This window comes from Diadema antillarum, unplaced genomic scaffold, assembly GCF_040938485.1.
Source record: "Diadema antillarum isolate AM-2024a unplaced genomic scaffold, OU_Dant_1.0 scf00000099, whole genome shotgun sequence".
NCBI classification, from domain to species: domain Eukaryota; kingdom Metazoa; phylum Echinodermata; class Echinoidea; order Diadematoida; family Diadematidae; genus Diadema; species Diadema antillarum.
In genome coordinates, this window is record NW_027270988.1 from 4,295,148 (window position 1) to 4,411,314 (window position 116,167).

Consider the following 116,167-nt stretch of genomic DNA (forward strand, 5'->3'; position numbering starts at 1 on the left):
GATCAATCAAAGCAATTCAGTTTATTTCCATTTTTCTTCCATGAAACATAACATACGAGAATTACAAAATTATCTTTAGTACATATTAGATGACTATAGGCAAATGAAAATTAAAAATGATGAAGTCAGTGGAAGCATATACATAAACAAAACAAATTTGCTGCATCATATATGAACTGTAAAGTATTAAAAAAATGAGAGGTTTAACTAAAGAGTATTATTTGTCGACTGTGGGCAACCCATACAATCGATGCAAAAACTTTGACTTTCTTACGAAAGTAAAACATATATTAAGTAATTCAAAACAGGGCAAACATTACAGGACAGACAATACAGGAAGCAAACAAACAAATAAACAAACAACAAAGAACAGCAACATTACATGACTGTAATTGTTAATGTATGAAAATGCAAATATATGAAATACTTACAAGCTGCTAATGACACGTGAATGAAGAACAAAGCTAATCAAGGAAGTGGGTTCAAAATAAGTAATGATTCAGCGCAGCTGTACAGCTGTGCTGATGAAATAAAGTATCCATTTATCATCTATGGGAATGATGATGGGAATTTGTTATGGATGGGTTAGACACACTACCCCATCACCACTCAAAGAAAAAAAGTTTCACCTTGAAAAAAAAAAGAATACAGTGAGCGAACATTTCGTTTTTATTTCGTCATCCACAAAATTATAAACGATAAAAGTATACTTAAAAGAAAGTTCAAGGGATGGTACAGCTTCGATTAAATGGGGCGTCTGATTTTAAACGCTTATCGATGATGATTTTTTTTTTGATAATGAGAAACCTCTTATGAAATATGAAAGAACATATAGTTCCAAGAGGAATTTAAAGTTTATTTGATGAAAATCGGTTTTGAAATGTCCAAAACAAAGCGATCCTAATAAAAGGTGGGACCCATCTTTCATTCCGATCTCTTGATTTAATTTGTTTTTTGATATCTCAGCCATTTCAAAACTGATCTTTATCAAATAAATTTTTAATTCCTCTAGAATTGTATGCTCTTTAACATTTGGTAGAGTGGTTTCTAAGTATCTCGCAAAAAGTTAAAAGCTGAATCGTCACATCAACCAATACTATACTATCTCTTACTGTTCAAATTTTGACATCTGGGGGGCATTTCATGAAGGAACTTGTCGGATAAAATATCTGACAAGTCAACTATATCTGACAAGTTTTGAGAAATTCTTTAGTCTGATTGGCTGATTTCTCTGAACTTGTCGGATATAATTGACTTGTTGGACATTTTATCCGACAAGTTCCTTCATGAAACGCCTCCCAGATCTCAGGAATTTGATTCTGTTCTTGAGCCCGTGTGTCATATTTTACCACTATCATGACTATGAAACAGATCATTTTGATTGCTATACAATGTATTCAACAAAGTTACGATTTTCACTGTAATATTACAAGTGCTGGAGGTTTCTATTACTCTTAACGTTCATAATCATACTATGGACGATTGATGACGGTTAATATGGTGATTTCATTCGCACAATCTTAATTTGGATTAAAAATGTGCTTGTGCTAGTATCTACACTCGGCATGCTAGAATAAGATTGTCGTCAATCTCTTTTTATACCACCTCTGAATTTCTATAGATATCAAATGTATTAAGAGCGTATTGTGGTCAATATCATACCTGCAGCACTTGGTAAAAAGCAATCTATTTTTTTTTGTCATACATCAGAAACTCATAAGATTCATGTAAACAACTTATTACTTATGACAACGCACTGATATACTTTGATGATATTGACAAGAAAATGAAATTTTCAGCATGCATTGAACACCTATCAAATTGTCATGTTAATCATGTTTGCTACATATTTAGTAAGTAACGACAATGAATTTGAATGAAATCACGATTCTACGTGATTACGCTAGCGCTCCTTTTAAGTGTCAGTAATAGGGCAAGCTGGAATACAAAGCTATGCCACCATGCTATAAAGACAACTTGTCATCTTCTCTTCTCTCTAATTCATCATCCTCAACTTTCTCTAGCCACATTCTTTCTGCCTTCCTTTCTCAATGTCTTCCCCATCCAGTACCTTCCTCAGTATTTCCACTCTGATGGGTATCAGATTGCAACTTATAGTGCATTGATTCTATACTATGAACTTTTTATTGTTAGCGTTGTATGCGACTATTTTCTCTCTTTTTATTTGTCATCGAGACCGCTTTTTGGGACCCGCGCACATGAAGTTTTATGATAACGCTATTACGCAAACATGATATTAAACAAGTTAAACGCCCTTCGAATCTTTGAAAGTGGCAAGCAAAGATACAAGAAAAATCAATCGCGTTCATGGCTACATTTTTTAATGTGCTCAAAATCAATCTGTTTTTCTCAAGACAAGTGACATTATGATGTTTATTTCCTCCTCTCGCTGATCACAATTTCGTATGGTTTCAGAAGACGCCCGGCAGCTGTCTTTGGGATGAGGCTGATAAGGCTCTCACTCTCCTTGCCCGGTACCTTGGAGAAGGTGTAGTTCTGGAGGAACCAGGAGAAGATGAGGAAGAGGTCGGCCTTAGCAACCGCCTCTCCGAGACAGCTACGGCGACCCGCTCCGAAGGGCATGAAGCTGGGAGGGTGCTGGCGGACTGTGCCGGCCTCGTCTAAGAAATGTTCTGGTAGCGAGTAGAAAAACACACTAGAATGTTGGTTGGCCAGAAAATAATGACAGTTCTACTTTTTAATCAGACTGAATGAATGTTTCAATACATACTATTTAGTTAACATATTCCTACGAATCCTAAAGTAGACCCACCCATGAGTTGGGCCAAGTGACGCAGTGCCATGACGTGACAGAAAATGACATCTGTTTATACGTGACGAGCCATGTCACGGCTAGACTTTCTCAACTATTCCCGGGGGCTATTCCTTTAGTCGAGGGTATTCTCTCATGCATATAGTAATTCTAGACTCGTGGGACATCTCGGTACAACTAGGCCCACCTTATCTATTGGTATAATACTGTATTGGAGCTTCCTATCTACTGATATAATATTCTGTATTGGAGATAGTGAGAAACATCCGTGCAGTTATGCTAAAAAATGTCCTGAATGCCATACAGACGAGGGGTCCGTTTTATGAAGTCATCACATAAAAGTCTTTACATAAATCTCAGAATGGCCAAAGTCCCTCATATGTAGCAATGAGAAACTTTCAAAGAGAAGTTAAAGGCATACAATCGTGGCGAGTGGTCTGTGCGGCACGGAGACGAACGCAACACGCGGCCTCCCCCATTCTGTATCAAATGTAGTGACCCCAAATGAGAATAGCGCTGGCTCAATGGGTCAGCGAACAACACTCTAGACTACAAGAGCTCTGTGCTACAAATCTCCTAACCCAAAATGGCTGTCCGAGCGAGCCACGAGAGCTTCCGAATGGACGCACACTCTCAGTGCGCATACGCATGAAGAGAGGCCAAAAGAGCCACGCGTCGTCTGGCCTCTCTCCTCCAATCACCGCAGCTCGCGGTGACAATGTTTGTGTATGATGCGTACACACACACGCACACACACACACACGTGTCTCAGTGGCAGCATTGTCCCACACGTTTATGGATATAGCACCGAGTCTGGCATTGCGCAATTGCATGCACAAACTTCTGTCGTTCGCAGTTTACGTTCCATAAGGGATGACTATCGTATGCCTTTAAATCCATTTCATGAATTTCTTTTTAAGTGTGCCATTTGAGCAAACATTTTGTCATAAGACTTTCATGTCATGGACCCCAAGTTTTTAACAGGATTGCCTACCTGGCTTGAAGGAATCTGGGTCATCCCATTCCTGGGGCTCAAAGTGCATCGAATGAATGTTGATTATCACAATAGCTCCTTTTGGGATGATGCAGTCACCTAGTTCAAGTAATCAATGAAAATACATTACTGTCCTTATCTCTATAAAGTCGTAACCTCGACTATTTAAAAAATAAAATTTAACAATTACGAGGTTTCACTTTCATAGGACACGACCGTTACATCCCGTGACGAAATTCCGAAATTTAAATGATTCCATTTCAGAAATGTCTTGGATGTTATGGAAGTACATTACGCCATACATTATACTCAATCCACGAAAGAATCGAGTTTCATCATTGGTTTGCCGCTGAGCAGATTAATTCAGTAATTGCGTGACTGACGCAGGAACTAATGTGAATTTTACGTGCCTTTCGATCGATACTCACTTATCTTGGTATCGCACATGGTCGAATGTGGCAACGCGATAGGAGCGATTGTGCTGTACCGCATCACCTCATACAAAGTGGCCTCGGTGTACGGCAGAGTCCCGCGGTCCTCAATGGTTGGCACACGATCACGGCCGACCACGGAGTCGATCTCCGCCTGGACTTTCTTCTGAATCGCGGGGTTCTCGGACATCAAGGCAAATGCCCAGTACAATGTGTCAACGGTAGTCTGCGTTCCAGCTGGTAGCATAAGACAGATGTATATACATATATATATATATATATATATAGAGAGAGAGAGAGAGAGAGAGAGAGAGAGAGAGAGAGACTGTAATGTCTTGCTTTCCAAGGAGCCATGTAATTTTGCTTGAGTTGCGCATAACTAAGTTCACAAATTTCAAGGCTGGAAATCGTTGTTAGTGAGCTTACCTGAATGTTGCCGCTTAATAGTGGGACGAATTAAACCCTATACATGTATTTGTATATACAGGACAGATTTTTTTAACAGGGTGCTTGTATTTCAATGGGGGTGTAAATCAAACCGAAACAAACAAAATTGAAATGAGTGAATGAGAATAATCTATATCAAATTTTGGTGTTATATCGAACGATCAGAGGGAAAGCTACAATTGCCATAATGATGGAGAAGCAAAATTGGAAAACCTCTTCAGGTAAGCACCCGTCTTATCACCCATGACATGTAATAATTAGTGTTTGAGCACTAATATAGTTAAGATTACACGGACAGTACAAATACAAGTAATGAATTGCATCGTATATTCATCTATTCGGATATATGCATAGGGTCTCAGATACCATTATGGATACTGTTAAAAAACAACTGAATCACGCACACACAAAAAAAAAACCTGTGATATATAAATTGCAGCAGGTCAAACTCGTCGTATTCGAGGCTAGTGAGATGTATGTGCATAGCTCCATAAGACCATAATCTTAAAATACTTGTATTTGTATTCTCGGGAAACTATACAAACTGATTTTCATTTCGGTGTGGAATGCGAGTGGTGTCAGATCTCATCAGATATTGATAAATCTTATGTACAGAGAACTTTTAGGTATTCAAGAATATTCATTCATATATTGAAATTACTGACATAACCTGAAGCATACTTCCATGAGTCAATAGCGTAAAGAGGTCACACATGTTTGTAATTTTTAATTTGGCGATTTAAAGAAATGGAAGAGAAAATATTTTAAAAGGGATGACAATAGCGAACCAGATCATAAAAGATCTGTCGGATATGTTTACCACCAAAGATATCCGATATAGTCTGTAGAATGTGTTCATCGGTCAGTTTGTCCACGTTCTCCCCTTCTCGCTTGGCGTCTTCTTGGGCCTTCAGCAGCATGCTGTAGAAATCACTGATGTTGTCTGGAAAACGGATACCAATGGAATGAATCTTACTTAGTACTTTATTATCATGTCAATTTTGCAATGAATGTGCTCAGTCTAGAACACAGCAATAACGATGTTCTTGACTTCTCACCTTTGAAAGTAAATCAACAGATACATCAGGTAGTAGGTCTACATCTAAAAATGACTGCCTACCTTCGACAGGTATTGAGTGAACTGCGATTGAAATGGAATTTTGTCCTCTCCTTTCCATCTGAATTTCGCAAAAAATTGCATCTTAATGAAATCTTCACGTTCCTTTCCGCTTTCCCCTTCTATCTGATAGCGGGAAGCCAGGCTTTCTTTCATCAGCTCTCTCTTTCTCCCTCTCTCTCTCTCTCTCTCTCTTTCTGAAAATATGGATATACGTTGACTTCTCTTTATACATGGCAGCCGTCGGGGCCGTGGGGCTCGGGCCCCACACTTTTTGTGCACCATACAAAGGAATACATAAGGTGTCATCACTTTGGGCCCCCACACTTTTTTTTTACCCAGAAGTACGTAAGTAAAAAGAAATAGATAGAGATCTTGAAGTATGGCGGCGGTAAGGTATGTTTTTTTCTCTGAAGACCTTTTTTTTTTTTTTTTTTTTTTCTCGTCAAGTGAAAACACTCGGAAATAAAAGGGGAGAGAAGAATGAGCTGAGGACCCTTTTTTTTCTTTCTTGTCAGCTCATGAAACCCGGAAGTGGGCCCCCACACTTTTGAAAACGCTGCGCCGGCCCTGCGCCGGCCTTTTGTTATGTCAAAAATATGCCACGGCAGCATAGTGAGGATTAAAAAAGAGAATAGTATATAGCCGTTATATGGTCGTAATATTAGAACGCAACCAACATTTTGACATCTCGTGAACGAGGAGGTTGTCCGTATAATTGGGACGGGATGTTTCCCGGAATCTTTCACCCTCTATTTTCAGTTTTTTCATGTTCTGCCCTGTTTTGTCCAGTTTCAACACGTTTTGTCAGGTTTTCATGACAAGCTAGGGTGTTTGATAGCCGCGTTTTCGTGTTCAATATTTAGTGTTTGAAGTCTCAAGATACAATCATTGCTTTTGCATGGATCTTTATAGGAGTGTTCTTTTATACCGTGGGCACAACCTTTCTCCAAAGCTGCCGGTTCTCCACGTGACATCTATAGAAAAACGTCAAAACGTGAAAAAAAAAGATCTTGATCACAACGTGAATATTTTGAGGGATCCCATCAGAACGTGACGGGCACAGCACCCGAGGGAACTTACTGGCATCCGTGGTAGAGCACGGGCTTCCGGGAGTCGGCATCCTCTTTCCCGCACTAACTGTCACAGATACCGGGACTGACAGTGAGAAGTGATGTGCAGAGAAAGACCTAATGCTAGAGTCACACACGGCCGGGTCACAAAACGGATTTTATCCGGGAGAAAATGAGCCGGAATGGTCCCGGAATTGAGGGTAGTTAATTTTGCTACAGTCACACACGCCCGGATTTGAACCGGGTCTATATGGAATTATAACCGTATCGACCCGGTTCGATCCGTAGAGATCCGTATTGATCCGTATCGAACGGTATAACAATCCGCTTTTGAAATCCCTTAATGAATCCTTTTCGACCCCTATCGACCCGTGTCAACTCGCTCCGACCCGAACCGACCCGGATGTAAACCTTGTCGTGATCCGTTGCATTGAAGGCAATGTGGCACACGGCAAGGGTCCATACGGTTTTACGCTGAGGGTTGCAGCGAGTCGACGCGAGTCAATGCGGTTCGAACCGGGTTAATTTGGATATCAATACAGAATTGAAATCCGTGAGACAAATTTGAACATGACCAAACATTTTTCACCGCCGTATCGTAGCCCCTGGAATCCATCAGGAATTGACACAGGTTACGATTCGGGTCAAAGTGGGTCTCTACGGCTCGAACCGGGTCGATAGGGTTTTAATTCCTTATGGACCAGGTACGAAATCCGGCCAAGTGTGACTCTAGCATAAAGCTTCGTTTACACCATGTCCCGGGGGCCACGGCAGCCCCATTTGCCCGAAACGTAGGGGTAGATGGGACATTCTCCTGCTTTCCGCCCTTCGCATAATTCTAGTCCAGGGGTGGTATTCTTAGAATCTTCCTAAGTTTCTTCAGAAGCCAGAAAGCTAGGAAGTGCCTTGGAAAAACAGAATTGGTATTCTGAATTTTCTTCCTAGGAACTTCTTAATGCAAATTAGGTCATTCTTATCCCCTCACATGTCCTTTCTTAAGCCAATTCGAAATGTCGTATCATTTAAGGAACCAACCAAAAACAATCGCATATTTCTTATGACGTATAGGTTTGAATACACGTGTGCGCGGCATGTCCCCTTTCTCATGCCCATTTCGTGCATCAAAGTACCTGTTGCGCGCAGTGAATGGCATGCGCCTATCATGTTTGCAGCTTGCTATATCTTAACAACGTACTTAGGACAGGGGTTGGGTTTTTCTGAATATCTTCCTAAAATTCTTTCCCAAGAGCATTCTAGAATACCAACTTCTTCCGTAGTCAGAAATTTGCATATCTCATCCTCATTTGTACATCTTCCCAAGTTTCTTCCTAAATTTCGGAAAAAAAGTTAGGAAGATGCGTAGGAAGAAACCTATGAAGATTTTCAGAATACCACTCAGGAAAAAATCCTGACTTTAATAGGAAGAAATTTCTTCCTAGGAAGGATTGCAAGATACCACCCTTGTTCGTTCCAGTTCTCGCCCCGGTGAACATAATAGGCCTAGCTATCAGTCGCTGTTCTCACGGTGTCTGGTCAAGCTAGACTATCAATGTTTTCCGTCTCCAAGTATTGTTACGGCCTATTACGTGCCGTTGTGTTTCGTTGCGTTCACCCCGTTTTATCACGGCATACAAGATTCCTCATTAGCACCGGGACTGCCGTGGCAATTTTTTTGACAGTTTGAAAATCTGACACGGCATCCACGGTAATCACGTTTGTTTATCCCGTTTCACCACGTTGTTTCACGTCCATCCCATTTTCTCCACGGTGGCCTGAAACGTGGCTGCCGTGGCTGCCGGAAACATGGTGTAGACGCAGATTAACAAACTTGAATACGGGAAAATGGCAAAATCTCATGCATCCCGCGCTCTACCTTGCGAACAAGCGGGACAGCATACATTATGTGCACGGAGTGACCAAGGAGTTACTATAGGCCGCCCTCCTTGGCATGCAGGGCCTACCTCTTTGGTACTGTATATCGAAGCAGAAGCAGAATGGGAGACAAGATATACGCTCTGTGCTTTTGTGCGATAGTAACAATCGCCTGTATCAAGAAAGCTTACCAGGGTCGTAGGTTTTCTGTCTGTGTTGCGCCAGTTCAGATTTAATGAACTTCTCCATCCCAGCCTTGAAATCTTTGATCATCCGTAGCCCGCTGGTAGGGACGCACTTGGCCCATGAGAAGAAGTCGGCTGCAAGACCGAGACCGAACTTATTGTTGAATTCGTCATTCAGCTGCATCCATTGCTTCACCCTGGGGTCATGAAGGGCGTAGCTAGATCGAGAGAGGGATATACTAGGTTTAATTATAGAAACAAAAACAAAAATCATGTGGTAAAGGAGTAAACGTCCTGGCGACGCTTAAGTAGGGCTGGGTAGAGGGTATAGGGATTTAAATCTTGCGCGAAGAGGATGAAGGTCCCCCTTCCCTAGAAACGTCTCAAAAAAATCTCTAGGAGCAAGTGTACTTTATATCAAATTCCATTGATGTTTGTCAACACACACATCATTGCTTGTGTTTATGTGCTCATTTTGTATGTTTTCCTGAGATCACCTGATGCTCATGCCGTGTGTAATACAATGTGTACCTCTTTCCAAAGCACATCTGTGAGAGGACATTGGACATGATCAGGGTAAGGAGGAGTCGAGGGTCGATCGGCTTCCCATCATTCTCGGCTAGCTCCTTCTCCACCTTCGGGTACACGCTGGAGATCAGCTTTTGCACGGGCTTGCCGGTTGCAAAGTGCCTTGAAAATAGAATAGAAAAAAATGAACAATATTGTGACAGAAAGCAAAAATGATGTGAGTACTTAATAATCATGATATTGGTAGAACTGCTACTACTTTTGAAATGAAATCTCATGTTATATCAATGGTAACTGTAGAAATGTACACATTTACAAGTATGCAAACACACTGTTACCAGTAAATAGGCAATAAACTGCACACAACTGACAGGAATGTCAAATACACGTATGCACACAAAAAGTGACCATTATTTGTCTTAGATGTGTGCTCACACATGCATATCTATATTCATTATTCTCATTTTCATAAAGAACTTAGTCGATAATTGAAGATACGCCCATGCCAAATCATTTTCCTCAAAACGATTTTGTCAGAAAATTACGCCATATTCATTAGCACGTGGGGAAGTTGTTTTGTTGTGTATATACAATATACACTGTATAGCTTCAGATATACACACATAAGCCCCTTTAACATTTTCACGGATCACATCACGGATGACCACGGATCGTCGATCCGGGATCATTCGTACTGTTTCCGGCATGACCGTGTTGACTCCGTGAAGTCATCCGGCATTATCCGTGATCATCCGGCACGTCCGCGGAAAAAAATTAAGGGGCTTAAAGCCCCTTTTACACTTTCACGGATTGCTCACGGATGACCACGGATCGTCGTCCGTGGTGTTCCGGCATGCAAAATATCGATTTTCATCTCAATGACGGTATGAACACGATCCCAACTGGGTGTTTACACGGACAAGTACGGAGGCTACACGGACAGACAAGGAATGAACGCGGACCACAGCGGAAACGATACGGAGGCAACACGGATATCAAGGAAGAGCACGGATGCAACTGGGTCCCTTCACAGTCATTACACGGATATCCCTAAAATGTTGACAGATGACATTTACTTTTGCTTTTGATACTTTATCATTCTCGGGCGACATGCCTACAGAGCTAAATATAACAAGCACACTAGAAAACTGCCGCAGCGTACATACTTCTCTGCTTGTCGACACCATTAAGGCATATCTCTTTGTTTCAAACTCTCATTTTTCTGGAAAATCAAGACATAAACAAAGCAAAACAAAACAAATCAAAACACACACAAAGAAGAAAAACAGCAAGGAGGTATGTGTGGGTCACTTAAGCTTCTCCGGCGACCACTATACGAACAGTATGAGGGGTTGATGGCTGTACTTATGGGAGAAGATGTGAGCAAATTTCACGGACTTTATGAGCTTGTACTGGCAAAATACACGAACATTCATCCCGGGTGGCGCCGATGCTAATACGGACGTCCCGATGTCTTCACGGATTGTCGTAGAATGAGTACGGAGGCAACACGGAGTAGCCGATGCCTACGAGGAAGGAATACGGAGGCAGCACGGAGTAGACGGTGCCAACAAGGAAGAGTTTGTATTGATTTTCATCCTTGATGTCCGGGATGAAAAATTAAGCAAGCTTAATTTTTTCCGCGGACATGCCGGATGATCAAGGATAATGCCGGATGACTTCATGGAGTTAATACGGTCATGCCGGAAACAGTACGGATGATCCCGGATCGATGATCCGTGGTCATTCGTGATGCGATCCGTGAAAGTGTAAAAGGGGCTTTAATTTTTCATCCCGGACATCACGGATGAAAATCGATACAAAATCTTCCTTGTTGGCACCGTCTACTTCGTGTTGCCTCCGTATTCCTTCCTTGTAGGCACCGGCTACTCCGTGTTGCCTCCGTACTCATTCCGGGACAATCCATGAAGACATCGGGACGTCCGTATTAGCATCGGCTCCATCCGGGATGGGAAATTCGTGTATAATGCCAATACAAGTTCATGAAGTCCATTAAATCTGCTTTCATCTTCCTCCATCAGAACAGCAAGCAACCTCTCATACTCCGTTCTTATAATGGTGGCCTGAACAGCTTCAGTGACCCACACACATTTCCTTGACGTTGTTTTCTTTTGTGTGCGTTTTGATTTGTTTGTTTTGCTTTGCTATGTTTATGTGATGATGTTCCCGCAAAATGAGAGTTTGCAACAAAGAGATTTACCTGACGTCGAACAGCCGAGGCATATGCGGGCTGCTGTAAACTTTCGATGTGCTTGTTATTAGCTCTGCTATGGAGGCATGTTGCCCGAGAACGATAAAGTATCAAAAGCAAAAGTAAGTGTCTTCTATCAACATTTTAGGGATATCCGTGAAAAGACCGCGAAGGGACCCAGTTGCATCCGTGCTCTTCCTTGATATGGCCGTGTTAGCACCGTATCATTTTCGCTGTGGTTCGCGTTCGTTCCTTCACTGTAAAAACATCGGTGTTAGATTTAACACCAGCTGGTGTTACTGTGGTGTAAATATTTTTTGACATTTTTTCAAAAATCTAGTATTTTAATGTAAAATTCTTGATCGTCTTGTTTAAATTAAAAATCAACAAGAAGTGCTGTTACTAAGAAACTCTTCAAAAAACAGTTTTATATTTGGAAATGACACCCGGAGGTGTTAATTTAACACCATAAATGAGCACCGAAAATTTTACACCAGCTCGGTGTTCACTATTTAACACCGGACTTTTTGCAGTGTTGTCTGTCCGTGTAGGCACCGTACTTATCCGTGTAGCCTCCGTACTTGTCCGTGTAGACATCCATTTGGCATCATATCTACACCGGCATTGAGAGGAAAATCGATATTTTGCATGCCGGAACACCACGGATGACGATCCGTGGTCATCCGTGAAGCAATCCGTGAAAGTGTAAAAGGGGCTATAGGAACAATTTTGGGTGTTTGGGAGAAATAATTTGAGGTTCACCTCAAAATGCCTTTGAGCCTGGACAGAGTAGCCTACTAGTGCGGTACTGAACATGCGGTACTGAACGGACGTGTCTGCTGCAGAGCTCCCAAACTCTACGCATCAGCTCTCATTCCACAACATATTGGTAGGAAATAACTCCATGTTTGATATCATTTCTTCACCATGAGTACGAAGTCAAAAACAATGACATCGAAAACAACAGGGACTGGTGGCATGGCCACACGAAGAACGGCAAATTTAACTCAAAAAAGTGTCAGTGAAACCAACGCAGACTCGGACCACGACCGCTCCACATCTTCTAACGCCAGTCCCGCACCGCAGGAGTCCGCACCGTCAGCATTCCAGCAAGCGCCGCCGGGCCGTGACCCGCTGTTGACCATCAATGATATAGCATCCATGATATCGGACCTTAAAAACACAACCGAGGCAAATAACCGCCAGCTAAACGGTAAAATCGACGGGCTCATCACCGACGTAACGTCACTGAGACAGGAGTTAACAACAACAAAACAAACTGTCACAGCATTGGAAACCAGTGCAACCGACATGTCTTGCCGTCTTGATGATATCGAATCCACCAAACTACCGGACCTGCTCGACAAAATAGAGAAAGCAAAATCTGAACTGGACGAAAAACTAATGCTCTTCGAAATCCATGAACGTAAACAGAACTTATTGATATACGGTATCCCAAAGGTTTCCAATGAAGATGTAGTAAAACTTTGCACCGACACATTCGCAGAGATCCTCAACATTTCCCCTGAGGAATCGGCCAGAATTCCACTCATGAACGCCCATCGACTTCCTCGCAGACTACCGGCACAACAGGTAGACGCAGCCGCGTCTTCACCAACCAGCCACACCGTCGCCCCAGACCCAATCATCGTTCGATTCGGCCGCATGAGCGACCGAGACCAGATTCTGCAGGCATCTACACGTACTCGACAACGCGCATCCCTTCAACCAGCAACAACCACCGACGCAGCCAGCACTACCCACCGCAGAATCACCGTACGGACCGATCTTCCAGCTTCGATGAAGCGAGAGCGTGGACGACTTGCCAACATAGCGTACGGCCTGAGAACCAAGGACAAGCTAGCCACGCGAATCATTGTAAGGCGCACCCGTGTCATATTGCAGACGAGAAAGAACGACACAAATCTCTCTTCACAAGCAGTCTGGACGGCATGGAAGGGCTGAAGAAAGCTAAACTTCATTTCAAAGTAAGGAGAATGCACATTTCCATTCTTTACGATAAAGAATTAGCTGATGTTCATCCGAAATGTGTTTTTTTTTTGGTTCTCTCATAATGAATCCATTATATGAGTGATATAAATTGAAAGTATAACAGCCAATAGAGAAGGCACATTATGATTGTACAGTGTTAAAGTATAATGTCGAAAATAGAAAAGCCTGAAAGAAGGTACCTTGTGATTATACAGTATTATATTCCAGTTAGGAGAAGTGTGAGACAAGCTGTTTGCCCTACAACACAAATTGTATTATATATAGTTGTTTGTTTTTTTTTTTGCTCGTCGCCTTGTACGACGGGTAATGCCGCCAGTCTCAACTGCTGCTCATTTCTTTTTAACTGCCTCATTCTGCTCTGTAACTCGTGGCCTTTGATACGTAAACTTTATCTAGTCTCTCACATAGTTTCCCAATCCACTGAACATAATTACGTTATTTTGATTTCAACACTGACAACACTACACTACAGTGCATGATAAATCATGTTTCTGAATTGGAATATGAATAATGTTTCTGAATTGGAATATGAACTCAGGTTCCTCATAAGACAAAAACCAGAAGAAGTGTTAATGACACTTCACGCGACTGATGAAAATAATGTTGATAAAACAGAGGGTATGAGGATATAAGCTTTATGGTAATTCACCATTATTTTTTTCTATAAGAAATGTACAAAAACTAGGTTATATTGTCTGAGAACGTGCTCCTTGTTCATATGGAGAATATATATTCTACCTTTCCAATGTCTGTATTAGAAATGTGAGAAATTTCCCCCTCGATCGTTACAAGGGAATTGAACGCAATCTTCTTCATTCGGAGAAAATATTTAGACGAAAGGAATTGTTTGATTCCTAAGATTGTAAAGTGATATGTAATTTTGGAATTCAAGCATGAATTTCAGTTAGCCTGTCAGTTATGAACCGTTACCAGGTTTAATTAATTTGTATATTTCATAGATATGGCTACAACTGGTAAATGAAGTCCCACATAACGCATATTATTCTTAGAGATGACGGGTCTTTGGTCCGCCGTCTGGTCTAAAACACACATGGTTGTTGATATCAAACATCTTGTCTATTTGTTTGTTTGGGTGTTTTTTTTTTTTTTTTTTTTTGGGGGGGGGGGGTACTTTTACATCTATTGGCAACGAAGTCTTGCGTAACGCGACATCGTCGTCCATATAGTCGGTTGGTCGTTGCCCTATATAGCTGCCTGATTAAACTTTTACATATTATTGTATAAAGCCTGGATTTTGCCCATGAACTCTCGATGCCTTGCAAGTCAGGTTGTTTGGCCTGCCCCTTGTCTTTTGCTGTTCTATTTTTTCATTTGCTACTCTGAACAGGGAGGTGAGACAAAACACATGTCGTTGAAACGAAACAATTTGTCACCTTTATCATGTCAGGTGTTGTAGGCCACTTTCGTTTGAGGCGTAATGTATGTACCATCCTGGCCTTAGTGAGAAAGATTATCAGCCATTCACAAGTCAACTTGAAAAGTGAGAGTCAATGTGTATCAATGTGTTTCATACGGTATCTTCTGGCGACGAAGCCTTACGTAACACTCCATCGTCATTCACAGTCGGCTGGTCGTTGCCCCAGCTGCATAATTAGACTGTTAACATAGATTTACAGTATGAAGTCCTTGACTTTGCACATGAACCCTGAATGCCTTGCACGTCAAAAATGAAGATGTAGGTCCAATGTGCTTGTGTTTGCATACACAGTGACATGACTCATGATAAGGAAATCCTATGTAACAATAGAACAATCTTTTATGTTGCTGTTGTTAAACAATTGTTATTAAAAGCGGGTTTTAGGGCTACTTTAAAACTTGGCAGTGAATTGCGTTAGCTATAATAGAAATCAATGATTTTCGCCCCAACCGTCCTCCATACACTGTATAGCATCTTCCGACGGTCACATTCCTTGAAGTTCTTTTTTTGTTGTTGTTTGTACATCAAATTGCTTTATTTTCTTTTCTTTTCTTTTCCCGCCACCCACAAACGATAGCCTCTAAGCCGTTTAAACTGTTGGCTACATCCACACACATTATAAAGACGCTCATCGTAATTTACGTAAGAATAGACTCAATGATTTAGAGCTCGCGGGTCATTGCTCTACTCCCCTCGTTAATTTCAATGCTGTTTATTTGTTCTGAAACCTGAAGCAACAACTGGCGTGAGCACTATGAAGAATCCCTTACGTCACAATCTTTTGAGTTTTGCCACCCCGGCTCCAAGAGTGAAAAGTTTGTAATTCAAAGGTGAATTTTATTCTTTGGAACATTACTATTGTGCGTTGAAATGGGGACACGTGTCATCGTAATATTATGTAACGCATTATTGTTGTTTGATAGCTAACAGGTTCTTTTGCCTGCTCCCTGGCTTCTGCTGTTATACTGTTTTGTTCTTCTGTTACTCTGCATAACACATGGTCGTTGATACGAAACATTTTATCATCTTTGTCATGTCACGTGCTACAGGTCTGTTTTTTTTTTGGGGGGGGGGGCATTATGTACGCACAATATCTTGGCCTCGATAGAAAAGCTTAAATCAAGGACTCTCGTTATTTATAAATCTATTCGGAAAGTGAGAGTCAATGTGTACAACAATACCTCATAGTATCTTTTGGCAATAAAGTCTTACGTAAGACACCATCGTCGCTCACAGTCAGGTTGATCGTTGCCATATAGCTACTATTACTCATAGTACAAAGTCTTTGATTTTGTGAATGAATTCTATTTTTTTTCTATATATAGCGAAATGAATTATGATAAGGAAATTCTACAGTAGAACAGTTTTTTCCAATGTTACTCCTGTTAAACAATTGAATGTTTGTTTTATAAAAGAAACAATTATTTTTTTATTAGCCACTCAAAATCATTTTATTCAACCATTTTATTAAGTAATTCTATGTGGGTTATTCTAAAACTTGCTAATGAATCATGATATCATAGCTATTATAGAAGTTAATGGTCTTCGCCCCAACCGTCCTCCATAGACTGTATTGCTTCTTCCGACGGTCACGTTCCTTGAAGTCGTTGTTTTGTTTTGTTTTGTTTTTTTCATCTGATCCCTTTATTTTCATTTCCCGCCACTCACAAATAATAGCCTCTAAGCTGTAAAAGCTGTTGGCTATTCTTCCACAAACATTATAAAGACGCTCACTGTAATTTACGTAAAAATAGACTCAATGATTTAGAGTTGACGGGTTATTGCTCCACTTCCCTCGTTAATTTCAATGCTGTCTATTCGTTCTGAAACGTGTAAAAACTGGCTTGAACACCACGAAGAGTCTTTTACGTAACAATCTTTTGAGTTTTGCTACCCCGGCTCCAAGAGCGAAACGTTTGCGATTCAAACGTGAATTTCGTTTATTGTAACATTACTATTGTGTGCTAAAATGGGGACACGTGTCATCGTAATATTACGTAACAAAGCATTGTTGTTTGATAGCTAACAGGTTGTTTGGCCATCTCCCTGGTTTTAGCTGTTATATTATATTGTTCTTTTGCTACTCCGAACACACGGTCGTCGACACGAAACATTTTATCATCTTTGTCATATCACGTGTAACAGGCCAGTTTTCGTTTGGGGCACTATGTACGTAACATCCTGGTTTCCATAGAAAAGCTCAAATCAATGACTCTCGCCATTTACAAATCTATTCGAAAAGTGAGAGTCAACGTGCCCAACATATTTTATACGGTATATCTTTGGCAACGAAGTCTTACGTAAAACACATCATTGTTATTCATTTATGGTTGGCTGGTCGTTGCCTTACTATTCAAAGCTGCTCAGTTCAATCTTTTGCACATGGGGCTGCAAAGTTTCACCCTTTCAGAGGGTGCTCACCTCTTATGAGGTGTTCGACTGGTATTTATCCCTAGGTTAATTTTAATATACCAAGTTGCGTCTCAGTTAGCTGTATTTTAGTTTGTCTCTTTGCTCTTGTTTTCCATGAGGGAAATTACAAAGCAGAGATTGTTATACTTTCCGAAACGTATGAAATGACTATGGGCTACTGCCGCCCCCCCCCCCCCCCCCTCTTTGGGATTTCTGTGACGTTGGAGACCGGAGGTGTTTAGTGATTATTGATTGCGAGATAATTATATATGCATATACATGTAAATGTTTGATATGTTTGAAGAATAATTCAGTGATGTGGATGATTTCTTTTCCTGCCAAGCAAATGTATATCGGTAAATAGCTGATTGTTTACATTTTTTTTTCTTGTCAGTGGGAGCTCTGTCCACTTCCACTCTCCACTGCCTAGTACGTGTAGCACACGTCCTTGCTTGTTAAATAAGTTCATGTTAGGCATTGTACACGAGGCCATGGCCTTGCGTACCATCCGCAACGATGTTGATTCTGTGTCATCTGTGTTCATGTTCGTTTCCCTGTTTTGTGTGTGTTTCATGTTTCTCTGTACGCATTTCGGTTTCCTTTCTTCTTTTAGGTCTGCATACCCCCACGTAGCTGCTGAGCTAGGACCAGGCGGGAAGCCAGCTATTAATTCCCGAATGTTTTATATTTTAACCCATGGCTAACTCAACAAATTTTGCTTTTAATTCTTTGAATAGTGATGAATTCTATAACACAGTAAGGCACTCTGAATCTGATCATGTAAATATTATTTCCAGTGTATATGAAGATTACATATCCGATAAATACAATGCCTCAGCACAAGAATTTGAATATAACTTTGACTCAAATGATCCAGTCCAGAGTCCATCGTGTGTTTATTTGACCGAAAATCAGTATAAAAATCGGATCACGAATACAGTTGGTGAAAATTTTTTGTTAGCTCACTTTAACATACGCAGTATCAACAAAAAATTTGATAAGTTGCGCTTACTCTTAGAAAACCCAGATCATAAATCTTGCTCCATCATAGGGTTAACAGAAACATGGCTGAACTCTAATATCAGTCATTCATTTTCTTTACCCGGATTCGAATTTGTATTTAGAAATAGAAGCGAGAGAGTTGGTGGTGGAGTTGGTTTGTACATCTCGAAAAAATCTAAATATATTATACATGAGGAGATTAGTGTTATGAGCGATGTACTTGAATCCCTTTTTATTGAATTGATAAATCCACATGGAAAAAAACATTATGATTGGAGTAATTTACAGGTCCCCTCGTTCGAATTTAAATGATTTTTTGACTGTTTTGCAGGATTTAGTACAAAATCCCATGATACTTAATAAAGATACATTTTTGATGGGCGATTTTAATATCGATCTCATGAAATGTAACTCCCAAAACAGTTCAAAAGAATTTATAGAAACATTAATGTCTGCTTCGTTTTTACCATTAATCTCCAAGCCTACCCGTGTCGCCAGCCAATCGGCTACCCTCATAGACAACATTTTTTGTAATGTTTTTCCACTTCCTGAGTCTGGTATCGTCCTCTCAGACATCACTGACCATTTTCCTATATTTGCTCAGGTACCAATTAAACTGATTAAACAAAATAATTATTATAAGCGTCGTAAGATTACTGCAGATAATCTTACAAGTCTCCAAAACAGTTTAAAAGAAATTGACTGGTCTTCTGTATACAACACTACCGATGTCAACTTGTCTTACAACTATTTCATATCTACTCTTACCTCCGAAATCGATAACCATATTCCCCTGCGTAACATAAAAAATAGATATAAGCAAATTCCAAGACTCCCGTGGATAACCCAGTCTATATTACGATCTATAAATAGGAAAAAAAAATTGTTTTATAAATATAGATGTAATTCTACTGAAAAAAATAAGAAAAAATATGTTTCATACAAAAATACACTCACCAAATTATTACGTACGCAGAAGAAAATGTTTTATGTTAATCAGATAAGCAAATACAAAAATGACATTAAAAACACATGGAAAACATTAAAGAATGCTATGAATACATCAAACAATTCATCTAATATTTCTGAAATTCGGTGGGGCAATGCCTCCAGCAACACTCCCGCTGGCATGGCGGAAATTTTCAATGACTTTTTCTCTTCAATTGGAAAAAATCTTTCTCAAAATATTCCTCTTTCTAGTAAATCTTTTAATGATTTTTTAGATACACCTAACTCCAAAACTATATTTTTTGACCCAACATATAAAGAAGAAATAATAAAGATTGTTGCTAATTTCAAAGAAGGAAAAAGTCCTGGTCATGACGGAATTGGCAACTATTTGATAAAAAACATAATTTCTCAAATAGTGGATCCCTTAGTACACATTATCAACTCATCGCTTACAACTGGCCATGTGCCAAATAGCATGAAAATTGCGAAAGTAATTCCTATTTACAAGAAAGGGGAGAAGGATGATGTCAATAACTATAGACCCATATCTTTATTATCTTCTATTTCTAAGATTCTTGAAAGAATAGTTTATATCAGGACAGTACGTTTTCTTAAAACCTGCGACATATTCTCAAACTTTCAATTTGGATTCAGGGAAAATCACAGCACAACACACGCACTACTTGCCCTCATCGACAAAGTCACACACGCACTCGACACACTTTCACACACAATAGGTATCTTCTTGGACTTCTCCAAGGCCTTTGACACGATTAACCACAGAATACTTCTCGCCAAACTGTCTCATTATGGAATACGTGGAAAGGCCTTGGAGTGGTTCACGAGTTACCTATCAGAAAGATCCCAATTTGTACATGTCAACGGCTTTGACTCTCAAAGTAAAACAATTGCATGTGGTGTTCCACAAGGGAGTTTATTAGGCCTATTGTTATTCATTATTTATATTAATGATTTTCATAGATCCTCGGAGAAACTTTCATTCATATTATTCGCGGATGACTCTAACCTTTTTTTTTCTCACCCTGACCCAAACATTTTAATAAGAACAGTCAATGAGGAACCGAAAAAGGTTATACAATGGATATACGCAAATAAATTGTCATTGAATATTCAAAAAACAAAAGTTATGCTTTTTAGTAATTCTTTAGATAGCCTCCCAGGCAAAATAACATTTGATACTACTCCCTTAGAAGAAGTTTCTTCCTTTAAATTTCTTGGTGTTTGCGTTGATAACAAGCTTTCATGGAGGAATCATATTGATAACATATGTAAAATTATATCACGTAACATTGGCGTAATGAATAGATTAAAATATTATCTTCCTTCATCTGCATTATTAACTATTTATTCTAGTTTGATATTACCTTATTTAAATTACGGGATTCTTGCTTGGGGTAATACATATCAGATGTTACTTGATAAACTTCTTTTATTGCAAAAGAAAGCGCTTAGAATTGTTTTTAATTCACATACCCGAGAACATACAGATGCTTTGTTTTCTGACCATAAAATATTAAAAGTAAATGATTTGTATGTGTTTCAACTTGGCCAATTCATGTTTAATTACAACAGTAACTTTTTACCTAAAATATTCCATGATTTATTTCATCGAAACAGTCATGTTCATAACTATCCCACGCGACGATCCGACGAATTTCATCTTTCATTAATGAGAACCGCACATGCCCAAAATACATTTCTTTATACCGGACCCAGACTTTGGAATGATTTAGATAATAGTTTAAAAGATTCCCCCAAATTTGTTACATTCAAATACAAACTCAGAAAATATTTACTTTCTACTTATAATCATAGATAATTTTAATTGTTTTGATTCATGCTTGAGCCTTCACCTGTCCTGATGTCGCAGCACTCGGCGTGTTCTGTGTGCAGACTTCTCTTCTTTCTTCTCTCCTCTTCCTCTCCTGTCTTTTGTTCTTCGTAGACTTGTATTGTTACCGTCTTCTCTCCTCTCGGTACTGTCTCGCGTCTTACAGTGTATATAGGTGTGGGTAATCGAATGTGTGTACGAACGTGTTGTCCTTGTCATATTTTCCCGGTACACGTGGTTCAGTGAGCAGTGTCCGGGCACTAGCATTGGTATTCTATATTTTTTTCCCAACCGGTGTATCTCAAAATAATTACATGTATATTATTATAGAATAGTATATAATTTACTCATTATTTATCTAGCGATCCACGTCCGACAAGCTTTGCTTTTTAGTGGATCACTATTTTCCATAATCGAATTTATTTTCCGCTCGCCCACGAAGAATTTATACAGTGTTTTTCCTAAATATTGTACATGTTATATGTTGTTCTATAATTTGTCTCGTATATATATTACATGAATCTTTTGCAAACGTTTGAACCTTATTTCAACACATGTATACTTTGTACTATGTTTTTTTTTTCGATGATTGGAAATAAACTATGATTGAATTGAATTGAATAGTAAACAGTCAATCGTCCTTACATACCTGAGTGCCGTGTGTGCTAGTTTCCGATGAAGCTTCCACGTGTCAGAGTAAGTACTGAAGATAATGTCCTTAAATCCATCCGTATAGAGCTCAGCTGCCATGAAACGTAAACAAGCACAAACAAACACACACAAAACTCCGTATGTTAAGAGACTATATTTGCGGGAGAATTATATTCCTGATAGCCACAAATCACGGAAACGGTAACAAAATAATTATGATTAAACAACATCGACGATAGCACTAGTTGTACGAAAAATTAATGAAATAAGTATTACGATCAAATTAATGATTATTGATTACTCTCTTTTTTTTGGTTCAAAAGTCCTTACATAAACAAATATCAATTTCCGTGTTTAGAGTTTAATAGAGCACAAACTGACTTTTCTTTATCACAAGTAGTATACATTGTAGGACATTAATATGGGTTTCCAGCTTGACAAGTCAAGTAGCAATTATGCTTTAACAGCACGGTACATGTAATGCACAACAAGCTAATAACCAAACTGTCCACGTCTAACATTTTAAAGATTTTTCAGCAAACAGCAACTGTTCACACCTGAGTAGAAATCAGGGCGTCCTGCGAACTCCACATCCTGCTTTATCACAGCTTCCTTTATGAGGTCTTTGCGATTTAAGACCACCATCCATCGCTGTCCCATCTTGAGGCCAAAGATGTCACCGTACTTCTTGGCCCATTTACCAAACACTACCTCTGGGCTGTCAGTCATGTCTTAGAAACAGGAGAGATGGAAAAACTAAGATGTTATGAACCCAGTGTATGATACACATTTATGGATATCCGGCTATAATCATTCATCAGTCAAAAAACAAAACAAAACGAAACAAAACAAAAACAGAACCTTTTCAAAAAGTTTACATAACTATCGTTATCATATTATACAGGCTATATAGTAAATTGCGTTTATCATTACTTGTTCATTTTAGTTCAATTCATTTTATTACCGCCTGTATGTAATTTTGAAATGTGTTTGTCTGTGTAGCCATGTACGCCACTTCATTCATGAACATTTTCTATTTTACGGACAATCAATAAATTGAATAAATGAAATGAAATTGATATACACACATGAAGGTCCTACATAATGCAAACAGAATTCCGAATAAGGCTATAGAATACAAGTACCACGATAGAAAGCAAAAAAAAAAAAAGAACAGAAGAGAGAGAGAGAGAGAGGGAGGGAGGGAGAGAGAAGACGAAATGGGGCAGCTGAGGCAAAATATCTACACTCTTAAAGGTATTAGCCCACATTTGCAAACCCACGAAAATCAAAACTGCATAAAACAGGTCCAATATGACTTCAAGTACAAGTTATAACAGTAACATACGTCACCTGTTGCTCTTTGTCTATACCATTCGATGAAAGAGAGAAAATAATCGTTTTAAAATCAATTTTCAAACCGGGTCAACCCGACCCAAAATCGAATTACGAGCGCGGGCTAGCTACGTACATTAACTTACACATGTATCGCATGCATGTAGTACGTACGTGGACCGGAGCTAGCGAGCGTTATACGCATGCATACGGTGCATTTTCATTTATTTTTATGAAAGTAATGGACCAATTGGAACGAAATTTTGCGCAGGTGTTACTGCAATCATACCCAAACTCCATGTTAACTATGAGACCAATTGCTGCAGGTTTACAAATGTGGGCTAGTACCTTTAAAGCCCCTGTTTCACTATGCCGTTCTCGCCATGATTTGACAATTTTCTCAGATAGGGAAGGATCGGGTAAAACATGAGTCGATGTGGACACAGCTTGATGTTAGAATGCTCTAAGAACGCTATATTTACGACTTACACGTGCTTGCTACGCTCTTACTACGATGATCGGAAATGAGACATTACAATCTCTGCCGCTGCAGTTACGCTTTAGAACGATGTAACTAGCTGTCAGTGCGATATTGCCGATGTTATCCGATCTCTGAACACTGTATACGCTCTGAACAATTTATTCGATCTTATCACCCTGTCGATTCCTCCGTCCAGAGAGCTGAAAAGTGCCCGATGCACCCTGATTCGTCTGCCGGTTCTCAGTCAGTCAGCTTATTAGCATGCAGAACCAAACAGATATACTATGGACCTCGGAGAGGCTCCTCAGCTCACGGTTCTTCTGCAGCAATTCATTATTACTCAAACACGTGCTGATCTTTCCAAAGCTTTTTTTTTCTTTATTCCTAGCTTGCTTTTATAGTCCGTCTTCTTTCAGTTGTGGATGATTTCATATCCTTCAAAATTCTACCATGTCCTCTTCTTCGACCGTCCTCTGTTAGCATCACCATGTGGGTAGCTGCTTCGCTGCTTTTTTGTCTTTTTTGTCTTCATCTCTTAATGTCTCTTCTTCTACTTCTTCTTCTTCGATAATTTGCACTCCTTCTTCTTCATATTCTGCCTCGACAGGTGCAGCGACAACGTCCTCCTCCTTCTCCTCAACAGTCTTGCCTCTCAATCTCTTTGATCTTTTCTGGCAGACATTTTGGCTGCGAATTTTCCAGCGAATCGGCTGCGTCCCTTCTAGAGCGGTGAGAGCGCAAGACGTGCGTACGTGATTGAGTCTGGGAAACCGTAGGAACAGCGTAGCTAAAGCAGAAACAGCGTAGCTAGGGTGGAAACGGCGTAACTACAGCGGGAAGGAAGCGTACTGAGAGCGTTGTAGGAACAGGCCTTGATTCTATACGAGAGTAGAGAACGTAGTGACAGCGACGTTAAAGCGGGAAGGTCGTGGTTTGATCAGCGAAGAGCGGCGCAGCGGCGGGACCACGTCGATGTCTAGTTTACTTCCCGTTCTTGTGTCGATGTTACGCTCATCCCGTGGTGTTTACACTGTCACTACGCTATTTGACAGAATTTTTTGAATTTTGAATTTGAGCCCTATAGAGTATACATGTAATACACACAAGCCAATGGAAAGTATTCACCTCATACAAGCTCTGCTGGTTTATGTTGATCTATTCTGTCAACTCCCTCCCTTCCCCCTTCTCTATAACTCTGCTTAACTACACTCTGTTTTCTTTTATGAACTTGTGATACTAGATGTTAGTATTTGAATTCATAAATAAGAAAGCAGTCATCACACAGTTTTAATGATTGTGGTATCTTAATGTATTTCTTTGTTTTAGCCACCATTAAAACATGGTTCAAACTACATAAAGTTAACCTGTTTGATAAATCAAAGCATTTTACAGTTCTTTGTGTACAATAAGGTGATGGTGATTCTCCCTCATGCAAGGATAACTGCAAGTAGGCCTATTTATATATTCATCTGTATAGAATTAAATCGGCACTGCATGCAAGATTTTTTTTTTGGAAAACCCCCAATGTGCATCATTTTCCAAAGTGCCCCTTAAAGCAACTTTACAACCTTTCAATGTGCAATTTCTCATATGATGTAAGTCGAAATATGAAAAACACATTTATAATTTAAAACAACAAATATTTCAGAAATGCGACCTTCACTATCGGGCTCACACCTGTGTAATGGAATATCCCTGACCGCATCAAAAAATCATATCAAAGATTCTAAAATAAATGAAGAAAAAATTAATTAAAAATCAGAAAAGGCAGTTTGTCAAAAAGTGAATAGCTGCTGATACTGAATGTGAATTCCTCTACAAACCGCATTTTGGTTGGAAGATGAAAGCTTTTCCTATGAAATTTGAAGGGACTATATAATGATTGGGTGCATGTACAGAAAATTTGTGATTTTTTGAGTAAAAAGAACTCGTAGTCTTGTTTTGCGAACCCACCTTGGAAATTTGATGGATGAAAGGATATACCTCACTTTTTCACGTTACCGAAAATGAAACACCTCATTTTTCCAGCTATTTTACGGATTATTTTTTGAATTTTGAATTTTAACACACATCTCTATGGGGAATTATTTACCCGTGCGAGCCCAGTATCCCATGGAGCCCAACGTGGAGCCCAATGGCGGCCATTTTGGTAACAAATTGTGAGGGCGCTGGATTGTCGTTAGCGATTAATACGTGACTCTATCACTGTGTCTATGGAGTGAAATATGCCTTCCTTTCATTTTCTCCATTTTAAATAGGCAAACAGCGGTATGATTGTGTTTTAGACCTCAAAATGCCATCCAGAAGCATCTTTACTGCCGAGGCTTCAAAAAAGTATGAAATAACGTCATTTCCTTTTCAATCTGTAGTCCCTCAAAGTTTTTGTTTGAGCTGCAAAACGACGTCTATCTCCTTCTCTCTCTCTCTCTCTCTCTCTCTCTCTGTCCCTATTACGGTTGACCGTAGGAATTAATACAATATCATGATAATAACGATGAGAATAATAATAATGACAATGAAACCAATAATAGTAATATGCAATGATAAAGCAAAACAAAGCAAAACAGAAACAACTTTAGCAGACGACCCCAAAATATGAATGGTGCCTATGGAGTTAAGATTGAGAAGGGCAAAAGAAAGGGACTCGATAAGACTATGAATGAAGAGTTGTTTAAAAATATCTTTACTGCTAAAAGAGAACGGCAAAGAAGGGAGGAGGTGGGGAGAGAAAGCCTGGGGCTTTATGAGCACTACCATTCACACCATGAATGATAGGCATACACCGTTAAAACACGATGGTCTATAAAATACAAATACGCCCTAATTACTAGTATATAGCTCATCTTTTGTGGGAAAATAAAGGGCATTTTTGCAGATTGGAAAATAAAGGGCATTTCTTCATTTGCATTTCATACTTAGACAGGAATGATACTTTTGTATGACAAAATGAGGTCCTAAGTCAATCTCATATACTCTGTAAGTCCCTTAGAAAGGGAGAAATGAAAGGGAGACAGAAATCGCCTCATATCTAGGACCCAGTGCAGATTTCATCCGGCACCATATATAGGGTCACGTGAATTATACGCCCTCTATCGACTACACTGAGAGAATCAAGTGGTCGCGCACCCCAAAAGGTTTGTAAAGTAGTTCGTCAAGACTTATTTTGAGGCGATTTCACGAATTCCATCCCACATGACAAATTTTTCATTACCCATGACAAATGTTTGTCTTCACTGTACGCTTCTGAGAAGTGCAATAACGACTTAAAACAGTGTACAGACGAATGAACATTCCCGATTGACAAAGTTCTGGGTCCAAAAAAAAAAAAAATCAACACTACAAATTCACAATTCCCTGACAAAAAAAAAATTAATACAAATAAAGGTCCTGTAGTAATCCTGATGTAAATACCACCAGACAGTACCATCGCACAGGAACTGTCCTATGGCATTTTGGGATATTACCACAGGGCAGTACCGTAGTAACTGTCCTTTGATATTTTGGGACATTACCACAGGACGGTCCCACAGGAAGTGTCCTGTGGTAGTTTGGACATTACCACAGGACGGTCCCGCAGGAACTGTCTTGTGGTAATTTCATTTTTCGAATTAGCTAACCTTCGGTATTACGAAACCTATTGCGTTTTCGGATCAGCGAACCTTATTTCGTTTTCGGATGAACGAACCTTCGGAATAGCACACCTTATCTCATTTTCGGATTAATGAACCTTCGGAATAACGAATCTTAGTTCATTTTCGGATTAACGAACCTTCGGAATAACGAATCTTCAGAATAACGAACCTTCGGAATATCGAACCTTCTGATTAACTAACCTTCGGAATAACGAACCTTCGGAAGTACGAACTGTAACCGTTATTCCGAAGGTTCGTTATTCCGAACTTACTCGAGCAGGATTCGAACCCACGACCTCCTGATCTCTGAACAGGCGTCATCATCACAAGATCACCGAGCTTCCGCCCGACAGCAAGTGTTGGTTCTAATTCTTATAGCATGCAGCGGGTACTGCATAATTATTCAAATTCATGGAATTCTTGAAAAAAAAATACCTTCTTGAAAAAAACAAACACCTCGACTGAAGTATAATTATTTCTCTAAATAATATTTGAAAATGGTTTGTCATGCCAGGTATGCGCCCCAATCAAATACACGTGACTGCGACCGTGGTAGGTAAAAGCGGGGCTTGATCCGAGCTGCGAGAGGCGCACTTTTATAGTATAGCCAAAGATCGTACACACAATGTGTGCTGGATCTTTGGTATAGCTCGCGCAAAGGGTTACAGCTCGTTATTCCGAAGGTTCGTTATTCCGAAGGCTCTTAAGTTCGAAGATTCGTTATTCCGAAGGTTCATTATTCCGAATTTCATTTTCGGATTAACGAATCTCCGGAATAACAAACCTTCGGAATAACGCCACAAATGATCGGATTAACGAACCCTTTTTCATTTTCGGATTAACGAACCTCTAGGTATAGGGAATTTGTGTGTTTAGGATTAACGACCCTTCGGAATAACGAACCTTCGGAATAGCGAACCTTCGGAATAGCGAACCTTCGGATAACCAGGGAGGTGTGAGAGAAGGAGATACAACTCCTCCTCTCCTTTGAAGTCATGCGCGGCACCGCCGAGAAGTTATACGCTTAACTACAGGTGGAAACCAGGTGCTTTGACAAAAGGGAGCATCAATAATTGGGACTGGGCTCTCACTCCAGGAATGATTTCCCCCTACTGCAGTTTGCTCTCTCTTTGAATGTGATGGCAACAATGGATTTGTGTGCCTTAACTTGGAGCAGCGAATCAAAATACAGTGTAAAACCAACAATTTTAACAGTAAAAAGTTTAAAAGCACGCTGGAACACGCTTTAGCAGAGGGCTTTATTTGAAAGATCAAAACATCCCAGATTGAAAGATTAAAAGATCAATTTGGAGAAAAAATGGGGGCCTCATGATTACGACAGATTCGCTTGTCATTATAATGCTAAATGCCATAAGTTCAATTCAAGATGGTGGTGTACTGGCACGAGCGGTACTGATGCGTTCCGCCAGAGCTGGGCGGGTACAATGAACTGGTGGGCACCACCACCCAGGTTAATCTCTAAGGCCATAGACAAACTTGTCAAAGATAACGCTACATGTACGCTTATTGTATCATACTGGAAGTCCGCCCCCTATTGGCCAAAACTGTGGAACGGAGACAGTTTTTATTCTTTCTTAAAAGATCATGAATTTTTCTCATCTAATGTTATAAACGAGGGCCGGGGGAGAAATGGAATTTTTGGTAGCCGCAAGAGTAAATTTCTGCTTATTGCTCTGAAAGTACGATTTTAGCGCTTTCTTGTATTTTTCTTCACACAGATTTAATGAGTGAATGAGTCTGTTCAAAATGCCATAGACGCAGCCGGGATCAGGTCCGAAAAATTTTCGGAGCTAGCCGGTGTAATGGCCAAACAGCTCATCGGAGCAAGGAGCGAAGGTACAGTTAATAAGTATTTTGCTGCATACAAGAAATGGAAGCTGTTCATTCAGACCGAAGGAGGCAGAGCTTTACCAGCAGAGCCAATTCATGTAGCGTTGTACATTTCAAGTTTAATAAGGTTCTTCAGTCAGCGTCGTTCAATCTGCTTTGTACTCCATAGAATGGGCCCACAACATGCACGGGGTCGATGACCCTACTGACAACGCCTTCGTTAAAAACTTATTGCAAAGCGCGAAGCGATCGACGTCAAAACCTGTGGTCAAGAAAGACGTGGTTACATCCGACCAAATCGTGCTATTATGCGACAAATAATATGCAGGAAGCAAAGACATCTTGGTTCTGCGTGATCTTGCTTTGATTGTTCTTTGTTTTTCCGGTTTTTCCGGTTTTTTCCGGTTCGATGAGGTTCAGTCATTGAGAAGTTCCGATATTTCATTTGAGGACTCGTTCATTTCGGTTCTTGTCAGTAGCAGTAAGACAGATCAATATCGAAAGGGTGATATTGTTCTAATAAGCTAAGGCGAAACCAGTGCTTGTCCGATTAAGCTCTTAAAATCGTATATGGAGTTTGGGGATATTTCAGTTGGCTCCGATCAGTAGGGCCTATCTTTTTTCGACCAGTTTATTCGAACAAAGGAAAGGAAGGGCTGTGTAGGAAGAATAAGCCCATTAGCTACATAAAGGCTCGTGAAACAGTAGTAGCCTGACTGCGTGAAGTTTGTGGTCAGGCTAACTTTAGTCTTCATTCTCTCAGAGCCGGTGGGGCCACTACTGCCGCCAGGGCATCCGTGCCTGACAGGTTGTGGAAGAGGCTGGGGAGGTGGAAAAGCGAGAATGCGAAAGACGGATACATGTTGATGACAGTAGGTCCCTATGATCACAAATTCATGGTTTCAAACTCCCTAAAGCTTAAAGGTCTTAAGTTTATTCTATCAATAGTATACGTCGTGCATAACACGATTTTTCCTGTGTTGTGTATGGTACCAGTTGGTCTGTATTTTATGTCAGGAGTACGGCAATCTATATGGTTATTAAAGGCATCTCTCTTTGCACATTTCTTATATCATTGATAAATTTGGGCACGCTAAAGCCAGTCAGTATCATTTTTGCTTTAATTTTTCATAGATTATGACCGAATCAGAGTTTATAAAATTATGTCCCGGCTAAAGTTTTATTCGCTTGAAGACAGACTGGGGTTTTTGAGGTGTGTTCTGTAATCTACAATGCGTGGATTATTTGCAGCAAATAATATTTGATATATATTATATAATGCCTGTGGTATATACGTATAAGGCTTTATAGGCATTTCATATATATATATTTTATTATGTCTCTCATTTATATTGTTTTGCTCTATATTTTCTCATATAGTTCCAAATGCATCAGTTTTTCAAGTATAAATCATTGATTTTAGATATTCCAGTCGATTCAGCCTTGTATAAGATATTTCATTTTCACTGTGTCGGGTTATCTTTTCATATTTCGGGAAGCAGAAAATTGTTTGATAATCAACTATACTTCAGGTATATCAAAATTCTTCAAAATTATATGCTCCTTAAATAGAAAAATGAAAGTAAACTGATGCTCGGATTCATACACATGTTGTATTCACACTTGATTGTTTCTGTTCAGCGTTGTTACCGATCTTTGAAGTCTAGTCGTCGTGCAAGCCATTCCTTGATATACCGATGTATATGTTTTCATACTTACCGTTGTGCTTCTGTGATGTTAAGGAGAGGTGTAAAAGAAAATTTTAAAGTGTGAGTTGTGTTTGTAAGATGCTGAATTTATAGAACAGACTATTCTTTGCCTGCGTTACGTTTGTATAGCAGGCAAATGTTGTTTGTTCGTTAATGTATTCATGCTTATTGCTTATACGCATTCCGTCGGAGCCAGAGAATCGGACGTATGAATAGTCTGGAATGCCACGGATGGCTTGTCAGAGTAAGGTGTTAAATGTTTGGCATATAGTGGCGTTATAACGTGTATAGAAAATCATTCTAGCTTGCATCTTCACCATGACCAGTTTAGTTTATTTGTAATGATTCGGTATTAATGTATGCTCCTTAATGAGCCACAAGGTTTTCCAGAGTCTTTTGCTCATTGAGTTTTATCTCTGTTTTTTTTTTTTATCCTGGGCTTATTAGGAGTTTATTATCGCCAATACACAGTTGTGTCATATTACATGTTGAAAGCGAACACAAATGCATCGTGTCGTTATATGCATATATACATATACTGACAATGAACGACCGGCTCTAGTCGTCGTGCAAGCCAAACACATCCCTGGAATAACGAACAACACCCGTGTAAAGAGCATTTTACAGCGTGTCCCAGATCACCTTCCATGTTTCTGTGACTAAAAAAAGATATGGCGAGGGAACGTGCAAGTTATGATGAGTCGAGGGGAAGGTGCATTCCAATGTCTTTTGTTAAACATTTCAGTACTTTAGCAATGATTGACAGATGAGGTCATTTGAGGAATATTGGTTTGGAAGGATTTTTTTTGTGTGTTGGCGTTCCAAAGTAATGTGAAGAAAAATAGAAGCAAAAATCGTTAAAAATAGATGCATTGTTGCTCAATATTCGCTTCACCGCAAAAGTGATGTTGAGGGTATCATAAATCAACACAAATCAACATGCATTTGGATTTCAGGGCCCCTTTAAATGTTCGGTGGCATTTCAACTGCCCATCAGTATCTGAATCACTCTTTTCCTCTCAGAGTACAATTATTGGATTCATGACCAATGTCCTCTTTCTGATCTTCCATTCTTTACTGGAAACCTTCAGATTAACTCCAACCAGGCCAAGATGCACCATGCAACAAAATAATACTTTCATCATAAAAATTCCAACAGTGAGTCAAGCAACCCTGCGCAAAATTTAGTTAAAGAAAAACTTTGGTTCAACTATAAAGTTGCTTTATCTTATAAACATTGGGTCACTCACAAGACATTTGGATGGAATAAGACTGTTAACCTGAAGTCCTGAATGTTAATTAAACGGTCTCACTGAAAGTGCCAAACTTTAGACACGTATTGTTTTGATAGATTTGAAATATTAATACAGGTGAGGTAGTGGCATTGCATTGTACATCCACGAGCATGCTTAATGACTGTATGAAATATTACCTAAAGCCAAAACGTTTCGAATTTATGGTTGCTGAGATACTTTTGGGAAACAGAGACCATTTTTTATTGTGCTTTTGTATAGACCACCTACAGCAAATGCAGAATTGTTTACTTATAGTAGAAATGTACCAGAATGTTTTGAAACCCTTGGAGATACAGGTTATGAATTGTTCATCCAAGAAGATTTTGTTTGTGTCATGCAGTCTCTATAGAGCAAAAAAAAAAAATGTGACAGATTGAAAAGTTACCTGATATTGTACATGACTCCAATCGTCAAAAAAAAAAATGTTAAGGACCCAACAAGATTAACAGAATCATCACAGACTTTAATTGTGACCGTGCAACTCAAAACGAACATAAAGTCGCACATACTGATTTTGCGTGAGGACTGAAAATACGTGAAATGGGTCAACCTAGCCGAACTTGACTTTTTCGTATTTTCTGAAAGAGCGGGTCTTCTTTTACATTATGCTAAAATTTGGTATCATAAAATGGGCAGGAAAGTGTGTTTTTTAGCAGTTTATCTCAAACATTTTTGGTAGAATAGTGTGATTAGGTGTGTCTCTAGAATCCCTTTTTCATTTCTGAAAAACCTTGTCCACACTCTTCACTCTCAACTCTAATAACTTTTGAAAAGATAGTGCTACTGCTTGAAAGTTGGCATTAGTTATGGACAGAATGTGTTAATGAGGCATGCTTAATTTCAGTTTAATTTGATAATTCCTTCATTGTTGTTAATCTGGTGGTTTACTTCCTGTTTTTTTGTCCCATTCATCGCACAGCCAGCACGGTTTGGTAAAGATTAAGTGCTTGAATAGACACTGTACTTCAGAGCCTCTTTTCTCAGTTCACGCTTTTCCTGAGTTTGTGCTTTCTTTCCAATATTTAGATAGGTTAGGAGAGTCCATTTGATTTGAGTTATACATCATTTTAAAGCTTAAAGTCTGCTCTTTCAAAATATGGTCTTAACTAAAAATTCATGTCTGGCGACTTTTTGTTTGCTTTGAGGTGCAGGTTCACAATTGATATGGCAAGAAAAAAATGATTGTACCAAAGCGCAAGAATAAAAAAATGATAAAAGTAACTACAATTGACCTTTCAATTACTGTGCAAGAGGAAGACATGAAGAAAAGCTCCAAGAGACTAAACAAGTTTTCACGAAACTGGAAAAGAGTACATTAGAATATTGTTAAGCAAGAAGTCAATGAAACAACTTGCGGTACTAGCCACATTTTTTAGTAATATCTTACGGATCACTGATCATCAGGTTGTATGCAAAACGTTTCATTAAGTTATGAACCTGCTTGAAACATTATACTATACGTGGATTGATCAAAAAGGTAGGCAACACTAACTATATTAGTATTGTAAGAAATGAATACTGGCGCACGCCTTTTTAAATATGGAAATCTGAAGACTTCACAGCTACCACTATGCGTGAACAAGATATTAAGGGAAGACGGTATTTGTGACGGACGATGGACTGTATCAATTCACAGTACTGCCTTGTGGGATGGTAAATGCCCTCGCAGTCTTCTCGAGGCTCTTGCGCACTGTGGTAGAGGGACTGACGAATATAGTCAATTACATTGACAACATTCTCGTATACTCCGAGACATGGGAGGAGCATCTCCAAGCGCGATGCAGCGGCTCGCGGAAGTTCTAACTCAGTCATGTTTGAACGATGAACATTAAGTTGTACATCAAAATAATGAAAGAAAAAAAGCTGATCTTTCCATTGATGAATATTTCATAATGAAAAAGGAAGCAGGCTTGACCGCCCAAGCTAAGCAAATCTCATGTCCCTTAGCCATTGGACTGCGTGCAATTATTGGTTATGTCTCATAGCTTATTCTCAATAAATGACAACAAAGGGTTTTCCGTCTCATAGAGCATTCTCTGTAAATACCTCCCCCCCCCCCCCGAACAACATTCACTGTAGCACGTACTGCGGTTGTTTTGTGTGAATTCAATGGTGCAGATGATCCCATTGTCGAATGCTAAGTCGGGAGAGCTGAATGTTTGTTTTTCGACTACCCGAGGAATCGGTAGAAATGAAGCAGTTTACATGCAAATTTTTTCAAGCATGCGTTATTCATAATTGACGCCCAAGGTCTCATATGAGACGAGAAAATATGAATGATGGCTTATGAACTTTGTTTTTCGAAAACGCAACGTTAAAAGTCTGAAAATTCACTTAAAGTCACCATTTGCGCGTGCAAATGAAAATTTGTGGCACCACTGTTCATTGTTCTAACTCAGTCATGCATGAACGATGAACATTAAGTTGTACATCAAATGAAAGAACAAAAGTTGATCTTTCCATTGATGAATATCTCATAAACAGTAAAATAGTAAAAAGTTGCATGGAAACCCGGTTTCGTTTTTGCTTGGACACGCTGTATTGTGTTCTGCAGGTGACAGGCGGGAACTGTTTGCTGTGAGAGCGCCGTTGGCGATGGGGTAGTGGAAGAAGTTTTGATTTGATTATTGGGCAGTGGGCAAGGTCACTGTTGATCTTAAAGAGCATAGAGAGACGTGAGATCTTTCTGCGGTGTTCCAGGGACTGCCAGCCAAGGGTCTTGATCATCTGGCTAACACTTGATGTGTTGTGGCACCTGTTCAACACAAAGCGAGCAGCTCGTCTCTGTACAGACTCCAGCTTATTGATCTGTTGATGTTTTTCCGAGTAGCAGTATCCCAAAAACAGGAGGCATACTCAAGTGCTGGTCTTACAATGCCTTGTACGCTCTTTCCTTGATCTTACTTGAACTTATCATGAGATTTCTTCTCAGGAAGCCCCGTGTTCTGCTTGCTTTATTGCAGATTTCGTTGATATTGTTGTCCCAGCTTATGTTCTGCTGGACAGTCAGTCCGAGATATTTTGTACTTGTGACCCTATCCAAAGTGTGTCCATGTAGGTGGTATGATAGCTGTAATGGGTTTCTACTCCTAGTGACTGGCAGGGAGGAGCACTTTGTTGGATCGAACTTCATGTCCCAGCTGTCCAAATGTAGTGGGGGACGGTACTCTAAAACCACATCCAGACAAGGTGAGTCAAATTCTGAACGCTGAGGCACCAAAGACGAAGACACAGGTGCGAACATTCCTAGGCCTTTCGGGCTATTATAGGAAATTCATCCCTAACTTTGGAGCCATTGCCGTGCCACTAACGGACCTCACAAAGAAGGGATGTCCTAGTAACAAGGTAGAGTGGGGAGATCTAGAACCAGGGAGGTGGGAAGAGATTCATCTCCCCGCCTAGAACAGAGGTCATTCGATACACTCAAAGCTTCTATTAACCTGCAGTGAGAAAGGCCTATGTACATATTCTCTTGATTTCGATGAAATGAAAACGAAGCAAGCTATAAACACACACACACACACACATACAAACACACACACACACAAACAGATAACAAATTAATCGTAGTGTTAATTTGGCAATGATAACTTTATGACGGAAGGGATTGTATAGTCTAATATTGACCCCCAAACGTGATTCAGTTCAGTTCAGTTTATTTTATTTTAGCACGGAACCTGCTTCAGCCAATGGCTGTTCTACAGCTGGTCCGTGCCCGATAAAATCACATACACATCATCATACATTATACAACAACAAAAGTAACAATACAAACAAAGCCAAAAATACAATACATTGATTAAGATACCAAAAAAAAAGAAAAATGAAAAACGTTTACCCTCTCCCATTCCCCCGTCCATTCCTAAGATGTAATAATGAATATTCATATAATATATATCTTTATTCATTAAATATGTTTCATAAATCAACACCATTTTAGTCTAACACCTAAACACTCATCTTAAATCCAGCAAATGACTTATTTCTTTTTATATGTACAGGAAGCTGATTCCATAGTGTGATACCCCTATGTGATAAGCTCCATTTCCTGAACTTGTTTGAGGTCTTGATAATTCTAAATTCTTACATATATTTCTCAAACCATAATAAAATTCTATTAATGAAAATATTTCATAAACTCACCAGGCATAATTTCGTGGACAATCTTTTACATAACATATAAAACATGTTTATCTCTCCGAACTGAAAGATTATCAGTCTTCAAACACTCAAGTACTTCTCGACTAGAAAATCTCCACTCGATATCGGGATCCACCCGGAGTGCCCTATTTTGAATTCGTTCTAACTTTTCCAAACACCCTTTGCCAGCATTCCCCCATACTATCATGCTAAAATAATCAAACTTACTTTGTATTACAGATTTATAAAATGTTAATGCAGTTTGTTGTGTAACACACGGTCTTAATCTTTTAATGAATAAAAGTCTTTGGCTGTATTCCTTCTTAAATAATCAATATGTTTATCCCAATTCAAATGCTAATCAATGATAACTCCGAAATACTTGCAGTGCGTAACGCGTTTGAGAAGAATATTGTGAATACAAACATCTTGAGTAACAGTCGACTTAATTCGTTCCTTGGTTCCGATCAAAATAGATTCATATTTTTCACATTCAGAGCAAGTCTATTCCTTTCCAACCGTGAGTTAATAGAAAGCAAGTATTCATTTAATGAATCAGTCAATGTTTTGGGGTTGTAAAAACTATCGGGTGAGTTGTGAATTGAAATGATGCCCTTTGCTCTTCTGAAAATATACACATTGGTGCGAGAAAAGTTAATCTTTTAATCCGATAACTCTCCTACTCCATATGGAAATTCGGAGAGAAACATTTATCACTCACCCTGTTTGATGATATTCAATAACTGTGAACGTTAACATGGATTGACTGTACAAGCAAATTTACTCACCATAGATGCTACCCACAATGGGAAGACCCCTTGGTCCAGGCGGGAACTTGCTTGGTCGGCTGACGCTCCATATTGCCATGGAGACCAGCAGGACTCCAAGAGTAGCTGTGATGGTCAACCCATTGACCTGTCCGAGACTGGATTCCGTTAGGGTTCCGAGGAAGTCGATCATAGTGGTGACTGCAGCTGAGCTACTTCACTCTGATCTGACTTCTGCGGCATCCGGTCTATAAAATAAGATTTCATTTGCGTTCGACATGTCATAACAATACAAGGCAATCAAGCACGGTTGTGTAAATATCACGGGACTGGCAAATTGAATGATCATCCTGATTCTTAGTTAAAGTCATGCAGGGAGCTCAAAAGATATATTTCATTTCATTTTTTATTTCATTTCATTTCATTTCATTTCATTTCATTTCATTTCATTTCATTTCATTTCATTTCATTTCATTTCATTTCATTTCATTTCATTTCATTTCATTTCATTTCATTTCATTTCATTTCATTTCATTTCATTTCATTTCATTTCATTTCATTTCATTTCATTTCATTTCATTTCATTTCATTTCATCACGGCAACATACTTCAGTCCGGATTGCCAGAGACTGCTCTTCCGCAGGTCCGTGCGGATAGAATACAACATGAATATACATGTATCACAAATTTTAAAAAAGAAATCATACATTAGTCATATTAATCATACACGAGTCTAGGTCTACTGGTGCTGACACAGAAGAAAGCTGCATCAGTTGATTAAACAGTGTCAAATCAAGGAGGTTTACTCTCTAAAAACAATCGAGTGAAAATATTCACTCTTAAAGGAGTGAATACAAAAAAGAGTGAATTTAGAGTGAAAAATGTTCATTTTCACTCATTTTGGAGTGACCTCAAGGATCACTCGAAGACTTTTAGGGAAATGTCTTTATCTGAAAAAAAAAAATGCCGATAATACATCTGTATTATTTTCATCGTCTTGGTGGTAAATTTGATATGCTATGTATTACGTTTATATAATATATATGATTATACTCATGTGTGTGTTTGTGTAGGCCTAAGAAGTACCACTAGATTAAACGCGATTAACGTATTCCTAGTCTAGTCAACATCATTGCTTGGATTTATTACTACTTCGTCTAATATCAAATGGTCTACTTCCCAGTTTGTCTAACACCACTTCAGCTAAACTCATTTGGTCTACCATCAATTTCGTCTACTGCCCGTTTGGTCTAATCCTCATTTGGTCTAATGTCCAGTTTTGCTAATCATCATTTCGTCTAATGACCAGATGGTTTAAATGCAATTATGACTCGTTGCATTTTTTCATTTTGTCTAATAAACTGTGGGTATTAGACGAAATGGGCATAGCCCATCTGGAAGTAGACCAATTGGTAATGAGGCTAAGTTGAAATTGGTCTAAATGGTCATTAGACGAATTGGTTGCAGACGAAACGGAATTAGACCATGTGGGTTAACTGAGACTTATTGGTTATTAGACGAAGTGAGAACTGACCAAGTAATAGATCACCATTGCTTGTATTGTCAGAAAAGTCATGTCTCTCTATTGTTTGAATCATGCATGAATGTATCATATCCTAAACCTATTCTGTTTTGCGACCCGCAGCCGAGGCGTTTACCGACGGGTTTAAGAATATTGCTTCAAGTACTTACACCGACACGTGGAGACTCCATCGAAAGCTTGGCCATGCAGCCCTCAGGTATGTATACTTATCAGCTTCTGACATCACAGGAACACGTTATGTCCCATTTTGTACTCCGAACATACGTATCAAAGAGCTGCCACAACATTGAGCGCGTTGCGTTTGACCAAGGAGGTTTAAGAGTTGGAGTTCCAACTGGCTGTAATTATTCAAACAGTTGTCAGATTTCTATTGATGTACATAAGAATTTCACGGGTGCATTTGTGCCTTTGATGATCGATGTTCGAAGCTGCCGTCTTGCTGAACAATCTGAAGATTCATTTTGAACGATAATATAATATTTGCCATATTTTGCTTATTTGTTTATTAAATGAAATGAAAAACAAAAACCAATCCCGTGCAGAAATTTGTGCAAAAGTGTAAATCAGAGCTGTATCATGTGAAAATGTTTAAAACTGTACCATCCTGGAAAGCCGGTTTTATCACTTTTCCGCTTAATTCCGACAAATAAAACTGACCTGGAATAAGCTTCAAATATAATTCTTTATTGGTAGATATATCAGATTAGTGCCCGGGTATGCCCAGTCGAGTAATTTTCATCTTTATTTCAGCATTTTGTGCGCAATTTCTATTCGCACATCCTCGTGTCTGTACCACCTACCTTGTATAAGAAGGGATAGCGAAAAGTAATTACCATCACAAAGACGTATCTTCCTTAGAAAGTGGCTGGTGATTATGCAATGAGACACGAGTCAATTGTCTTCCTATCTGCGTGGCAGATCCAGTTTGCCACATGCTTCAAATATTTTTGAACGGCGGCATCGAACATGTAGCAAAGGAAATAAGACAGTTGTGACTCCATTCTCTTGAACCTCCTTGGTTTGACAGAGGATACTTTGGGTTCAGCACTACTCCACTGCCGCTTCACATCTTGGTGGATTTTATTCAAATTCGGTATGGAAGTGTATCCCTAAAAAGGCCTAGCCTCTTTAAATCGTATTCTGGTCAGTGGCGCCCTCGCTTGTTCCCTTGGCTTTATACATGAAGTGGCAAATCTTTAGGGTTTTGTTGCGCGCGCTTCACTGGCCAAATTTCTTGACGATTTTCGTTCCAGCTTCGTATGGAGGTGTATTATGGAATATATGCTAATTTCCCTTGTAAATCTAAATTGGAAATCTTTCATTTCATTATTCATTTCATTTTCAAGGTGAATTTAATCTGACTGTCTGATTTGTCGCATTTATACCCCAGGCACTTTGCAACGGGCAAGCCTTTGCAAAAACTGATTACCAGTGTCTACCCAAAACTGAAAAAGCAGTTAGCTGAGAATGAGGGAGAACCGATCGACCCAAGACTTCTCCTTACCCTTCTGATGTACAATGTCCTCACACAGATGTACTTTTGGAAGAGGTATCTTGAAGTCAAATAATTATTTTGTCTACGGAGCTGTACTTTTAGTTTGATTCGAGTTTGATTTTATTGTTTAAAAAAAAGGGCATTTGTAGAGTCAAAGCATTTAGTGTCAAATCATTTCCATCGAAAATTTTGTCCTATTTGTTTCATATAACTTTTTGTCACGATTCTCTTTTGATTCTCTTTTAGGTAATAAGCAAAAGAAAATCAAGGATCGTACTTCTTTTGCACATAGAGACACAGTTTTATTCAATTAATTCAAGCTGCTAACGTGGGTAAGCATCGCAAAAAAACCCCAAACAAACAAAGAAACAAACACAATTTCTCTCCGCAAGGTATAATAACACATATTTACACCGACATAACACCAACGAAATACAATATTTACTCTGAATATAATATTTGTGAGTGTATTTTCCAGGTAATATGTCAATGCATGAGTTGCTGCGGATAATGTTCGTTATCCTGAAGGTTCGTTAGTCCGAAGGTTCGGTATTCGGAAACATACAAATTCCGTACATTTAGATGTTCGTTAGTGCAAAAATTAATAGGGTTCTTTCTTTGGAAGGTTAGTGAATCCGAAAATGAAATCAGGTTTGTTATTTCAAAGGTTCGTTAATTCAGAATTAGATAAGGTTTGTTGATCCGAAGGTTCGATAGTCCGAAATTATTGAAAAAATGGTGCGTAGCTATTTACGCTCCTTTAATATAATTTGGGTTAACGTGCCTTCAAAATAGCGAATCACATTTCATTTTCGGAAAATAACAATCTTCAGAACTACCAATCTTCGGAATAACGAACCTTTTTAATGATGTATCTTCGGGAAAGCGATGTAACCGTTGCTACGACAGTGATTACTCCATAGTTTACCGTCGTCAGCAGTTCACTTTGCTTGTGGATCAAACATTTTTGATACTTTTCGATTCATTTATAAGATCTGATCTTCCTTAATAGTGCTTGTATACTTTGTATCCAATTGTTGCGGTTATCGGATAAATACAGATGTAACACAAAACCTACAATGTCCACTTTGGGAAATATTTCACATTCTGTTTATTTCGACGACTTTCATCAACGTAAATATGAAAATCAAGTGAATTTGGATTCCTATTGACGTGTTAATATGTACACATGAGTAAAGTATACACAAGGAATGAATCATTCAATAATAATGTCGAGGTTTTAGGCCTACAGTTCAAATCCATTGTGTTATTGACATCAACATTGATTTCAAAGTAACGAAAGTAATATAAACACTCAGTGACATTAAGGAAACTGGAAACTGGAGAAATCTTAATGAAAAAGAAATGATATTTTTTCACTTATCAACTGCATGATAATGGTTAGACATTATGAATACAATAATTTGCTGACAACGCAATCTGAAAGACATCAATGCAGCATTAAACTCTATAAAAAATCATTATCTGAAAAAAACAGCAACAACACTGAAGAAACCTACCAACAAATAGCAAAGATTTCAAAACTGTGAACCCCCTTTCACTACCGAAGAAACCTTGATTAGACCTACTTATAGAAGAAAGAAAAGAAATGTAAAAAGTTGCCTAATTTTTTAGGATCTTTCTGCATCGCCTGTCGGTAATTCCAAAAGCAATTTTACAACTTCCGATTTGTTTCAAACAATTAGTAACGCAAAGCCACAAACGTGAAAATGCAATGTACACACAACTATGTACCAGTTTATGATCAAGCTACACCATCTTTGTGTGTCGAAGACTAAACCAGAATTTGAACATTCAGTGACGTGAAGACCAAACGAGGACAACAAATTTAATTTCAAGATTTGTAATTCATTGGATATTTTGTGGATTGTCCCCATTTTCACGCATGCTGGAGTGTTGTTTTAATTCTCCAACGATTGGCACATAAACTGTAAAATATTTTTCCCAGATATACTGACCTTCTCCCCCTGATCCCTATATTCTGTCAGCGTGGCCTTCCAGTCAGACTGAGGCACACAATTGCTGCACTTGAGTGGACTATTGCTTAGCTACTTTACAAATAGATTACTTTCGGATTATGTCGGATGGATTGTTGAGTGCTGATGAAAAATTTGGCAAGATCAAGTCAGCAGCAGAACATTCATAAGGTTTGGGGCATGTTGTTAAAACAGGTTTAACCCTTAACCTCTTTGCCTGTGTTATCTCATTGCAGTTCACACACCATAAAAAGACGTATACCACATCCATACTGGCACACTACATGGATAATATGATTCAGTGAGCTGTCAGTATGGTAGATAGATAGTGACATACCTTATTTCCCGTCTCCCGGTTTTATGATGTTTACAAAATTTATCAATTACTAGTAATGATGATGCCCGGTTATCTGCGTTTTTTTTTTTTCTTTCATTGTTTTTTCTGTCTTATAAAATGACTTAACGAAAAGTAACAAATCGCCATGAATATTCTGAAAACAGAAAAAAAAAACCATCCATATCGCGATTATACTTTTGACTTTTCCTGCCCCTACCACGAAATCAAACCTGTCATGGGGAGAGGGGGAGGAAGGGGGTGTGTCAAGTGTCAATGGTACCCTTTCACTCTATTTAGAGCCAAAAAGATATGGAAAAGAATATTCAGGGACAATGTGCATGGCTAATTCATGTTATCTGTCACCTCTTGATCAGCGTGTGCGTCCTCACGTGTAATGTATTAAAGTTTATGTAATCCACAGACCGAAGGAGGGAGGGCGTAGGGGTGTCCCCTTCCCACACAAGAAGGGGGCTGCTTTTTTAGAATTGAAATTAAACGAACTGGTGCACATTTTGGAGGAATATTGCCATTTTTCAGTAAAAAGTAAGAAAAATTAATATTCAGAGACAAATTCGGAACACTAGCATCAGCGGGCTAAATGACGTAATTAAGAAAGTTCCCAACAAGCTAATAGGGCTCCTGATGCCTCGGAAATTCTCTTTTTATCAAAATGAATATAGCTGATAAGTAGGCCTATAATAATGATATATAAAGATGATTTCTGTTTCGTTTGTGTTGTTCACATTCATGTTTGAATGACCTCTATAACCTAATGAAAGAACAGACTGTGAAATTCAACGTTCGCAAATTAGGAACTCTTTGCAATGAATTTTACAAACACCTTCCCCATGCAATACACGATGTTTGACAAAGTTTACTGTGGTCCTACCGATTTTATGGATTCAAGTTCCATAAAATAAAGGTAAATATGTGATAATGTTTACGTTTGAATTCCGTAAGTATATAAATGAAGCGAACAGGCTCTGAAATATAATACAAATAAGAAGTTCGACATGCTTTGTCTACTAGGCAACATTTTTTTCTCTAGTACTAGTAGTATGTTTATTCGGGTGCACGTCACGAGACCGACACCCACGAGTCATACAGCCCACAAGTCATACAGCTCACAAATCATACAACCCACAAGTCATACAGCTCACAAATCATACAACCCACGAGTCATACAGCTCACAAGTCATACAGCCCACTAGTTATACAGCCTGCGAGTTCGACACTGAGTAAATAAAGCCCATGAGTTCGACATCATGTAAAATAAGCCCACGAGTTATACAGCCCATGAGTTCGACAATACGCACAAAAGGCTCACGAGACCGACACTAAGCAAAGAAGGCCTACGAGACCGACAGGATGAACAGCGCTACCTATAGACCAATTCATTGTATTGACCGATTTTGTGACGCGCTCAGGACGCGCTACTCTCTCTCTGTTCTGCCATGGACGTCACTGCCCGTTGGCGATCACTGATGCAGTATGTTTCCGCCATCTCCCTCTATCGTCGCACGAATGCAGCAATGTAGATCCTCTCTCGCCGACTAATCCAGCCATTGCAGAAAGGAAAGTGAGTCGCTGTCGTCCACGTGATCTCTTCCCATTCACAAATCCAGACAGGACTAGATGTTCAGTTTGCCTCTTCCTCACAACATGGCCCAAAAACTGCATCTGGCGTTTCCTGATGGTCGAGAGCAGCTCACGTTCAGCCGACACCATTTCTAGTACTTCTGTGTTTGTTTTTCTTTTCGCGCTACTAGTATGTGTATTTTTGACATGGGCAGCGCCATTACTCGGTGTCTCAGCCGACCCCCCCCCCCTTCCCACTCCCCACCCCTCTCCCTACATTAGCACGCGCGCAGAATGAAAAACTGCTTTAGCCAATGGGCGTCTCGTATACTGAGTGCGCGAATGCTTGCTTAGTGCGCGAACCTTTGTTACAAGTGCGTGATAAACATGTTGCCCGGGGTGGGGGAGAGCAGGGGGGGGGGGGGGGGTCGGCTGAGACACCCACTATGGCTGCGCCCTGTGCCATGAAATGTCTGCTGCCCTCAACGAACCCGAATCGGTCAATAGGGTGTCCAGATAATGGTATAAAGGTATAAGAGATGGAAAAGGGAGTTGCTAGGGTATTACCGCGTCAGCTGCCCTCCCTCACTCCCTGAAATGTTAAAGGTCTTTAAGGCCGTGTCAGTGGTGTCACACCTTTCCGGGCAAGCCTTGCGTGCGACTTATGAAGAACAATTTTTACTACCCGGGGGTTCCCGGAATGAGCCGCACATGACAGTACCTAGCACGTATCTCACCCGTAGTCACCCGGAGGTGTGCACGCAAATCTTTTTACCCGCAACCATGTTTAGGCCCTGTCACACCTTTGTGGGCAAGCTATGCAGGCTAGTTGACTGTAGGGATTTTCCAGCATACCGGAAATTTCTGAGGGCGAACAAGGATTTGGGCGAGTCAGTGCATGTGTCTTACTTGCTGGACGCGTTCCACTTAAATTCTACTTGCGGGTATACTGTGTGACCTTTGTACCAGTCCGTGGGGGCTGACAACTCAGTGAAGGAATTCCTCTGAAGGAATGGCAGAAGTCCCACGGAATGTCATTATCTTGGCTGCATGCGGGGACTGCGAAGTACCTGCGTGGGAGTTGCCTGCGAAGTGCTGCCGCTAAGGGCCTCCTACTGGCGTTCTGCGTGGACCTCTCCGGGCATCCCCGCGACTCACCCGGAAAAAGTTTTGGTCATGCTCAAAACTTGACTGCGGTTAAATCGGACTTGCGTGAGCACCTCCGGGCAACTACAGGCGAGATACACGCTAGGTACTGTCAGGTGCGGACCGACTGCGGAGAACTCCGGGTAGCAAATTTGTTTCCCCGCAAGTCAAGCCGCAAAACTTCCCCAGATACGGTATGACAAGGCCTTGAGCATGCTCAAAACTTGTTCCGAGTGAGTCGTGGGGGTTCGCTCGCAGAGGTACACGCAGAACACCAGTAGGAGACCCTTACCGGCAGCACCTCGCAGGCAACTCCAACGCAGGTACTTCTAAGTACCCATAAGTCGCTCGTAACAGAAAACGGATCGGTTTCAAAGCTCTCACGCAGGTCACACGGAATGCACGCAAGTAGAAGCTAAGTAGCATGCGTCTAGTAGGTAAGAAACATGTGCGAAAATTGCAAACATTCTTGTTCGCCCGTATAAAATCTTCTACGTGCTGGAAACTACCTCCTCGCCACAAGCCCGCGTAGCTTGCCCGGAAAGATGTGACACGGCCTTTGATTGTGTTTGCGTATGTGAGTGTTTGTGAAAAAATAAACAAAATTCAGTAAACGTGCATGAGATGTTCCAACATTACTTTCGAAAATGCCAAAACACCCTCGTTTCCCTATCTGAAAAGCCCATGCCGGTATACACCTACTTAGAAAAAAATAAATAAAATGATGTGTACATTCAGATCAACCAACTAGAAAAATACCCAGGTATGAAATGAAGTTTACTACAAGAAAATTATTCACAAAATGGTCAGTGTTGTAGTGCACACCTGCTTTCCATGATATGGGGGAGGGGGGGGGGTAGTCACCTGCAAGGGCGTTGAAATGGTATACATTCACAGAAAATAATATTATCGTCAATTAAGGCAGCGTTAAAAATTCGGAAAAAGAAGATGCATCCATGGAAACAACTTTTCTATTTCATGAAAAATGTACCGTTTTGAGAAGAATAGTTTTACAAACACAAGCCACTGAAATCGAGGTGAATCGCTGCGATAAGAAAAAAAAAGTTTTCATCCGTTGAATTTCATACATCATAGTTACAGAGAAAATTACATATTAAACTCTAAGCAGGCGGGTATAAGAAGGTAGATAGGATATCAAATAAGGTCTACTTTACTCGTGAAGCGAGCAAAGAAAAGGGCGAAAAAAAAACTTAGATCCTGTCCACCGTCTAATTAAAAATTAGGAAAGCCTATGAGATAAAACACGATGGCATCTAAAATTAAACCATTCATCGTTCTTGTCCTCTATCATTTTTTCATATCTTTTTTTTTTTTTTGGGGGGGGGGGGTCCCATGAAGAGGACAATTTATGTAAAAAAAAAGAAAAAATGGTAACTATGTCGCTCCCCGTAGCGTGACAGAACTGCCCCTAAAAGCCACACGTGTACAAATACATACATAATATCGTCGATATGTAAATGGTGCTGTTATTACTTAGTTACAATCTCTCGCTCGACAGCGTAACGAAATTGCACCCGCCAGTATGTAATTTTCCCCTGAATGGAACACCCTGTACAGGTCGGTCTCGTCAGCCTTCTTTGCCTAGTGTCGGTCTCGTGGGCTTTCTTTGCCTAGTGTCGGTCTCGTGAGCCTCTTTTACGTAGGCCTACTGTCGGTCTCGTGAGCCTTAATTGTGTAGTGTCGGTCTCGTGGGCTTTCTTTGCTTAGTGTCGGTCTCGTGAGCCTTTTGTGCCTAGTGTCGAACTCATGGGCTGTATGACTCGTGAGCCGTATAACTCATGGATATCAAAGCTGCATTATTATAACACAGCTGCATTATTTTACAAATCTGTTATTCAAGCTCATTTTGATTATTGTTCTGTGGTGTAGGGAAACACCAACAAAACAAATTTAGATAAGTTGCAATCTCTGCAAAACCGATCCTTGAGGGCAGTGTTGAAGGTGAACCAGTTATTTCCAAGTAGATTATTGTATTCCTCATTGAAATTAGATCGATTGCAAATTCGCAGATCAAAGCATTTAGCTCAAGTTATGTATCGATGTGTTCATCATACTGCCCCTCCGTATCTGAATGAACTTTTTACAGTACGTCAATCACATTATGCCACAAGGTCGGGCGACATGCAATTGAACATTACACGCCCTAAAACAGATTATGGTAAAAGATGTTTTGTATATAAAGGTGCTTCTTTATGGAATGATGTAGTTCGACATATTTCTTCTGATATTTCCCTTGATGCATTCAAAAAACAACTACATGAATTTATGAAATAATTATGAATATAGGATGCGTAACCGGATGGAGTTTAAACCATTCTTTTTTTTTTTCACTCATCAATTCACAGTCAAAATATCTCAGCAATACCGATTCTCTTCTGTATTTGAAATTCAGTGTCACATGCCCTTATTTTTTGTTTTTTATGTCGTAATCTAAGGCCTTGTAGATATATATATATTTTTCTTCGTTTGTGTCTGAAACAAGCTATCATGGTGCTTGTACCTTGTTTCTTGTTCTTTGCATATTATGTGATGTATATCCTTGTCATACTGTATGTATAATGTTTGTATTTTTAACCTGTATGTGTGGACCCCTCTGAAAACCAGTCTTTGGCTGACGAGGGTGTTCCGACCCATGAGTGGAAAGTAAAAATTGTATTGAATTGAATTGAATGGGCTGTATGACTCATGGACCTGTTTTTGATGTCGGTCTCGTGGACCGCATGACTCGTGGGTGTCGGTCTCGTGGAATGACCCCTGTTTATTAATATGGTATAAGTTTTGAAGAATTCTGTATGCGCCAATTGTGTGCAGAGAAAGAATACGAACGCTGGCCAGGCCAAAGAAATAATGTAGGTCAGCTCGCCTGGTACCTCCTTGGCTAGGCAAGCTACGGTGACATGAGAAGAATTTAATATCTGGAAGCAGCCATTGTCATCTTTATCACATTTACATCGTCAAATATCTAAGTTTAAGCAACTCAAATGACTCAAACAAGTTTTTACATGACTCCACCTTGTTACGTTATAGACGTGATCAAATCAAAGCAATTCAGTTTATTTCCATTTTTCTTCCATGAAACATAACATACGAGAATTACAAAATTATCTATAGTACATATTAGTTGACTGCATACAAGTGAAAATCAAATATTATAAAGGCAATGAAAGCATATACATAAACAAACCAAATTTACTGCATCATATATGAACTGTAAAGTAATACAAAATGAGAGGTTTAACTAAAGAGTATTATTTGTCGACTGTGGGCAACTCATACAATCGATGCAAAAACTTTGACTTTCTTACATAAGTAAAATATATATTAAGTAATTCAAAACAGGGCAAACATTACAGGACAGACAAGACAGGAAGCAAACAAACAAATAAACAAACAACAAAGAACAGCAACATTACATGACTGTAATTGTTAATGTATAAAAATGCAAATATATGAAATACTTACAAGCTGCTAATGACACGTGAATGAAGAACAAAGCTGATCAAGGAAGTGGGTTCAAAACAAGTAATGATTCAGCGCAGCTGTACAGCTGTGCTGATGAAATAAAGTATACATTTATCATCTATGGGAATGATGACATGGGAATTTGTTATGGATGGGTTAGACACACTACCCCATTACCACTCAAAGAAAAAAGTTTCACCTTGAAAAAAAAAAAGAATACAGTGAGCGAACATTTAACTTCGGTTAAATGGGGCGTCTGATTTTAAACGCTTATTGATGATGATTTTTTTTTTGATAATGAGAAACCTCTTATGAAATATGAAAGAACATAGTTCCAAGAGGAATTCAAAGTTTATTTGATGAAAATCGGTTTTGAAATGTCCAAAACAAAGCGATCCTAATAAAAGGTGGGACCCATCTTTCATTCCGATCTCTTGATTTTATTTGTTTTTTGATATCTCAGCTATTTCAAAACTGATCTTTATCAAATAAATTTTTAATTCCTCTAGAATTGTATGCTCTTTAACATTTTGTAGAGTGGTTTCTAAGTATCTCGCAAAAGTTAAAAGCTGAATCGTCACATCAACCAATACTATACTATCTCTTACTGTTCAAATTTTGACATCAGATCTCAGGAATTTGATTCTGTTCTTGAGCCCGTGTGTCATATTTTGCCACTATCATGACTATGCAACAGATCATTTTGATTGCTATACAATGTATCCAACAAAGTTACGATTTTCACTGTAATATTACAAGTGCTGGAGGTTTCTATTACTCTCAACGTTCATAATCATATGGACGATTGATGACGGTTAATATGGTGATTTCATTCGCACAATCTTAATTTGGATTAAATGTGCTTGTGCTAGTATCTTCACTCGGCATGCTAGAAAAAGAGTGTCGCCAATCTCTTTTTATACCACCTCTGAATTTCTATAGATATTGAATGTATTAAGAGCGTATTGTGCTCAATATCATACCTGCAGCACTTGGTAAAAATCATTTTTTTTTTCATACATCAGAAACTCATAAGATTCATGTAAACAACTTACTACTTATGACAACGCAGTGATATACTTTGATGATATTGACAAGAAAATGAAATTTTCAGCATGCATTGAACACCTACCAAATTGTCATGTTAATCATGTTTGCTACATAGTTAGTAAGTAACGACAATGAATTTGAATGAAAATCAAGATTATACATAATTACGCTAGCGCTCCTTTGAAAGTGTCAGTAATAGGGCAAGCTGGAATACAAAGCTGTACCACCATGCTATAAAGACAACTTGTCATCTTCTCTTCTCTCTAATTCATCATCCTCAACTTTCTCTAGCCACATTCTTTCTCCCTTCCTTTTTCATTGTCTTCCCTATCCAGTACCTTCCTCAGTATTTCCACTCTGATGGGTATCAGATTGCAACTTATAATGCATTGATTCTATACTATGAACTTTTTATTGTTAGCGTTGTATGCGACTATTTTCTCTCTTTTTATTTGTCATCGAGACCGCTTTTGGGACCCGCGCACATGAAGTTTTATGATAACGCTATTACGCAGACATGATATTATTAAACAAGTTAAACGTCATTCGAGTCTTTGAAAGTGACAAGCAAAGATACAAAAAAAAAAATCAATCGCGTTCATGGCTACATTTTTCAATGTGCTCAAAATCAATCTGTTTTTCTCAAGACAATTGACATTATGATGTTTATTTCCTCCTCTCGCTGATCACGATTTCGTATGGTGTCAGCAGACGCCCGGCGGCCGTCTTCGGGATGAGGTTGATAAGACTCTCACTCTCCTTGCCCGGTACCTTGGAGAAGGTGTAGTTCTGGAGGAACCAGGAGAAGATGAGGAAGAGGTCGGCCTTAGCAACCGCCTCTCCGAGACAGCTACGGCGACCCGCTCCGAAGGGCATGAAGCTGGGAGGGTGCTGGCGGACTGTGCCGGCCTCGTCTAAGAAATGCTCTGGTAGCGAGTAGAAGAACACACTAGAATATTCGTTGTCCAGAAAATAATGACAGTCTTACTTTTTGATCAGACTAAATGAATGTTTCAATACATAATATCCAGTCAGCATATTCCTACGAATCCTAAAGTAGACCCTATCCATGAGTTGGGCCAAGTGACGCAGTACCATGACGTCACAAGAGATGACATCAGTTTATACGTGACGAGCCATGACACGGCCAGACTTTCTCCACTATCCCCGGGGGCTATTCCTTTAATTCATGCTATTCTCGCATGTATATAGTAATTCTAGACCATGTATATAGTAATTCTAGACTCGTAGGACACCTCGGTACGACTAGGCGCACCTTATCTATTGGTATAATACTGTACTGGAGCATCGTCTCTACTGATATAATATTCTGTATTGGCGATAATGAGAAACATCAATCCTGTGCGAGCATATTATCGGTTGTTGTCGGATTTCTCCCCTAATTTCTGCGCAGTTATGCTAAAAAATGTCCTGAATGGTACGTTTTATGAGGTCATCACATAAAAGTCTTTACATAAATCTCAGAATGGCCACAGTCCCTCATGTAGCTATGAGAGACTTCCAAAAATAAGTTAAATCCATTTCATGAAGTTTCGTCATAAGTGTGCCTTATGAGCAAAAGTTTTGTCATAAGACTTCCATGTCAAGGACCCCAAGTTTTTAAAAGGATTGCCTACCTGGCTTGAAGGAGTCTGGGTCATCCCATTCCTGGGGGTCAAAGTGCATTGAATGAAGGTTGATGACTACCGCCGCTCCTTTAGGGATGATGTAGTCACCTATTTCAAGTAATCAATGGAAATACATTGCTGTCCTTAGATCGATAAAGTCGTAACCTCGACTATTTAAAGAATAAAATTGAACAATTACGAAGTTTCAATTTCATAGGACACGACCGTTACATCCCGTGACGAAATTCCGAAATTTAAATGATTCCATTTCAGAGATGTCACGGATGTTATAGAAGTGCATTACGCCATACATTATACTCAATCCACAAAACAATCGCATTTGATCATTGGTTTTGCCGCTGAGAAGATTTATTCAATAATTGCGTGACTGACGTAACAACTATAATGTGCATTTGACGTGCCTATCAATCGATACTCACGTATCTTGGTATCGCACATGGTCGAATGTGGTAGAGCGATAGGACCGATCGTGCTGTACCGCATCACCTCGTACAAAGTGGCCTCGGTGTACGGCAGGGTCCCGCGGTCCTCGATGGTTGGCACTCGATCACGGCCGACCACGGAGTCGATCTCCGCCTGGGCCTTCTTCTGAATCTCGGGGTTCTCGGACATCAAGGCAAATGCCCAGTACAGTGTGTCGATGGTAGTCTGTGTTCCAGCTGGTAGCATGAGGCAGAGAGACAGAGGGAGACTTAAATGTCTTGCTCCCCCCCCCCCCCCAAAAAAAAAAAAAAAAAATCTTTTTGGTTTTGTTTGAGTTGCGCATAAAAAGTGAACAGCCTCAAGTTTGGAAATCGTTCTTAGTTAGCTTGCCTGAACTGTTGCCTTTTGACAATGGGACGTATAAAACCCTACTAGGTGTTTGTATTTCCAGGACAGAATTTTGAAGAATATGCTAGTCTTTCAGTGGCGGGTGCCAATCCATACAAAATAAACGAGATAAAAAAATAAGTGAGTGTGAATATATCAAATGTTGGTGTCATATCCAACGATCAGAGAAAAAGCTGTAATTGCCATAATGACAAAGACAAGTAAAACTGGAAACCTCTGCAGGTAAGCACTCGTCTTATCACCCATAACATGGACTAATTAGTGTCAGGCGCTAGTTATCTAAGGTTTCTCGGACAATACAAATACAAGTAATGAATGGTAATGGGTATCATATATTCATCTATTCGGATAACCTCATGCAGTGGGTGTAGATGCTGTTAAAAAAAAATCTGAAAAAACCCTGTAACATATACATTACGGAAGACTAATATGTATTATGATTTTCATTTCGGTATGGAATGCGAATGGCGTCAAACAGATCTCATCAGATATTGATAATTTTCTGTATAGAGAACACTTAGGTATTCAAAAATATTTGCATATTCAAAGTACTGACATAACACGAAACATATTTCCATGAGTGAATAGAGGACAGATATGTTGGTAATTTTTCATACGATTTAAAGAAATGGAAAAGTAAATACTTTGAAAGCGATAACAAAATCGAACATCATTTAGAGATATGTCGAGTATGCTTACCGCCAAAGATGTCCGATATAGTCTGTAGAATGTGGTCATCGGTCAGTTTGTCCACGTTCTCCCCTTCTCGCTTGGCGTCTTCTTGGGCCTTCAGCAGCATGCTGTAGAAATCGCTGATGTTGTCTGTAAATAGACACCGATGGAATGGATCTTACTCATTCATCACGTAAATTTGCAATTAATGTTTCCCGGAAACTCCCGCCTCCTTTCCAGTGGAATTTTGTCACGTTCTGCTACGCTTTGTCAAGGTTCCCACAACAAACTATTGTGTTTGGTTGCCGTCTCGTTCAATGTTCAGTGTTCGAAGTCTCGGGATACAGTGATTGCTTTTGCATAAATACAGGCCGAGTGTTCTTCTATGCTGTGGGCACTATCTTAATCCAAAGCTGCCCGGTGTCCGCGTGATATCAATAGAAACCTTGACAAAACGTGTCAGATCCTGATCACACGTGAAAAACTTGTGAAATCCTATCAGGACATGATGGGCACAGTACGTGAGGGAACTTACTGGCATCCGTGATAGAGAGCAAGACCTAACAAACTTGAATACGAAAAAAAAAAGCAAACCCGCATCCCGCATCACTATACCTTGCGGACAAACGAGACTGCACGGTATGACCAAGGAGGTACTACATGGGCCGACCTCCTTGTTATGTAGGGCCTACCTCTTTGGTATAATGAAAAAGAATAGGGGACTGTGTTCAATGTAGTACGCACGTTGTTTTGTGTGATAGTAACAATCGCCTGTATGAACATAGCTTACCAGGGTCGTAGGTTTTCTGTCTGTGTTGCGCCAGTTCGGATTTAATGAACTTCTGCATCTTAGCGGTGATATCTTTGATCATACGGGGCCCGCTGGTAGGGACGTACTTGGCCCAGGAGAAGAAGTCGGCGGCAAGCCCGAGACCAAATTTGGTATTGGCCTCGTCATTCAACTGCATCCATTCCTTCACATTGGGATCATGAAGAGCATAGCTGAAGATTGAAAGAACGAAAAATATTCAATTTGATTATTGAAACATCAAAATATTGTGCGGTAAATTGGTTCACATCCCGACGACGTTTAGATACGGATGGGCAAGGGTATAGGGATTTAAATCTTGCGCGAATAGGATGTATTTCTCCTCTTAAATGGACATATCTCCAGAAATATTCAGGAGCAAGGGGGGTTAACGCCCAGATAACAAAGTAGAAGAATCTTATCTTGTTTATCCTTTGTTTGTCCCTATGTGCGTCTCTTTTTATCGAACATGAAATTTACTCAACTGTGTATTCACTGTGGATATTCATTGCAAAAATAAAACACACAAAAAAAAAGACATCGAATCATAATATCCATACTTATCAAATTTCATTGATTTGTGTCAACACACACATCATTGGTGTGTGTTTATGTGCTCATTTTGTATGTTTTCCTGACATCACCCGGTGCTTATGCCATGTGTAATAGTTACCTCTTTCCAAAGCACAACTGTGAGAGGACATTGTACATAATCAGAGTAAGGAGGAGTCGAGGGTCGATCGGCTTCCCGTCATTCTCGGCTAGCTCCTTCTCCACCTTCGGGTACACGCTGGAGATCAGCTTTTGCAGGGGCTTGCCGGTCGCAAAGTGCCTTCATAATAGAACAGAAAAAAAATGAACAAAGTTGTGACAGAAAGCAATAATGGTGTGAGGACTTAACAATCATGAAAATGGTAGAACTGCTTCTACTTTTGAAGTGAAAACTCATGTAATAGCAAATTATCAAGGGTAACCGTAGAAATGTAGGCATTTTAATTCAAGTATATGCAAACACATTGTTGCTAGTAAACTAGTTAGCTAGTAAAATAATTTGGTGTCAAATACACGTTAACACATGGAAAGTGACCACTTTGTCTCAGATGTGTGCTCACTCATACGAGAAGTTAGTCGAAAGTGAAGATGAGCCCATGCCAAATCATTTCGCTCAAAACGTTTTTGTCATAAATCTACGCCATTTTCACTTAGGGGAATTATGTTTGGTTGTGTATTCATAGCTTCAGATATATACTCGTAGGAATATTTTTTTTTTGGTGTTTAGTTTTTTTGTTTGTTTTTGTAGGTTCACCTCAAAATGCTTTTCAGCCTGGACAGAGTACTATAATAAACGGTCAATCGTCCTACATACCTGAGTGCCGTGTGTCCTAGTTTCCGATGAAGCTTCCACGTGTCAGAGTAAGTACTGAAGACAATGTCCTTAAATCCATCAGTAAAGAGCTCAGCTGCCATGAAACGTAAACACACACAAAAACAAACACACAGAAAACGTATGTTATCATTGAAAAAAAGGAAATTAAAACGGAAGGCTCATCATAACCCATGTGGTTTTCATTCTTCATCTATACCACTGCATTTGATGTAATCCTGTTCAGTTCTGCAGCTTAGTTGTATTTTCAGCAAACACTACTATACCTAAATGTCATGAATGTGTATATTGGTAGATATAGGATGTACTGTATGGTTGCTCAAATGTGTATATTATATATATATATATATATATATATATATATACAGATTGAGCAGATTAGTGAAGAAGTTTCTATTTGCGAAGCTGCTATTACATGCATGTGAAAGGAAAGAACTCACCCAATCCAGAATGTTCTAGGAAGTGCCTACATATTTGGCTAAGCGATGCAATACAAAATACTGTAAAGTACATGTTTACTAGTAGCCTAATGTTTTGTGGTACAGTGTGTAGCTATTTTTAGGTATGATGTCATGCACATAACTAGACAGTGAGTCAGGGTGCCTGGAATGATCTTGAAATCACAAGTAGGTAGTCCTAGGCTTGAGATAATTTCAGAACATTCAAGAAAGGGGTGAATGGACCTATAAGCTACAGAAATTTAGTAGGCAGAGTACCCAAATCCCTTGCTCTGGGAGTTACATGTACGTCATTTCTGGTTCTGAAGCGACTCGTTACATCAGTCAGTCCTATGTTACCTGCTGATCTGCTATATTTTGTGGAGATAGGGCCTGGGAGACATTGAGCCTGGGAGACATATTGCCTTCGGAGAATTGATTCGGCTACATTGGTGACCGAATCCATTCTCACGTCCATGGACATTGCTACATCGAAGCGGTGACGCCCATGATTCTTATAGCAGAATGTCATTTTCTGGAAGATCATTCACATATTGCATGGAAATGGTTGTCCAGATTCTACACATACCGCTGTGGATTTATACTTCGAATTACAGTAACCTAAGCCCATTGATTTACGTCAGAGGAATCATTCATCGGTGCATCGAACATCAGCTTTGAACATTTCCAGGGGATTACATGGAACTGGTGATCATTACATTCGACTGTAATATATGTGAAATGATTGTAGTAATTGTTTTACCGATTGGTCATTGTCTGTGCTGAAGATGTTACTGCTTATAAACCGCCTAAACATTAATATTTATTTCTTTTTATGTGTGCGATCATTCTCAGCGTGATTTTGGTTGTTACACTTAAGTACAGCTAACAATGCGATCAATTTGAGCATGCTCAAGTCTGGGCACATCTCTTGAAGTAAAGGACATCACGTCACGGTAACAACTGCATTTATATTACACGTCACAAAGCATAATCCAATATAAACTACAAATATGACCTGAGAACAAATAAACACTAATCATTTTTCATATATACTCATCTACCACTTGTGTTTTCTCTTGTATGGTTATAGACACTCGGAAACGGGAACAAAATACGATTATAACAACAGCGACGATAACACTAGTTGCCCAAAAAATGACAAAATAGGGACTGCGATCAAATTGATAATGATTGATTTCTTTCTTTCTTTTTGTTCAAAAGTCTTTACATAAACAAAATCCAATAATCATTCCCGTCTTCAGAGTTTGATAGAACACATAATCATTTTTCTCTGTCACAAGTAGTACACATTGTAGGACATAAATAGGGTTTCCAGTTTGACAAGATAGATTAGGTGGTAATCTAATTTTGCGGCACGATCTGATTATAGGGCCTACATGTAGCGCACAATCAGCAGACCTACTGTAAGCGCCTGACAATTTTAAGATCTTTCAGCAAACAGCAACAATTTCTTACCCGAGTAGAAATCAGGGCGTCCGGCGAACTCCACACCTTGCTTTAGCACAGCCTCCTTTATCAGGTCTTTTCGATTTAAGACCACCATCCATCGCTGTCCAATCTTGAGGCCAAAGACGTCACCGTACTTCTTGGCCAATTTACCGAACACTACCTCTGGGCTGTCGGTCATGTCTAAGAAATAGGAGAGATGGAAAAACTAAGGTGTTATGAACCCAGTGAATAATGCACATTCAATGGTGCTCGGCAATATAATCACTGATCAGTCAGAAACAGACAGGCAAACAAACAAAACGAAACAAAACAAAAACAAGCCTTCACGAACAGTTTTCTTAAACTGCCCTTGTTATATATGAATATGCAGATTGTTGTTATAGCGTTAAAAAATACATAGTTAATCGCGCTTATTATTACTTGTTCATTTTATTACCGCCTGTATATAATATTGATATGTGTGTCTTGTCTGTGTAACTATGTACGCCACTTGATCCATGAACATTATCAGTTTTATGGATAATCAATAAATAAAACAAATCGAATTAAATGAATAGACATACATGTACATAATACAAACAGAATTCCAAATAAGGCTATAGAATGCAAGTACCGTAATAGAAAGAAAAAGTAACAGAGAGAAGAAAAATAGGGCACCTGGGGCAGAAATCTATCTTTCAATCTCAGAGGCACAGAGAGCGGAAGCTTGGGTTTATCAAATAGAATAAAATCAGTCACACCGAATGGCATAGGAGAGATATGAATAGGCTAGTTTGTTTCATAAATTTTGCATGAGTTTGTTTCAGTGAGGTTAGTCACAACCTCACAATTTCACAGTATGCCACTTTGATGAGGTTTTGGTATTATGATCTCATAAGTCTCTATTAACCTGCAGTGAGAAAGGTTCGCTAGGCCTATAACATTATTTTCTTGATTTCGATGAAATGAAAACGAACCAAACTGAATTTACACGCGCGCGCGCGCACACACACACACACACACACACACAAACACACAAACAAACAAATAACAAATTAAACATAATGTTAATTTGGCGCAAGGGATTGTACAGTCTAAAATTGACCCAAAAACGTGATGGGGTGTGAAAACCAACGGGTGAGTTGTGAGTTGGATGATGGTTTTACTCTTCTGAAAATGCACACATTGGTGCAAGAAAAGTGATTTTTTTAATCCGATAATTTTCCTACTCTGTATTATGGAAATTGGGGTGAAGCATTTTTTTATCACTCACCCTGTTTGATGATATTCAGTACAGTCATTTGAACTTGAATTGACTGTACAAGCAAATCTACTCACCAAAAATGCTGCCCACAATGGGAAGACCCCTTGGTCCAGGCGGGAACTTGTTTGGTCGGCTGACGCTCCATATTGCCATGGAGACCAGAAGGACTCCAAGAGTAGCTGTGATGGTCAACCCATTGACCTGTCCGAAACTGGACTCCGTCAGGGTTCCAAGGAAGTCGACCATGGTGGTGATCACTGCAGCTGACGTACTTCACTCTGATCTGATCTCTGCAGTATTCAGTCGATATAGAATTAATTTGTGTGCGAGATGTCATAATTAATACAAGGCACTCAAGCACCGTGTGTAATCATCTGGACTGGTATGAATGAATAATCATCTTTTACGATTAGCCAAAATCAGAAAGTAAAGGATACTAAATAATGTGTAAGCTAACAAAGACAATAAATGATAATTCGTAACGTCAGGCCAACGGTTTGCAAGCCGCTTTAATCAAGTACAATAAAATAATTCTAGCATAATCGGACTGACCTGAGACAATTCGAGAGTACGAATTTCTTTCGATTAATTTTTTCACGATGAAGAAACAGCTATGTGGTGTGAGTGTAGAACTGTTGTTACACCGCCATCCAGTAATGAAAATATGAGTAATGCACGCAACAGATATCGCAATTGTGAATTTGTGTACCATTATATTCTTTATCAGCTAGCACACCCGAAAGTAATGATATACCGCCCTGTCGCTTCACGGGGTTTGGTCGGGCTACGCATAGCGGTGTTGACAGAGAAAACAGGTGGATCAAAGTCCACATCAAACAGTGTGTCGAACTGGGCGAGACATTTCTCGGCACGCATTGTCGCGTGATGTCTCGTCATAATATATTTAGGATTAACTTATATATGCATTCATATATGTTTATATATATATATATATATATATATATATATATATATGCATATTCAGTTGTTTGTGTATGTTCATGTGTGTATGGGTGTCTGCGTGTTTGCGTGTGTTATATATTAGTGATTATCAGAGGTATGAAAGATAATTATCATGAATCAGTGCTGTAAGACTCCGCGTAATATAAAAGAATAACCAAATTATTTGCACATTGTGGCTGAAAGTAAATAGAAAATGTATAGAATAAGCCCTTAACCCGTTTATTGCTCCTCACCTGATCATTGTTAGTCTAGAAATAAACATACAAATCCTGCAGATACGGCCTGGAGAGAAAAAAAAAACTGCCTACAATGATCATCTCAGTGGATCTAGTGCTCACTTGAGCATCGCAAGTTTCCCTTTTACGCATTCATTCAGACTATTACTTAAGACGAACATAGGAAACTTGAAGGGGATTCGACCGGGGCCTCGTTGGCATGTTGTCCTTTCAAATAGTCTTGTACAGCGACGATAATAAATACCCGCCTAGTTTGTGGAAAATTTGTTCATGCATTTTCAAAAAAAAAAAGTCAAAAAATTAAGACTGGGCCCGTCATACCTGGATATGCCATTACAAACTTGAAAGTATATACACTCCGTAGACGTTTATTATAACATTATTTTTCACCTCTTGATCCGCGTATGCATCTTAAAATGGAGGTGGACAGGAGGAGAAAATGAGCTTTTGTTTTCATAGAATTTAAATTGAACGATATCGTGCACACTTTGTACTCCAACGCATATTTAGAGTATGTCAGCGATCTGGTTTACGCTTTGGCGGAATGTTTACAATTCCTTTTAAGTTTAAGAAAGTAAGAAAACTAAATATCTAGGTGTAATCATGGAATATGGCATCGCTTGATCCGCATGTGCATCTTCACTGCGTCCCTCCTAACCGATCGGAGCAGGTGAGGCAGAAGAGGGAGGGTGTATCCCTCCTCTCACACCGATCATACATTTTTTATATTAACAATCATCAATCTAGAACACACTTGTAGCGGAGTATTAAGACATTTTCAGTCATTTTTTTAAAAATACTTTTTAGTAGGTTCGCTGATACAAAAGGAATCAAAATGCTAGATGAAATGGAAAAATGAAATCAGGGAGCGGTACGTTCCCCATGGAAATCCCAGGAAGTTCCAGAGGGATTCGCCCCATCATGATCCTGCCTATACAGACATGGTGCATGAGCTTGGGCGAGGCACAACATTCTGGTATTGTCCAATGTATACATTAATATGTGTGTGCGGAGATGGGGTAAGAACATCAACAGGGTCGCGTGTATTTGAAAAGATGAATCTTTAAGATCACCCTACGCACCCCCCCCCCCCTTACTGGCCTGTGATAATTATGTCGCCTTACAACTTTCGTAATTGTTTGCAACATTATGACAAACGAAACCTAAAATTTTGACCAAGAATTCAGCTACAAATTTGCAACGTTAGTGTTAAAAAGCTATGGCAATTCTTATAGAATGATTTGCTGCGCGATTTTGATAAAAATAATGTTATACGTTATGGATTTGTTGATATATGTATAAATAACCGGAGAGATTGTAGAAAATAATAAAATGCAAAGAGGGTCACAGAGAGATGTAGAGGGAGAGAGGGAGTGGAAGAGTAAGAGGAGGTAAAGTGAGCCTCAAGAAAGGGACCGTCTAGATTTTCATGGACGTATTGTTTGCCATATCATTACAACATTCTTTGGTTGCAAGTCATCAATACATAGCAGGATTCTTGGATCTGTTGACCGATGTGGGAGTACCACACTTAAAGAATAGCGCCACCATTCTAATGAATGAACAGAAATTTCTGTGGCACAGAAGGTCGTCTCACCACGGAGCTATCGTACGTTCATGGTCTCACCCTTGACTAGGGACTGTCAAGCGCATGTGAATTGACCAATAAAAAAGGTTAACTTTATCGCCTCAGACTATGAAGTCAGCGTTACGTCTGGTTACGCAATAGAGAATCTAACTAGAATGGTACTGTGAAAGAAGCAGTTTAATGTAAAGAAGTGTGGCAAACAATGATGGTCTAACGATAATATGATCTCTCTTGGTGCCTAGGTTGTTTTCAAATTATCAGAAAACCAAAAACGACACTTTCTTTCTCTCATCCCAAAGCTATTGTTCACAGTTCATATGTAACATTAAAGATCCACAGGACTGGATCCAATTAAGTATTTAATTATTTCAGTATGAACGCTGATCGACTTGAGGTTGTGGTGGTGTTCAGGAGGAAGATCATGTTTGGGGTTGCTAGGAATGGTTATTCCTCTTAATAGGGTTAAAAGTTGATTTGGATTATTTGTAGTCTCTGCATGTTACAAAAAAAAAAATGTATCACCCATTTTTCAAAATTAAAAAGCCATGGAGGGAAATGCAGCAAACTTCTTTGATGGGTTCATAACCAATGTAATCATTATGTCACAATGTTTGAGCAACAAGGGGTGCTGCCATTTTAACCTATTTATATACAACCATGTTGCCACCCCATGATATAGCAGACTTGATTTATTATACGTGTATTTGCTATGACATAGGGCAGGCCATGATCGTTACGTAAGATCGTTTTAATTATTAAGGAAGTATATATGGCATAGGAAGTCCTGCGCAAACTCCACCGGCTACAAGTTCGTCTTGTGGATACACACCAGATAAACACATACTACATTCTTCACGCCTTCATTTTGTTGTACTTCATGAAACCGTGCTTATTGCAGAGGTACCAGACGTCTCACTTGAACTTACACGACATAGCACCTTTAATAGATCCAAATAGTGCGTTCGATGTTTCAGCAGTTATCCACTCAACCATGATCGACATATTCGGAGTGATTTCGGAATCCAGTTTCGGACAGGTCAATGCGTTGACCATCACTGCCGCTCTTGTAGTCATCCTGACTTCGATGGCGATCTGGAGCGTCTTGCGGCCGAGCGGATTCCCTCCCGGGCCGCGGGGTCTGCCGTTCGTCGGAAGTATCTTTGGTGAGCAAACTTTGGTTTCCAATCGTCATCGTTGGTGCTTGAGTAGAATTTCATATTAACGTTTACAAGAAACCATACCACTATATTTCAACAATACACAACGTCACGAACCATCATGCCATATAGAAATTTTTCGAGTTGCATGTTTGAAAAAGTGTTACTTCAAGAAGATGAGATTCAGCGATTCAAATTGAAAAATATTATGACGTAAGAGATAGGAATTCATCAGGTGTATAAGAAAGCACTGGACACATTCTCTTCTTTTCGAGTTGTCATATAATAATGTTATCATTATCTTACCCATCACTGATGGTCTCTGACCCCCATCACACAGAGACAATCTTGTTGTTATACCAAGGTAAAATTTGTAAAGGGATTTAAAGGACAAGTCCACCTTCATATACATTAGGATTGAGAGAATGCAGCAATATTAGTAGAACACATCAGTGAAAGTTTGAGGAAAATCGGACAATCCGTTCACAAGTTATGAATATTTTAAGTTTCTATGCGCAGTCACTGCTCGATGAGAAGACTACTACAGTGTATGATGTCACATGCGTACAACTATATAAGGACAAAAAAAGAGAATTTTACAAAACTTTACTGTTTGAATAGAGTGCACATTTCTTCGACTTGTTACTTACGTGTATTATTCTTATTATTGATATTATTCCCCTGCCTTCTGAAAGAGAGAAGTCGAGTGTTCTTTTGCTATGCGAGAAAAATGGAAATATGTTGAATTTTCTTCATTCTTTCTTTATATCGTTGTACTCATGTGACATCACAAGCTTACTTAGTCTATTTATCCAGCCGTGACTGAGCAGAAACTTCAAAAATTCATAACTTTTGAACAGATTGTCTGATTTTCCTCAAACTCTCACTGATGTGTTTTACTAATATTGCTGCATTCACTCAACCCACATGTCTATGAAGGTGAACTTGTCCTTTAACCCCGAACCACTCTTGATTAGATTTTAAGAAGTTAAAATGGCTTATTCTTAATTTCAGGGATTACTAATAGTATCTTGTATGAAATGTATAATATACTTAGTTTGTTCAATTGAGTTTGTATCTAATCTATGTATTAAAAAGCAATACACAAATAAAATCAAATCTGGCTAATCTTTGTTTTAAACATTTGTTAAAGAAGTTAAGGGACTCGGTGTCTGGTTCACTTTGAAAATGGAGAGTACATAATATACTTTCCACCTTCTCAGTGTGCGAAGATTGTAAAATCACGTGACCCTCTGCACACACACACACACACACACACACATACACACACACATACACACGCTATTATGCCTTAATGATATGCAGAGTGTTACGTTAACTCGTGGTGTATACTGTATACTAAGTATCAGAAAGAACCTTATTCATTAATTCTCTTTTTTTGCCACGCACGACTCACGAATTTAGATATGACCGATAGTCCTGAAGTGGTGTTCGGCAACCTGGCGAAGAAGTACGGCGACATCTTCGGGCTGAAATTTGGGCAGCGATGGGTGGTGGTCTTAAATCGCAAAGACGTAATCAAGGAGGCAGTCGTGAAGCAAAGTGTGGAGTTCGCCGGACGCCCAGACTTTTACTCAGGTGAGTCGAGAAAAGGACCCTCAACGTGAACCAACTCAAATCTATGATATTCTGTTGTCTGGTGAGGAAAATGTCTTTATCTGGAAAATAACGATATTACGTCTGTATCATTGTCACTGTCTTGGTGGTAACACTAATATGCTTTGTATGTTTATATAATTGTATATATACAAATTGTATATACAAATACACACCCACACACACGCACACACACACACACACACACACATATATATATATATATATATATATATATATATATACTGCAAAAAGTCCGGTGTTAAATAGTGAACACCGAGCTGGTGTTAAATTTTCGGTGCTCATTTATGGTGTTAAATTAACACCTGCGGGTGTCATTTCCAAATTTTAAACTGTTTTTTGAAGAGTTTCTTAGTAACTGCACTTCTTATTGATTTTTGATTTAAACAAGACGATCAAGAATTTTACATTAAAATACTAGATTTTTGAAAAAAATGTGAAAATGTATTTACACCAAAGTAACACCAGCTGGTGTGGTCTCTTATTGAAGCTGGACGGGTGTTAAACCATTGATATTAACACCAACAAATATCAAATCAATACCATGTGGTGTCATTTTATATTTAACACCAGTACAGTGTCAAAATAACACCAGGTACAGTGTCAAATTAACACCACGAAGTGTCAGGTGAACACTTTTCAACACCATCACAGTGCATTTTCAACACCTGTGGGTGTGGTCCTTTATTGAAGTTTGATCGGTGTTAGATTTAACACCCGTGGTGTTAGATCTAACACCGATGTTTTTACAGTATATATATATATATATATATGTATGTATATATATATATATATATATATATATATATATATATATATATAATTGTACACAGTGAAGAGTTTGTTCGCAAAAAACCGGTAAGTCCATCTTTGAAGATTTTGAAGTACGGTCTCTGTCATAAAGTACAAAATAATACCTTTTAAATGATATATTGGTCACTACATATTATAAAGGCATATTTTTGAAGTTATGGTCAAAAGAAGCAAAAATTTTCTTATTATTCTCTTTAATTTTCTTGACCTTTAATCGCAAATATCTCCACTTGGCGAATATGGACTTATCGGTTTTTGCGAACAAACTCTTCTTATATTATATAAATATGTATATACACTTGGTGATTCTATCCTTCTATGAAGAGTGCCTGATGATTGCGCCTCATGGAGGTGGCATGAAACTCCGACTTAGTAGCAATAAATACGGATGAACCTGCTGTCAACCGAGTGAACTTGTTCCAATACTTCTAAATATATACATATATATATACAGTATATAGTATGCGCGCGCGCGCGCGCGCGTGTGTGTGTGTGTGTGTGTGTGTGTGTGTTTGTTTGTCCTACGATGTGCTTCCAGTTTAAACGTGATATACATATTCGTAGAATAAACATCATTTCTTGTATCGTCAGAAAATCGTGTCTCTCTATTATTTGATCCATACTAGAATGTATCATATTCTAAACTATTCTGTTTTGTGACCCGCAGCCGAGTTGTTTACCGACGGGTTTAAGAATATTGCTTCAAGTACTTACACCGACACGTGGAAACTCCACCGAAAGCTTGGTCATACAGCCCTCAGGTATGTAGCCTATCAGCTTCTGACATCATAGGAACCACGTTCTGTCCCATTTTGTAGTCCAACAATAATTTATCAATGAGCTGCCACGAGCTGTGTGTGACAGAGGATGCTTTCTGTTTATTTTATTTATTCATTTATTTCTAATCTTTTGTCAGGGTAGCCCATTCACCAATAAATAGTGGTCTTCCATGGAGCTCTGAATAATATTGATGAACATTATGTACATTAAACAGCAAGACGTATATACAGAGGATATACTATAAACGTATCAGGCATCAGGCCACCGCGCGTCACATCTGGACGGATTCGGTATGGAGGTGTATCAATAAAAATACATGGTCGCTTTTAATTGTCTTCCGGCGGTGGCGCCCTAGTTAATTCCTTTAGCTTCACATAGAATGCTATACATAAAATATCAGATAGGGTCTTCTCGTGTGCACTTCAATGGCCACATTCCTTGACGATTTTCGCTCCAGCGTCCTGGTTTATCAGGGAATAGACGATGATTTCCCCTGTAAGTTAAAATCGGTGATATTTTATTTTGTTTTCATTATTCATTTAATGTTTAAGATGAACCTAATGTGACTGACTGAATCGTTACATCTTTCTTGATTTCCAGGCACTTTGCAACGGGCAAGCCTTTGCAAAAACTAATAACCAGTGTCTACCCAAAACTGGAAAAGGAGTTAGCCGAGAATGAGGGAGAACCGATCGACCCAAGACTTCTCTTAACCCTTCTGATGTACAATGTCCTCACACAGATGTGCTTTGGGAAGAGGTATCTCGAAGTAAAATAATGCTTTTGTCGACCGAGTTGTACTTTTTTTTTTCATTTAGATTCGAGGTTTTTTTTTGTTAAAAATAAGGTCATTTATAGAGTCACAGTATTTAGCGTCAAATCAATTCTATTGAAAGTTTTGTCTTATATTTCAGATAACATTTTCCTCATCATTCCCACCAACTATAAGCAAAAGAAAATTAAGGATCATATTTCCTTTGCACATGACATGGATAAACATTAAAAAAAAATAAGCAGACAAACGTAATTTGTCTCCTTAAACTCTAGGCTACAATGAACCTGCATACTTGCAAATAGACTACGGATTATAGCAGGAGCAACGTATCTGTTAAGAATAAACTCAGAGGTACATTTGTTACTCTTTAACGGCATAAATTCATCATACACTTCTCATAGTTTAAAGATTTAATTCGTTCCTGTAATTGAGAGTATTTATCACAATTTCAACCATGTTAATTGAATTTCGTGGTAGCTATGGGTTGCACGACCCAAAAGTTAAAACGTGGATGGATCTGAATGACGAAGCGAACGCGACTTTTGGGCTAGGTCTCGCTGCAGACTTCTTCAAGTGGGCGAGAATTCTACCTACCTCAGGTCCACGTCTCATCAAGAGAGTGTCGGATGCCTTCAAGGATATGATCAGAGCCGAGGTGGCCGAACACCGGGAAAAGAAATACGATCCAGGTACGTGCTTATATCCCTGCTGGAAAATACGCAGTGTCCTACAGTGTGAACACACTGTGAACACAGTGTGAAATCTCTTCACATTGTTAAATTCGAGTGTTTCAACATACGGTATAGTGAAATCTTTGTGAATCATGATTCGAAGTGTGAACTCATTGTGAATCATCATTCACAGATAGAACATTGCAATGTGAACATTCTGTGAAAAAAAAAAAACACGCACTACAATGTGAAATCATCTTCGAGCGTTTTCACATAGTCCACAATGTGGACACACTGTGAACACACTGTGGAAGACTGTGTTCTTTTGGACAGGGATTCTCCTACTTCCAGTCACTGTGCAGTGGTAGGTTGACAGAAGAAGAAAGTGTGATTCAAAGTCACAAATGTGAAACTTGGAGAAAGCCCGTACTAGTTTTGTCAGGAAGGTATACAAGGCTCACCTAGTCCGTGTCTATCCAGTCGATGGATGCCATTAGTATTACCTAATTACCTATCAACTCTGCCTCGCAATATAGGAACTGAAATGTTTCATACTTTTCACAGCCTCATGCGGCCATCCCTGCAGGTACCCTCTCCTTCTCTTTCCAGCATTTAATATCCAAAGGTCCACGAAGATCGGGGGAAGCGTTTTTGTCGCTCCCGTAATCAATCAAATGCAAGGGTTTCACTGATTTTTAACGATTTGCCAAAAAAAAAAAAAATCCGACCAAACGCCTCAAGAAATGTCCCTGTGTTTGACGTGAGCAACTCGAGCTTTTTTGCTCTAAGGCAAGCCTTTCTCGGAGCTTCAGAACAGGTGATGTATTTGTTCTGTGCATGTGTGTTATTACGTATTTTCAAGCAGTAGCATCTTTCTTGCAATTATCAAACACATTATTTTTTCATAATGGACATTCGTGTCAGTCTTTCTTTCTCTTTCATTTCCTTTCAGAAAATATCAATGATTTCTACGGTATGATGCTAAAGACTCAAGAGGACGCCAAAAGGGAAGGTGAAAACGTGGACAAGCTTTCCGATGCTCACATCTTGATGACGATTCTCGATGTATTTTTTGGTATGAAGTAGACAAAAGTGTAAGAAATGTTTGTTAACTTGTCCAACTTTCAAAGTGATTTTTCTTCTGAACTCCTCATCATGCACCCTCTTCACGCTCTTCCGCCCGATTCATATTTTTCTCCTTTTTTGTATGAGAAAGTTTGTGACAGCCGTTTACTTGTGGATGAATCTGCTCTCTATGACTGTCTTTTCATACCTAAATTCGTTTTAGCACTTTAGAGATCAACATCACTTCAGAAAGCATGAACTTACTGGCGCATTGGTAAACATGATATTGTTTAAAAAAAAAAACCAATGGTATAATGGGTTTACAGTAAAAATATAAGATGTTTGATTTCAACATTAAAACACTATATATCGTCATCGTCATTCCACCAAAGATATGATATTTTATTGCCAGTTCACAGTTGGTCCTTTGTTACGATATTGTACTGACTTTGTGTTACCATAAATGTTTTGCCTTGTTGGAGAATGAAAGAAAATGATGTGAAATGAAAATATCATGAAACGAAAGACCTATTGGGCCTACAATCGAATAGGAACATATATGACATAGGGCAGATAAAATATGGTGTAAGATACACAGGTAATTGTGGGCTTAGTTACTGACTACTAGTAATTAAAGATAAAGGCTTGTTCCTCTCATGTGGCAACTATACACTTTGGGTGAGATAATTCTTACCGTAAGTGTAGTGATACTGCATTTGACCCGGATACTTGACAGAAACCTTGCGTCTAAAGTAAGTTGATGTATTCTGAACATTTATGTTGCCATTTTTGATACACCACTCCCGTATCTATTCGCTCAAATCCAGCTGGTACCCAGACCACTATCGACACACTGTATTGGGCTTTTGCCTGCCTTGCCGAGACACCTGAGGTACAGAAGAAAATCCAGTCGGAGATCGACTCCGTGGTCGGCCGTAATCGTGTGCCAACCATAGAGGACCGCGGGACGCTGCCGTACACCGAGGCCACACTGTACGAAGTAATGCGGTACAGCTCTATTGTGCCAACTGCCGTGCCTCATTCTACCACACGTGATACTACACTCCGTAAGTTTCTCTCACTGTTTCAGTACCTCCAGATTTAGGACCCTCATCGTAAGACCAGCGAGTTACAAAGTATGGGTTGAACACAAACGTTGTCAAGCAAACGCATCGACGAAATACCATAATACGTTGAATATAATGTTTGTAAGTATATTTTCCAGTTAATTTGACAATGTATGAGTTGCTACAGATATTGTTCCTTATTCTGAGGGTTCGTTGATCCGAAGGTTCGCGCCTTCCTGAAACACACAAACTCTGTATATCTAGATATCTGTAAATGCGAAAATAAAATGGGATTCGTTCATCGGATGGTTCGCGAATCCGAAAATGAAACAAGGTTTGTTAATTCGGAAATGAAATAAACTTCGTTTTTCCGAAGGTTCGATAATTTGAAAATGAAATAAACTTCGTTCGTTCGGAAATGAAAAGATGTTGCGTACTAACCCTCCTTCGGCAAATAATAAAACTGTTTCATATTTTGGGGTCGTCGAATCTTAGGAATAACAAACCTTCGGAATAAGGTAGCTTCGGAAATGTGAACTGTAACCGTCGCTACAACATTAGAGATTTACTCGATAGTTTACCTCAGCAGTTCGCTTTTCAGAAAATATACACATTATTCCGAAGGTTCGTTAGTCTGAAAGAGCGAATTGATAGATCCGACATGTGACCTTGTACTACTGGTGAGCTGAACAGTTATTCCTGTGTATAAAATCATTGTTACTTATCATTTCATTTTTTGTTTTGTTTGATATAATATAGTAGGCCTACATGTTGTAACAAATTCTTAGGATGAATCCATTGATGTCAACAGTTAACTCATACAATAATGTGTATCAAATCTTTCTCTTTTTTTTGGGGGGGGGGCGTACCTTCGCTTCACATTAATTCACATATGATTGTAATTGGAATGTCATTTTCCCCTACAGGTGGCTACTCCATACCAAAAGGAACCACCGTTATGCTCAACATCCACTCCATGCACTTTGACCCCGACGAATGGAGTGATCCGACATCGTTCAAGCCAGGTGAAAAGAACCCCCCTCAAAAACATAAAAGACACAAATACAACAGCAAACAAATAAAGAAACCAATATTGACTTGACAATTAATATGTAAATCTGCCAAGCTCAAACAAATGTCCAGGTGAAACGAGGAATTTGTATGTCTTTTCACTTCCATGGATTAAAAAAGAAATATGTTCAAATAAACATAGGACCTACATAATTCGATTTTTTTTTTGGTCGTTCTTTTTAATGCCCAATGAGTTCTGGTAGTGGTTTCGTTGGTGAGATTTAGAAAAATGAAAATACCAGTTGTCCTCTTAATGCTACCAAAGAGAGAATTCTGTACTAACAAAAACGGCAAAGAACTGTTATTGTTGTAAAAGAAAGAGTGGTTGTTAATCTTTCATGATCAGAATATTCCTTTGCTTATACACCGCTTTGATTTCTCACAGATGCACCGAAAGAAACAAGATATTTGATGAGTTTGTCCGAAAGATTCTCTCTTTCAAAGCACGTCTATTGTAAAAAAAAAAAGAAAGAAAAAAGAAAAAAAGATGGACTTAACTTGTCCAAAAGCATATGTGGTTGTTCATAAAAGCCATGCTCACCTCAAGCACATTTAGAATATCTTTTCCAAAGTTTCTTGTTTATTTTAACAGAGCCATCCATTACTGTCTTGTCGGCAACAAAAATATTGGTTTGTACATATCCTCTCGATGGATGCTAGAAGAGTGTTTACATTTAATCTTATTCAATTATCGTTTATTATGTTAACTCTGATGAAAAGGAATTACAATGTTTAAAAGATGATGCTGGCACAATGTCTTAACTAATCGAATTCATAAGGAATTTTTGTAACATGAAAGGAATGTATGATCCGTAGATTCTATTTATTGGTAGCATACAACCCGGAATTACTGAGCTGGGTTATAATTCAGTATAAAGGCTATATCGCGCAAAAATAAACATGTATTTATTGACATTTCTTTAGAAATATGATATTCAAAAGACAGGACCAATTTCTCTTAAGCCACAGAGGTAGTACTAATGCCATGATGTCATCATAATATCCTCCAACTGACGAACGAATTATTTCTGTTTATATCCTAATACTCTATCCTTGATTACAGAGCACTTTTGGGATGATGGAAGCACTGTTCGTCAGCACCCTCCCAGCTTCATGCCCTTCGGAGCGGGTCGCCGTAGCTGTCTCGGGGAGGCGGTTGCTAAGGCTGACCTCTTCCTCATCTTCTCCTGGTTCCTCCAGAACTACACCTTCTCCAAGGTACCGGGCAAAGAGAGCGTGAATCTCTGCAAAACCATTCCGAAAACAGTCACTGGGCGTCTGCTGACACCATACCAAATTGTGATAAGCAAAAGGAAATAGACAGGCGAGAAACATATCCTTTGCCCATTAGAAGAAAAATATTTGACGTAGAAAGAAATGAACACAATCAAGTAACTAATGATATCGTAGCCTAGATTTACCGTGGTTTTTTTTTGTCATTTAAAAGTATTTTAATGACTATCAAAGTGATACTTGTGAGAGCTCTAGGTATATAGGCCCTATAACCACATTTCTTAACCCATTTGTTTCTACGCTCAGAAATTCTATTCAAACTGTCTTGTAGTTATTTTGTTGCACCTTCAATTTAGAAATACGAACCATACATAATTGTAATCAAGGTACAAATAATAGTAGGAAATGAGAAGGAATTATTCTATTTTATGTATCGGGGTCTTTACATGTAAATGAGTCTCAGTTCAAAACGTGTCACTGGTATTGAACACTTCACTGCTTGAAGAGAGAATGCCGTCATAGAATACAAGTAAAAACTAAAGAAACAGCAATTTGATTTTCTTGACAAAAGAAATGTGTCAAAGAGAAACAGATAACGGAGGAAAATGAAAAAAAAAATAAGAATGACAAGTATGGAAAGATTGTACGCAGGAGAGAGAATCTCAATCAACTACTTCATTGTCGCAAACCATGCACAAAATATACACAGCTAGGACACTTGGCAAACATGAGGATATTTATTCAATACAATATGTTATATGTTTAAATATATAGTAAACATAATATGCTTATTTCATGTTCGTTATATGTATCATTATACCGTATATATAAAAAAATATAGATATATATATATGTGTGTGTGTGTGTGGTGTAATATACGCTATGTTACATTATATTATAACAATACATTATGAAATCAGAATTGCTTTCATGTCTCTTTTATTGCGTAGTTTTACGTAATTATATTCTATACGTTAAAAAAAAATATGATTAGAAGAAAAATTTTTGATTCAACAAGTTTAGTACAGCATGATGTGGTAAAAATGTGCCTTTCTGAGCGGTATCAGACGCATGAGGACGCCCTTCCAAATAGCATTATTATTTCTTAATTCCCCTGTACTCGTAATGCTACCATGATGTGTACGTTTCAAGTTTACCTTGAGGAGTAGGGCCATTCGCCCGTGTTTTACGTGTTTTACGCCATTATCAAAGTATCATCACTTGTCATACATATGTGTTCATTGTATCTATTAAAGCAGAAATGAATTGTCATACCACGCTTCTATTCATTTGTGTAATCTCTGAGGATTTATATTATTGTCGTCAACCCAGCCAGTCACCATCAGAATGACATAACCAGTGGCAAATGAACCATGTGCTCGTGAAAGGTACAGAATCGAATATGACTTACACAGTGCAGGCAGATAACACTGTGGGCTTGTGAAATGAACATTAATGAACATTAATTTTTCCTCAGTGTTGATAAACATTTATGACCACAATGACGACATAATGCAAAAATTAACTGTTGACTTTGCTTGTAGACAATGAACAGGCGAAGTATACAACATCACAACGGACGTAGATTTATTATATATATATATATATATGTATATATATATATATATATATATATATATATATATATATATATGTATATATATATATATATATGTATATATATATATATATTGCTGTCATGTTGTAGCCTGTGTACCCCACAAATACGGAGTCACGTCAAATGTAAGAATGATATCATGATAATCTGATTACTGTTGGATGATGTGGAATCTATGCGGTTTAAGTTTAAATCTGAATTTCATTACTTTGTCATTATCAGCATCGTCATCATGGTTATTGAAGTTGTGATAATGTTAAGGTGATAAAGGTGACAATGACTGATGTCTCCAGGGGGTGTTTCATCAATATGATAGTCAACCCTGACATGAGTGACTATTTCAGTAAAATCCTTGGTTTGATTGGCTGAGAAGCTTTGGTCAGTGACTGTTACTATGGTAATTGTCAGAGACTGACAACTTTTCAGCGCTGACAACTTTGATGAAACGGTACCCATTAACGCCACATAAATCAAGTTGCCTACAAGGGCAATTCTGGACTAGACCAATTCCGGAGCAGTTGTTTAAAAAAGAAAGAGTAAACATGAATGAGCATATCAGGAAGAAATTGATCAAAATCGGGAAAAATGGGAAGTCGTGAATTTGGGAAGTTTTGTTATTTTCTGTTTATATTTTTGAAGTAGTCGTTGTGAAAATGCAAAATACGTGAGTTGATGATGTCATCGCTCACAACTTCGATGTGGTTTGAACACAAGATCTTGGAATTTCCAGTTTGTTTGTTATGCACCAGACTGAAATCTTTGTATATCTGACTGATCACTCTATTGGACGTTATTTCGCTACAGGTTTTAACAATTTTTACACTTTTATAGCCAAAAGAAAAACCGTTATTTTTTGTGAACGAGAAATAGAAAATTTTGAGGTAATTATCATCATCAAATGACTCATTCGCATTTTCATATAATCTGTTCGAGAACTGCTACGCAAGTTATAAAAAAAGTGTGTACCTGTAATTTCTAATGCAGAAAACAAGAAAAAAATATATATACACGCAAACTACAATGAAAGTTCAAAAGCATACTGTAGTCATCAACACGTGCGAATATCATGTACAAATGTCTTTCTTCCTCTTCTTCTTCTTCTTCTTCTTCTTCTTCTTCTTCTTCTTCTTCTTCGATCTTCTTCTTCTTGGAGAGTAATACAGTCCACCACAGGATGTATGGTCGCAATATTTGGCAGGTCTGATCTGGTGTATGTATGGTTATAATGCTTATACATTACACTATGTGCGGCTAAAGAAAATGGACAATACACACTCCTCTATTAACGAAGCACGTTCACAAACAGTGACAAGCTATGGTGGTCTTACACTTTGTCTCTCTATCAATAGCAACACGGTCACTATGCCTAAAACCAAGTGTCAACACCGTAATATATAGTCTAGCTTCTGGACTCTTTTTACTCGTAGCCGTGATTGTACGCGACAAGCCGTATGAGGGCGTGACACCCGAGGATTGCGATATCCTGTTGGGCGCGCAGTCTCCACAGAACTTGCGCCCTCTCTTGGTCGCACCAAGGAAAAGGGGACGGAGCCCAGACTACGTAATGTACCGCTATCTGCTTTTGAATAGGACCCTCGTCTCTACGCAAGAGCGCGTTGATTATAACGGAAGTCTGTGGAAGAGGGATTCCTGCGTAGATCCCACAAGAGTACGACCTTGAATAGCCCTGTCTAAGTACACTGAATAAATACGAGATAGGTTCTGCATGTTTCAATTACTGAGTGGAACTGAGCTTAGCGCACTGGTAACCAGGAGCCCGTCAAGTTAAGTGGCGCATTACTGGGACTCACACTCTTGGTTGCAATTAAAGCCAAATCGTACATCCACATTTCAACAGCTTTCTTCGCCATCATGTTCGATATATTCGGAGCGATCTCGGAGTCCAGTTTCGGACAGGTCAATGCGTTGACCATCACTGCCGCTCTTGTAGTCATCCTGACTTCGATGGCGTTCTGGAGCGTCTTGCGGCCGAGCGGATTCCCTCCCGGTCCGCGGGGTCTGCCGTTCGTAGGAAGCATCTTTGGTAAGCAGCTATTAAACCTCCATAACCATCCACTGTGCATGGACGACATGTTCCTCATGGAACAGCAGAACTACTTACTTACTCCTCTCAACTGACTGTAGACAATAAAATTCTATACCGTTGAATCCGTGGGATAAACCCTTTACCACTGTACGTAGCTATGCATTATCAGACACGAACCAGGGATGAGCATCTACCTGTATAGTCAAACAAATAGTTATCTAGCTAATAATAATATGTAAGGATCAAAAGGAGTTAATTATGGCTAAATGTTAGTGAGTAATCATGGCGTTGTATCCTTAAGATATTTATGGATCCTCAAGTTATCTTTAAAAACACAAACAAACAAACAAACAAACAAACAGAAAGTTAAGAGAGAGGAAAGTTCCGACCGAAGACTACTTGTAACAGTTTGAAACACTGCTACGAGGCTTAAAGGCAAGACTACCACGAAACTATTGACACTTGGAATAGTAAATACCATGCCGTAAGGCTTGAAAGGAAAACGGTGTATGCATGGGTCAAAGAAGTAGAGATGGAATGTTTCTCCCGTACGATTAAAGAACAACGTTTAATTCTATCTCAATATACATCATGTACATAACGAGTTGGTACTGATTCTGAGGACATTTTGTGGTTTATCTTTCCTATGTCAGACCTCGTGACATTATTGGACTGTTGCGGTACATTGCTTGCAAAGTTTTTTTTTTTTCAGGAATACTATCTAGATCATGGTCACAGACTGACACATTGTTCATACACCAATCTGCTGCGAAGACTCGGTTGTCAGTTATGATCGTAATTGGATCTCAGAATATAGCCTTATGATTTACCACCGTCACAATATTCAAATAAATATATTCATGACAACTACTATATATAGCATAGGGTTGCCCAATGTTCGTCTGACATAAATATAATGTTTGATTCCAAATACTTTAGTGCATTTCAGACGGAAATTTATATATCCCGAATACAAAATGCATTATACGTGAATTCAGGGAATGCAGAAACATTAGAACACGACATTGGTACGCTTGAGGGATAAAAGTTCCAAAGTTTAAAAGTTGCAAACATTTATAAAGATTTAGTGAAATCCCTGTGTCGTCACCGTTAGATATGAAGGCTTCAACAGCTAGCTTGTAATGTCCTAGTTATGTCATGATATAGTAAAAGACGTGAATGATTTTTTTTTTTTTGAGGAGGGGGGGGGGCTTGCTGGGTTAATGACCCATCGATATTGGGTCAACCATCCCCCCCCCCCCCCCCCCTCTTTCGCCGCCGCTGGATCCGCCCTTTCAGCTGTAGATTATCTGTTGCGCAACCAACTCTCATAAGTTGTTCTTTGTACAGTGTATCAAGAAAGACCGTGTAATAACAGAAACTGAAAACAAATGCTCAACACAAGCTTATTATACAAACTCTGTACTATTTCAAATCAGTGTTGAACTTCTTGGTCGGACATATCTTTTCATTTTCTTGTGGCCTGACAATCAAAGTTTGCGGCCCTGAACAGTCAAGAAAAACGTATAAAACTTCATGAAACGAAGAAAAAAGGGAAAAACCCGCTTATGTCAGGCCGTGCCTTATCTCTTAACTGGGTGTCTTAGGCTATGGTCACAACTCAGAGCGGCGACCGACCGATTTGTAGCCTGCTCGGTCGCTGCTGAAATTTTGGCACCGCCCAGCAGTTTTTGGAGATGCTGAGCAGGCTGTAAAACCCTAGCGATGGCCGAGCAGTGCCCTGTCGATTTCCCGTCGGTCACCGATCGATTTTCAGTAAAATTTGGCGAAATATGGGGATCTGCATCGCGCAGAGTCCAAGCAGTCACCGAGCGATGCCCCATCGGCAACTGGACGATCTCCCACCGGTCACTGGCCGATTTTTACGAAATCGCTCAGCGACCGACGGATCTATAGGTCATCTACCGGTGACCCGTAGGCGTACCGACGGCCACCCGCCGGTCTCTGCCGGAAATTTCTCACGAGCTACCTGTGTTTATTAATGTGCCTATGTGATTTGTGATGTGTTAATTAATCAATCAATTAAGATGAAACTCGAGGAAAAAGATCTAAGAGTTAAATTATCAACTAACAACCTCAGCTATGTGATACCACAGACAACTAGAAATTAGGAAATAAAACAAAAGGGAGGAACACCCAAGATGGAACAAAGATTAGAATAGATTAGATTTTTCCAAAATATCTTCAAAAAATCTCCAAAATATCTTCTATATTTTACAGTATTTTTCTATTCCTATTCAATTTTACATTTAAATTTTCCCCATCTCTTGTCATTCATTTCTTCTTCAATCAATAGGCCTTGAAAGAATGATAAGGTAACCAAACCATATTTTACAACGTCAACATATCAACACTAACTTTTAGCTTTCATCTCTTTTGCCCAAAGTGGTTGCCTCTGACTTCCATGTCCCCCATGTTGGTTGCTGAGATGTTGGTGGGGTTTCCTTGCCTTTTATTCCTCCCCCTGCTTCTTCCACATAGCGTTAGATTATCTTCTCCATCTAGTCCCTGGTTTCCTTCAGTGCTTCTGTCATTTTTATCTTAACATTTTTAGTCCCTAAGTCGCTCGACGGCGACCGCTCGATCTATTCTCTTGGTTTTCTACTGTGCTGTTGTCATTTTGTCTCTATTATTTTTGTTCCCTAAATCGCTCGGCAGCAACCGCTCGATTAGGTCAGTGCCTGGGCGGTTCCCGCTCGGACACCGAGCGTATTTTTGGCAGCGAGTGAAAACTGGTCGGTCGCCGCTGAAATTTTAACTCCGCGTTAAAACTTCAGCGGCGACCGACCGATGCCCCCAAAATCAGTGGCGCCTGGTCGGTCACCGGTCGGTCACCGGTCGTTGTCCGACCGGTTTTGGCTAAAAACTCGCCGACCGGTCGCCGAGCAGGCTGATTTTGGGGGTTGTGACCGTAGCCTTACAAGTCTTTGACATGATATTGATAGATTCTCCTATAAGTTTTATAAGGTGGAAGTTATTCTTCTGTATTCAGTTTTATGTCAATATTAAATTTGTTTGATCAGCTTGCTTTAATCTGTTCATGCCTTCAGCATTCATCTTATCTATTACAGCATTCATAATTCTCGTTATACAGTCTTCTTCAATACCAATTAAAAAGGCTTTAAAAATGTCATCGGCATTATACGTCCGTTATCGTAAATATCTTCTAGTTGACGTTAACAATGCCGGTACAGTATTATGTAAATCTTTAAGGGGAAAAAAAAAGAAATATATCTCTCTAACGCACACACACGCGCACACACACACACACACACACACACACTATAATGTCCTATAGAGTGTTACACCGAGTGCCGAATATTTCGACTGTAGTTTTTCCTGCCTATTAGAGACATACAAGGACCTATATGAAGTCATGGCTTTGTTTTCTGTTGTTCCTTTATTTTCTACTTCAGATATGAACGATAGTCCTGAAGTGGTGTTCGGCAACTGGGCGAAGAAGTACGGTGACATCTTTGGGCTAAAAATTGGAGAGCGATGGATGGTGGTCTTAAATCGCAAAGACGTTATCAAAGAGGCTGTCGTAAAACAAAGTGTGGATTTCGCTGGACGGCCAGACTTTTACACATGTAGGTCAAGAAAGAAAAAAAAAACTAAGATTGAGAGACAGTATTTCTGTTAGTCATTGTGCAACTGTAATTAACTAATATTTTTGTCGTCTAGGCTTGAAGTGAATTGAACGACTGCATAATCTACATAATAGACCTGTATTTTCCTGTGTTGTAAGGAAATGACTTGGTCATCTTGCCTTTGTCCGTATGTCCGTCGTCATCATAGCAGTAAGAAGTTGTAGTTGGATGACGAAGTAACGCTTGTTCACAAATAAGAAGAGAATAATAAGATGGTGTGAAGATGGTAAGATGTTTGCTGTGCAGATAGTAATGTGAGTTTCAACGCACATAACTTCTTGAGTAAAATCAATATAACAATTGCTTATGTTTTCAGAAGATCTACACGTCTCACGTTGTTTAAACCATGGATGTCTTGGATTGAATTTATCTAACGTATTGTTTAAATGTATCCTCTTTTGTGATGGGCAGCCGAGGTGTTCAGTGATGGGTTTAGGGATATCGTACTAAGTCCTTACTCCGACACGTGGAGACTCCACCGAAAGCTTGGCCATACAGCTCTCAGGTAATGCAGACCTACGCCTGTCAGCCTCTGACATCACTACAATCATTCACAGGTCTTATTTGTAGACCCTTATGTCGACGAGGTGCCATAACCGTTGATCTAAGGGAATGTCGGGGAATAAGTTCTGCATAATGGTCACACAATCATGATCTGCCTCTGCACGTTACAGTATGACTCTAACGGCCAAAGTAATCATCTTTAGCAAGGCAAATTAAAGTTGCCGCGGATTATCAGCCTGTCTTCTAGTTCATCTTTGTTAAAGCGGAAACATTCTCCACAATACTCCAGGAGGTTAAACCACCATGTTTTCGTTTTTGATTTTGTTTGTTGTTTTTTACGTGGTATGAATTTGAAGCTATGGGCGTCAAATTCAGGAAGAGAATTGCTTTATATCCTATGATTATGACAACCACAGAGAGAAAGATGAAAGGGACATTCCAAACGATTTTCATTATTTCACATCATGTAGTACTAGATCGGCAACTCCATGTATAGATTTGTGGAATTTATTGTGGTTCTTGAGCAGAGACACAATAGTTTGAAAAACCTTAAACAAATTACACTGAACAAGGATGATGACATAGAGGCTCACATATTTCAGAAATGTATCAGTGTAATTCAATTGCAATACCGCCTGCTTGGGAGTTCACCTGTGTATAATCTATGCATGCCTTCTTCTTTTGTGCTGCTTCCTAATTGAGCCGCAACTCCTGCATTCTAATGGTGACTCTGCCATGTCATCATCATCCTTGTTCATTGCAATTTGCTATACATTTCGAAAATATCCTTATTCTTCATCCCAGTTATCGTAAATTCTGAAACTCTGTTCTCAGTATAACTAATTTGTGGTTGTTCAAATGTAAAAATCTGAAAATCATCCGAAGGTCTCCTCTAAGAGCTTGAGAAAGAAGCTTGGGAGCTTGGAAAGAAGACCGAACTCATGCTCCCTTGACATTCCACTAGCAGGTATCAGGGAAGGGAGATATTACGCATGCGCGGGGCTTCAGAATAGCGTCGTCATTACACAAAGTTGATGTTTCCTGTCTAGCACTTGGAAATGATTCAATCCCACGCATAAAGACGCGTTTTGATAGTTTTGAGAGTCATGTTTCTTTTCTTGTATTCACGTGAAACCCCCGGGTTTCTCTTTCACTATACAACTGTGAAATGTGCAAGAAGGAGACGGGTCTTCCCATATTCCGCCGGACGCTCCTTGAAGAAAGACTACAATATAACTCCTTTTATTGTTTTTCCTTCTCCTATGAATTTACCCTGAAATAAACAGTCCTATCATATGTCAAAGAACTCGTGTCCATTCTTTGGAAATGAGGGTTATGGTTAGGGGTACGATTAGTAGACATGTAGACTGTACAAAATTCCACAAACATGAACCACAGCTCATATTTTAATCACACTGGAATAACTAAGCTTCTTGTACAGAGAATCAACTGTAGTAAAGTATTCAAACAACCGAAAACAGTGTCACAAAATCAGATGAAGCAGATGACAGCGAGAAATTTGTTTTATTTCTTAAAATAGTTGGTACTTTCTCTCGTCCGTTTGAATTTATTCATAATTATTCTTGCTATAAAATTCATTTTGTTTTGGGATTTAAACCAATTGGTTGATTAATCACATCTTTTTTCATTTCCAGGCACTTTGCAATGGGCAAGCCTTTGGAAAAATTGATTACTGGTGTCTACCCAAAACTGGAGAAGGAGCTAGCCGAGAATGAGGGAAAACCGATCGACCCAAGACTTCTCTTAACCCTTCTGATGTACAATGTCCTTACACAGATGTGCTTTGGGAAGAGGTAATAATCTAAAGTGAAATTATTTTGTTTGCTTACACTATTGAAATCCTTCTTAGCCACGTTCGAGTTCATGTTTCTTTTTTTCTTCTTCTTCTTAGGCCAACAATAGAATCACAACCTTCAGTATTTAATACGGAACAAATTTTTTTCTTGATAGAAACTGTGATTTATTCTAATTGTTATATCTTTATGTGAAAAATTCAAACCTTTACTTCTGTTAACACATAATAAGTGAAATATGAAAAAAAGCGCTAGAATTGTTCACTGTTCTTCGAGTGTAAGACCAGTGCAGTTTCAGTAAGTCAAAATAAAGTTAAAACCACGCATTTGAATTCACCTGATTCATGTAAGGCGAATTCCATGCTAATAATATGGCTTTGCTTTGGATGAGAACAGGAAAGAAATGAGAAAGGTAATGGAGTGATAATAATAATTTAAAAAGATTATCACATCCATAAAAAATCTACATTCTAAAAGCAAATGTGCAATCGTTTCTATGGAGGTCGAACGAAATGTAGAGCGGCCTATGTCGTAGACACCCAAAGCAAAAACCTAATAATTGCATGTGAGGTTTTACATTGAAATACAAGTAATGCCTTGATGTAAAGTGTAGATTTACGGAATATATCAAATATTTTGAACAAGTCTAAATTTTTATTGTCTACATTTTTCTTTTCAGGTTTATGTGATTGAAATATCTTTAATATCGCATAGTTTTTGGTGTAAATATCGTCATACTTTCGGGGTTTTTTTTCAACAATTTATATATTTCATCTTCTTGTTGAATCTTTTTTCGTTATCATTTACTGATTTTCTTTTCATCCACTTTTTCCACCCTAAGGGGATGGCATTAATGACAGAAAAAATTATAAAACAGTCTGCATAAGATAGGCATCATATTTGGCACCGAAATTGTTCTTAACTTTAAAATGGTGATCTTTCATCATTGAGTGGATGATTTAACTTTAAAATGCCTTTTCAATCATCGTTATGTCAAGAATAATCTCAGTGTATTATATATTGAATGAATTGAATCAAATCTCGTAATTTCTTTTCCGTTGTTCTATAGTAAAGAAAGTATATTCACACCAAACCTCAAGAATTTCACATATACAACTCGATTTAGGTCTACAGAATTTATTTGCTTCTCCGCAGTACGGCCAATTTGGAATATCAAATTTAGGAATTACCATCGGTCCTGTACTTCAGTAAAGAAATTCGACTCTCATTTTATATTTAATATATTAATATTGCAGATTATCTGTAGATGTTGTTTGTAGTTTTCAAGAAAAAAAAATATATTTAACTTTGAGTATATCCTTTCTACAAATCAAAATGATACCATCTTTATTCATATCAAATTGTCCCTTGATCTTAGAATTGATTTTTTTGGTTTACAGATTTTACTCATGTACACTCATAGATAAATTTGTTTGAGGAAAGCTGGATCTGGATAAATATGAGTTTGATTTTCCAAGTACCAATTTGTTTATCAATCATAATGCTCTTCATGACTATGTCTGTAGCTACTAAAATTGCTGAAAAGGATGCTTAATAGCGATTGGCTGGCGTATTGGCGTCCTCAATAATCCAAAAATTGATAACTTGTTCCATAGTTTAACTTGTCTGTTAAGATAAACTCAGAGTAGGAGTTACGAATAATGTACTGATGGAACGAAACACTTTCTACTTAGAGCTGTTTCTTGCTGAAATTAAACTTTTTCTCTTTGGAGGCGTATTAACGCCGTTACAGTTTAAATTTCATTCATTCTTGGAAAGAAATGAGAATACATTTCCTCACAATTTCAATTGTTGAACTCCACGGTAGCTATGAGCTTCACGACCCGAAAGTCAACGGATGGATGCAACTGAACGACGATGCGAACGCGAGTTTCGGGCTGGGTCTTGCGGCTGACTTCTTCAAGTTGGCGAGGTATATACCAACCTCGGGTCCACGCCTCATCAAGAACGTAACAGAAGCCTTCAAAGATATGATCAACGCCGAGTTGGCCGAGCACCGGGAAAAGAAATACGATCCAGGTATACATTAATTCTCCCTCTGCCATCAACTTTGCGATCTTACATTTGCAGAAGACGTCTTTGAAGAACTTGCTTGATCAAGGTCCTTAACCAATAGTTCAACCACAGTTTGGTAATCATTGAATAGATGTTGCCCATCTGATGGGCATTATGCAATGACTCGTTTACTGGTAGCCTCTAATTTGTATAGGCCTATACAGTGTGCTTCCTTGCAAGTACGGCTGGTGTAAATGTGAAATCAGTTTATGAATAAATTAAGCACTTTTCAGGCGGGTTCATTGTTACAGATAGATAAATGTGAAAAAGAAAACAAACAAACAAGGATCTCTCTGGCCAGCGCATACTTTCCAAAGACCTTCATAGGTACTAATGGACCTTTTTGGTATTGAGGTTCAAAGCATGTCCAGAACACTCCTGAATATCCAGCAGCAAAAACAAAAGGAATTGGAAATATCGCTGAAGTTACCATGAGAACGCATCATCCGCTCCCATTGAAAAATGTGCCCTGCACAACTTTACACGAGCTCAACACGTTTGCCAATTTCCTTTTAATTGCTTTAAAACTGGAGAGGTAGTTGATCCACAACATTTCTAATGTATCGACCGCCCGTCTACCCTACCACGTCCTGATTCCTTTATGGCCTCCTAAACTCTCCCTTCTTTTGGCCGAGGTACGTGTAATTGTACGAACTACCTGGGAACATTGTAATTCCTGTATGTACAGGTATGTGCGTGCATGTCTTATTTTAATCGCAGCATATCATTTTGCAAGTCAAACACTGAGGTTAATATGGCAAAATGGACATACATGTTAATCAGACTATGAACTTTTCGTCCGTCTGTCTGTTCCTTCTCTCTCCCTCACTTTCTTGTATATTTCCTTTCAGAAAACATCAATGATTTCTACAGCATGATGCTAAAGACTCAAGAGGACGCTAAAAGGGAAGGTGAAAATGTGGACAAGCTTTCTGATGCTCACATCTTGATGACAATCATCGATGTATTTTCTGGTAATGAACTAATAGTTGTAATAATAGTAGTAATAATAGTTTTTTAATGATTCAAATAAGCTCCTTCTTACTCATCACAGTCACTATTTTACAGCCAATTCATATTTCTGTATGATGACGTTGGTAACAGGTGTTTTTGTGTTTGTTTTTGTTTTTAGATAAGGATGATGGGGAATTCCCCTTAAGGTTGGGGTGGAAGGAGGTGAACCTGCATTTCCGCAGTCATTGCATCCCATCCTAAAACACATAACACTTTTTTTCCAGATGCATAGGTAAACACGTCTGATACAAAACAATTAGTGGCGTAATATAAGAATGAAAATATCTGATTTCATGCAAAATCGCCATCCTCATCATCAATCGACGAAGAACTATCGCACATACCAGCAAAATTAAACAAAAATAAATGGATGAATGAATAAATAGAAAAGGAATGGGTAACATAACTCGGACTCAAGGTCAGGAAGTTTGAAGCTATGGATAAGTTATGTTACCATGGAGATGGGTTAACTACCAGAGGGGTAAGACGGCAGCTGTGGCTATACACACAGAGAAATTAAGGTTCTTTTAGGGTTCTTATTTTCACCCTACGAGCAAATCTAACTACGTGGCACCTTATAGGGTTCGGGATGGATGTAGGGGTGCAAATCCGAACCCTAAAGGGAGCCAAGTCTTAAGGGTTCGAATTTGGAACCATTCCATAGTCTTTCCCGAAAGCTGACATGTGGGTGTTGAATGGTGTTTGCTTAAAATGCCACACTATTTTTGGATATTATCGTATATTTTTATTTGAAAATATAACTACACGTTGTTAAAGAGTAACAGTGTCATCAGTAATACTGTACTAAAAAAATTACTACTTGAATTAAACATTTGTTTTTTCTTCTCGCACCGGGATCAAGAATATCATTTCAATGACGTTATCATAGAGAGAAAGCAAACGAGTACAAGTACACGTATTATGCGTGCACGCGTGGACCGTTGAGCACTTGGTCAATGGCAAAGCTAAAATTGCATGCGCACGCCACGCCGTAGGTCGCGCGGTATACGTACGTGCATACTACTGAAGTTCCTCGTTTGGAATGGACAGACGACCGTGAGGTTGGGGTGATGAATTAATCTTTTTGATGAGCCAAACGTTGTGAGTAGATAATTGTACTGTAATTCCGTTGAAAATATTTCACAGTAATCGATGATGATATGTGTGAATTATGCTCATAGAATGCTGACTGGTGAAAACTGATGCGAAAGAGTTGTATCGAGGTACATGTGTACTAACATGTCAGAAGTGCGATCATACCTACAGTAAAGCATAGCGAATAAGTAAATGAAAGTGCACGGTAATAATACGGAAAGCCTCAACCAAGGTACTAACTACGACCAACAGCCCCATACGCATAGCGTAATTACGCTATGCGCATGGGCGTCACCAGGGGGGGTGCGTTGGGTGCGAACGCACCCCCCTTCAGATCCTTAAAAAAAAAAAAAAAAAAAAAAAAAAAATCAGTCTGCAAGCGACCTCAACGCCGGACGCTAAATAATTATTCTTTTCTATTTTTTTTTTTATATATTTGACACCAGGGACACGCACACACACACACACACACACACACACAAAATCGTCGGCAAAAACAATTCACACCCCTGGTTCCGGCAGCACTGATTTTATACATATCTATTAGTATTCTACAGTGTTTACTATTTATCGACCGTACTGTACATCCGTGCGATACGGAGCACTTATACACGTTTGCACGTACGTGTGCTACTTACAAGTATGTAGGGTCTATGTACGTTACTTCTGACCAATCCATGTTGCCAGCCCAAGAGCGAGCCTTAGCCTCATTAAAAAAAAAAGAAAAAAAGTGGAAGGGCAAGCATATCATTTTGCCCACCCCCCCCCCTCCATAATTCCAGAGACGAGAAGATTTTCTCTCTTGTTTGACAGAAAAACAAAATGTTACCCCCATAAAAATATTGGAGGGGCAAGCATATTTTAATTTTGCCCCCCCATAATTAATAATTCCCGTAATGAGAAGATTTTCTTGCTTTTGAAAGAAAACAAAAATGATGCCCCCATAAAAATATTGGAAGGCAAGCGCACCATTTTCCCCACCCCACATAATCATAATTCCCGCGATGAAAAGATTTTCTTGCTTTTTTGTTAGAATTTAAGAAATCTGTCCAATTATTTCACCCAAAAGCAGTGGCGTAACTACGGAGGGGGGGGGGGGTGCGCCCCCTCCCAATCCGCTGGTAACAAAAAAAAAAAAAAAAAAAAACCTACCGAAATAGTAGTTTAAGTGTTAGTAAACTGCTTTTTGAATGAAAGGGTGATCAAGAAATAAGATATTTTTTTCTATGATTTCTTTTAACCATTATTAGATAGGTATATAGTGTGAAACATTGTTCAAAAAACCGAACCCGACAAAAGATTGTGATTTAGCGTGATTCCTGGTTGGCATTCTGTATATCATACGCAGGATGTGCGCAGTGTACTCAGTACATCCGAACGAAGAGTCGCTACAATGTTGCGCAATGTGATGTAGAATGTACACCTTTTGTACCTCACGCTTCGTTACATCAAAGCTAGATCATTGATTTTGCAGTGTTGCTTTACATACTAAATGTCTTGCATTGCCAATAAAAAGACTTGACCTGGGCTAATTCCTAACTTTTCCATGTATATAATACACACACACAAACAAACACGCACAATTAGTTTAGGGAATGCTCTAAAGTGCAGATTTTGGACATCCTTTCCACGACGCTTCCTCGCTAGTCATACCTCCCCCAGTCACGAACATAAACTCACACCCTTGACTACAGTGGCGGATCCGGGGGGAGGGGCGCACCGGGCGTCCCCCCCCCCCCCCCCTTTAATTTCCAAAGCGAAAAAAAAAAATAATATAGCTTCAAACGACAGTTTTTGGACAGTAAAATGTCAAAATTTTCAAGCATTTTCAATCATTATGCTCTCTTGATATTGCTGCCATTATTTGCCAGCAGTTGCGCCCGATGCGCCCCCTTAAATTCTAAAGCGAAGAAATATAGCTACAAACGGCAGTTTGTTTGTTTTTTACTGTAAAATGTCAAAATTTTCAAGCTCGCTCGCTCGCTCGCATTTAATTGTTACGCAATTCTCCTGATGTTGCTGCCAGTGATTGCCAGCAGTTGGGACCGGTGCGCCCCCCCCCCCCTCCTTTACTTCCAAAGCGAAAAAATATGGCTACAAATGGCAGTTTTGGGACTGTAAAATGTCAAATTTTTCAAGCTCGCTCGCATTTAATTGTTATGCCATTCACCTGATGTTGCTGCCAGTAATTGCCAGCCGTTGCGAACGGTGCCCCCCCTTAATTTCCAAAGCAAAAAAAATATGGCTACAAACGGCAGTTTTTGGACTGTAAAATGTCAAAATTTTCAAGCTCGCTCTCTTCGCTCGCTCGCATTTAATTGTTATGCCATTCACCTGATGTTGCTGCCAGTAATTGCCAGCAGTTGCGCCCGGTGCGCACCCCCCCCCCCTCAATTTCCAAAGCAAAAAAATATGGCTCCAAACGGCAGTTTTTTGGACTGTAAAATGTCAAAATTTTCAAGCTCGCTCCCTCGCTCGCTCGCATTTAATTGTTATGCAATTTTCCTGATGTTGCTGCCAGTAATTACCGGCAGTTACGCCCGTTGCGCCCCCACCCCTCCTTTATTTCCAAAGCGAAAAAATATGGCTCCAAATGGCAGTTTAGGGACTGTAAAATGTCAAAATTTTCAAGCTCGCTCTCTTCGCCCGCTCGCATTTAATTGTTATGCCATTCACCTGATGTTGCTGCCAGTAATTGCCAGCAGTTGCGCCCGGTGCGCCCCCCCCCCCTTAATTTCCAAAGCAAAAAAATATGGCTATACAAACGGCAGTTTTTGGACTGTAAAATGTCAAAATTTTCAAGCTCGCATTTAATTGTTATGCAATTCTCCTGTTGTTGCTGCCAGTAATTACCGGCAGTTGCGCCCGTTGTGCCCCCAACCTCTCCTTTATTTCCAAAGCGAAAAAATATGGCTCCAAATGGCAGTTTTTGGACTGTAAAATGTCAAAATTTCCAAGCTCGCTCTCTTTGCTCGCTCGCATTTAATTATTATGCCATTCTCCTGATGTTGCTGCCAGTAATTGCCAGCAGTTGCGCCCGGTACGCCCCCCACCCTTAATTTACAAAGCACAAAAATATGGCTACAAATGGCAGTTTTTGGACTGTAAAATGTCAAAATTTTCAAGCTCGCTCGCTCCGCTCGCTCGCATGTAGTCGTTATGCCATTCTCCTGATATCGTTGCCAGTAATTTGTCGTTTCACACCGTCATTCCATAATCCATTTATAGGGGGTACAACCCCCTCCGGCACTTCCACACCCTCCCCCCACCCTTGCTCGCTCCCTCGCATACTAACCCCCCTCCCCCCCCCCCCCCCCCATAGATGAAATCCTAGCTACGCCGGTGCCCTTTCCCCGCTTGGTTTCCCTAAAAAAAAAAAAAACAGTAAAAGTCTAGGGATTGAGAGCATCCTATATTCCAAATGTCTGTCCAAAAAATCTCAAATAAACATTTTAGTGTCAAAACGCACCCCCCTTGAAAAAATGCTGGTGACGCCCCTGTATGCGTATGGGGCTGCTGGACGCAGTTACCAAGGTATGTACGTAAATAGGTGACCGGATATAGTCGCATCATTTTCGTTAATGGGAATTATTACGTTTGAGCCGAGTTGAGGCTCAGTTGGATATTGGTTTCTGTGAAGTTGACAGAAAGAACGATGTATGCATGTATGATGTGCCTAATGAAGTAAAATAGTGTTCCTGGTTCATTTAGGAGAATTTAAGACATGTATGAAGATGGGAAGTCAGAAAATTTAGGTTGGCCTTAACTCCTTGTTGTCTATCAATGAAACTAGAATGTGTGTTATAGATTAGCAATACCATAGTCACAGAGCATAAGCAATGATACACGATATGTGAATTTAGATAATATCCACTGGAGAAGTTGCATGTGCTAGACATGACATAAAATAAGTCACACAAACAAGGTATGTAATGTAAACGGTAAATCACTTCAGAAGTACAACCACTTGATCCCATACTTTAGCAGGTAGATACATGTAGGCCTATTCCAATATTGATTGTATGTTGAACTTTGTTTTATTCAATTACAGGTTGAACCTTGCTGATCCATGCTGATGCATGGTGTTAGCTTGGTCTCATACTGGGCCAAAGGGACCTGTGTTTGATTGATTATTTATCATCGAGTTCGCTATGCATCAAGTTCAATAATGGTCTTCAGGATGAGTGATGCAGGTCAACCTCGAGAGACTGGTGAGCCATATAGGATGCCAGAGCTGGAGATGGAAGATGTTCAGGATGTCAATCCTGGTTCCTCGTTGAGTCAGTGTGGAAGCCATGCCAGTTCTTCTGAGAGTGATGGCCTGAAGGGCATACTATTTGGCAGCTGAAGCAGCTGCTATAGAAACGCATCAAAAACTAGAGCTCGAGGTGTTTCGACTTATGCAGCGTAAGATGAGATTAGCTATGAGACCAAGCTGCAGGTTGCTGAAGCAGAGGAGCAGATATACCTTGACTACGAGAACAAGAAGTTGGGAGTCGGCTTTCCTGTGAAAGCAGAGGATGAAACCTTGCTGTATCCAACTGAATGCGCCAACCAACCAGTACACACGAGTACACCGATTTCCCTGACTAGAGAAGTAGCAAAAAAGTTATTTTCAAATTTTCTTTGACTTTTAGCAGATATAGTCCAAAAGCCAATAAGATCATCAGCATCATGTAGTATCCCTGAACCAGGTTTGATGAAAGCCCATCAATCTTTCCGTAGATACATCCGTACAGACCGGGAGACAGACAGGCAACCTGAAAACATATGCCTCCGGCACCATTCAGGGCGGAGGCATAATAATGAGACTCCTATAATATGTCATGTATGTTTAAACCATATAAAATTTGAGACGGGTCACATTGAATCTCCCCCCTCCCCCCCCCCCCCCCCCCCCATTAGAATTGCTAAACACCAAGGCTCTAGAAACATCTTTCCATTTTAATCCAGAAAGTAATCAACTCCCTGTTTTTAGCCGAGGGTGAGCATGAAGCCACTCCATGAAATGAAGATTAGCATTTTTTCTTTTGCAAAATATATGTGAAAATGTTTAATTTCATAGATAATGATAACTATTTATTCTGTCTTTTAAACTGTTGTCAGGTTATTCCCTTTCTTAGAATGCACTGGCCTTGAATATTTACAAGAATACTCTAAAGAAATATATAATAGAAAAATACAAAAGAACGAACTTTAGAGAACTTGACTTCTATTCACTTTTATCTTCTTCTTTTTTAGGGGGGGGGGGGAGGGTGGATTATGGATGAAAATATGAATCTGCTAATGGATATAAAATACTCAAAGTATGCTTTCCATTATATTTCATACTACATAGGGTTAGTTTGTATTGTTCATATTTTAGATATTTCTTCACCATCGATAGCCTCAGTGCTTCAACAACACCTGCACACTTTGAATGGATTGTTTAAGTAGAGAACAAAAAAAAAAAAAAATAAGTCGCCTGATGTTTTTTGTAGTAGACAGCCACACAATGTATGTCAATTTTGGGCAATCTCTGGCAATGCAATGTCATAAGTGGAGTAGCTTTGTGACACTTGACAAAAGCATGATTTTCTCACAAACCCTTTATGTATGATATAAGGATTGAAAAATAGAGTTTGTTCCAAAACCTGAGAAAACTCAACATATCATATCTACTTTTTTGCATATAAAAGAACACTGGACTTCACTCTTTAAGAAGGCAGAAACTATTATCATTGCCCTTACGTCAGTGACTTGTCGAGGAAATGTGCATGTTTTTCCTAAGAGAAAAGAAATGTGAAATTCTCTTTAGGTTTTCCTTGAATTGTTCTACGCATGCGACTGCACAAAGGATTTAAAGATTATTAACTTTTGAATTGAATGTCCGCTTTTCAATTTTTTTACTGATGTGTTCTAATCGTATAAGCCAGTTCGGGGTACCAGTTTGAGCATGTGCGAAAAAAAGGTTATTTGTACCGAGAGGCAGGTTGTTTTTTTAATTTCACTGAGATAAGCATCTGTAATGCTAGGATTATTCATGGAATCCTTATAAATGGTGCCTGCCAGTACATCCACTTGACAGCAAGCCTGGTATTTGGCAATGTTAACACACAAAAAAAGTTTGTTAACATATTCAAAACAGCACTTGATAAAATAGATGATTCCCTAAGTGTTGATTGACGAACCATACTGGTCACTTCATCTACACTGGTTAGGTTCATTCTTTCTTTGAATATGAGTTCCATAAATGGCTATGGTGGGCAAGCTGCTGCATTATGTCACTTTGAGTTGAGTGAAGTGCCTAACCAACTGAGAAAAATGAAAGGTCATTTGTACCTTTGTGCACATGAGCTATCTCCGGACTGGCTTATTGCAGCGCATTCACTCAATCCACATGTAGGTCTATATGAAGGTGGACTTGCCTTCTAACTCTGATTATAATTTTAAGCTTTCTTTAAGTAGGTTGTATAAAGTGCTGATATATTTGTGTAAGGTTTGGTGAAAATTAAGTGTTAAAATGATTGGAAGAGTTGTGAGACTGTATACATCAACACTTGAGGTATTTCTCATGCATGATCATAAATCTGTAAAATATTAATGGTAATAGTAATAATGATAATAATGATGATGATAATAATAATAGTAATAAAAATATATTTTGCTCCTGATCATTATGCTTGTGATGGTGCCAATACCAATACCTGCTTTATGAATGTGAAAAATCGACTGCTCTTTACAATATTTTGAATGTTGGGGCTAAACTGCATACATTGTGTAATTATATTTATGGTCTACTGAGTACAATGTGCTTCTTGTTTCCATCGCTTGAAAAAAAACCACAATGTATCAAAAAATTTGTTTTTAAACTTGTCTCACAAGACATATTCCTTCCTCTTTATGTCCAAATGTAATACCACTGATTGGTTAACCTTATTTTCCCTTTCTGAATTAACATTTTCTGTGGAATTGTTAATGTTAATTTGATGCAATGAAAAGTGTTTTCAGATGTGCTATTCTGCCCAAGATTTATAACTGGGACATATCTTTAGCTGTGTGCATAAAAAAGTAACCAAATTTAGATGTGCATTCTTCATTTTTTAATTCTTTTTTTCACCTTTCTTATCATTGGTGTAATTATATATGAAAAACAAAATGTGAAGTATACTAATTGTATAATGGGGCACATTTACAAGCTCTCAAGCTTGGAATTGGATGGTATATGTCAGTACAAGTAGTGAGTTTCAAATATATATGACAGAACTTTGCCATACCCTTCATTGTTTTGGCAATAACTTGTGTACCAGAAATCAGAGTTGACATATCGCTGTTAATGTCTAAGAGCGTCATAAAGGTGCTTTTGATTACCGTAAGATGTACCGGTAAATTCAAGGTGCATATCTATGATCCATTCTAGAAGTAGAAGGACAATGTGAAAGATATTTGTCACATAGTTTACTATTACTCTGCGCAAGCTTCAGGGATTTTTTGAGTAAAAAGAATTAGTGCTTTTTGTCAATGTGGTAACTTCCTTTAAAAGAAGAAAAGGTAATCATGTGATGGAAAGAACGAATATTATTTTTCTTATTCAATGCACTGACCAAATTTCATACATTTTTGATTTACATTGCCCTTTTTATGACAAAATATGCATCTCGTATTAGAATTTGTAGAAATACAATGTATATTTCATGTTCACTTTAAAGTAAACCATGAAAAAGAAAATCGCTGTTAACTTGTCCCTCTTCCATGAGACATATATTAAAATGTTAATAATCTATATGTAAGTATGCACTGTATTCATCATGTTTATGTTCTATTTGTTGTTGAATTGAAGTCTCTGACTTCAGTTTTCGAAAGATTGTGGATTTAATTGACTGAGAAACTGTGTGTAAATCTACTGTATGCATGCTATTTTGCTTCATGTCTGGAGTGTTACCTTAGTTAATTGTGAAGTCAGTGAAGGCATCCAGTAGACCTTAGGTAATTGTTTGTGAAGTTAGTGAAGGCATCCAGTATATAATTATTTTGGTTTTAACAAAAAGGTTATAATTTTCACCATATGGGGTGCAGAAAGGTAACCCTATATAGAGACGTGTGCAAATTGTATTGCATCCTATATTGCGGTGACTTTATCACCCCATAGGGTGCATAGAGGTCTATATTTGCACCTTTTTGGGTGTTGAATATAGGGTGCTAAATAAGAACCCCCCAAAATAGAACCCTAAATGGAGCCGCTGGTGTTACAACGATATGAACCAGAAAGGGTGCAAATTTGCACCTGAATTTTTGTTCACCCTATGGGGTGCAGAAAGGGAACCCAATGGAGGGGTGCAAATATGCACCCCAAAAAATAGAACCCTAAATGGAGCCGCTGGTGTTACAACGATATGAACCCTATTGGGTGCAGAAAGGGAACCCAATGGAGGGGTGCAAATATGCACCATATATGGTGTTAAATATAGGGTGCTAAATAAGCACCCCCCAAAAATAGAACCCTAAATGGAGCCGCTGGTGTTACAACGATATGCACCCTCTAGGGTGCAAATTAGAACCGTAATTTCTCTGTGTGTACATAGGGTAGAAGAGACCCACTGTAGCTCTAGATCTCCCCAGTAGCTGAATGGAGGAATCCATGTTGGAGAACCCGCGAGAGAAAGAATGAATCAAAGAGGACAAAAGACAGCTTGTAATAAACAGTGACCTATCAGACAGGATAGAGTATAACGATGGTGATAATGATGACGACGACGATGATGATGATGACGACGGATATTTGGTGTATGTGTGTGTGTGTGTATGTAAGTGTGAGTGTGAGTATGTATTTTCACTACATGTACACTCTTGAACTACAATTGTATCAAGTCCGTTTAGTATGAGATATAAATATTATTAACGTTTTGTGTAAGAGGTAATTAATTCTATTTATTTGAAAGGTATCTTGCCTTTGATACAATTTTCTGAACAGAGTGCCCGTGAATAGTTAAACATTTTACCAATTTGGATATGCCACTCCTTTATCTATTCGCTAAAATCCAGCTGGTACTCAGACCACTATCGACACACTGTATTGGGCTTTTGCCTGCCTTGCCGAGACACCGGAAGTGCAGAAGAAAGTCCAGTCGGAGATCGACTCCGTGGTCGGCCGTGATCGTGTGCCAACCATAGAGGACCGAGGGACGCTGCCGTATACCGAGGCCACGTTGTACGAAGTGATGCGGTATAGCACTATTTTGCCAACGGCTCTGCCTCATTCTACCACTCGCGACACTACACTTCGTAAGTTCACTCGCTGCAGAACCTCAAATAAAATTTCTAGTTATCACCGAAAGACAGGCGACTACGAACTAGGATGAAGATAAAGTTTATTATTCACCAGGCTATGCTAAGTACTTACAGATTGGTGCATATGCATTTGTTGCCATATTGTTGCCATAAACATAATATTTTAATGTATTTTTCCAGTTCATATGAGTTGTTGTGACATTTATAGTGACTACTAAATAGTTTAAGAGCCAGTCTTAAACAAATTAATAGATCTGACATTTGTTTGTTCCCCTTTTTATCCGGTTTATTGGAAAATGCAGCAATTGATGGTGCATTTTTAAAATGAATGTTTTAAAATGATATGTAAACGTCCTATCGGATCTTTCTTGTGGCATAGCTTCGCTTCACTGTTAATCACAGTCATGAATGTAATGGCACTCTTCTTATTTTTTCCCCCTGCAGGTGGCTACTCCATACCAAAAGGAACTACCGTCATGATCAACATCCACTCTATGCACTTTGACCCCAACGAATGGAGTGATCCGGAATCATTCAAGCCAGGTGAAAAAAACTCTTCAACAACAACAAAATAATAATAATAATAATAATAACTAGAGAGGGGCCGTCAAAGGCGGCAGACCCACGCCTAAGTACAAAGTCGGGGTAAACATAATGTGCATTCGGTCATCTACCAGAATTCGGCCACTTAATTGCCAGTGTGCTTTATCACCAGCCAGTGAGTTCTACCAAAGATCGTACACTGAAGTGTACGATCTTTGGTTCTACAGTCACATCACACGCAAATCACATCATTACACATACGGTATTAACACTCATTCACGTACAGGAAAGTCCTTAAGTCTCCTCCAAAAATCCATCGAAAATCCCAAATTCCACCGTCAAAAGTGCAGAATCGGAACTTTTCCAAGCGCGCGCGAATTAAGTCCAGTTTTAAGAGTATTGTCTACGCGACGGGTCGCGGAAAAAGCGCTAAAAATCGAGAAATACGCCGTTTTCTTGCAGGATATTTTGATTATAGCAAGCCGAGAGTGTGATGATATCAAAGGTCGTATGAGTGTACGATCTTTGATGGTATCCACAAAAGCAAAAAAGAAAAACAAAATTTACGTACCCCCTAGGCAATTACCCCTATGATTAGTGTCTACGGGAATTATTCAATGCAAGGGTTGAATGCAAATGTCTACTGCACCAGTATTCGGCCACCAACGAGCGCCGCAACGTCCCCGGTGCAATTTTGCACCAACAGTGTAGAGCGCGATGCATTTTCAGCGGCCTTGCACACGCATTGACATTGAGCACGCATATCGTGCAGTGTGACTGCGACCGAGCAAAATGCTCCACCAACGAAAAAAACAATCAATGTTAATTTGAAAAATCATCAAATATCAAAGGTCGTATGAGTGTACGATCTTTGATGGTATCCACAAAAGCAAAAAAGAAAAACAAAATTTACGTACCCCCTAGGCAATTACCCCTATGATTAGTGTCTACGGGAATTATTCAATGCAAGGGTTGAATGCAAATGTCTACTGCACCAGTATTCGGCCACCAACGAGCGCCGCAACGTCCCCGGTGCAATTTTGCACCAACAGTGTAGAGCGCGATGCATTTTCAGCGGCCTTGCACACGCATTGATATTGAGCACGCATATCGTGCAGTGTGACTGCGACCGAGCAAAATGCTCCTCCAACGAAAAAAACAATCAATGTTAATTTGAAAAATCATCAAAATACGGGCCAGTTTGTGATGACGGAGAACGAACTTTCATAAATCTAGAAGGACATAGTCCCTCAAATAGGCCTAAACGTAAATTTCGGAATTCTTACGAACATTTGAGCAGCGAAGTCGGATCGTTGGGGAGTTTATGTGTTCGTATGGTAGCGGAAAATCGCAAAGTGAGAAACGGGAAATTTTCGGAATGGTCACTATACCATGGGGTCAAAACTTCAAGGTCACACAGAATTTGCAAGGGTCAACCGATTATCACCAAAATCTAATCGATTCTTTCCTGTCATTATCCAAACATTCCCTGAACATTTCGTGCAAATCCGTTTACCCGTTCTCTTGTTATCTTGTACACAAACAAACAAACAAACAAACAAACAAACAAACAAACAAAAAACAAACAAACAAACAAACAAACAAACAAACAAACATACGGAACCCTTTACATAACCCCCTGCCGATTTTCATCGGCGTGGGTAATGATGTCCTCACGCAATACGCATGCACGCATTTACAAATAAGTGAAACCAAGTAAACAAAACAACATTGACACAACATCATGTGAATCTATCAAGCTCAAAAGTTATTTACGTGAAACAATGAGGACAACGAATGTCGTTTAAATTCATGGAATACAAAGACATATTATGTTCATATGACTACAAAATATTATATTTTTCACTATTTTTGTTGTGCTTTTAAATGCATAGAGTGAAGCTGATGGTTTCATTTGCGAAAGTTATAGAAAATGAATACATCAATTTATCCTGTTAGTTCTGCCGAATACGAGAATACTGCGAACAAAAATGTGATTATGAATTTAGAGTAAAAGAACGTAGGTTTGTTAATCTTTCATGATCAGAATAAATGAAAACATTTGCTTAAATACATCGCTTTGATTGACTTCTTACGCATTAACCTTAAGAAACACACACACACAAAAAATCCGGCTTTGGTTTGAAAAGAATAAATATGTGAAATATGGCTGGAATGGTGTTTCAAACAATGCAGTCCACAAGGAGATTTTTGCAAATAAAAGCCCTGCATAACCCATAAATTCTTTGGGCTGATAGTACTGCGAGAATAACAAGTGAGTTGATAATTTGATAAATCGCGAAACTATAGTGTTACTCGTTAACACTTCTTGACGAAGACAGGAACAATCAGTCAAATGCCGTTGAGGTAGCTTCTAATCCGATGATGTCATCATAATAATATACTCTTAATTACGAAAGAATTATTTCTACTCATATCCGAATAATACTCACCTTCACGACAGAGCACTTTTTGGATGATGGAAGCACTGTTCGTCAGCACCCTCCCAGCTTCATGCCGTTCGGAGCAGGTCGCCGTAGCTGTCTCGGTGAGGCGGTTGCTAAGGCCGACCTCTTCCTCATCTTCTCCTGGTTCCTCCAGAACTACACCTTCTCCAAGGTACCGGGCAAGGAGAGCGAGAACCTCTGCAAAACCATCCCGAAAACAGTCTCTGGACGTCTGCTGACCCCATACCAAATCGTGATTAGCAAGAGGAAATAAACAGCTGGCGAGGAACATATCAAAAATGAACACATCGGCAAACCAATGTGATTCAATGTCTAGATTCATTTTTTTTCAGCACTTTCAAAGATTTTATTAACAATTGAAGGGATGTTTATAAACGCTCAAAGTAGGCGCTTAAATCTTTTTTCTTTTCATTTAGTATCCCATTAATTACCTGCTTATATTTACGCTTGGAATGTTTATTCAAATGTCTTGTAGTTATTTTGATGTACCTCCAATTTATTAGAAATAATACATGTTTGTAATCAATGTTAAAAGGAAATGGAAGAAATGAAGTGGAATTATTACACGTCGTGTGTCGGGATTTTTACGTGAATCTCAGTTCAAAACTGGTCACTGATATTGATCGCTTATTGTTTAAGTACTGTGGTCGACAGTGAATGCTGTAATGTATGGCAATATATATATTGTTCTTCAGTTTTTCATTTTTCCTGGTGACAGTGTTGTACTGATTATGTGTATTCAAATGTCTTATGGAAATTGAACTTTTGTTGGAAACTAGATAAAAGAGATAAAAGCTGAAAAAAAAATAAGGTGCAAAACCGCAACACGACTTTCTTGAGAAAGGAAACTGTAAAATGGGTAAGGAGATAGGAGGAAATAAAACAAGAAAAGAGAAAGACCGATAGGTAGAAAGATAGTAGGATCCACGCCATGAAGAGGAAATCTTGGACAATAACTTCATCCCTGCGAGCCATTAACTGTAAGCAAAAGTGACGAACTATCTTGGTATATTTTATACAACACCAGTCATGACAAAATCATTATTGGTTTCGTGTCCATCTTAGTGTACTATTATTTTGTGGTGAGTTGTTGATTACGACGTGGTTACCTCACTATTCTCTATGTAAAATAGTTTTTTTTTTAACCGTCAGAAAGGAATCACTCGTTATCGGTTATGATGTTACAAATAAAAGATATACTCGTGTGATGATAGTGAGAGAAATAAGAGCTATTTTATATTCTTGAATAGATATTCGGGTAAGAATGAATAGGATCGAGTACCTGCATTTCGATTGTAAGGGGAAAATATGTTAATGGAATGATGACTCTTGCAATCATAAAATAGTTGTATATATTGTTGTTGAAAAAGAAAATAATTGATTCTTCAGATTGATATCACGATAGGTAATATTGTCTGCATTTCTCAACAACGTCAGTCGCATGCATGGGGACACCTTTCAAAACAATATAATTTTTGTACTCGTATGAAGTACTACCCTAGTGTGAAAGCAAATCACGTTCAAGTTTGCAACTATTTATGATGTATGACATACAACTTTGTTGTCAAATCACACTCGGTCACCTTTGCCGTGGCATAATCCGTTGCAATTGAATCACGTTTTAGTAAAAGCTAACGAATCATAGTGCTTAGTACATGGAGATTACACTATACATGGTGGGCTTCGAGCGAATATTGATGAATACTGATTTCCGTATTTAAAAACGCGCATAGATAGTAATAACGACATTTTGTACAGCTTCACAGCTGTATGCGTCATGTTACCATCGATGTAATGAAAAGTGTATACTTCCAATGATTAACTTGTACGGTACATGTATTGTAGTTTTGTCAGCTATGTATTAATGTATTGTAGTAATGTAACGTGAGTAAGTGAGGGGACTGCACTATACACGTTCGCTTTTTAGCAGCCCCTCAGTTTTCATTTCCACCAAGTCCTTTATGAAACAAGATGTATTATGTTACAAGATATGTTGTCATTTGACGTTTGTATTACCTACTATTGATTGGAAATGAAAATAGAAACATGAATGAATGAATGAATGAATGAATGAATGAATAGCTTGCTGATCTTAGCTGCATAGCATAAGATGTTACAATAGACATAGAAATGTTATATATTACTGTCGTGTTATACTGTAATTCACAAAGTTCGAAGTCACATCACGCTGCATCCAGTGTTATCTGTGTAGTTTACGTTTAAAGGAGACCTCCGGATGATTTTCAGATTTTTACATTTGAACAACTATAAATTAGTTATACTGAGGACAGAGTTTCAGAATTTGTGATAATTGGGATGAAGAATAAGAATGTTTTCAAAATTTAGAACAAATTGCAATGAACAAGGATGATGACATGGCAGAGTCACCATAAGAATGCAGGAGTTGGAGCTCAAGGAAGCAGAACAAAAGAGGAAGGCATGCATAGATTATACACAGGTGAACTCCCAAGCAGGCGGTATTGCAATTGAATTACACTGATACATTTCTGAAATATGTGAGCCTCTATGTCATCATCCTTGTTCGGTGTAATTTGTTTAACGTTTTTTCAAAGTATTGTTTCTCTGCTCAAGAACCACAATAAATGCCACAAATCTATGCAAGGAGTTGTCGATTTATGTACTACATGATGTGAATTTATGAAACTCGTCTGGAATGTCCCTTTAAATATAAGTTTTCTTTACTCTGTCATTATCAATCATTGTTCATGTGATTAAAGATGACCGTGGCTGCCTGAAGATAAGCAGTGTATCAAGTTCTTTATGTTTCACTCAAGTGCACCGTATAGTTTGCCCTAAAAGTGTAGTTTGAAAATACTTTGTTGGAATTTCCGGTCTTTATGCCCCCGTCTCAAGTCTGAATACATCCTACTCATAATTATTTTGAAGTTATCAATTTCTATATAGGAGTAACATCATGCTTTACACTTTTATAGCGCAAAAAAAAAGCGTTTCGTCAGCATTTTGTACAATATCAGAGGAAAATAGTGAGATATTGATTATCATCAGCTAGATCATTCATTACATAGTCATATCAAATGTTACAGAACTGCATGTTTGGTAAAAATAGCAAAATGATATCATAATACCCAATATTTTGTCTATTTGCACATGTCATAAACACAAAGGCCGTCTCCCTCTTCCCGGTAGTTAAAGTGCCGGAACATGGATGTTATGCTTGCCAAGTTTAACGGAGGTTGAATGAATAACATTAGAGCTTTAAAAGGGGGCTGTACAAAACGCACACACGTTTGCACAAACAAACACGCAAACGATAGTGAAAGTTTCAGAGTAATCATAAACACAAAACATAAATGCGCGCCACAGACAACTAAACCGTTACTGGTAAAATGTGCTGCCTCTCTTGGTCCATACCAAGTTGTTTAAGACTCTCAGAAATAATGGACAATTTCTTGATTTCTTGTAGCAAAAATATTTTATTTCCCATGTTTTGTAGCAAACAGCCGTCGGAAAGGTCTGCACCAACTCCCGAAATCTAGTTCTGTGCTCCCTAACCCCCACCCCCCCCCCCCCCCCATCATTCTCTAGTTTCACGACCCACATAATGACTAGGAACCAGGCAAGTGCGAACATCGTAACATACAGATAGAGCTGGCTGCCTTTGAATAGAACACTTGTTACGCAAGAGTAATTTGCTTTGTCATGATGTTTGTGGAATACAAGTATGTAGATCCCACAGGTTACGAGTTCGGCCTGTGTATGCACATCGGATAAACACAAGATAGAAGACAGCGCGCTCTACTTATCCACGTCTCCGTTTACTGCGTGGAACTGTGCTTACTGCAGTGGTAACAGCCCCTCAAGTCTAGTGGCGCCTCACTTGGACTCGTATCACGGTAGCGATTTTTGGTGGAGCCAAATCCTGCATTTGATTCTCCAGTTGCTGCTACACCTTCCTGATCTAAGCCATCATGATCGATATGTTCGGAGCGATCTCGGAGTCCAGTTTCGGACAGGTCAATGCGTTGACCATCACTGCCTCTCTTGTAGTCATCCTGACTTCGATGGCAATCTGGAGCGTCTTAAGGCCGAGCGGATTCCCTCCCGGGCCGCGGGGTCTGCCGTTCGTAGGAAGCATCTTTGGTAAGCTTTCCTTACATGCCCAGCCACTGTGTTTGGACACTTTTCCTATAGGAACATGCTTCTCTTACAATCTTGTCTTACACTGAGTATTCAACATACACAAATTCTATCATTAAATCCATCAACCAAACCCTACTTCTAGGTTCTGCTTAACCATTGTCGAACACAATTTACATGATTAAACCACAATCCTGCCATAGTAACTTTCATCTCAGCAACAGCTAGAATTGCATGATAAAAAACATTCTTACGTTAAGAAGGTTATTGAAGGGGATATAAAAATATGGTAGTTGGAAATCAGGAGGGCAAAAACTAGATATGATGTAAGAATCAATGCTAGTTCGTTATGCCTAAGTATGCCTAAATTGCGTATATATTAGAATGTAATTAGATATGACGTTTATCCTCTTAGGGGTTTAAGGATCCTCGTGATATTCTGAAAAAAAAACCAGTATCTTCATTTGAAAGCATTTAGAGAGGAAAGTTCCTACCCAAGTACTTGTACAAGGTTAAAACACTGCTACAGGGCTTAAAGAGGCATTCCAGACGATTTTCATAATTTCACATCATGTAGTATATAAATCGACAGCTTCATGCATAGATTTGTGGAATTTATTGTGGTCTTTGAGCAGAGAAAAAAAAATCTTAAAATCTTAAAACAAATTACACTGAACAGTATTGATGACATAGGAGCCTCACATATTTCAGAAATATAGCAGTGTATTAATTCCATTACAATCCCGCTTGCAAAAAGTACGCAGCGATTATACGGATCAAAGATCGAAGCAAAGGTGGAATGTTCTGTGCGACTTCTAAAAATACCGTTGAATTCTATCTCAAACTTACATGGCGAGATTATACTTGATAATAATTATGGCGGCATTTTAGTGGATTTTAGCGATGGATGGAGATGGATGGAGTATCGAGTCATTGCTTACAAAGTTATAACAGCTACGTAGGCCAAGGTCATGAACTGACACACAATTTTTTTTTCAACATCCCATTAAGATATTTTGTTTCCTTAAAATCTAAATGCAGGTACTCGATCCTATTCATTCTTACACGAATATCTATTGAAGAATATAAATGGCTCTTATTTCTCTCACTATTATCACATGAGTATAATTGTTATTTGTAACATGACGACGATTGATTCCTTTCTGACGGTAAAAATGGGTTAAGCATCACTCAACTATTTTACATAGAGAATAGTGAGGTAACGACATCGTAATCAACAACTCACCACAACATAATAGTACACTTAAAGATGGCCATGAAACCAATATACCAAAATAGTTCGTCAAGTTTGCTTATATATAGTTAATGGCTCGCAGCGATGAAGTTATTGTCCAAGATTTCCTCTTCATGGCGTAGGTTCTGCTACCTTTTTACCTTTCGGTCTTTCTCTTTTCCGCTTTATTTTCCTCACTAACTTTACTTTACCACTCTACACTTTACCCAACCCTTGTTAGCATACACACACGGATGAACGCATGCACGCACATCTCGCAAGCTGTCCCAAAAAGGAAGCTTTCACTTATGTTATGTAATTATGATAATCCTATACTTACATCTCAGAGTAACCTAGGTAACGGCCAGCCAAATATGCAAATAAATCTCTTCATGACAACTATATGAATGTCTCCTGGGTTGTCTGAGGCTTGGCTGACGTAGTTGCTACTTATGTTTACGTAATTGATTCCAAATAATATTCAGATTGAATTTGGATTTATCCCCACCACGTAACAATTGTATCTATCTTTTCTATAGATGAAAAAAAAAAACACATGAAAGCGGTATACAATCGTGACAATATTTTTGATAATATATTTCTTTCTTATTTTATCTTACCTTTTCTTATCTTTTTTTTTTTTTTGGAATGATGGTGGTCCGACATACATTTATATTAAATGGGTTAGTCAAATACCGGTTAGTGATTGGCTAAACAGAGTCACGTGATGGAGGTACATTCGTTATGTTCTCCCATGGGCGAACATTCTTGGTAATGTTCTCCCATGGGAAAACATTTCCACGTCACAAATGACAGAAGGCCGATAGGACCGCGCGCGCACAGTGGATTCGGCTCTGCGCGAGCGAGCTATGTAGGGCGTAGTGCTAGCTGCACATGCATGCTATGCTGGTACATGGTGGCCATGGCTGCAAAGTTCGTACTGTACACTGAATCTCTACGATCTTTGTGGTTGACGTTGACGTATTTGACTAACCCATATAATATAACAGATGATGACTTTTGTTGTCGGGAACGTGTACCAAACGTTCCACCCTCAGGGTTTGAAATGCTATTTCGGGAGGCTATAAGTCCCTCAATAGCATTTCAAACCCTTCGGGTGGAACATTCGGTATGTTCCCTCCCCCGCCAGTCATCATCTATATAATGGTGCATGGCCCTAACCAAAGCTTATAAGTCGAGCTTTTTTACTTCTTCTTCTTCTTCCTGTACTGTACAGAACCTCCTGAGAGTATACTTGCACACTGTGCCTTATCTATTACCGTGGTTACATTCGTATAGGTGTCTTTCAACTATTTGACTCGTAGATTTCATGCAGAGGAAATTACAGTTTTCAATTTAATTCGAAAATAGTACTAGACCCAGAGTAAAATTTGCTGAAATCTGTCTGTGCCTCCGTGGTCTTCTAATCCATTCGTATAACATTAAAGTGATATCGTTCATCTGTGATAAGCATTAAACAGTCTCATTTCATACGAAGGCTTCGTATGTTGTCAGCTTCACTCATCAGTATCATAAACATCTGATGGTTGACATAAAACTATGCCGGTATCATATAAATCTGGAAAAAAAAAAACAATCATCAATCACACACGCACACACTAAACAGTGTTACGCTGAGTGATATGATACTATTTCGACAGTATTTTTTCCTGCCTAGAGACACAAAAGGACCTAGTCATTGATGTGTTTTCTGCATTTTTTTTTTTTTACTTCAGATATGAACGACAGTCCTGAAGTGGTTTTCGGCAACTGGGCGAAGAAGTACGGCGACATCTTCGGGCTGAAAATTGGGGAGAGATGGATGGTGGTCTTAAATCGCAAAGACGTTATCAAAGAGGCTGTCGTAAAACAAAGTGTGGAGTTCGCTGGACGGCCAGACTTTTACTCATGTACGTCGAGAAAAAAGATGATTGTTACAAGACATGTAAGAATATATTTGTTTAGGATTATGAAACTATGATGAAGGAAAGATTCTTTGTCGTTTACAACGCTGAAGTGAATTTGACGACGGCAATTAATATACATGAAATATTTGGTTGTGCAGTTGGGGGAAATGGGCTTGATTTTCCTTGCCATTGTGTTTCCATTGTCACTATGGTAATGTGTGTATGTGTGTGTGTGTGTGTGTGTGTGTGTGTGTGTGTGTGGAGGGGATATGTTTACCATATATATATATATATATATATATATATATTGACAGCAAATCTTGCACATATAGACGTGGCTGGTGTTGGCATGGTTGGGTAGCACCCCTTTAATCATCGAGCTTTCGGGCGAAAAGCCCTTCTTCAGGATCTACACAGTCAATGACAACAACGTATAAATACAATCAATCTAGGTATAAAATCATACTAAACTTAACTAGCCTCATATACTATACATTTCAAAATATACTCAACATAAAACATACCTCAATTCAGCGCATTTTATAACAAAAAACAAATCAGCATGCTATTACTAAATACAATCTCAAAACAGAACTTACTGTGTTGGTGCTGAGTGTGGTCTTGTAGTGTTGTCTGTGTGAAAGTTATGGTCCGGTGTACCTTAATACTTGCACCGCCCCGTCATGTTGTGGTTAAGTCCTTTGATGTCAGAATCACAATAACATTTTAACATAAAAACAAGAGAATTCTATGGTGGTTTAATGTTTGTTGTACAGAGGGTTGTTGTGTTGTAGTTGTGTCCTAAATTTGAACGCATAATATTATAACTTATACATGTTATAGGTAGTTAAGAATCACAATCATCACTACTTATAGCCTACGGTTGGAAGATCACGCGTCTTTACATCTTAATCAATTGTTTAAACGATGAATGTATCATAATGAGTTTAACGTACTTCGTATCCTTTCTATGGGCAGCCGAGGTGTTCAGCGATGGGTTTAAGGATATCGCAATAAGTCCTTACTCCGACACGTGGAAACTCCATCGGAAGCTTGGTCATTCAGCTCTCAGGTAAGTACGCCTATTGGCTTTCTACATCACTATCACAGTCATTCCCATGTCCCTTTTGTAGACCTTGATCTTGGTGAGCCGCCACTACCAAGGTCCATTGATCATGGAAATATTTTGGAATAAGTTTGGTATACAATCATGATCACACACATCATGTTATAGCATTAACCTAACATCTGAAGTAATCATCTGCAGCCGGCAAACAATGGAAATTGCCACGGATTATCAGCCTGTCCTCTTGTTCATCTTTCTCGAAGCTGAAAACAATTTTCATATTCTCCAGGAAATAAAAACCACCATAATATGTGGCACAAGAAGTTTAAGCTATTCTTAGACTTCAATTTTATAACGGAACTGCTTTACATCAGACGATTATAATAACCACAAAAACAGAGAACGTAAAGTTACGACTTGGTAGGAGAAGAACAAGACAAGAGTAATGTTCACGGACTTTAGCAGGTAATAGGGAAGGGGAGATGTTGGCGTCATTCCGTCACACTTCACCAGAATTATGTAATCTGTCTTTGAAATAATTCAGTTCTATTCATAGAGACCCGTGTTGAGAGTTTATTAAAGTAGGTACATTGATATCATCCTGTTTTGAATGTAAGAAAACCACGCAATCTCTTTCACTACAGTTGTGATATGTGCAAGAAGAGAGGGGGGATTCTGCCCATATTCTGCTCGAAACTCCTTCAGGAAAGACTACAGTTCAACTATCCTTCATTTCTTTCCCCTCGTTCTCTGAATCTATGATGAATCAAAATGCAGTCCTTCTAAATGTTAAAGAAACCTTTCCCATTCTTTTGAAATAAGGTGCGATTTGTATACAGTTAAACAACATAAAACACAGCAGATATATTAACAAAGCTGGAATTTCACTGATGATGTGCAGAGAATCAATTACCGCAAAGTGATTAAACAACCGAAAATGTTGTAGCGAAACTCCAAAGAAGACGACAGTATGAATTGTGTTAAATTCCTGAAATAATCGCTGGTTTCTGTCGTCCGTTTGAATTTATTTATGATTCTTTTGTAATCATTCACTCATTTTGACTGTAACCTTAAACAGAAGGACTGATTCGTATACATCTTTCTTCATTTCCAGGCACTTTGCAACGGGCAAGCCTTTGCAAAAACTGATAACCAGTGTCTACCCAAAACTGGAGAAGGAGTTAGCTGAGAATGAGGGAAAACCGATCGATCCAAGACTTCTCCTAACCCTTCTGATGTACAATGTCCTCACACAGATGTGCTTTGGGAAGAGGTATTGACTTACAGTGAAAGTATTTTTGTTTCCCTACATGGCTGAGCTCCGCAGCCGCGTTCAAGTTCGTTTATTTACTAATCACAAACTTTAGTGTCAAATCATATCAGTTGAAAATTTGCCTTATTACATAAGAGCTCCGGTTACCATTATCTCTTGCCGTCCCTGCTAGAAAGCACACAGTGTGAAACAAAGTGTGACACATTTTAACACATTGTGGAATTTCTTCACACTGTCGGATTCGAGTGCTTTAACATTGTGAACACATTGTGAATCATCAGTTCACAGTGTGAAACAGGACATTACGACGTGAACTCTGTAAAAAAAAAAAAAAAAAAAAAAAAAAACACCACAGTGTGACTAGTTCTTTGCATAGTTGACTATGTGAACACATTGTGAACACACTGTAAGACATTGCGTTCTTTCCCGCAGAGGTAAAAGATCTGAAGTATGTTATATATCTCTTAGCACATAGAAACGTATTTTAGGCAATTAATTCACACAAAGTAATTCAATTCAATTAAATTCAATATTGATACTGCGTTGCTACTACTGGGTTGCTTTGAGTTAAAAACTACAGTGATATCTGAAGAAAATGAATACATTAAAAATTTCTGAATTGTAAAAATTTCCATATAAAAATGCATTGTTTTATATACGTGAAGTAGGTCTTGAGAAGCTTTAAACTTGGTTTGTACATAAAAGTTCACCAATCTTCTGCTTTTCTCCATACGGGAACAATTTTCTTCAGAACTGTTCTTGGCATATATATATATATATATATATATGGTTTGTAAACTTTGATTTATTTATTTTTTCCAAATTAGAGAAACATTTTCAATTCCGTTCTCGATACAGGCAGTTGATCTCATGATATATTCCACAGTTTTGGATTTATTTGGATATTCCGACTCTTGTTCCCATTAATCAATTTGTATCAGGATAGCTTGATCTTGATTACGAAGATTTTAATCCTCGAAATTTTGAAGTCTGTGAATTGGACCTAAATGTTTTTATGACTACGTCTTTCCCTAAATATTTAGATAGAATAATTACTAGTAATTGATCCCAACTGGCATTTAAGATAATCGCAAATCATAATATCATTCAATTCAGTATGAATATTAAATTAAGTATATAAGAACTCTGAATTCGATATGTTGATGCAATGAAACTCTTTCTACTTGTATAGCTATCCATTGCTAAAATTACGCGTTCTCTCTTTGAAGGCATATTAACATCGTTATAGTTTAGAATTGATTCATCTCTTGAAAGACATGAGCGTACACCGTATTTACTTACACTTTCAACTGTTGAACTTCATGGTAGCTATGAGCTTCACGAGCCGAAAGTCGAGGCGTGGCTGAAAATGAACGACGAGGCGAATGCGAGTGTCGGGCTGGGTCTTGCTGCTGACTTCTTCAGGTGGGCGAGGTATATACCAACCTCGGGTCCACGCCTTATCAAAAAAGTCACTGAAGCCTTCAAGGATATGATCAACTCCGAGTTGGCCGAGCACCGGGAAGAGAAATACGATCCAGGTATACGTGCTAATCCTGCCTCTTTCATTCACTGTGTACTCGTAGATTGACAGAAGACGTCTTAATATAAAAGAATGTAAAGTCTTTACGACAAACATGATTGAATAATCATTGAACAGATACTGCGTATCGGATGAGAACCATGCAATCGATCGTCTTCTTCCTGTGTATTTAGCACTCTGTGTTTACTTGTGAATACGGGTGGTGTAACTGTGAATTCAGATAATGAATAAATGTTACGCTGCTCAGGCGGGTTCATGGTTAAAAAAATAATAATAGATAATGACAAAAGGATCTTTCTAACCATGGCGTAGGCCTACTGTCCAAAGAGAAAAATAGTACCATTAAACCTGTTTGGTTCTATGGTTCACAACGCGCATCTATGTTTAGAAGGCTTCAAGATAATCATCAGCAAGAACAAAATGAACCGGAAAATATCACTGAGGGGGATTTGTACCCCCTCCTAACTCTTCTGTGCTTGTACATTGCCGAGAATGATAAACAATAACTTTATTCTTGTACTGTAAAATAATGAGTACAATTTATTGCTGATTTCAGGGCCATAATTCTACATCGAGTCAAATGTGTGCGAAATTTCCTTTGAATCGTTTAAAAACTGGATAAACTGCATCCGGTTTTCTGTTTGTCAATTTCTCTCCCTCTCTCTCTCCTCTTATTTCCTTTCAGAAAACATCAATGATTTCTACAGCATGATGCTAAAGACCCAGGAGGATGCTAAAAGGGAAGGTGAAAATGTGGACAAGCTTTCCGATGCTCACATCTTGATGACAATCATCGATATATTTTCTGGTAATTAATTAAACTCAATTCTTCCTGGAATGAAATAAGCATGCATAAAGTTGTCGAATGTTTCAATATGGACACTTGTTTTCTGACTTCTCACAATATTTTGTACCCAATCCATATTTCTGTGTGACATGTTTGTGACAGGTTTTCTTATAGATAAGGACGACGGAGAATCCTCCAAGGGGTGAGGGTGGAAGGGGGGATGTGAACCTGCTCACTCAGCTGTCTTTCTTTTCATACCCAAGTTCCATTGCAACATTTTAGCAATTATTACACTATCATCAAATGGAGAAAATTTCAGGAGGCATTGGTAAACAAGACTTATACAAAACAACTGTATGATTGATATGAAGTATAAGAAGTATAAGTATAACAAGATATTTGATTCAAGAATTAAAAAACAACACCATAGTCGTCATCGATTGACGAAGAACTATTCGACATCCACCAACTCAGACTCCAAATAAGGAAGTTTGAAGATGGACAAGTTCTTACCTTGGAAACGGGCTAGCTGCAGAGGAGGTGAGACTACAGCTGTAGCTAAGAGAGAAGAGACCCGCTCGCTCTATAGGATACTGAATTTCCTATTAGCTGCTGGGAAGAATCCGCGTGTGAGACCCCGCGAGGCATTGAAAGAAACAATGCAAAAAGACAAGAGTGTTTAATATCACTCACATTGACGGTTAGGACGAGAACCATGAAGGGAATTGACTGCCCAACACCACCGAGGATAACGACGACGATAATGATGGCGATGACGGTGATGATGATGACAGGTTGTCTTTGGGTTTTTGTGTGTATACATATAATTAATATGCAAGTGTTTGTTTTCCCCTCACTCATCTGCTACTGTTGTTTCAGCTCTACTTTGTGTGAGATATAGAGTTTAGTGTAAGTGGTAATACTATGATGAAAGATGTCTTTCATTTGACACGATTTTCTGAACCGAGCGTTATGAATAATAGTTTCACATTTGCCATTTCGATACACCACTCCCGCATCTATTCCCTCAAATCCAGCTGGTACTCAGACCACTATCGACACACTGTATTGGGCTTTTGCCTGCCTTGCCGAGACACCGGAAGTGCAGAAGAAAATCCAGTCGGAGATCGACTCCGTGGTCGGCCGTGATCGTGTGCCAACCATAGAGGACCGCGGGACGCTGCCGTACACCGAGGCCACACTGTACGAAGTGATGCGGTACAGCACTATTGTGCCAACGGCCCTGCCTCATTCTACCACTCGCGATACTACACTCCGTAAGTTCACTCACAATCACGCAGAACCTCAAGAAAGATTTCGAGTTATCAACGAAAGACAAGCGATTAGGACTTGGATGAAGACAAAGTTCATTACTCAGCAAGCTATGCTGATTGCTTATAGAATAGTGCAAATGCATTTACGAATGACCTTAATTCATATCCATGAACATGATATTTGTGAATGTATTTCTCTATATAGCTCATATGACTTGTTTAAACATCAGCGATTACGAAAGTCTTTACTGAGTTTACTGAAAAATCTGACATGTTCTATTTTACTCTTTGCCGTTTTACTGGATATACAGCTGTTGAGGATGGCAAATCTATTGATGTAAAGAGTTCAATCATGTAATTATGTGTGCTGCTCCCATCGGGTCTTTCTTGAAGCCCAGCTTCGCTTAACAGTGAATCACATTTATGATTGAAATGACACACTCCCCATTTCCCTTGCAGGTGGCTACTCCATACCAAAAGGAACCACCGTCATGCTCAACATCCACTCCATGCACTTTGACCCCAACGAATGGAGTGATCCGGAATCGTTCAAGCCAGGTGAAAAGAGCCCCCTAAAAACAAACAAACAAACAAACACACACACACACACACACAAAGACATAAACAAAACAACAACAAACCATCGTTGACACAACAGCATGCAAATCTACCAAGCTGAAAGAAAAAAAATTATTTAGGTTAAACCAAGAGAGATTTGTACGTCGTTTGACTTTATTGAGTAAGACGATTAATGCAAACAAGCAAACATTGTTAGATTTGTCGTATTTTGTTGCGTTTATTAATGTCCTGTCATTGCAAGCAGTGATCTCATTGATGCTTCTCGAGGTAAAATATAATCAAAGAAAAATACAAAATGTTGATTTAGTTTCCTAGATTTTATCGTAGGAGACACCATTACCAACAGAATTGGAATTACAAATTTGGTGTAAAAGAAACTATTGTTGTTATTCTTTTATGATCAGTCTAAGTGCATTTATTTGATGAAACACTCTTTTGATTTCTCGCGTGGGTACCCTATACATAGAAATATGAATTTGATGATTTGATGATTTGATGAAGATTCTTTCATTTAAAGGGACTGTACAGTACTGGTTGAGGTAGGGATTCATGTTTTGAACATTCCTAAGTGAGATAATGAAAAGCCTCTTATGAAATATGAAAGAGCATGTAATTTTAAGAAGGATTCAACGTTTATTTGATGAAAATTGGTTTTCAAATGGCTGAGATATCCAAAAAAAGTGCTAATAATAAAAGGCGACATGCCCCAACTTTATTAGTATATCTTTGTTTCACCTTGTTTTTGGATATCTCAGCCATTTCAAAACCGATTTTCATCGAATAAACTTTTGATACCCCTTAGAACTGCATGCTCTTTGACATCTCATAGAGTGGTTTCTGAATATCTCACAAAACATTAAAAGCTAAATCTTCACCTCGACCAGAACTGTACACACCCTTTAAAGTATTATGTTATTAAACAAAACAAAAAACGACAACACTTTTGTTAATGAGATAGTACTACGGCTTATTCAGGAACGCGATGTTCACCATGAGAAAATTTGCAGAATCTAATGTTTTCTTTTCCAAAGTTTCTTCTCTTTCGCAAGAATAGACATTTTGATTTTAACATATCCTGTCAATGACTGCTTGTAAATCTAGTCATTATTCTTGTTTCGTAACAAGAGTCATTATCTGGAACAATATTTGAAACGATCGATCTATTCGGTAATAAGACTTTGCCAAATAAAAATCAATGTGTAATGCGTTGATTCTTTTGGGATGGTAATGGAGCCCAAATATAATTGCACATAGTATTTTGAGTTGATAATTCAGCAAATAACGATAACCGTACGCTGCGACATTTCTTGAGGAAGACAAGTTGGCAAAAGATAGGACCAATTCCGCTAATGCCATGATGTTAGCATATACTCCAACTTACGAAAGAGCTATTTACATTCCTATCCGAATGATACTTGCTAATACAGAACACTTTCTAGATGATGGAGGAACCGTTCGTCAGCACCCTCCGAGCTTCATGCCCTTCGGAGCGGGTCGCCGTAGCTGTCTCGGGGAGGCGGTTGCTAAGGCCGACCTCTTCCTCATCTTCTCCTGGTTCCTCCAGAACTACACCTTCTCCAAGGTACCGGGCAAAGAGAACAAAAACCTCTGCAAAACCATCCCTAAAACAGTCGCTGGACGTCTGCTGACACCATACGAGATTGTGATCAGCAAGAGGAAATAAACAAGCGAGGAGCATAATCATATTCCGTGACGAAAAACGTTAGAAAAAGAACATTTCGACCAACTAATGTCATATGATGTCAATGACTAGATTCATTGTCATATTTTCAAATATCTTATTGACAATTGAATCGATTTTTTCATAACGAAATATTATTCACTTCTCAACATTCAGGTACAAATAATTGTAACATTATATCAAATCAATTTGGCAGGCAGCTACATCATTCTAAATAATATGAATACGATCGCATGGAATACCTTTAGTTTTACAACTTGTTATTCATCTACTTTCTTCGCTTGCTTTACATATTGACAAAATTGGAGAAAATCTAATAATTTCTTTTTACATTTTATTTCTAGCAGAAATTGTAAAGTACTTTGCATACAAAAAACCACATTGTAACACTAGAGATTTTCTGTAGAACTGAGTATAAAAGTATAGTAATTTGAGTTTGATTCTATAACATAATTTCCAGTATTGAGAAATGAATCTTTATGTAACATCACATTCCCAAGACATATGTGCAATTGTTTCTGTGGAGCTCGAACAAAACATATAAAGGTCTGTGTTGGAGATTCCCATTGCAAAAAGTAATATATAACACCGATATTTCTGTGCAGAATTCTTTATTGAAAATAACGAAGTCTTTGATTCAGGGTAGATCTGTAAGGAACTTTGTATATATTGATCCAGTCAGAATTAGGTGGTTGAAATATTTTGTCGCATAATTCTCGGTGTATATTTCGACTTATTTTGGTTCTTTTAGATAGATTAGATATTGTGTCTTCTTGTTGCGCCTTTATTTTGTTATTATTCACTGATTTCTTTTCAATATTTTTTTCACTCTAAGGGATTGCATGACTAATCGAAAAATACAAAAAAAAAATACAACAAACACCATATTCAGTCCGAAACTGTTCAAAATTGAAGTGATGTTTGTAAATGCTCAAAGTAGGGGTTACCATCTCTACTTTCCTTTCCTTCAATACCCCATTATTACCCACTTCTATCAACGCATGGAAAGTTTGTTCAAATGTCTTGGAAGTTATTTTGATGTACCTTCAACTTATTACAAGTAATATCAAATACATGTTTGTAGTCAATGTGAAAAGTAAATGGAGGAAACGAAATGAAATCATAACACGCTGTGTGTCGGGATCTTTACGTGAGTCTCAATTCAAGACTAGTCACTGATATTGATCGCTGAATTGTTTTAATACTGTGCTCGACAGTGATGCTGTAACATGTAAGACAATATCTATTGTATTTCAGTTCACAGTAATCTTCTTGATGACAGTGTTGTACTGATGTTGTGTAGTCAAATATCTTGTTTCAATTGCATTTTTTGCGGTAGATTAGATAAATGAAATAAAAACTGAAAAATACGGTTAAAAACCTCAACGCAATAGATAGAAGGAAAGTAGGACCTACACCATGAAGAGGGGATCTCGGGCAATATCTTCATTGCTGCAAGCCATAAATTGCAGCAAACGTGACGAATATAACGATTTTAATGTATTTTATGCAACACATGACAAAATCCTTATTGGGTTAATATCTCTGTTATTGTACACATACATAGTTAATAATTGCTGATTGTTTTTTCTATTTCCTTATTGTTCTCTTTTGCAAAAGAATTGGCTGGTGCCGTATACTGCATGAAAGAAACCAATCAGTGTAATGAAGCAAATATACACATTGATAATAGTGAAGACATAAGCGCCATTTTGTGTTCTTAATATTCGTGTAAGAACGAATAGGGTCGAATAATGCATTTAGATTTTAAGTGACAAAAATGTCTGGGTGGGATGATGACTCCTGCTTAGTAAAAAAAAAAAATAATTGTATTGTTATTGAAGAAAAAAAAATCAATGATTCAACACTAGTACAGCATGATGTCGTGAAATTGTCTGCATTCCTCAGCGTTATCAGTCGCATGAGGACGCCTTTCAAAATAACATTATTTTTGTAATGTCCTTGTACTCATAGTGCTGTCCTGACATGAAAGCGAAACACGTTTCATGTTTACAGCTATTTATAATGTCAGACTATAACTTTGTTGTCAACCTACTAAGTACTCGGTCACCACATCACAGGCCCGTAAGTAGGATTTTTATGGGTGTTCAGAATTCGACAAAGTGGACCACTTCCGGGTTAAATCAGCTGACAAGCAAAAACAAAACAAAACAAAAACAAAACAAAAATCCCGCGTGCATATTTTTCGTTTCTCGTGCCACTTCCGCTTCAAGCCCCCTTTCATTTCTTTTTTTTTTCAAACGGGGGGGGGGGGGGGTAATTTAGGGCCACTTTTCATCATACATGTAGTATGATGGTAACATCAGGCCCGAAAGACCAATAAGGTACAAAAAAAAAAAGCGTTTAACTGGTCCAGAGCCGATCCAGATCTGCCCTTGGTGAGGATTCTTCTCCTCCCTATAGACGTGGCACTGACCTCCACGACCGTAGAGGTAAGCGAGACGAGATTCCGTGACGTTTAATGACGGGCTGGCTATGGGGCAGAAACAAATCACATGACTGTGTGCGCACACCTCTGGCACGCGACACGCGAGCCGCATACCAGCTTACGTGACGCTTACTACGCGCTTGCACATCAGTTTTTGCCCCATATCTCAGTACAGTGTGTATATGGCTTGATGACGTCATTTGAACCTCGTTTCTAATAGCGCACATGTGACGTACACACAGAGCCCTGCGTTCTTTCCGGTAGGAACTCTAAGGACACGGATGTTACATGGCCTTGCCAAGTAATGGAGGTTGAATATAATAGGTTTAACAGTTTTAAAACAGCGAGGATAACATCAGAGACTTAGAAAAAGGAGGGGCAAGTACAAACACACACACACACGTATGCACAAATAAACATGCAAACGACAGTGAAAGTTCAAGAGTAATCATAAACATTACGTCTGGATATGCGCGCAACAGACAACTGAACTGAAGAAGGCAGTATTTGATGAATTTATATTTTTATAGCGTAGGCCTACTAACCAACATAGATCTTACACTTTGACAATCTTGGCCAGCAGCTAGTCGTTTAAAAACTTTCAGAAATGAAAGATATTTTCTTGATTTCGTGTAGCAAATCATATTTCCCATGTTCTGCAGCGGCGGCCAAGGGAGGGCCTGCAGCCGCCTCAACCCCACCTTCCCTGATTTCACGACCCATGCAATATTTCAATCACAATGCTTCAACCG

General features: G+C 38.8%; 5 protein-coding genes across 5 annotated transcripts; 3 read left to right on the plus strand and 2 right to left on the minus strand.

Moving 5' to 3' along the window:
- Positions 1-2,327: 2,327 nt before the first annotated feature.
- LOC139718743 (steroid 17-alpha-hydroxylase/17,20 lyase-like) lies at positions 2,328-37,375 on the minus strand. Its single transcript, XM_071630210.1, has 9 exons — positions 37,204-37,375; positions 22,530-22,703; positions 21,971-22,064; positions 9,445-9,603; positions 8,920-9,131; positions 5,487-5,609; positions 4,217-4,456; positions 3,789-3,887; positions 2,328-2,654 (listed from the first exon to the last, which is right to left on the minus strand). Exons 1-9 carry the CDS (start codon positions 37,373-37,375, stop codon positions 2,395-2,397), a joined length of 1,533 nt encoding a protein of 510 aa, XP_071486311.1. The 3' UTR covers positions 2,328-2,394.
- A 12,961-nt stretch (positions 37,376-50,336) lies between these two features.
- Positions 50,337-58,994, minus strand: LOC139718741 (steroid 17-alpha-hydroxylase/17,20 lyase-like). Its single transcript, XM_071630208.1, has 10 exons — positions 58,861-58,994; positions 58,383-58,598; positions 57,072-57,245; positions 55,138-55,231; positions 54,445-54,603; positions 53,754-53,965; positions 52,991-53,113; positions 51,880-52,119; positions 51,449-51,547; positions 50,337-50,737 (listed from the first exon to the last, which is right to left on the minus strand). The coding sequence occupies exons 2-10, from the start codon at positions 58,552-58,554 to the stop codon at positions 50,478-50,480; spliced, it is 1,533 nt and encodes a 510-aa protein (XP_071486309.1). The 5' UTR covers positions 58,555-58,598; positions 58,861-58,994; the 3' UTR covers positions 50,337-50,477.
- Positions 58,995-62,086: 3,092 nt separating this feature from the next.
- Positions 62,087-71,452, plus strand: LOC139718799 (cytochrome P450 2F3-like). Its single transcript, XM_071630264.1, has 9 exons — positions 62,087-62,258; positions 63,678-63,851; positions 65,371-65,464; positions 66,084-66,242; positions 66,736-66,947; positions 67,882-68,004; positions 68,822-69,061; positions 69,988-70,086; positions 71,196-71,452. The coding sequence occupies exons 1-9, from the start codon at positions 62,087-62,089 to the stop codon at positions 71,450-71,452; spliced, it is 1,530 nt and encodes a 509-aa protein (XP_071486365.1).
- A 3,179-nt stretch (positions 71,453-74,631) lies between these two features.
- LOC139718737 (cytochrome P450 2J4-like) lies at positions 74,632-97,741 on the plus strand. The gene is made up of 9 exons (XM_071630201.1): positions 74,632-75,027; positions 78,468-78,641; positions 79,113-79,206; positions 80,861-81,019; positions 82,848-83,059; positions 83,947-84,069; positions 94,226-94,465; positions 94,916-95,014; positions 97,479-97,741. The coding sequence occupies exons 1-9, from the start codon at positions 74,856-74,858 to the stop codon at positions 97,733-97,735; spliced, it is 1,530 nt and encodes a 509-aa protein (XP_071486302.1). The 5' UTR covers positions 74,632-74,855; the 3' UTR covers positions 97,736-97,741.
- Positions 97,742-101,432: 3,691 nt separating this feature from the next.
- On the plus strand, positions 101,433-112,948 carry LOC139718710 (steroid 17-alpha-hydroxylase/17,20 lyase-like). Its single transcript, XM_071630172.1, has 9 exons — positions 101,433-101,604; positions 104,572-104,745; positions 105,721-105,814; positions 106,923-107,081; positions 108,411-108,622; positions 109,310-109,432; positions 110,449-110,688; positions 111,145-111,243; positions 112,692-112,948. Exons 1-9 carry the CDS (start codon positions 101,433-101,435, stop codon positions 112,946-112,948), a joined length of 1,530 nt encoding a protein of 509 aa, XP_071486273.1.
- Positions 112,949-116,167: the final 3,219 nt, after the last annotated feature.

What these genes read in the sequence shown, in the direction of transcription:
- LOC139718743 (XM_071630210.1), bottom strand. Translation starts at nt 37,375, where the DNA reads ATGATCGACTTCCTCGGAACCCTAACGGAATCCAGTCTCGGACAGGTC. An exon ending in CATTGTGGGTAGCATCTATG is followed by an intron (nt 22,704 to 37,203) that starts GTGAGTAAATTT and finishes CCTGTTTCTAAG; the next exon opens with ACATGACTGACAGCCCAGAG. An exon ending in CATGTGCGATACCAAGATAA is followed by an intron (nt 3,888 to 4,216) that starts GTGAGTATCGAT and finishes TACTTGAACTAG; the next exon opens with GTGACTGCATCATCCCAAAA.
- LOC139718741 (XM_071630208.1), bottom strand. Translation starts at nt 58,554, where the DNA reads ATGGTCGACTTCCTTGGAACCCTGACGGAGTCCAGTTTCGGACAGGTC. An exon ending in CAGTTGTGCTTTGGAAAGAG is followed by an intron (nt 53,966 to 54,444) that starts GTAACTATTACA and finishes TTCAATCTTCAG; the next exon opens with CTATGCTCTTCATGATCCCA. An exon ending in TATATCGGACATCTTTGGCG is followed by an intron (nt 52,120 to 52,990) that starts GTAAGCATACTC and finishes TCATGCTACCAG; the next exon opens with CTGGAACACAGACTACCATC.
- LOC139718799 (XM_071630264.1), top strand. Translation starts at nt 62,087, where the DNA reads ATGATCGACATATTCGGAGTGATTTCGGAATCCAGTTTCGGACAGGTC. An exon ending in CAGATGTGCTTTGGGAAGAG is followed by an intron (nt 66,243 to 66,735) that starts GTATCTCGAAGT and finishes ATTTCGTGGTAG; the next exon opens with CTATGGGTTGCACGACCCAA. An exon ending in TCCGACATCGTTCAAGCCAG is followed by an intron (nt 70,087 to 71,195) that starts GTGAAAAGAACC and finishes CCTTGATTACAG; the next exon opens with AGCACTTTTGGGATGATGGA.
- LOC139718737 (XM_071630201.1), top strand. Translation starts at nt 74,856, where the DNA reads ATGTTCGATATATTCGGAGCGATCTCGGAGTCCAGTTTCGGACAGGTC. An exon ending in GTTCGTAGGAAGCATCTTTG is followed by an intron (nt 75,028 to 78,467) that starts GTAAGCAGCTAT and finishes TTTCTACTTCAG; the next exon opens with ATATGAACGATAGTCCTGAA. An exon ending in CACTCGCGACACTACACTTC is followed by an intron (nt 94,466 to 94,915) that starts GTAAGTTCACTC and finishes TTCCCCCTGCAG; the next exon opens with GTGGCTACTCCATACCAAAA.
- LOC139718710 (XM_071630172.1), top strand. Translation starts at nt 101,433, where the DNA reads ATGATCGATATGTTCGGAGCGATCTCGGAGTCCAGTTTCGGACAGGTC. An exon ending in GGAAGAGAAATACGATCCAG is followed by an intron (nt 108,623 to 109,309) that starts GTATACGTGCTA and finishes ATTTCCTTTCAG; the next exon opens with AAAACATCAATGATTTCTAC. An exon ending in AATCATCGATATATTTTCTG is followed by an intron (nt 109,433 to 110,448) that starts GTAATTAATTAA and finishes CCTCAAATCCAG; the next exon opens with CTGGTACTCAGACCACTATC.